The 143,079-nt window shown below is 44.9% G+C and overlaps 1 protein-coding gene across 1 annotated transcript; it reads left to right on the top strand.

Annotated features, from left to right (window-relative positions):
* Positions 1–24,134: 24,134 nt before the first annotated feature.
* On the top strand, positions 24,135–104,152 carry LOC126428397 (uncharacterized). The gene is made up of 4 exons (XM_050090320.1): positions 24,135–24,208; positions 71,159–71,362; positions 81,086–81,579; positions 104,017–104,152. Exons 1-3 carry the CDS (start codon positions 24,135–24,137, stop codon positions 81,570–81,572), a joined length of 765 nt encoding a protein of 254 aa, XP_049946277.1. The 3' UTR covers positions 81,573–81,579; positions 104,017–104,152.
* The last annotated feature ends 38,927 nt before the right edge of the window (positions 104,153–143,079 follow it).

Consider the following 143,079-nt stretch of genomic DNA (forward strand, 5'->3'; position numbering starts at 1 on the left):
TGGGTCCTCGTGCATCTGAACCGATCGTTGACTCCTAATGGTTACGTTCAGCTACTCGGAGACCATATCGTGTTCCCAAACGTCGATGGAATTTTTGTGGATGACAGTGCGCTACGTCACAGGGTCACAGTTGTCGCGATTGGTTTGAAGAACATTTTGAACAGTTCGAGGGAATGGTTTAGCCACCCATACCGCCCGACATGAATCCCATCGAACAATCGAGAGGTCATTCTTGCACAACGTGCTGCACAGGCAACAATTTCGCAATTATGGGAGGCTGTAGAGGCTGCATGGGTCACTGTCCATGCAGGGGACTTCATACAAGCTCTTGAGTCCATGTCACGCCGAGTTTCTATACTGGGCCAGATAATAGAAGGTCCGACATTATATTACGAGGTATCCCATGAGTTTTGTCAGCTAAGCATTCGTAATGCAGTAGAAGTTAGCTTGTACTAGACCCTAGACGGAGAGTTGCCAACCAAACTAAAGATTGATGATGAAGGGAACTGCTCCTTCCAGCACCGCTGCTCTTGAGCGGGTAGCACGTGTATGTTGTATTGTACAGTATTGAACAGGGGACCTAAAGAAACGACGCAGAGGCTTCGTTCCCCGCCGTAGCCCTCAGTGGTTCACAACCCCACAACAGGCTGCAGCAGTCCACTCACCCCACCGCCGCCCCACACACACACCGAATCTAGGGTTATTGCGCAGTTCGGCGCCCAGCGGACCCCCTCCCCCCCCCCCCCTCACCCCGGAACGTCGCACACCAGACGAGTGTAACCCCAGTGTTTGCGTGGTAGAGTAATGATGGTTGAAACGCCCGCTAAACCTGCTGGGCAGAACAGGTGATTAGGATTGTGCAAAGGTCCAAATAAGATTGGGGTCAGTTTCACCTTAAAATTGTAATTTATGGTAATTTAATAACACATTTACAACCAAAGCGCCACATGGCCGAACCTTTACAACTACGAGTTTCAAAATGCAATTCTTTCACGGCTGAAGGCCTCCAAACAAGAAACCTTAAAAATCAACAAGATAAAAATGCAGTTAAAATAGCAAATAAAATAATTAAAATGTATATATATGCCAGGTTGAAAGCCTCAAGGCCTCAAGGCAAGGGTGGATAAACATAACCAAGTTGCAACGCACACGGCTGAAGGCCCACAATAAAATATTAAAATAAATTACCATAACCTTTCAAAGGCAGAAGGCCGCAATGTTTAAGCTTGAAAGGTAATTTTAAGAATAAGGTTCCAAGGCTGAAGCCACACATTAATTTTCCAAGATTTTTAAAAAAATATAACCGTAAACCTTAAGTCTTTTGTAGATGAAACCGGACTAAAAGAAAAGACAACGGCAATAACCTTTCACCAAATATCCACTTGCCGGAATTCAAACTTACTTACATAAAACACAGTAAAACCAAGAATTTATTCTTTTATCATTGGCTCTGATAGATCATAAACAGACAATTAAACATTGGTGAGAAAGACAGTAGAGACAACAGCACTCAGAAGCCACTAGGGGTCGGTCTGCCCTCGTTCACTTAGGTGAGACAGGTGCTGAGCCCAACTACACTTGATCCATCGGAACCCAACCAAGGGACAGCCACGGACCAACCAAAAAACGACTTGCTTGCCACCAATCGGTACACCATGTTGGACAGCGACAACAGGAGAGGAAAGGACGCTGCCTGAAATTACGTTAGTGGCCAGGGCAGGCAACCGGAACACTAACGGCCACTAGGCAGAAAATTCCGCTGGTGGACTTGAATTGTAGTCAACCAATATAGTTCATTCCACCGCATGGCAGCTAAATTTCAGCAATACAAACACTTGGTGTTGCTCACAGGAAAACCTCCCCAACAGCGAACCACCGTAACGAACCACACAACATGAATGGACGTGGCTTGGGTACTTGAAACCACCACTCAACTTTGGCGTCCTGGATCTGTGAGCCACAAAGCTCGTAGATATCGGACAGCTCTACACATGCTCCGACACTGCGCAGGGACCGCCAGCGGACCCAGCCGACTGCACCATCAGGAGATAACTTACCTGGTCCGCAGCAACCGACCGGCTCCTCTCAGAATGACGACAACATCTAAAATAGTCGTCAGTGGAAATAATGCCAGCTGCACACACAACCTGACAAACACTTGCACGCAGGCCGGCGTGGCCGTGCGGTTCTAGGCGCTACAGTCTGGAACCGAGCGACGGCTACGGTCGCAGGTTCGAATCCTGCCTCGGGCATGGATGTGTGTGATGTTCTTACGTTAGTTAGGTTTAATTAGTTCTAAGTTCTAGGCGACTGATGACCTCAGAAGTTAAGTCGCATAGTGCTCAGAGCCATTTGAACCAAACACTTGCACGAAGACCTGAATGGTACCCAACAGGAACTAAGCACGCACGAAGACAAATCGAGAGTCGATGCACACAAACACAGCCGATTCATGCCGGCCGGTGTGGCCGTGCGGTTCTAGGCGCTTCAGTCTGGAACCGCGTGACCTCTACGGTCGCAGGTTCGAATCCTGCCTCGGGCATGGATGTGTGTGATGTCCTTAGGTTAGTTAGGTTTAAGTACACTTCTGGAAATTGAAATAAGAACACCGTGAATTCATTGTCCCAGGAAGGGGAAACTTTATTGACACATTCCTGGGGTCAGATACATCACATGATCACACTGACAGAATCACAGGCACATAGACACAGGCAACAGAGCATGCACAATGTCGGCACTAGTACAGTGTATATCCACCTTTCGCAGCAATGCAGGCTGCTATTCTCCCTTGGATACGATCGTAGAGATGCTGGATGTAGTCCTGTGGAACGGCTTGCCATGCCATTTCCACCTCCGGCCCAGGTGGACCAGCGTTCGTGCTGGACGTGCAGACCGCGTGAGACGACGCTTCATCCAGTCCCAAACATGCTCAATGGGGGACAGATACGGAGATCTTGCTGGCCAGGGTAGTTGACTTACACCTTCTAGAGCACGTTGGGTGGCATGGGATACATGCGGACGTGCATTGTCCTGTTGGAACAGCAAGTTCCCTTGCCGGTCTAGGAATGGTAGAACGATGGGTTCGATGACGGTTTGGATGTACCGTGCACTATTCAGTGTCCCCTCGACGATCACCAGTGGTGTACGGCCAGTGTAGGAGATCGCTCCCCACACCATGATGCCGGGTGTTGGCCCTGTGTGCCTTGGTCGTATGCAGTCCTGATTGTGGCGCTCACCTGCACGGCGCCAAACACGCATACGACCATCATTGGCACCAAGGCAGAAGCGACTCTCATCGCTGAAGACGACACGTCTCCATTCGTCCCTCCATTCACGCCTGTCGCGACACCACTGGAGGCGGGCTGCACGATGTTGGGGCGTGAGCGGAAGACGGCGTAACGGTGTGCGGGACCGTAGTCCAGCTTCATGGAGACGGTTGCGAATGGTCCTCGCCGATACCCCAGGAGCAACAGTGTCCCTAATTTGCTGGGAAGTGGCGGTGCGGTCCCCTACGGCACTGCGTAGGATCCTACGGTCTTGGCGTGCATCCGTGCGTCGCTGCGGTCCGGTCCCAGGTCGACGGGCACGTGCACCTTCCGCCGACCACTGGCGACAACATCGATGTACTGTGGAGACCTCACGCCCCACGTGTTGAGCAATTCGGCGGTACGTCCACCCGGCCTCCCGCATGCCCACTATACGCCTTCGCTCAAAGTCCGTCAACTGCACATACGGTCCACGTCCACGCTGTCGCGGCATGCTACCAGTGTTAAAGACTGCGATGGAGCTCCGTATGCCACGGCAAACTGGCTGACACTGACGGCGGCGGTGCACAAATGCTGCGCAGCTAGCGCCATTCGACGGCCAACACCGCGGTTCCTGGTGTGTCCGCTGTGCCGTGCGTGTGATCATTGCTTGTACAGCCCTCTCGCAGTGTCCGGAGCAAGTATGGTGGGTCTGACACACCGGTGTCAATGTGTTCTTTTTTCCATTTCCAGGAGTGTAGTTCTAAGTTCTAGGGGACTGATGACAACAGAAGTTAAGTCCCATAGTGCTCAGAGCCATTTTTTGAACAGCCGATTCATGAACGATCGGCGAGCCAAAACGCGTCGTCCGGTAGGACGACCGGCCGACGATCCACCGTGGCCCGGCTCAAGTGAAGCGTGGCGGCAATGGTCGGGCGAGCCGTGTCGACGCAGACCTCACTGTTGCTCCAAGCCGAATGCACTAGTGCCGCATTGCAACTCCCCTACTGGCAGGTCCGGACTGCACTCCAGACGCGTTCCAACCCACTGGCAGGCCCGAACTCGCACCCCGAACAGGCTTACGACAGACAACGACCGGGAAGTCATAGCAGTCGACACAGATACTACGAGAGGGGATATATCGATACGCAAACTGCTAGAGCCGGCCACGGTCAGGCAAAGCAGCAACTCAGAGACAGTAGCAATTTAAATTAACGTAGTGAGGTGCAAGTACGTTAAAAAAAGGGAGGTAAAATACATGATGGCGGGAACATGAGCCACGCACGGCTCAATGGTGTATGCGTACGTGGAGAACTTGTTTGCGCAGCAATCGCCGACATAGTGTAGCTGAGGCGGAATAGGGGGAACCAGCCCGCATTCGCCGAGACAGATGGAAAACCGCCTTAAAAACCATCCATAGACTGGCCGGCACACCGGACCTCGACACGAATCCGCCGGGCGGATTCGTGCCGGGGACCGACACACCTTTTCTAGCATACTCTTCAATTAGACATTTAGGGTGAATAACCAGATCCTTAACAGTCAGAGAAAACATCTGGGAACTATACTTTATTATTTACTCATTACTAAGACTAATCATAGTCTTATTATTCAAGCAAATAAATTTATTCTTTATAAATCAGCCGCCCGGAAAGCAGTGCGCTAGACTTCACGGCTAACCGGGCGGGAACGTTTATATTACTAAAATATGGGAAACGAGCTTCACTGTTTATAGTGCACGGTGCTAGTTGCTGGTTGCCCATCTAACGGCTGGCAGGGCCAACAGAATTATGATTTTCAGTATTTCATATAAAAGTGTTGTCATACTCATTAAGAGGTATCATCTTTCGTTAAAGGTTTAACACCGTAGGAAGAATGTTACAGTTAGAAACTGTGCGTAAGTCTTGAGGCAGCATTAACACTGGGCCCGCAAATTACCCAGACTGTGTTCACGCAGTATTGGACATTGAGAGTACTTAGTGACTTACAACAAACTTTACACATAATTTCAAGCCTATACGCAACTTTTCCTCGCTGAAAAACCACACAAAATGGTGAAAGGTACAAAGCTTGTCACTAGGTACATATTCGCTGCTCACACAGTAAAGCTACAGTATTTAGGTTGACGTTTTATTATTTCTTTACTACTTACACTGTTTGGAACGCATTTTACGGGCAATGTTGACACATACCAGTGAAAGTACCTGCAAAATTACACACATCAAAAAAGTTTTGCATCACCGCGTTTCCGAGAGTTCCGGAACCTGTACAGAAAGTTGCAATAAAGATCAACATAAACATCATTTCCGCCCCTTTTCATTGCTCATGAAAAGCACACACTGCATACAGCGAGACCTTCAGAGGTGGTGGTCCAGATTGCTGTACATACCGATTCCTCTAATACCCAGCAGCACGTCCTCTTGCATTGATGCATTCCCGTATTCGTCGTGGCATACTACCTACAAGTTCATAAAGGCACTGTTGGTCCACATTGTCCCATTCCTCAACGGCGATTCGGTGTAGATCCCTCGAGTGGTTGGAGGGTACGTCGTCCATAAACAGCCCTTTTCAATCTATTCCAGGCATGTGGGGTAGGGTTCATGTCTGGAGAACATGCTGGCCACTCTAGTAGAGCGGTGTCGTTATCATGAAGGAAGTCATTCACAAGATGTGCACGATCGGGGCGCGAATTGTCGTCCACGAAGACAAATGCCTCGGCAATATGCTGTCGATACGGTTGCACTATCGGTCGGAGGATGGCATTCACGTATCGTACAGCCGTTACGGCGCCTTACATGACCACCAGCGGCGTACGTCGTCCCCACATAATGCTACACCAAAACAGCAGGGAATCTCCATCTTGCTGCACTCGCTGGACAGTGTGTCTAAGGCGTTCAGCCTGACCGGGTTGCCTCCAAACACGTCTCCGACGATTGTCTGGTTGAAGGCACATGCGACACTCATCGGTGAAGAGAACGTGATGCCAATCCTGAGCGGTCCATTCGGCATGTTGTTGGGCCCATCTGTACCGCACGGCATGCTGTAGTGGTTGAAAAGATGGACCTCGCCATGGAGGTCGGGAGTAAAGTCGTGCAACATGCAGCCTATTGCGCACAGTTTGAGTCGTAACAGGACGTCCTGTGGCTGCACGAAAAGCGTTATTCAACATGGTGGCGTTGCTGTCAGGGATCCTCCGAGCCATAATCCTTAGGTAGCGGTCATCCACTGCAGTAGTAATCCTTGGGCAGCCCGAGCGAGGCGTGACATCGACGTTTCCTGTCTCTCTCTGTATGTCCTCCATATGCGAACAAAGTCGCTTTGGTTCACTCCGAGACACCTGGACACTTCCCTTGTTGAGGGCCCTTCCTGGCACAAAGTAACAATGCGGACACTATCGAGCCGCGGTATTGACCACATAGGCATGATTGGAGACAACAGGAGCTGTGTACCTCCTTCCTGGTGGAATGACTGCATCTGATTGGCTATCGAACCCCCTCCGTCTAACAGGCGCTGCTCATTCATGGTTGTTTACATCTTTTGGCGAGTTTAGTGACAATTCTGAACAGTGAAAGGGACTGTGTCTGTGATACAATATCCACAGTCAACGTCTGTGTTCAGGTGTTCTCGGAACCAGGGGACGACACACAGTGCAGGAGTATGACGTCACAGACATTGAGAACTAGTTTCCTCTTAAAACGGAGCCCAAATTACGCAGACTATACTCATCCAGGGGTTGCTAATTAGAGCATTTATCGACTTCCAAAAAACTTTAATCGTAATATCAAATTTTTTCTAAATTTTTTCTCATTTACATGCTTAATGTCGTATGCTTAACACAATAACTCATTTGTGATATAATCAGAAGTTTGAGGCTGTTTTGTATATTCTTTAGAGAATTGGGAGCTTATTCGTATCGCACTTGTATACCAGTAGGTATTTTTCATTCAAAATGGTTCAAATGGCTCTAAGCACTCTGGGACTTAACATCTGAGGTCATGTGTCCCCTGGACTTAGAACTGCTTAACCCTAACTAACCTAAGACACCACACACATCCATGCGTGAGGCAGGATTCGAACCTGCGACCGTAGCAGCAGCGCGGTTCCGGACTAAAGAACCTAGAACCGCTCGGCCACACCGGCCGGCGGTATTTTTCGTGTTCGCTCTGCGCAGGAGATGATGTTGATCAGGAAGTGTATCTGGTATTCGAGAGCCTGTTGTGCTCATTTATATGTGATGTGCATCTATGCTTCATTCCGTGACTTTCGGGAGAAAGGAAAGAAAGGGACTTCTATTGTTAGAGTCGATAGAGAGACGACGAGAGAAAAACTCTCTCGATGGATTCGATTAAGAATAGTTGTACATGATTAAAGGGTTTGACTACTGTATTTATCCGACAGTAGGCATGCAGGTGAGAGGTTACAGCAAAAGAAACTTCCCAGATTATTTAATTCTATATGAAATTACTGTTGGCAAGCGGGGTGCACTCAGCCACTGTGAGGCCGGTTGAAAAGGTGCTTGACTGAGAAGTAGCGGCTCAGGTCACGAAAACTGACAAACGGCTGGGAGAGCGGTGTGCTGATCACATGCCCCTCCCGTATCAGCATCTTGTGACGCCTGAGGGCTGAGGATGACACGGCGGCCAGTCGGCACCATTAGTCATTCGAGTCCTGTTCGGACGGTGTTTTTTTTTTTTTTTAATTATTAAATCAAACATAACTCACAGTTCGGAAGATTTGTTGGTTCATGATGAGGCAACACAAAACTTGCACTTCGGAGCCCTGTTTGTGGCGAATTTCATTAAATTAAAAATACAATACCATCGTTGGTAACCATTACGTATCCATCGAATTTGTCGTGGATTGAGCTATGCGCGATGTTCTCCCCAGCCGTAATGACGTTAACTCTGTGTATTCAGTTTGTAAGATTAAAATACACTACTGGCCATTAAAATTGCTACACCACGAAGATGGCGAGCTACAGGCGCGAAATTTAACCGACAGGAAGAAGATGCTGTGATATGCAAATGATTAGCTTTTCAGAGCATTCACACAAGATTGGCGACGGCGGCGACACCTACAACGTGCTGACATGAGGAAAGTTTCCAACCGATTTCTCACACACAAACGAGGAGAAATGCGTACCATCACGTTTCCGACTTTGATAAAGGTCGGATTGTAGCCTATCGTATCGCGATAGCGGTTTATCGTATCGCGACATTGCTGCTCGCGTTGGTCACGATCCAATGACGTAGCAGAATATGGAATCGGTGGGTTCAGGAGGGTAATACGGAACGCCGTGCTGGATCCCAACGGCCTCGTATCGCTAGCAGTCGAGATGACAGGCATCTTATCAGCATGGCCTGTAACGGATCGGCCGGCCGAAGTGGCCGTGCGGTTAAAGGCGCTGCAGTCTGCAACCGCAAGACCACTACGGTCGCAGGTTCGAATCCTGCCTCGGGCATGGATGTTTGTGATGTCCTTAGGTTAGTTAGGTTTAACTAGTTCTAAGTTCTAGGGGACTAATAACCTCAGCAGTTGAGTCCCATAGTGCTCAGAGCCATTTGAACCATTTTTTTGTAACGGATCGTGCAGCCACGTCTCGATCCCTGAGCCAATAAATGTGGACATTTGCAAGACAACAACCATCTGCACAAACAGTTCGACGAAGTTTGCAGCAGCATGGACTATCAGCTCGGAGACCATGGCTGCGGTTACCCTTGACGCTGCATCACAGACAGGAGCGCCTGCGATGGTGTACTCGACGACGAACCTGGGTGCACGAATGGCAAAACGTCATTTTTCCGGATGAATCCACGTTTCGTTTACAGCATCGTGATGTTCGCATCCGTGTTTGGCGACATCGTGGTGAACGTACACTGGAAAAGTGTATTCGTCATCGCCATACTGGCGTATCACCCGGCGTGATGATATGGGGTGCTATTGGTTACACGTCTCGGTCACCTCTTGTTCGCATTGACGGCACTTTGAACTGTGGACGTTACATTTCAGATGTGTTACGAACCGTGGCTCTACCCTTCATTCGTTCCCTGCGAAACCCTACATTTCAGCAGGATAATGCACGACTGCATGTTGCAGGTCCTGTACGGGCCTTTCTGGATACAGAAAATGTTCGACTGTTGCCCTGGCCAGCACATTCTGCAGATCTTTCACCAATTGAAAACGTCTGGTCAATGGTGGCCGGGGAACTGGGTCGTCACAATACACCAGTCACTACTCTTGATGAACTGTGGTCGTGTTGAAGCTGCATGGGCGGCTGTACCTGTACACGCCATCCAAGCTCTCTTTGACTCAATGCCCAGGCGTATCAAGGCCCTTGTTACCGCCAGAGGTGGTTGTTCTGGGTACTGATTTCTCAGGATTTATGCACCCAAATTGCGTGAAAATGTAATCACATGTCAGTTCTTGTATAATATATTTGTCCAATGAATACCCGTTTATCAACTGCATTTGTTCTTGGTGTGGCAATTTTAATGGCCAGTAGTGTATGTACATAATGAAGACTTGACCTTGGACTGTTTCAGGAGGCTTGTATTTGTACACGAGTAGTATGTGAAAGAATACGAGAACGTAAGACAGAAAAATTCAGACTTATTCCTTGAACTTAATACGTTTACTTATTATTTCCAATTCGGAGAATAATATTTCCAGTTCCGGTGGATTAACTTGCTTCGTTGCTTATTACGAAGAGCATTAATTTCCTCCGAACCCTCTAGCACGGAAAGCGTTCAAGTGAATCTTACATTCACTCTCGAAGCAATAGGGTTATTATTTTGTACACTGGTTTACGTTGTTGTGGTGTTATACACGGAGCTGCTTTGTACGAGGAGGTTCGATTTTTTTAAGGAATCGGGGCCTTACTGTTAGCGACTAGCGGAGTGATTTAGTAGTCGCAGATGCAGAAATGTGCAGCTAGGCTAGGTGGACCTCGCCTGAGGCAGGTCGGGGTCGAAGTGATTACCGCAGGCGCTAGCCTAGCGCTGCACAGCGGCGGTGCTAACAGCTTGTAACACCAGCTGCAGCTGCAGGCGGCTCCAGACCGGCGGGACGCGGAGTCCTGTGTGTTTACCGCGGCTCCACCAAGGCTGGCAATGAGCGGGGACCGCCCCACATCGGGAGAAAGCGATCGCGTCTATATAACGGGGTGCCCGGCCAGGGGCGGCGGACAGTTTGTTACCAGCTGAGCGGAAACAGGGCTAGGCGGCCATGAGACTGGTGAGTGAGCACTGCGATCCTCTTTCTGTCTGGCGGCTTGCTGGGGACACGTGCACAGCAAGGGCCACCATTTTTACGTCTACGTATCTTCCAATAAGTACGGATAATAAATCTGCAAAACGGTCGTGTCTCTCTGTCTATGAATACGCTTATCTTCAAAACTACTAGGTAAATTTTCATGGGATTTTCGCAGTTAACTTAAGCATTGCTTGGGGCACCGTACAGGCTCAAATGGTTCAAATGGCTCTGAGCATTATGGGACTTAACATCTATGGTCATCAGTCCCCTAGAACTTAGAACTACTTAAACCTAACTAACCTAAGGACAGCACACAACACCCAGTCATCATGAGGCAGAGAAAATCCCTGACCCCGCCGGGTATCGAACCCGGGAACCCGGGCGTGGGAAGCGAGAACGCTACCGCACGACCACGAGCTGCGGACACCGTACAGGCTTTAGCCCATTAAAATCAGATAACAGCAAAAAAGTTGTCGTGATCTAAAGTTTTAGTAGAACTTCCTTCTCTGTCTGTCTGAACAAGCCAATCTCTAAAATTATTAGACGAATTTTTAATGTGTTTTCAGTGGTAACTTCAGTGTAATTCGGGGCGCCGTAAAGGCTATATTTAATCAAAAACAGATCACGGAAAAAATATATTCGTACTTATCATAAAAATGTATTTTTTCAGAATGAATTTGTCATCAGTTGCAAATAAAATTTATTATCTTTACCGGTTTCGACAAGTTCAGGAGCCTACAAAATTAGGGATATTATAAGTGTTTTGACCTTGGCTACACATTCATGTGAATCAGGTTTATAATTTTGCACGCTTCTGAAGCTAATAAATCAATTTACCGAAACCACTAGAGATAATAACTTTTCATTTTATTAACATTTTAAGCTCCTCTTGATGTTCTTCCGTGTTCGCGTTTTAAAAATTGGATTTGAATTCAGCCTTAGGCAAACACAATTAGTTATATATATATATATATATATATATATATATATATATATATATATATATATATATACACCCAAACATGTTTCGACACCTACGTTATCATCTGCTTTGGGTCAAATTTTTATTTCTGTAAAGTACAGCCAGCCGGTGTGGTCGAGGTGTTCTAGGCGCTTCAGTCTGGAATTGCGCGACCGCTACGGACGCAGGTTCGAATCCTGCCTCGGGCATGGGTGTGTGTCATGTCCTTAGGTTAGTTAGGTTTAAGTAGTTCTAGGCGACTGCTGACCTCAGATGTTACGCTGTTGTTTTCTATCTACATAAATGATTTTTGGATACGGTGGATAGCAATTTGCGGCTGTTTGCTGATGGTGTACGGGAAGGTGTCGTCGTTGAGTGACTGTCGGAGGATACAAGATGACTTGTACAGGATTTGTGATTGGTGTAAAGAATGGCAGCTAACTCTAAATAAAGGTAAATGTAAATTAAAGCAGATGAATAGGAAAAAGAATCCGGTAAGGTTTGAATACTCCATTAGTAGTGTAGCGCTTGACACAGTCACGTCGATTAAATATTTGGGCGTAACATTCCAGAGCGATACGAAACATGTAATGGCAGTTGTGAGGAAGGCGGATAGTCGTCTTTGGTTCATTGGTAGAATTTTGGGAAGATGTGGTTCATCTGTAAAGGAGACCGCTTATAAAACACTAACACGACCTATTCTTGAGTACTGTTCGAGCGTTTGGGATCCCTATCAGGTCGGATTGAGGGAGGACATAGAAGCGATTCAGAGGCGGGCTGCTAGATTTGTTACTGGTAGGTTTGATCATCACGCGAGTGTTACGAAAATGCTTCAGGAACTCTGGTGGGAGTCTCTAGAGGAAAGGAGGCGTTCTTTTCGTGAATCGCTACTGAAGAAATTTAGAGAACCAGCATTTGAGGCTGACTGCAGTACAATTTTACTGCCGCCAACTTATATTTCGCGGAAAGACCACAAAGATAAGAGAGATTAGGGCTCGTACAGAGGCATATAGGCAGTCATTTTTCCCTCGTTCTGTTTTCGAGTGGAACAGGGAGAGAAGATGCTAGTTGTGGTACGAGGTACCCTCCGCCACGCACTGTATGGTGGATTGCGGAGTATGTATGTAGATGTAGAATTAGGGAAAACACTGACTCTTTGACATTTGGACTCTATCGTATTTGCGAAAACGCTGTTCTTGGTTGATATCACGTGTTACCACTGTAAGTTGTAAATAAAATGCCTACACGATCTTCATTGTCTTTAAACCATACTTCCGCACTGTTTAGTGCATAGTGTACTCCCGCTTCGTACACGGCGTTTAAATTTATCATAACTAACCCGCTCTACCGATTTCGATTGTATATTTACTATGCGCACTATTCAGTATTTGAGAACGACTTACTGACGTACAACAAACTTTACACATAATACCGAACTGTTACGAAAATATTTCTCGCTTACAACCCCCACAAAATGATCAAAGGAAAAGTGTTTATCGCTTAGTATATTTTCGCTACTCACACAGTAAAACTGTCTTATCAGGTACGACGTTTTAATTTATCACTTCTTTTCTATTACATTCAGTGCACTTTTAGCAGACAGTATCCTTATATGCCGCTGAATCTACGTACAAAATTATATCATTGTACGGCATCACGAAATGCGGATTCTCAGTCCTCCGGATGCGCCAATTTTGCTTATTGACGAACCCATCCAAATGAAAGTAGGCTTGATCGCTAAACCAAGCCTTGAGCATGCGCATACTAATTCCCATCATGCCCCGCGGCCAACCGTGCAGTTTAAACGTCAAAACGCAAACACTTCAGAAGTTATGACGATTTTATTTCATATAGTTTAATAACTGTCGTAAAAGCGTAAGCCAGGAGGTCCTGCAGCAATATGCATGACTCATTATCTGTGTAAAGTACTGTGTGAGTAAGGGGATGGGGGTAACGTGTGGAACATGTAGAAACGTGGGAAAAGTTCTGTGAATTATTTCCCAACATCCGATGTTCTTTCGTCTTCATTGGCCGGTCTCAGTCGTGCGCTTACACATTGTGAAATAGCGCAAGGACCACGAAGATAAGATACGAGAGATTAGGGTTCATACGGAGGCATATAGATAGTCGTTTTTCCCTCGTTCTGCGAGTGGAACGGGAAAGGAAAAAAAAAAAAATGGTTCAAATGGCTCTGAGCACTATGGGACAACATCTATGGTCATCAGTCCCCTAGAACTTAGAACTACTTAAACCTAACTAACCTAAGGACATCACACAACACCCAGTCATCACGAGGCAGAGAAAAATCGCTGATCCCGCCGGCAATCGAACCCGGGAACTCGGGCGTGGGAAGCGAGAACGCTACCGCACGACCACGAGCTGCGGACGGCCAAGCGGTTCTAGGTCTGGAACCGTCCGACTGCTACGGTCGCAGGTTCGAACCTTGCCTCGGGCATGGATGTGTGTGATGTCCTTAGGTTAGTTAGGTTTAAGTAGTTCCAAGTTCTAGGGGACTGATGACCTCAGAAGTTAAGTCCCATAGTGCTCAGAGCCATTTGAACCATTTTTGTGGACCAACGCGTTATTGACTTTTTCGGTTTGTGAAGCTCTGTCTCTTGACTGAATCATCCAACTTTTATGAAGTTATAATCTTTTTTTTTTTTTTTTTTTTTTTGTCTGCACTTGTACATCACATCTAACGGTTCCCATTCCATTCGGATAATTCCTTCGTGGTGCGCTCCTTTTCTTTTAGATTTTCGATTGTTTCCGCGTTATTGTTAGCCTGTCACCAGCACATTAACGTATAAGATTCCAGGAAGAGGAGAACGGAAATAACAGCAAGACTGTAGCAAGATCATTGGCTAATAGGAACGCAGAACAAGACGATAACAATTCCGGTGAAAGGTTCCAAAGTAGGAATTTTCGTGCACGAAGGGAAGGACTGGAAGGAGAGGAAAGATGACCCAACAGCAAAAAGTTTAACCCGACTGTTTGGAATAGCATCTTGCGCATACGCTCATGTTTCTTAAAAATAAAAATAAAAATGTTATCTGCTGTTGATGCGTCTTAAGACTACTTGGGAATTGTCTAGATGTACGAAAGTGCACTGGTCTCCACATTGCTTTAGTTCTTACGGCGGACTATATCTGCGCAAACGAAATGCAACAGGCAATACGATATTTAACTGTTCTGGAAATCACCTTAATTCCTTAATTATGTCATTTTACGCTTATAACGTGTTTTTGCCCTCATGAATTTCAGTATTTAAAAATAAACAAGGAAATGAAATTGAAATCATTTCGCAGCCCACTGAAACGCTCCATTTGAGTCATCTGATGTCTGTGATCTCACTTGCTAGCACGCTGCTCCTATGTTCATAAAGCCCATTCACAGTGATACTTTGTTTTGGAATTTACGTTCGGAAAGTGGGTTACAAATGGTGTGTACCACCATACTGTACAAACACATCTATAAAATCTCCTGAAAAACTGTTTTTGTATGTTCCAAGAATGATAAGGTGCGTAAAACGTGGCTTTAACTCGCTTGTAGAGATCCAAATGATCTATCTTGTGGTTATTTCTGTGAGCATCATTTTGATGTAAGTATATACTGCATATTAACACTTTGTCTCCTGTAGCGAGGTCGATTTTTTCTTTCTTTTTTCTGGTTAATATTGCTGTCTTTTTTTACATTTTACTTTATTCGTAGTGAGTGACGTAAGAGCTTTAAATTCTGTAATATATTACATTTTAATATCTCTCTTAATTTTTTAGCTTCATTTTACACTTGATCAACTTGGGACGAATTCCAAGAGTGGTGTTAAGAAACTGTATTTCACGCCATATTTATCCCCTATTCTGAAGAATCTGAGGAACCATTTAACAACTTGCGATCACATTAATCTTATCAAACAAGTCGTTGAAGGCAACAATTTGCCACTTCACACAATCTCCATTGAGCCTGTTGTAAAGCTGAATGATTTTGACAAAGAGAAAAACTGCCTGGAATCTACGAGGGAATGTAATAAGACCAGGGCATTACGATAGAATGAAACTTGGTCCTGTGTAAATACTTTCAAGTAATAGTGTTTCAGCAGCACTTAGATATGCAGTAGAACAATCTGCTACGTCAACTGAATATTTTATAGAATTAATTTTCCATGGTTTAAATTTATGAGCTGGACGAACAGCAAAACCGTTGTGTGTACAGCTGTTGAAGACAAAAGGTGGGTACAAACTAGACGAATGAAGATCGACAGGTGACAGACGCTGGACTTGGACGAACGTTGGTCGCCAGAGCATTGGTGTTCTCGTCTACACCAAACGAAGAGCTTGGGGGCAAAGCGATGCGCCGTGGGGAAGCGCAGTTGGCTCTGGTGAGTTGCCGACGTTGCTCACGTTTTGTTACTGCCATAAAGCGGCGTTTTAATTAATTTCACCGGCCGACATTATGAAGGAAGATGGGGACTTAGCAGTCGTCGCGTATTTACCTTCATGTTCAGGAAAAACAGGACACCTTGAACGACTAGAGATAGGACGTTCACATTCACAGGACATGTACATTAGTATGTTCTGCAGAAATGGTTAGCATTTCAGTCACCTCGGTTCAGCATGTGCCCTGTTGGCACAGGGCGTGACAGGGGCCCTGTTAACTTGTTCCATGCGCGATGGCATCGACGAGTGTAAGGCGCGAATGGCGTCCAGTGGTATACCCGTCCATTCTGCAGTCACCAGGTTCCAAAGTTCATCCGTGGTGGTCGGCAGAGGGCCAAACATTTTCGACTGGCGACGAGTCTGGTGATCTGGCGAGCCAGGGCAAAAGGCTCACATCCAGTGACACCAAGACAGCACGCGTTCGTGCAGTAATATGTGGTCGTGCGTTGTCTTGCTGAAAAATGGCGTCTGGGGTAGAAGCAGAAAGGGTACGGTTACGGGTCGCAGGATGTCATTAACGTAGGTCGCACTGGTTACAGTGCTCTGAACAAGCACCAGCTGTAACTTGTGGTGGTACCCAATAGCACCCGACACCATAAGGCCTTGAGTTGGCGCTGTTTGTCTTGTGCGAATGTAGCACTGTGATGGCGCTCCCCCTGTCTGCGGCGAACCAAAATGCGGCCATCATTTTCAAACAAACGAAACCTGGACTCGTCCAGAAACACTATCTGATGCCATTCCTGCCTCCAGTGACGTCATTCCACACACACCATTGCCGTCTAGCATGTTTCTGCACATTCATCAAAGGTAGGCGGATAATTGGACGACGTGCGCGTAACGCATGCCGTGATAAACGGCCACGGACTGTGACCCCTGATAGTGTACAATGTGTTACACTGTGTCACTGTTACGCCAGAGCCGAGGGGGAGGGAGATCTACTCTGCAATGCCATTCGGATGAGGTGTCGCTTTGTCGGGCGGTGGTCTGGGAGGTGCGACCTTACACAACTCGTCGCCTTCTACGGCCTTCCGTGAATCATTTTGCACACACCCGTTGCACTGCCGACACCCTTCGTCCCACACGAAGTAGCAGTTTCCCGGACGGATGCAACACATTCTCTCGCGCCAAGAATTCGCCCAATTTTAATGGCCAGTAGTGTAATTTGGCTCCAACAATTACAAAATGTTTCTGTTCTCCCAGCACAGTCAAGAGAACTCAGCACTTTCAAACACAATAAAGATGGCGTAGTGACGTGTAACAGACCAGTTGTGTTACAACATTTTGTTCTGAAAGCAGGTTGGTTTTATTCAGTATTCCAATTACCACACTGGTGGGTGGTCAAGGCTGTAAGTGGACGAGGAAGATTTTTTACAGCCTCCCACAGACGTCCACTTGTGCAGTAGGGCGTATGGTTGTGATCCGTCTATCACCTCGAGTGAGAGTGTCCGCACGTTCCAACACTGCAGAAGTGCGCCCTGCCAGCACTCCGAAGATCGGACAGGTTTGCGCGACCTTGCTGATGATGACAGACGCCTCGCCCAACGACTCACCGCGCTTTTGTTCAGCTCATGCGTTGTTATGGAGAACGAGAGGTTCGTTTGCATGTTTGTGACGACGAACACGCTGTAGTCGTTTCTTCAGTTTCTCTGAGGGTAGCACAATACACTTCACTGTCGATCGTTGCACAATGAGGCAGTGCATCAAACAGAATAACCCGTTCAGAGTCGCAGAAGATCCATGATTTTACCGGCTAAGGTAGCGGCTCTGACCTTTTTCTTCGGAGGAGAGGTAATGTGCCGCCATGGACTGCCATTTTGTTTCCAGTTCGATGGACCCATGTTCCATCTCTTGTGATAATGTTCGACCACAAGTTGTGCGACCGGTTTCTTAACGCTGAAGCAATTCCTCACACATGGTTCTTGATTGCTCTTTATGGTCTTCTGTTAGGCGGCGAGGAACCCAGTGGCCACACACCTTCGAGTATGCCAACTGGTGCACGAGTGTGTCAGCACCATCAGCACAGATGTCCACTTATGCAGTGAGGTGTGTGGTTGTGATCCGTCGATCACCTCAAGTGAGGATGTCCACACGTTCCAACATTGCAGAAGCCGCAGCAGAGTGCGGCCTGCCGGCACGCCGAAGATCGGACAGGACTGCGCGACCTTGTCCGATGATGACAGACGCCTCGCCCAACGACTCACCGCGCTTTTGTTTACCACCAGGTCTCCGTAGACCTTATGCTAGCGCCTACTATGCCCTGGATTTCCCCCAAAAGAAACTCAGTGACATCTCTCCGCTCGGAAGGCACCTCCGTAACAGATGTCACAAGTTGAAGGCTACGCATAGCCACGCCCACCTACCGGTAACTATAGGGGCTAACGAGGGAATATTCCACAATGTCCCACATCAAATTCCGGATTTTTTCAATCGAAATAGGCGGAGAAAAAAAGATGTTGCATTACTTATTGAAAGCCACTCTTACGTGATAATAACAGATATTTTGCCAGAATGATGAGCGAAAATGTTGTCTGAACGTTATAATCATTCAGAGCAACAACAGTCCGGACTATATTTTTAACACAGGAAAGTAGCCAGTTGTAATGTTGTCATGAAAAATGGCAAAGCGGTAGGTACAGATACGATACCGGGAGAAATATTAAAATGCTTGAACCAAGATGGAATAAGAGAAATATTGAGGTTATGTAATAAAATATATGACAGTGGTGAGTGGCCTGAGGACTTTCTGACAACAGTAACGATTCCATTACCCAAAAACAAGGAACCAAGAAATGCAGCGAACATAGGACAATCAGCCTCATTTCACATTCAGCCAAAGTGATGTTAAGAATAATTAATAAAAAACTTGAAAAAGTAATGGAGGAGAATCTTGGCGAAGAGCACTTTGGCTTTAGACGGAATACGCGCACCAGAGATGCAATAGGACTCCTACGAATCTTGGTAGACAGGTTTATTAAAAAACGAAGAGACCTATATATGTGCTTCATCGATCTAGAAAAGGCATTTGACAATGTGGTTTGGGACAAGCTGGCGACTATAATGAGGGAAAAGAGAGTGGACTGGAAAACCGGAAGACTTGTAAACTCATTATATCTTAATCAAAAAGTTTCAGTTAAAGTGAGAGGAGAAAGTACAAATTGGATCGGACTAGGAAAAGGAGTAAGACAAGGATGCTGTCTATCACCTACACTTTTCAACCTCTACTTGGAAAATATGATTGACCAATGCTCATTAGATGAGAAAGGCGTAGAAATTGGAGTAGGGTGTTTGAGGTTTGCTGATGACATGGTCCTTCTAGCCACAGGGGAAAAAGAATTACAGGATTTGGTGGACACCATTGAAACTAACAGAAAAAAAAATATGGAATGAAAATCAACACAAATAAAACAAAAGTATTGGCACTAGGAGGAAATAAAAATTATGCTGAATGGAGAAATACTAGAACAAGTGCAAAATTTTAAGTATCTTGGAAGCAGGGTAGACACCGACTGGAAGTGCACCACAGAAATTAAAACAAGGATAGCAATGGCAAAAGAGGCGTTTTATAAGAAAAGGAGAATTTTCTGCAGCGGTCTGGACAGAGAACTCAGGAAGAGACTCATAAAATGTCTTGTATGGAGTGTTCTTCTATATGGCGCTGAAACATGGACTATGAGGAAGAAAGACAGAGAAAGACTGGAGCCTTTTGAGATCTGGACATGGCGGAGGATGGAAAGAATAAGTTGGATGGACAGAGTAAAAAATTAAGAGGTACTGAGAAGAGTGGGAGAGAAAAGACAGTTACTAGATGTAATAAACAAAAGAAAAATAAATTGGATCGGGCATACATTAAGAAAGAATGACGGACTGATAAAAACAGTTTTAGAAGGCTATGTAGAAGGGAAAAGGAAGCGACGAAGGAAGAGATTCCACATACTGGATGACATGATGGACGGTACAACATACAGCAGCCTTAAGAAGGAAGCAATGGATCGCAGAAAAGGGAGAGGCAGAGGACCTGCTAATATAGCAGATAACTGATGATGATGATGAATGTTGTCAGAGAGTCAAGACGTAGTATCGAGTCACACAAGAAGCCGGCGATGAGGTTGAATTGCGCCGGAGTCGGCATATTAATAGCTCGCTGGATAAACAGGTTGTAGGTGCCGCCCGGAGCCAAAGATAGCCGGCGTACGTAGAACGTCGGTGAGTACGCAGCTGTTGCTTCACGTAGGTGCAGCCAGTCAGTCGAGGACCTGCGCAACGCCAGACGTCGCTACCGACTGGCGCGTTGGCAGCTGGCTCTAATTGCGAAATGATGTTGATAGCCCCGGGTGTGCATGAGTCTATTTTGAGTCTCCAATGTTCTCTTTCAAATTCTGAAGGTGGCAGGGGTAAAATACAGGAAGCGAAAGGCTATTTACAATTTGTACAGAAACCAGATGGCAGTTATAAGAGCTGAGGGGTATGAAAGGGAAGCAGTGGTTGGGAAGGGAGTGAGACAGGGTTTTAGCCTATCCCCGATGTTATTAAATCTGTATATTGAGCAAGCAGTAAAGGAGACAAAAGAAAAATTCGGAGTAGGTATTAAAATCCATGGAGAAGAAATAAAAACTTTGGGGTACGCCGATAACATTGTAATTCTGTAAGAGACAGCAAAGGACTCGGAAGAGCAGTTGAATGGAATGGGTGATGTCTTGAAAGGAGGGTATAAGATGAACATCAACAAAAGCAAAATGAGGATAATGGAACGTAGTCGAGTTAAATCGGGTGACGCTGCGGGAATTAGATTAGGAAATGAGACGCTTCAAGTAGTAAAGGAGTTTTGCTATTTGGGGAGCCAAATAACTGATGATGGTCGAAGTAAAGAGGATATAATATGTAGACTGGCAATGGCAAGGAAAGAGATTCTGAAGAAGAGAAATTTGTTAACATCGAGTATAGATTTAAGTGTCAGGAAGTCAGTTCTGAAAGTATTTGTATGGATTGTAGCCATGTATGGAGGTGAAATGTGGACGATAAATAGTTTAGACAGTAAGAGAATAGAAGGTTTCGAAATGTGGTGCTACAGAAGAATGCTGAAGATTAGATGGGTAGATCATATAACTAATGAGGAGGTATTGAATAGGATTGGGGAGAAAAGGAGTTTGTGGCACAACTTGACTAGAAGAAAGGGTCGGTTGGTAGGACATGTTCTGAGGCATAGAGGGATCACTAATTTAGTATTGGAGGGCAGCGTGGAGGGTAAAATCGTAGAGGGAGACCAAGAGATGAATAGACTAAATAGATTCAGAAGGATGTAGGTTGCAGTAGGTACTGGGAGATGAAGAAGCTTGCACAGGATAGAGTAGCATGGAGAGCTGCATCAAACCAGTCTCAGGACTGAAGACCACCACAACAACAACAATGTTGTGGCTTGATGTCTTTCCATTTCTTATTTTCCTGTACGATCTCTTGGTGTTCTCAGCCGCCTCTACAGAGGTAGGACAAAATAATATGAACATTCATTCATACGATGGATGATCTTTCCTTTATTGCGGACCAGAGTGCGATAGTATGTGGCAAAACAGGGATAGATAGCCATGATAGTTTCAAATGCCACAGATATTGCTTTATACATTCATAACAAACAAAGCGAGACTTCTTTCACGAAGTTTGACGGAACTTCACACTAACTACAAATTTTCTTTTAAACACTTGGCCTTTCACCTGTGTATCAATTTTAGGCGACCAAACACGCAATGGATAGACGGCCAACTGACAAAACGTTTTAAAACCGTGAAACATCCCCTTAGAAAAATTATAAATTACTGTGCCGATAAACCTCTTACGTCATTTGATTTTCAAACAGCTGAGCAGAACTGAACGTACTCAGACATTTCTCTCTTTACTTATTCTGATCATCACTAAACTGACACACAATATTTTTAGCGCAACGCAATCTGACTCTCAATAATCCCTACAAAAGAATGGCCCTGACTAACAATAACCTATACCTTTCATGAATCACTTACCTCACAAAAATCTTTGTTACTCGAACTACTGAAATACAGCGAGCGCCAATACTGCCAGCTAAATAAAAGATTCTAACTACTGAAGGCACTAACAACTGATAGGCATAGTTAGCAACTGAAAGATTTTGATAGAGAATAAACAATGTATTTACCTTAATAATGTTCAAAAGTCATCATATATATATATCAGTTCATGATATCCAGTATTACAAATTTACTCTTTCTGATGGACACACGTCCAGATCGTCCGCTCTCAGAATTCTGCCATCTCTCTCCCCACATCACCACTGCTGGCGGCTCACCTCCAACTGCGCAACGCTACGCGCTGTTCACATCTGGCTGCCCAACACTGCAATAGCGAATATTCCAACAGTGCCAACCAGCCACAGACTGCACACAGCACAATCAGTGATTCTGATACAGAGCGCTACTTGGCATTACCAACATAAAAACCTAAACAGCCTACTTACAACCGAAAAGAAAATCGTATTGACGTGCGGGATTAGCCGAGTGGTGTATGGCGTTGCAGTCCTAGACTGTGCGGCTGGTTCCGGCGGAGGTTCGATTCTTCGCTCGGGCATTGGTGTGTGTGTTTGTCCTAAGGATAATTTAGGTTAAGTAGTGTGTAAGCTTAGGGACTGATGACCTTAGCAGTTAAGTCCCATAATATTTCACACACATTTGAACATTTGAAAATCGTATTAAAAGAGTTGCAAATAATCTTAACCGGTGTCTTCTTTTGTTATTTTGGGTTTTGGGTCCAGCCAGTGTAGGTGAAATACGAGGTGCGACAATAAAGTAATGAGACTGATGTGAAAAAAAATGTTGCTTACCGTTTTAGTCAAGTTTAGTATTGTCTCCTTCAAAGTAGTTCCCTTCTGACTGCACACACTTTTTCCATTAATGGTAACATTTCTGGAACTCATCTTCTGTAATATCCTACGAGACCCTCGTCACAGCTCTTTTGGACATCTTGTGCTGTTTGAAAATGGTGTCCCTTGACCGCCGTTTTGACTCTTGCAAATAGAAAAAAGTCGCACGGAGCGATATCTGACAACTAAGGCGGTTGTGGTAGTACTGAAATTTGTTTTGAGGTTAGAAATTGCTGTACTGACAGAGCAGTATGGGATGGCGCATTATTGTAATGCAGAATCCAATTATCAGCAATGTTGGCACGGACACGAAGAACTCTTTTACGATGTCTTTCTAAAATTGTAGTAAAATGGGTTAACTGTTTGTCCAGGAGGCGTCCACTCTTTATGAACAATTCCCTTGGAATCAAAGAAGCACACAATCATGCATTTCACTTTTGACTTTGACATGCGAGCTTTTTTTTGGTCTGGGTGGTCCCTTTGAGTAATATTACGAACTTTGGCGTCTTGTCTCTGGATCGTACTGAAAAAACCAACTTTCATCACCAGTGATAACACGTCTCAACAATTCTGGATTGATTTCTGTTTGCTCTAACAGATCGGCTGCCACATTTTCCTATGTTTCACGCTGTTGTAGTGTGAGATTTATGGGGACCATTTTTGCACAAATCTTTCTCATACCAAGATCTTCAGTTATTATTAGACGAACCGATCCTCGATTCATGTTCAATTCTTTTCCAATCATTTTCACGGATAATCTTCGATCAGATCGTACGAGTTCACGCACCCTGGCCAAGTTGACATCCGTCCGTGAGGTTGATGGTCGTCCACTGCGGTCTTCTCTTAAACATTCGTTCTGCCTTCACTAAAAATTTTATGCTAACGAAAAACTTGAGCTCTGAAGCTTACCGTAAGTCGTCGTCGCGTTTTCACCCAATTTAACGCAAAAAGAAATGGCATACCGTTGCACAATATTATGCGGTTCCATTTCCGTGTCGAGAGACACAAACACGTGTTAACTTATTACAGCACAACTCACGACTGAGCAGTTGCATCGATGTACTGCTTGGACTAGAAGCAGCTTATAGACCAAGGTCAAAGATATTGTGCCTTATGTAAGCCTGCAGGGTTACCACATGTTTCATTACACACAGTCTCATTACTTTACTGTCGCACCTCGTATTGCTCAGTATTTAGATTGGTGTGATTTGGTTTGTTCCTTTGAGAAGCACAGGCTAACTGCCGTCTACTTTAGTAGAGGGAGCAGGCTGAGGTGCCAGGGTTCCTCTTTCAGGAAATGTTTCGCCACATTCGTCTGCTGCAGTAAGACTATAGGTAGCGGTTTTTGGCCTGATGTGTTCATGGCTTCATTGCCTGCACGTCCAACTGAATCACTTGTAAAAGCGTACACTGGATTTGCATCTGGATTAGACGGGTAAATCTCTGGTGCTTTCTTCCAATACTCATGAAGAAGCTCGCCAATATGTAATCTTCCTACCTTTCGATCTGGATGATACCTTCACCATTTTGCTTCGGCACTGTAAAAATAATACTTTAATGATTTAGACGTAGCGGCTGCAGATAATGTGTACTGGAACTAGAGAGGCAAACTAAAATGACATTATTCAGGTCAGTAAACTCGAACATCTCAAAAGTTAGAATGTGAGGTATGTGATGTGAAGCTGGAGAAAAGCTCACAAGACTTGTCGACAGAGTAGAATGTCCAAATGCCCTTTCCCGAAAATGCGACACTCTGCTTTGCGCGTCCAAAACAGCAGGGTCCTCTAGAAATCGAAGGCATCGGATCTCATCCCTGCAGTGAAATGGTGTATGTTCTGTTTACTGTAAAGTACAAATGAAATATTCAACACATACACAAATGGGGTCTGGTCTCCACCAAGTGATCTGGAGTACTTCATGGTTTTTACAAGCTGCAGTCACTATAAAATTCTGTTAAAAGCTGAAGTGCAGGCCCCTGCTCGGTTGGAACAAACACGCACTGTTGGAGCAGTGCGACTCGAAATAAGCTCTTGCTCTAGGGCCATATTAAGTGGCAGACGCTCGAGAATTCATCATCGACACTCGTGATAGTTTGAACGTAGTGATGCGCAACATTTGAGAGACATGTCGCAAATTTTAGTATTACCAAATTTTAGTACTACCCCTCCCCTTGGTGGTGTAGCATCACAGTATCACGGCATATTTCTCTCTCTCTCTCTCTCTGTGTGTGTGTGTGTGTGTGTGTGTGTGTGTGTGTGTGTGTGTGTGTGTACGAGCGAGCGGATTTTAGGGTTCTGCAAGCTTTCGATTATCTGTGTTAAAGCTGGCCCGAGACTGCAGAGACAAAGGAAAATCTCATGGATGATACAAAACACGCGTGACTTCACCGGAAACTGCTATTTACTCTACAAAACATTTGGAAGTCCACTGAGTTACTTGTGCGTTACTCGTCGTAAACCGACTAGTTACGCACGAAAAACTACCAAATGTGCCTTTACCTTCCGAATTAGTGGTAATTCGTAGGGGTACGTAGGTCGAAGCTGCGTTGTTTTACAGTGGACATGTCCAGGCCATTACAGGGATAGTAAAGTAAATGTCGTGTGACTAGGGCCTCCCGCCGGGTAGACCGTTCGCCGGGTGCAAGTTTTTCGATTTGACGCCACTACGGCGACTTGCGAATAAAATGTTGATGATTAGGACAACACAACACCAAGTCCCTGAGCGAAGAAAATCTCCGACCCAGCCGGGAATCGAACCCGAACCCTTAGGATTGACTTCCTGTCGCGCTGACCACTCAGCTACCGGGGGGCGGGCAGAGGGATAATTAACGACTTCGACAATGGAAAGGCTTCGGCAATTTGCCAGTCCAAGGAAGCTTTTAATGATTTCACTATTAAAAAAGACATTGCTGTGATTAGCACTCACTTTTCCCAGATAACTGTGAGTATTAAAAAGCTTGAAACTCAAGGTTCGGCGCTGTACGAATCTATTCAGTTTATGAATAAAATTATTCTAGTGAACTCATTGCTGGAGTTGTTCCCAAGAACACTTAAAGAAAATTTTGAAAACGTTTTAAACAATAACTCAGGTTTTGAACCCAAACTGATAGTTTTACTAATGGGACGGATGAACTTTTACAAACAACAATAAGTGCCAACATAGCACCCAAATTCAAATACTGCCCAGTTACCTCAGTTGATGTAGAACGGTCCTTTTCTGCTTATAAAAATGTTTTGATTGATCGAAGACACTACCGAACATTTGGAATAGCACTTGGTCGATTATGTTTACAATGGCAGAAAAACGCAAAATAAATTGTAAATTATGCTTCGGTCCAATAGTATTAATTAAATGTTATTGCTGTTCAAAAAAAATGATATCATGTTTTTAAATAAAATATTACGTGGTTTATGAGCATGCCGCTCTGCTTGCGATATATCTCGAAGTTGGTCCAGTACATATCGATTGTCTTGCTGCGACTAACTCGCACCGCGTCCGCTTGTTACCGACAACAATAGCAAAGAAGGAACAATTCTTGAAACACGGTATGCGTCCCTATTTTGCAAATTTTTAGAAAATAATCCCAGAAGGGCCCCTTTCTAACCTCTACCAGAAAGTATTCACAAAATATGAGCGTTCTAAGTGAACAGATTTTTCGCGTGGCCGGCGCACTTCCTCGTAATTGATATGCGCGGGTTCGACTTTGAGATATAATGTTCTCAGTAATAACCATGTTTTGTTTTATTATTTGTTCTTTCATATTTCGACACTTTTCAAGCATTTTTATTCATTTTTCGTGCGTGTTTTGCATGCATATTTTAAGGTTTCTGCGAGAACTATAATTCTGTCTCTAGTGATAATGCTTTCTTCCTCTGCCGAAAAATGTTTCCACGCTTCATCTGCGTCGCTTCGCTGCTCAGACCCTGGTTTCATAGCCACAGCTGTGAAACCTCTCGCAGATGTTTTCGTCTTCGACTACTTCAAAACCGGAAGTATAACTGTGAAATATTAATATTTGTTCCAATTACAACAGATTATTTCGGACTTCGTTCACTTTTAATTTTCTTCAACAAATCGACGAATTAGTCACGGACAGTCCGCAAGCTATATATATCCGTTAGCCGGTTAATTGATAGTCTATTGCACAGGGCTACTACCAATACTACCAACGATTCATTCATTTTCAAAGCTCTGTGTATTTTCCAAAGTGTTACATGTACACTACTGGACATCAAAATTGCTACACCACGAAGATGACGTGCTACAGACGCGATATTTAACCAGCAGGAAGAAGATGCTGTGATATGCAAATTAGCTTTTCAGAGCATTCACACATTATTGGCGCCGGTGGCGACACCTGCAACGTGCTGACCTGAGGAAAGTTTCAAACCGATTTCTCATACACAAACAGCAGTTGACCGGCCTTGCCTGGTGAAACGTTGTGATGCCTCGTGTAAGGAGGAGAAATGTGTACCATCGCGTTTCCGACTTTGATAAAGATCGGATTGTAGCCTATCGCGATTGCGGTTTATCGTACCGCGACATTGCTGCTCGCGTTGGTCGAGATCCAATAACTGTTAGCAGAATATGGATCGGTGGGTTCAGGAGGGTAATACGGAACGGCGTGTTGGATCCCAACGGCCTCGTATCACTAGCAGTCGAGATGACAGGCATCTTATCCGCATGGCTGTAACGGATCGTGCAGCCACGTCTCGATCCCTGAGTCGACAGATGGGGACGTTTGCAAGACAACAACCATCTGCACGAACAGTTCGACGACGTTTGCAGCAGCATAGACTAACAACTCGGAGACCACGGCTGCGGTTACCCTTGACGCTGCATCACAGACAGGAGCGCCTGCGATGGTGTACTCAACGACGAACCTGGGTGCACGAATGGCAAAACGTCATTTTTTCGGATGAATCCAGGTACTGTTTACAGCATCATGACAGTCGCATCCGTGTTTGGCGACATCGCGGTGAACGCACATTGGTAGCGTGTATTTGTCATCGCGATACTGGCGTATCACCTGGCGTGATGGTATGGGGTGCCATTGGTTACACGTTCGCATTGACGGCACTTTGAACAGTGGACGTTACGTTTCAGATGTGTTACGACACGTGGCTCTACCCTTCATTCGATCTCCACGAAACCCTACATTTCAGCAGGATAATGCACGACCGCATGTTGCAGGTCCAGTACGGGCCTTTCTGGATACAGAAAATGTTCGACTGCTGCTCTGGGCAGCACATTCTCCAGATCTCTCAGCAACTGGCTCGTCACAATACGCCAGTCACTGCTCTTGATGAACTATGGTATCGTGTTGAAGCTGCATGGGCAGCTGTACCTGTACACGCCATACAAGCTCTGTTTGACTCAATGCCCAGGTGTCTCAAGGCCGTTATTACGGCCAGAGGTGGTTGTTCTGGGTGCTGACTTCTCAGGATCTATGCACCCAAATTGCGTGAAAATGTAATCACATGTCAGTTCTAGTATAATATATTTGTCCAATGAATACCTGTTTATCATCTGCATTTCTTCTTGGTGTAGTAATTTTAATGGCCAGTAGTATATAAATATGGGAGAGGCACGAATAGAATCGTAAACTCATAAAGTTCGCATCTCGCACTCTAAAGATGTTCTATGAGTGCCTCTGTGGTCACACGACACGTTCAAGCGCTAGTCATGTTCGTTACATACCTTATGTAGCAACATCTTGGTAGTAATCACAGCAACACTGATTCGTTCTCTCAGCCGTTCCAGTGTTCTCGGCAGTCAGGGTACGTAAACACAGTCCTTAATATTCCCCAAAGGAACAAGTCTCAAGGCGTTAGGTAAGGTGACCTGATTTGGGGGGGGGGAAGTGATCAGATAAACATCATCTTCACTACTATGTCCAATCCAGCGGTGCAGAAGTTTGTCGCTTAGATAGCCACGAATATTGATGATCAAATGAGGCGGTATCCCGTCTTATTAGAAGATTAAATATTCAGCAGTCAGCTGTCCACAACTGCAACATACGAGGGTAATCCCAAAAGCCATATTTTTTTAAAGTACAGAACTCTGTTTGTGTGGCAGTTGGACTCACTGTTATGAAGACTGCTTCACGTGCTGTGTGTAAACATGCGCACGCCGCTCTGACGCTCTCAGTCTTGGCTTGGCAGCCGTTGAGAATGGAGCTCCTGTTTGATGTTACCGCCGAGTGCGAATTGCGCGCAATTATTCGGTTTTTAAACGCAAAGGGCACTGCGCCGATTGAAATCCATCGCCAATTGACGGTTCAAAAATGGCTCTGAGCACTATGGGACTTAACTTCTGAGGTCATCAGTCCCCTAGAACTTAGAACTACTTAAACCTAGCTAACCTTGAGAGATGGCATGAGCCCCCTCTCATATTTCTATCTTACGATTCTCCTCTCTAATTGCATGCGGTAGAGAGTTGCTATTCCTTCACACGCGGACTTCCCACGCAGCGTCTCTCGTCACCCAGGTGGTCCGGTGACAGGCGGGCTCTGCTGATCTCGAGAGGGTTAAGCCGACGTGTGTTAGGCAGTCGAGTGAATGCTTTCCAGACGCCGACATTGTCAAGAGACACGCCCGCCGGGGCCTGAAGTAGCGGCTGGGCTAGAGGTTCCGTTACTTCGCAGAAACTTAGCGAAAACACTTTCTGGCGGGCTACCAGCGAGGCGTGGGAATGACTTGTGTACCCAGGCAGTTGTGGCGGGAAAATTCCCGAGCTTTCTGCAAAATTGTGATTGGCTTGCTCAGGGCATAGCTCCGTGACGTAGCAAAATCAGCGCAGAAATTGGCGCCGAGAATCTCCATTGGTGGAATGGTAGTGCTCCGGCAATGGGGTGGAATTTTCCGCCGGTTTTCGAGTTGCTGATTGGAACGTTTAACCACGGCCACTGTCGTGGGGGCGGGAATGTTCTGTGTTCGGCCTGTACGGGTGCTCTTGTGGGTAGTCGGCTCTCGCCTTTCGGTCGAGGACGTCGAAGCAACCAGCCATCGTCTACGGTACGCCAGATCGTGTTCTGGCAGTTAAGGAGACAGTTTGGTAATGTACGTCCGCAGCACCGGCAGATAGGGATTTTCCTAGGTGATAATCAGAGCTCAGCAGAGCACGCCTGTTCGTCTTTTTCTAACTTTGTTCTGTCTTGAGTAGCAGCAATTAATGTTGGGTTAGCTGTGTGTCTCTCTTAAGATTTGAGTAGCAAGGAATTGGCTCCACATACCACTTCGTCTTAAACCTCACAATCTAATTTAGGGACAACTTCACCTTTACAGTGTTTGTATGAGTATCCAATTTGATGTATTGTAAATGTTTCATGTGTTTTGGTTTAGTATTTTGTGTTTAGTCTTAATAAATCATATTGTTATTTTGGACAGAACTTTCATTCTGTTAATCGGTAGAGCAAACCTATCATTCCTCACTATGTTAATGAAACCTTCGTTTATTTAACTTATTTATCAAATTAAATTATTGCAGGTGCCAAACTCTTTTCTACTCCACTTGCAGGGTTGATTACAGTCAGTTCGCGTATATTTTTTAATCCTTGTGCAACAGCAAAAGTCGGAGTTAGAATAGGGGGGGGGGGGGGTTTAGAGCATCATTTACATATGTAGATTCTAGAATTTAGTGTTAAATACACTGCTAGCCCCGGCACCTCGCAACCTAAGGACAGCACACTCATCCATGCCCGAGGCAGGATTCGAACCTGCGACCGTAGCGGTCGCGCGGTTCCGGACTGTAGCGCCTAGAACCGCTCGGCCACCTCGGCCGGCTCCAATTGACGGAAGTGTATGGTGAGTCGTGCATGGATGTCAAAAATGTTCGTAAATGATGTAGAGAGTTTGTAGCTGGTCGGACCGAAATTCACGACGAACAAAGGAGCGGGAGACAGTCAATTTCTGAAGATACAGTGTTGAAGGTTGAGCAAAGCATGTGTGAAGATCGGCGGGTCACCCTGGATGATCTCTGCACGTTGGTTCCTGAGGTTTCCCGAAGCACCGCTCACAGGATTTTAACGGAAATCAACTCGTTGCCGCATGTGGTCCTCAGTCAGCAGCGTGGCACCCAACTTGCGAATACCTTCCGGTACAGCGGAGGAGTGGTACTCAAGCGTCAACTTTAGGTTACGATATCTCCGGATGTAATTAACATTTTACAGTGCAACAAACGGCACTGGTTAGGTATTTGTTTATATGTTCAGATGTGCTAACAAAACTAACGGGGTACCATTTAAAAAAACGTAGGTTTGTGTTAAAAAACATACTTCCGTGCATTTTTTTATGATTTGCATTAACCAATTACATTAGCCCCTCTCCTCACGTTCGGTCTGTGGAATCGATTCGTCAGTATTCGTCAGTATTCCTAAGGACATCACAGACATCCATACCCGAGGCAGGATTCGAACCTGCGACCGTAGCAGTCGTGCGGTTCCGGACTGAAGCGCCTAGAACCGCTCGGCCACCGCGACCGGCTGTGTTGTGGAATCATCAAGGGTACACGTGTGGGCCTTCGGCTCCAAAAGCCCATATCGATGACGGTTTGTTGAATGGTTCGCACGCTGACACTTGCTGATGGTCCAGCATTGAAATCTGCAGCAATTTGCGGAGGGGTTACACTTCTGTCATGCTGCACGATTCTCTCCAGTCGTCGTTGGTCCTGTTCTTGCAGCATCTTTTCCCGGTTGTAGCGATGCCGGAGATTTGATGCTTTACCGGATTCCTGATATTCATTGTACACTCGTGAAATGGTCGTACAGGAAAATCCCCACTTCATCGCTACCTCGGAGATGCTGTGGCCCATCGCTCGTGCGCGGACTATAACACCACGTTGAAGCTCACTTAAATCTTGATAAACTGCCATTGTAGCAGTAACTGATCTAACAACTGCGCCAGACACTTGTTGACTTACATAGGCGTTGCCGACCGCAGCGCCGGATTCTGCCTGTTTACATAATATATTTATATTTGAATACGCATGCCTGTACCAGTTTCTTTGGCGCTTCAGTGTAACTTGGAAAACAGTTTATACTGTTTTACACTTACCTTGCATGATACTAAAAAGTTATTTTTATGCTGGTAGCTTTGCAAAAATACCTTACCCATCTGTCCCTGTAGCTTATACTTAGTTACCCAACTTGCACAATTATACTTTGTCTACATCTACATCTACATTTATACTCCGCAAGCCACCCAACGGTGTGTGGCGGAGGGCACTTTACGTGCCACTGTCATTACCTCCCTTTCCTGTTCCAGTCGCGTATGGTTCGCGGGAAGAACGACTGTCTGAAAGCCTTCGTGCGCGCTCTAATCTCTCTAATTTTACATTCGTGATCTCCTCGGGAGGTATAAGTAGGGGGGGAGCAATATATTCGATACCTCATCCAGAAACGCACCCTCTCGAAACCTGGCGAGCAAGCTACACCGCGATGCAGAGCGCCTCTCTTGCAGAGTCTGCCACTTGAGTTTATTAAACATCTCCGTAACGCTATCACGGTTACCAAATAACCCTGTGACGAAACGCGCCGCTCTTCTTTGGATCTTCTCTATCTCCTCCGTCAAACCGATCTGGTACGGATCCCACACTGATGAGCAATACTCAAGTATAGGTCGAACGAGTGTTTTGTAAGCCACCTCCTTTGTTGATGGACTACATTTTCTAAGCACTCTCCCAATGAATCTCGACCTGGTACCCGCCTTACCAACAATTAATTTTATATGATCATACCACTTCAAATCGCATACTCCCAGATATTTTACGGAAGTAACTGCTACCAATTTTTGTTCCGCTATCATATAATCATACAATAAAGGATCCTTCTTTCTATGTATTCGCAATACATTACATTTGTCTATGTTAAGGGACAGTTGCCACTCCCTGCACCAAGTGCCTATCCGCTGCAGATCTTCCTGCATTTCGTTACAATTTTCTAATGCTGCAACTTCTCTGTGTACTACAGCATCATCCGCGAAAAGCCGCATGGAACTTCCGACACTATCTACTAGGTCATTTATATATATTGTGAAAAGCAATGGTCCCATAACACTCCCCTGTGGCACGCCAGAGGTTACTTTAACGTCTGTAGACGTCTCTCCATTGAGGACAACATGCTGTGTTCTGTTTGCTAAAAACTCTTCAATCCAGCCACACAGCTGGTCTGATATTCCGTAGGCTCTTACTTTGTTTATCAGGCGACAGTGCGGAACTGTATCGAACGCCTTCCGGAAGTCAAGCAAAATAGCATCTACCTGTGAGCCTGTATCTAATATTTTCTGGGTCTCATGAACAAATAAAGCGAGTTGGGTCTCACACGATCGCTGTTTCCGGAATCCATGTTGATTCCTACATAGTGGATTCTGGGTTTCCAAAAACGACATGAAACTCGAGCAAAAAACATGTTCTAAAATTCTACAACAGATCGACGTCAGAGATATAGGTCTATAGTTTTGCGCATCTGCTCGACGACCCTTCTTGAAGACTGGGACTACCTGTGCTCTTTTCCAATCATTTGGAACCCTCCGTTCCTCTAGAGACTTGCGGTACACGGCTGTTAGAAGGGGGGCAAGTTCTTTCGCGTACTCTGTGTACAATCGAATTGGTATCCCGTCAGGTCCAGTGGACTTTCCTCTATTGAGTGATTCCAGTGCATTTCCTACAGCGATCAATCATACTACACTGCCTCGAATTTGTTGAGTCTTGCCTCAATTAACCTGCACCTACCTGAGCAGGAAACACATTCTTTCTCTCACTGCGCTTCGCTAATTCCGTAATATGTACTTGTCGGTAGTGCCACTTCTGCTACGGCTCGACTAGATTACGCAGTGTTTTCATGCCGGATTAAATGCAGCGCTGAAGCGTTCCGATAGTGTAATATGAGCGCGTCTCTTGCCAAACAGTCGGCCCACATTTAGACCGGACGTGGCGAGCGTGCGTCTGAGAGAGAGGCGTGGGATAGATGGCGGACACCGTGCCGGAACTGGCTGCTGCAAAAATACTCTCTCCCTCCCCAGTAAAGCTACTACGTTACGTCCAAGATGAAAGCGGCTTCGCGTCAGTAACACGGATATTGAGGCGCAGAACATTATTAGGTTTGTTAAGCTAGCGTAGTCTACAGTACACGGTGATGAATAAGAGTAGACTGCTGTAGCTTTAGTAGTAGCTTTGGTTGGTTAATGTCGTACCCACGTTGTACGTTGTGTATGTTGCATACCTACTGGACTTTTCTTTGCGTAAGCAATCAGTACCATACTAGGTTGTCCAAAAAATCAGAAGCGGTGAACCATATAGAAACCCTGTGAGGATATACATTGATCAGCCAGAATATTATGACAACTCAGCTGCACTACTGGCCATTAAAATAGCTACACCGAGAAGAAATGCAGATGATAAACGGGTATTCATTGGACAAATATATTATACTAGAACTCACATGTGATTACATTTTCACGCAGTTTGGATGCATAGATCCTGAGAATTCAGTACCCAGAACAACCACCTCTGGCCGCAATAACGGCCTTGATACGCCTGGGCATTGAGTCAAACAGAGCTCGGATGGCGTGTACAGGTACAGCTGCCCATGCAGCTTCAACACGATACCACAGTTCATCAAGAGTAGTGACTGGCATATTGTGACGACCCAGTTGGTCGGCCACCATTGACCAGACGTTTTCAATTGGTGAGAGATCTGGAGAATGTGCTGGCCAAGGCAGCAGTCGAACATTTTCTGTATCCAGAAAGGCCCGTACAGGACCTGCAACACGCGGTCGTGCATTATCCTGCTGAAATGTAGGGTTTCGCAGGGGACGAATGAAGGGTAGAGTCACTGGTCGTAACACATCTGAAATGTAACGTCCACTGTTCAAAGTGCCGTCAAAGCGAACAAGAGGTGACGTAGACGTGTAACCAATGGCACCCCATACCATCACGCCGGGTGATACGCCAGTATGGCAATGACGAATACACGCTTCCAATGTGCCTTCACCGCGATGTTGCCAAACACAGATGCGACCATTGTGATACTGTAAACAGAACGTGGATTCATCCGAAAAAATGACATTTTGCCATTCGTGCACCCAGGTTCGTCGTTGAGTACACCATCGTAGGCGCTCCTGTCTGTGATGCAGCGTCAAGGGCAACCGCAACCATGGTCTCCGAGCTGATAGTCCATGCTGCTGCAAACGTCGTCGAACTGTTCGTGCAGATAGTTGTTGTCTTGCAAAAGTACCAATCTGTTGACTCAGAGACCGAGACGTGGCTGCACGATCCGCTACAGCCATGTGGATAAGATGCTTGCCATCTCGACTGCTAGTGATACGTGGCCGTTGGGATCCAGCACGGCGTTCCGTATTACCCTCCTAAATCCACCGATTCCATATGCTGCTGACAGTCGTTGGATCTCGACCAACGCGAGCAGCAATATCGCGATACGATAACCCGTAATAGCGATAGGCTACAATCCGACCCTTATCAAAGTCGGAAACGTGATGGTACGCATTTCTCCTCCTTACACGAGGCATCACAACAACGTTTCACCAGACAACGCCCGTCAAGTGCTGTTTGTGTATGAGAAATCGGTTGGAAAATTTCTGGTGTCAGGACGTTGTAGGTGTCGCCACCGGCGCCAACCTTGTGTGAATGCTCTGAAAAGCTAATCATTTGCATATCACAGAATCTTCTTCCTGTCGGTTGAATTTCGAGTCTGTAGCACGTCACCTTCGTGGTGAAGCAATTTTGATGGCCAGTAGTGTAATAGCCGATACGTCCAACCACCTTTGGCATGGATAATGGTGGCGACGCGTCGTGGCATGGAAGCAGTGAGGCCTCGGTAGCTCGCCAGAGACAGTTGACTCCACATCTGCACACAGAAGTTACCTACTTTCCGTAAATTCCGCGGAGAGAGGGGGAGCTGTGACGCCACGTTGAATCACCTGCAAGATGTTTTCGATCGGGTTCAGATCTGGCGAGTTGAGGGGCCTAGGCATCAATTGGGACTCGCCACTGTGTTCCTCGAACCACTCCATCACACTTCTGGCCTTGTGACATGGAGCGTTATCTTGCTGAATAATGCCATTGCCGTCGGGAAACATGCTCGTCTTGAAGGGATGTAAGTGGTGTGGAACCAGTGCACGATACTCTTTGCTCGTCGTGGTACCTTGCACCAACTCCTCTGGTCTAATGGATGCCCACGTGAATGTTCCCCAGAGCATAATGGAGCCGCCGCCAGCTTGTCTCCGTCTCGGTGTTCAGTTGTCAAGGAGCTATTCGCGTGAAACACGTCGGATTCGGGCCCTCCCATCGGCATGACGAAGAATGTATCGGGACTCATCACATCGTGCAACGCTCTGTCACTGCGCCAACGATCACGCGTCCATTCGAGTCATAGTTGCCGATGTCGTTAACATTGAAACGTGCACGGACGTCGGCTGTGGAGGCCGATCGTTAGTAGTGTTCGGTGCACTGTGTGTTTAGACACACTTGTACTCTGCCGAGCATTAAAGTCTGGATGTCAGTTCCCGCACAGTTCGCCGCCTGTCCTGTTTTACCAGTCTGCCCAGCCTACGAGGTCCGAGATGTGCAATGAGGGTTGGCTGCCCAACCCGACGACGCCTGGACGTGGTTTCCAAAATTCTAGTGCCGAGCCTCCGAGCTATCGGAATCTTTCCTCGGCGAAACTCAGACTGCGCGCCTTCCCCTTTCTATCTACACTCCTGGAAATGGAAAAAAGAACCCATTGACACCGGTGTGTCAGACCCACCATACTTGCTCCGGACACTGCGAGAGGGCTGTACAAGCAATGATCACACGCACGGCACAGCGGACACACCAGGAACCGCGGTGTTGGCCGTCGAATGGCGCTAGCTGCGCAGCATTTGTGCACCGCCGCCGTCAGTGTCAGCCAGTTTGCCGTGGCATACGGAGCTCCATCGCAGTCTTTAACACTGGTAGCATGCCGCGACAGCGTGGACGTGAACCGTATGTGCAGTTGACGGACTTTGAGCGAGGGCGTATAGTGGGCATGCGGGAGGCCGGGTGGACGTACTGCCGAATTGCTCAACACGTGGGGCGTGAGGTCTCCACAGTACATCGATGTTGTCGCCAGTGGTCGGCGGAAGGTGCACGTGCCCGTCGACCTGGGACCGGACCGTAGCGACGCACGGATGCACGCCAAGACCGTAGGATCCTACGCAGTGCCGTAGGGGACCGCACCGCCACTTCCCAGCAAATTAGGGACACTGTTGCTCCTGGGGTATCGGCGAGGACGATTCGCAACCGTCTCCATGAAGCTGGGATACGGTCCCGCACACCGTTAGGCCGTCTTCCGCTCACGCCCCAACATCGTGCAGCCCGCCTCCAGTGGTGTCGCGACAGTCGTGAATGGAGGGACGAATGGAGACGTGTCGTCTTCAGCGATGAGAGTCGCTTCTGCCTTGGTGCCAGTGATGGTCGTATGCGTGTTTGGCGCCGTGCAGGTGAGCGCCACAATCAGGACTGCATACGACCGAGGCACACAGGGCCAACACCCGGCATCATGGTGTGGGGAGCGATCTCCTACACTGGCCGTACACCACTGGTGATCGTCGAGGGGACACTGAATAGTGCACGGTACATCCAAACCGTCATCGAACCCATCGTTCTACCATTCCTAGACCGGCAAGGGAACTTGCTGTTCCAACAGGACAATGCACGTCCGCATGTATCCCGTGCCACCCAACGTGCTCTAGAAGGTGTAAGTCAACTACCCTGGCCAGCAAGATCTCCGGATCTGTCCCCCATTGAGCATGTTTGGGACTGGATGAAGCGTCGTCTCACGCGGTCTGCACGTCCAGCACGAACGCTGGTCCAACTGAGCCGCCAGGTGGAAATGGCATGGCAAGCCGTTCCACAGGACTACATCCAGCATCTCTACGATCGTCTCCATGGGAGAATAGCAGCCTGCATTGCTGCGAAAGGTGGATATACACTGTACTAGTGCCGACATTGTGCATGCTCTGTTGCCTGTGTCTATGTGCCTGTGGTTCTGTCAGTGTGATCATGTGATGTATCTGACCCCAGGAATGTGTCAATAAAGTTTCCCCTTCCTGGGACAATGAATTCACGGTGTTCTTATTTCAATTTCCAGGAGTGTACATCTACATATGTACTCCGCTAGCCACAAAGCAGCGTGTGGCGGAGGGCACTATTCGCACCAGTCATATTTCCCCCATCTGTTCCACTCGCGCATCGCACGAGGGAAAAACGACTGTCTGAACGCCTCAGTAGGAGCTCTTATTTCCCTTATCTTTGAATGGTGATCATTGCGCGATTTGAAAGTTGGTGATAATAATATATGCTCTACATCCTCGGCGAAGATCGGATTTCGGAATTTTGTGAGCAGCCCCTTCCGTTTAGCGCGTCGTCTATCTGCAAGTGTGTCCCACTTCAAACTTTCTATCAGATTCGTAACGCTCTCGCGATGGTTCAACGTACCAGTCACGAATATTGCCGCTCTTATTTGGACATTCTCAATCTCTTTGATCAGACCTAACTGGTAAGGGTCCCATACAGACGAACAATACTCCAAGACTGGACGAACTAAAGTATTGTAAGCAATTTGCTTTGTTGAAGGACTGCATCGCTCCAGGATTCTACCAATAGACCGCAATCTAGAATTCGCCTACCCGTTACTTGTGTGATCTGATCGTTCCATTTGAGATTATTTCGGGTAGTCACACCCACATACTTGACGGATGTTACCGTTTTCAAAGACTGGGCATTTACACTCCTGGAAATTGAAATAAGAACACCGTGAATTCATTGTCCCAGGAAGGGGAAACTTTATTGACACATTCCTGGGGTCAGATACATCACATGATCACACTGACAGAACAACAGGCACATAGACACAGGCAACAGAGCATGCACAATGTCGGCACTAGTACAGTGTATATCCACCTTTCGCAGCAATGCAGGCTGCTATTCTCCCATGGAGACGATCGTAGAGATGCTGGATGTAGTCCTGTGGAACGGCTTGCCATGCCATTTCCACCTGGCGCCTCAGTTGGACCAGCGTTCGTGCTGGACGCGCAGACCGTGTGAGACGACGCTTCATCCAGTCCCAAACATGCTCAATGGGGGACAGATCCGGAGATCTTGCTGGCCAGGGTAGTTGACTTACACCTTCTAGAGCACGTTGGGTGGCACGGGATACATGCGGACGTGCATTGTCCTGTTGGAACAGCAAGTTCCCTTGCCGGTCTAGGAATGGTAGAACGATGGGTTCGATGACGGTTTGGATGTACCGTGCACTATTCAGTGTCCCCTCGACGATCACCAGTGGTGTACGGCAAGTGTAGGAGATCGCTCCCCACACCATGATGCCGGGTGTTGACCCTGTGTGCCTCGGTCGTGTGCAGTCCTGATTGTGGCGCTCACCTGCACGGCGCCAAACACGCATACGACCATCATTGGCACCAAGGCAGAAGCGACTCTCATCGCTGAAGACGACACGTCTCCATTCGTCCCTCCATTCACGCCTGTCGCGACACCACTGGAGGCGGGCTGCACGATGTTGGGGCGTGAGCGGAAGACGGCGTAACGGTGTGCGGGACTGTAGCCCAGCTTCATGGAGACGGTTGCGAATGGTCCTCGCCGATACCCCAGGAGCAACAGTGTCCCTAATTTGCTGGGAAGTGGCGGTGCGGTCCCCTACGGCACTGCGTAGGATCCTACGGTCTTGGCGTGCATCCGTGCGTCGCTGCGGTCCGGTCCCAGGTCGACGGGCACGTGCACCTTCCGCCGACCACTGGCGACAGCATCGATGTACTGTGGAGACCTCACGCCCCACGTGTTGAGCAATTCGGCGGTACGTCCACCCGGCCTCCCGCATGCCCACTATACGCCCTCGCTCAAAGTCCGTCAACTGCACATACGGTTCACGTCCACGCTGTCGCGGCATGCTACCAGTGTTAAAGACTGCGATGGAGCTCCGTATGCCAATTCAAACTGGCTGACACTGACGGCGGCGGTGCACAAATGCTGCGCAGCTAGCGCCATTCGACGGCCAACACCGCGGTTCCTGGTGTGTCCGCTGTGCCGTGCGTGTGATCATTGCTTGTACAGCCCTCTCGCAGTGTCCGGAGCAAGTATGGTGGGTCTGACACACCGGTGTCAATGTGTTCTTTTTTCCATTTCCAGGAGTGTATTTTGTACTTGTACATTAATGGGGATTTTCGCTTTGTTACACGCACTAGCTTATACTTACTAATTTTGAGAGATAACTGCCAGTCATTACACCCCGCATTTATTTTCTGCAAATCCTCACTGATTCGTTCACAGCTTTCGTGTGATACTACTTTCTTATAGGCTACAGCATCATCGCCATACAGTCTAAGACCGCTGTCAATACCATCGACTAGATCGTTTATGTAAATCGTAAAAAGCAGAGGACCTAATAGGCTGCCCTGGGGCACACCTCATGTTACGCTTGTTTCTGTTGAAGTCTCCCCGTTCAGGACGACATACTGCTCTCTGTCTGTTAGAAAACTTTCTGTCCAGGCGCATATCTCATCGGATAGACCGTAAGCGCGCACTTTTTGGAGCAAGGAACAGTGCGGAACTAAGTCGAACGCCTATCGAAAGTCGAGGAATATGGCGTCAACCTGTGAGCCGGTATATAGAGCCTGTTGTATATCATGCAGAAAGAGGGCCAGCTGTGTCTCGTAAGATCGCTGTTTCCTAAAACTGTGCTGGTTTCTGCAGATGAGCTTCTCTGACGATTACAGACTGAATAAAAATGACAAGTTTTCCAAAGTGAGACCAATCTTTGATATAATCAATCAAAAATATCTTCTATTTGGAATATTTTCATATTATTTGTCTATTGACGAGGAAATGGTCCCTCATTTTGGGAGACATTCCTGCAAGATGTTCGTCAAAGGAAAATCTGTCAGATTAGGCTTCAAATTGTGATGTTTATGCAGTTCGAATGGTTAGCTGTGGGTGAACAAGTAGTTATGAATTTGCTTTCAGTTGTTGAAGACCCGTCTCGTCATTCTATATATTTTGATAATTTCTTTTTCTCTTTTTTTTTGTATTTTAAAACAAAAGGGATTTTTTACCATTGGCACTATTCGGGAGAACCGCACTGCAAAGCGCTGAAAGAAAAGAAAGGCAAGGATGTGTTTGTCTTTCTGTTTGACGATAAGACTGAAATCATGATGGCAAAGCGGAATGGCAGTTCCACTGTGACAGTAATTACCAACAACGGCACCATCCAACCTTTAGCGAATGCAAAAAGATTCAGTCGGAAAGGAAAGAAAAGTATTTCTCTGCTCCAACCCAGGGTAACAGCTCAGTACTATCAACATATGGGTGGTGTTAATTTACACGATAATGCTATTGCCAATTACAGAATTCGCCGGCCGCGGTGGTCTCGCGGTTAAGGCGCTCAGTCCGGAACCGCGCGACTGCTACGGTCGCAGGTTCGAATCCTGCCTCGGGCATGGATGTGTGTGATGTCCTTAGGTTAGTTAGGTTTAAGTAGTTCTAAGTTCTAGGGGACTGATGACCACAGAAGTTAAGTCCCATAGTGCTCAGAGCCATTTTTTTTTCTTCTTTTCAAACATTTCATAAGAGAACGAAATAAGACTCCTTATAGTCCCAAAGTTGCGTAAACGCAACATTTTGCTGTACTTTAATTGGGGCCTGTATGTTTCTTTTTTGTATTTTTATGTCTATATTAATGTACAATTAGATCAAATATTATTTTCAAAAGAATTTTTATTATTATTAATGCTTTGTCCTTAATGGGTTTTGCACCATCCTTAACGTTGTACTGAACGACAGATTAATTTTTGAGGTTGTTGCACATCATAGTATCAGAAATTGAAAGAAAGCAAACCTTTTAAATTTGCATTCTGGAAAGGTTTCACAGTAATGTTTCGGTAACAAACCCAGCAGGTTCAAATGGTTCAAATGGCTCTGAGCACTATGGGACTCAAATTCTGAGGTCATTAGTCCCCTAGAACTTAGAACTAATTAAACTTAACTAACGTAAGGACATCACACGCGTCCATGCCCGAGGCAGGATTCGAACCTGCGACCGTAGCGGTCTCGCGGTTCCAGACTGCAGCGCCTAGAACCGCACGGCCACTTCGGCCGGCAAACCCAGCAGGTAAACAGCAGTAAGTTAACGATAAGTAATGTTAAGTGCACTCAGTTAACAAGTGAACAATGTTAGGTAACCAACGACGTATTTTTAAGAATAAAATTTTGGATATAATTTACGATTTTAGAAGTATATCGTTTCTCTAGAAATATTTGGAACAAGTGATTTATATGCTTAAAAAATCACAGTGGCTGTACTTGAAGTATCTTATTTATCAGAATTCTTTGAAACTTGACTGTGCAGTTTCTCAAAACAGCCAGATCGTCCAATTACCATAGTTAACAGCCGAGGGCTTCATATGTAAAATAAATACTTTTAAAAATGAGTAGAATTGCAACAATTAGAAACAATGTAGACTTCTGCGAAGTTCACCTAGCCTTTTCTACGTCTACATACATACTCCGCAACCCCATAAGGAAAGATTGATTCACCCGTAAAGGAGACCGCATATAGGACGCTGGTGCGGCTTCTTCTTGAGTGCTGCTCTGGTGTTTGGGATCCGTACCAGGTCGGATTGAAGGAAGACATCGAAACAATTCAGTGGCAGGCTGCCAGATTTATTACCAGTAGGTTCGAACAACATGTAACTGTTATGGAGGTGCTTCGGGAACTCAAATGGGAGTCCCTGGAGTGTTCGGGGAAACACTGCTGGGAAAATTTAGCATCTGAAGCTGACTGCAGAATGATTCTGTTGCCGCCAACACACGTTGCGCGTAAGGGCGACGAAGATAAGATTCGAGAAATCAGGGCTGATACGGAGATACAGAGGCAGTCGTTTTTCCCTCTGTCTATTCGCAAGTGGAACAGGAAACGAAATGACTTGTTGTGGTACAGGGTACCCTCGACCACCGCGGCTTGCGCAGTATCTATGTTAGAGGTAGATGCAGTCTGAAAAGTGTCTACACTCCTGGAAATGGAAATAAGAACACCGTGAATTCATTGTCCCAGGAAGGGGAAACTTTATTGACACATTCCTGGGGTCAGATACATCACATGATCACACTGACAGAACCACAGGCACATAGACACAGGCAACAGAGCATGCACAATGTCGGCACTAGTACAGTGTATATCCACCTTTCGCAGCAATGCAGGCTGCTATTCTCCCATGGAGACGATAGTAGAGATGCTGGATGTAGTCCTGTGGAACGGCTTGCCATGCCATTTCCACCTGGCGCCTCAGTTGGACCAGCGTTCGTGCTGGACGTGCAGACCGCGTGAGACGACGCTTCATCCAGTCCAAAACATGCTCAATGGGGGACAGATCCGGAGATCTTGCTGGACAGGGTAGTTGACTTACACCTTCTAGAGCACGTTGGGTGGCACGGGATACATGCGGACGTGCATTGTCCTGTTGGAACAGCAAGTTCCCTTGCCGGTCTAGGAATGGTAGAACGATGGGTTCGATGACGGTTTGGATGTACCGTGCACTATTCAGTGTCCCCTCGGCGATCACCAGTGGTGTACGGCCAGTGTAGGAGATCGCTCCCCACACCATGATGCCGGGTGTTGGCCCTGTGTGCCTCGGTCGTATGCAGTCCTGATTGTGGCGCTCACCTGCACGGCGCCAAACACGTATACGACCATCATTGGCACCAAGGCAGAAGCGACTCTCATCGCTGAAGACGACACGTCTCCATTCGTCCCTCCATTCACGCCTGTCGCGACACCACTGGAGGCGGGCTGCACGATGTTGGGGCGTGAGCGGAAGACGGCCTAACGGTGTGCGGGACCGTAGCCCAGCTTCATGGAGACGGTTGCGAATGGTCCTCGCCGATACCCCAGGAGCAACAGTGTCCCTAATTTGCTGGGAAGTGGCGGTGCGGTCCCCTACGGCACTGCGTAGGATCCTACGGTCTTGGCGTGCATCCGTGCGTCGCTGCGGTCCGGTCCCAGGTCGACGGGCACGTGCACCTTCCGCCGACCACTGGCGACAACATCGATGTACTGTGGAGACCTCACGCCCCACGTGTTGAGCAATTCGGCGGTACGTCCACCCGGCCTCCCGCATGCCCACTATACGCCCTCGCTCAAAGTCCGTCAACTGCACATACGGTTCACGTCCACGCTGTCGCGGCATGCTACCAGTGTTAAAGACTGCGATGGAGCTCCGTATGCCACGGCAAACTGGCTGACACTGACGGCGGCGGTGCACAAATGCTGCTCAGCTAGCGCCATTCGACGGCCAACACCGCGGTTCCTGGTGTGTCCGCTGTGCCGTGCGTGTGATCATTGCTTGTACAGCCCTCTCGCAGTGTCCGGAGCAAGTATGGTGGGTCTGACACACCGGTGTCAATGTGTTCTTTTTTCCATTTACAGGAGTGTACATCTACACCTACGCTCTGCAAACGTCTTAGCTGTTAGCCATTTTGCCTCTGAAGATGTCTCCAGCAGTCGGAGAGGAATCGTTAGGAGAAAGTTTTACACGTCAATCAACCCGGAAGTTTTAAGTGCTGTGCGTGAAAACTTACAGTTTTACATCAGTCGGTCTGTCAGTAAGTTAGCACTCTGCCTTTTATACAGCGAGAAAAAGACTAAATCTATTTTGAAGATATTGTTACTCTCCAGTTACAGAATTTAATGGGGAGTAAAACCCTACACATATTTTAAAACTAGTTATATAACTTGTGGACGTTGAAGTTATGCTTCGTCCGTGAAATAGGAGGAGGTCTTTTGTCATGGAACATGTGGTACTTGCAAACGAACTCAAGTTTATTAAACGTCTTAACAGTTTTCACCGTCTTCAAAATGGAATACTTCTCAGTATCATTTCACTTAGTAATTAATGGTGTGCAGTAGTGTAATAATGTGACACATAAACTGTTAAATACAGTACTGTCAATCTTTTCGAGGCTACAAGACTTTTAAATTTAAATAGAATATTTGTTTGTAGGAGATGACCGTGCTGAACCTTGGAACAGTTTTTCATATTTGGATAAACCTCAACGCTCCAGAGTAATATTTGTAGTTTCAGGAAAAGGCTGCAGCGCACATAAAGCGAATGCTACCATTTTAAAATAGAATAAGAAAATTAATATATTGCGGCGGCTGGCTAGAAGTGAAATTCCTGAATAGTATTCTAAGATGCAACTCTCTCACTTCGACAACAGCGCTGAATCAAGTTTATTTTTGTCTTATTTGACGCCTTTGGTTTTACATCGCCTTATAGACTGTTGTGAATATTTTACGATACCTGATTATGGCCTGCGGAACGAAACTGTTTGTATAACGCAGAAATTTTTATCGGAATCTCATGGTGGACAATCACGACTTTTTTTCAAATATTTACGAGCTGCGGGGCGCCACAGGTGGACAATCACGACTTTTTTTCAAATATTTACGAGCTGTGGGGCGCCACTTTTCAAATATACTGGGCTGTAGTTTATTCCTAGATTGATCACTTACAGCCGGCCGCTGTGATCGAGCGGTTGTAGGAACCGCGCGAACGCTACGGTCGCAGGTTCGAATCCTGTCTCGGGCATGGATGTGATGTCCTTAGGTTAGTTAAGTTTAAGTAGTTCTAAGTTCTAGGGGACTGATGACCTCAGATGTTAAGCCCCATAGTGCTCAGAGCCATTTGAACCATTTGATCACTTACAGCCTGTTCTTCTAACATTGTAGTATACACTGATGAACCAAAAAATTACGAGCACCTGTTTAATAGCTTGTTTGTCTGTCCTTGGAACGAAATACATCAATGACTGTGCTTATGAGGGATCCAACAGTTTGTTTGTAGGTTTGTGCAGGTATGTAGCATTAGATGTCTACACACACATCATGTAATTCACGTAAGTAAGGCGCTGATTTCCGTATGCAGTGATGGCACCCGATAGCGACCCAGATGAATTCCATAGAATCTGCATCAGGTGAATTTGGTCGCCGAGACATCAACGTGAGTTCACTATCATGCTCCGAGACACGGACAGTTATACTGCTCAAAGAAGACATCGCCATCGGAGAATACATCAGGGATGAAGGGATGCACGTGGTTCGCAGTTCTGTCAGCGTGCCTTCGATTAGTACCGCAGGTCCCATGCAAGTGCAGGAGAATGTCTCCCACAGGGATGGTCTCCTGACGAGCTTCATGTGCAACAATGTACGGTGAACGGTGTGCTCCGAGACAATCGCGTGTGTGTACGAGCGTTGTACTCTTTCGGCAGAAATGCCACAGATCACAATCTCTTCTGCTTTACTGAGCAGGCATGTCTCCGTACCGCACGCTATGTGAAGAGTCGTGGACGTTCAATCATTTAGCGCCTAGTGGTAGTTTCACTCCCCTTCTCTTTCCATAGATGCTGACAACAGACAGTCGACAAGTTTCGCCGTTTTCGAGCTACTCGTTCACGGGATCTGCATAATAATAATCATCCCCTGTCATAGTCGCTTATCTGAATGGATTTCCGCATTTGCAGCCATATTTTTACTAGGGTGATCCTCCGTCCGTGTCTGCTCCGCTTACGTACTTCTGCTACCGAGTTACGTGCCCGCAACCCCACCAGGCGGGATCCAACCTCGCGGTGGGCAGTGGTCATAATGTTTTGGCTTAGCAGTTTGTTCCCATCTTCATTACGTTAAGCGTCATATCGAAACGGATATAGGTTCTCTCTGGCTAGTGTGAATCTATCTTTATGTCTCTGTGACGCTCACCAGCGTGTCAAACAAACTTGTGACCGAAGTTAAAATCGTCGGGGTTCTTAGGCCGCGTCATATTTCTTCTAAAATGATCGACGTTTCGACCCCTCTGCTGTGATCTTCCACTACCGCTCCTGCAGTGTTCTAGCAGTAGTGGACACCAGAAGATCCTGAGGAAGATCACAGCAGTGGGATCGAAACGTCGATCTTTTTGGAAAAAAACATGTCGCGGCCTAATAACCCAGAAGATTTTAACTTTAATGACAACGGTCACGAATGCCTGCAGACTTACATAAACCTGTTATCATTTGTGCTGTCTGTCGTATTCGGCAAAGTTCCCACACACTTGGCAACATCCTATGATCCTTGATTTGTAAGCAGTCTCCTTTGTAGACTGCTTGCACTTCCCCAGTATTCTACCAATAAACCGAAGTCTGTCATCCGCTTTTCCTGCGACTGAGCCTACGTGATCGTTCGATTTCATATGCCTAGAAATTGTTACTCTCAAGAATTTGTAAGAGATTAATTCCAACTGTGAGTCATTGATATTATAGTCATAGGACTCCACCTTTTTTACGTTTTGGGAGGCGGAAAACTTTCATTTCTGAACGTTTAAGGCAAGTTGTCTGTCGTTATAGCAGTTTGAAATCTTACTTTCTTGAGGTATTACTTCATTCCAGCTAACTGCATCATCTACAAAAAGCCTTACCTTATTATTAATATTGCCTGCAGGGTCGTTAATGTATTAAATGAACAGCAAGGGTCCCAGCACATTTCCCTGCGGCAGACCCGAAGTTACTTCTACATCTGTCGGTTAATCGCCAACCAAGATACGATACTACATCCTCGATAAGATGCTAGATCCTCTCTACCAAAAAATCCTCAATCCAATCGCAGGTTTCTGGTGATACCCCATACGAACGTACTTTCGATAATAAGCGTAAACATGGCACTGAGTCAACTGGTCTTTTGAAATCCGGAAGTCTTGCATCTACATGTCTGCCTTGATACACAGCTTTCGGGATGTCACGTGAGGGAAGTGCGAAATTGTTATCACTAGACCGACGATCGCGGAATACGTTGCGGTTGACATGGAGGTAGTTCTTCTGTTCGAGATGCTTAACTATGTTTGAGCTCAAAATATGTTCCAACGTCCTTCGACAAATTTCTGTGATGGACATTGTACGGTAGTTGACGTTGTCCTCGACGGCGAGTGTTCATCACAGGCAAGGGTATCGTCAGGAGTGCCCCAGAGAAGTGGAATACGACCGCTGTTGTTATCTACACTCCTGGAAATGGAAAAAAGAACACATTGACACCGGTGTGTCAGACCCACCATACTTGCTCCGGACACTGCGAGAGGGCTGTACAAGCAATGATCACACGCACGGCACAGCGGACACACCAGGAACCGCGGTGTTGGCCGTCGAATGGCGCTAGCTGCGCAGCATTTGTGCACCGCCGCCGTCAGTGTCAGCCAGTTTGCCGTGGCATACGGAGCTCCATCGCAGTCTTTAACACTGGTAGCATGCCGCGACAGCGTGGACGTGAACCGTATGTGCAGTTGACGGACTTTGAGCGAGGGCGTATAGTGGGCATGCGGGAGGCCGGGTGGACGTACCGCCGAATTGCTCAACACGTGGGGCGTGAGGTCTGCACAGTACATCGATGTTGTCGCCAGTGGTCGGCGGAAGGTGCACGTGCCCGTCGACCTGGGGCCGGACCGCAGCGACGCACGGATGCACGCCAAGACCGTAGGATCCTACGCAGTGCCGTAGGGGACCGCACCGCCACTTCCCAGCAAATTAGGGACACTGTTGCTCCTGGGGTATCGGCGAGGACCATTCGCAACCGTCTCCATGAAGCTGGGCTACGGTCCCGCACACCGTTAGGCCGTCTTCCGCTCACGCCCCAACATCGTGCAGCCCGCCTCCAGTGGTGTCGCGACAGGCGTGAATGGAGGGACGAATGGAGACGTGTCGTCGTCAGCGATGAGAGTCGCTTCTGCCTTGGTGCCAATGATGGTCGTATGCGTGTTTGGCGCCGTGCAGGTGAGCGCCACAATCAGGACTGCATACGACCGAGGCACACAGGGCCAACACCCGGCATCATGGCGTGGGGAGCGATCTCCTACACTGGCCGTACACCACTGGTGATCGTCGTGGGGACACTGAACAGTGCACGGTACATCCAAACCGTCATCGAACCCATCGTTCTACCATTCCTAGACCGGCAAGGGAACTTGCTGTTCCAACAGGACAATGCACGTCCGCATGTATCCCGTGCCACCCAACGTGCTCTAGAAGGTGTAAGTCAACTACCCTGGCCAGCAAGATCTCCGGATCTGTCCCCCATTGAGCATGTTTGGGACTGGATGAAGCGCCGTCTCGCGCGGTCTGCACGTCCAGCACGAACGCTGGTCCAACTGAGGCGCCAGGTGGAAATGGCATGGCAAGCCGCTCCACAGGACTACATCCAGCATCTCTACGATCGTCTCCATGGGAGAATAGCAGCCTGCATTGCTGCGAAAGGTGGATATACACTGTACTAGTGCCGACATTGTGCATGTTCTGTTGCCTGTGTCTATGTGCCTGTGGTTCTGTCAGTGTGATCATGTGATGTATCTGACCCCAGGAATGTGTCAATAAAGTTTCCCCTTCCTGGGACAATGAATTCACGGTGTTCTTATTTCAATTTCCAGGAGTGTATATGTAAATGATCTGACGGACAATTTGAGCATCGTCTGCGGCTGTTTGGTGGTGATGCTGTGGTGTACGGGAAGGTGTCGAAGTTCAGTGTCTGTAGGAGGACACAAGATAACATAGACAAAATTTCTAGTTGGTGTAACGAACGACAGCTAGCTCTAAATGTAGGAAAATGTAAGTTATGCGGACGAGTAGGAAAAACAAACTCGTAATGTTCAGATACAGTATTAGTTGTCTGCTGCTTGGTACGGTCACGTCGTTTAAATATCTAGAGGTAACGTTGAAAACCGATATGAAATGGCAAACTATTTTATACTCTACGCATCCGCACCTGTTGAAAGGTATGATGTTGGGAAGAATTTCGCTAACAGCTGGTAAAATTGTTGTTTGTTAAAACACGACCGGTTTCGCGGCCTAAAGCCGCATCACCTGGTGCACCGTCTTCGTTATCTTTCGCTCGCCATAGCAGTGTGCGATTTGCAGGGGGCGATGGGGGGGGGGGGATTTCCCCCCTCTGCATCAGACCATCCCCTCCTCTGGCTTTAGTTTATGCATCCCAACCTGAGATGTTTATTTCCCACTCACTGGAGTAAAACTTTACATATAATTTAAATTTGTGGAGCCGAACACTGAAAGTGTTTAATACAGTCTTACTATTAATACTATTAATATGTTTGCTTATTATTTTGAAAAAGTGTTACGTAGTAGTAGTAGTAGTTGTTGTTGTTGTTGTGGTCTTCAGTCCTGAGACTGGTTTGATGCAGCTCTCCATGCTACTCTATCCTGTGCAAGCTTTTTCATCTCCCAGTACCTACTGCAACCTACATCCTTCTGAATCTGCTTAGTGTATTCATCTCTTGGTCTCCCTCTACGATTTTTACCCTCCACGCTGCCCTCCAATACTAAACTGGTGATCCCTTGATGCCTCAGAACATGTCCTACCAACCAATCCCTTCTTCTGATCAAGTTGTGCCACAAACTTCTCTTCTCCCCAATCCTATTCAATACTTCCTCATTAGTTATGTGATCTACCCATCTAATCTTCAGCATTCTTCTGTAGCACCACATTTCGAAAGCTTCTATTCTCTTCTTGTCCAAACTATGTATCGTCCACGTTTCACTTCCATACATGGCTACACTCCATACAAATACTTTCAGAAATGACTTCCTGACACTTAAATCTATACTCGATGTTAACAAGTTTCTCTTCTTCAGAAACGCTTTCCTTGCCATTGCCAGCCTACATTTTATATCCTCTCTACTTCGACCATCATCAGTTATTTTGCTCCCCAAATAGCAAAACTCCTTTACTACTTTAAGTGTCTCATTTCCTAATCTAATTCCCTCAGCATCACCCGACTTAATTAGATTACATTCCATTATCCTTGTTTTGTTTTTGTTGATGTTCATCTTATATCCTCCTCTCAAGACACTGTCCATTCCATTCAACTGCTCTTCCAAGTCCTTTGCTGTCTCTGACAGAATTACAATGTCATCGGCGAACCTTAAAGTTTTTATTTCTTCTCCATGAATTTTAATACCTACTCCAAATTTTTCTTTTGTTTCCGTTACTGCTTGCTCAATATACAGATTGAACAGCATCGGGGAGAGGCTACAACCCTGTCTTACTCCCTTCCCAACCACTGCTTCCCGTTCATGTCCCTCGACTCTTATAACTGCCATCTGGTTTCTGTACAAATTGTAAATAGCCTTTCGCTCCCTGTATTTTACCCCTGCCACCTTTAGAATTTGAAAGAGAGTATTCCAGTCAACATTGTCAAAAGCTTTCTCTAAGTCTACAAATGCTAGAAACGTAGGTTTACCTTTCCTTAATCTTTCTTCTAAGATTAGTCGTAAGGTGAGTATTGCCTCACGTGTTCCAGTGTTTCTACGGAATCCAAACTGATCTTCCCCGAGGTCGGCTTCTACTAGTTTTTCCATTCGTCTGTAAAGAATTCGTGTTAGTATTTTGCAGCTGTGACTTATTAAACTGATAGTTCGGTAATTTTCACATCTGTCAACACCTGCTTTCTTTGGGATTGGAATTATTATATTCTTCTTGAAGTCTGAGGGTATTTCGCCTGTTTCATGCATCTTGCTCGCCAGATGGTAGAGTTTTGTCAGGACTGGCTCTCCCAAGACCGTCAGTAGTTCCAGTGGAATGTTGTCTACTCCGGGGGCCTTGTTTCGACTCAGGTCTTTCAGTGCTCTGTCAAACTCTTCACGCAGTATCATATCTCCCATTTCATCTACATCCTCTTCCATTTCCATAATATTGTCCTCAAGTACATCGCCCTTGTATAGACCCTCTATATACTCCTTCCACCTTTCTGCTTTCCCTTCTTTGCTTAGAACTGGGTTTCCATTAGCATTTCCAAACATTTAGAACTAAATCGTCATTCTCATGTTGTCATTGTTGCTTTCTTCTAAGGTGCGTCATCCGTTTACTTGCGAGCTTGCGAGGGAAGTAGTGTGGCAGTCATACCGCAGCAGTCGTTCCGCAGAGTTGGGTGAGCTGGGGGCTGAAATTCTCACCCCGGGTCCTGACACAGCGTGGTGACCGGCCCGGTGCCTGTGCGAACATCTACCGTTAGGCCACCTTTTGGCAACGGTATGGCGCGGACTAACGTGCCTGGGACGAAAGCACACATTACTAAATAACGCACTATCGTCTGCTTCTAGTTCCTAGGATACTATTTCGTGGACCTTCTTTAAATACTCTTCTCTTCCACCATCGTTTTCTTTTCCTTCGGTTTTCATTTCCGTTGTTAGCTGCATGTGCAAGTACCATGTAGTCCGCCGCTGCGATACTTTATCATCCTTTATACTGCAAGACCGACACACGTGTGGCACAAATTCTGTTGCTTAGGTATAAATTAACCTGCCGCATGCGACATACGCCGCAAGATGTTGCCTGTTGTAGCATGCTACAAGACGACGCACGCCACATTTCCGTAGCATGCCACAATGTTGCAGGACGTCGCCCCAGCGTAAACGAGGCTTTAGAGCCAGATCTGTATTGTATGGTGGATGTGATGTGTTGCGTACGAAACTATAACCTACAATCAGATTCAAACGTCGTGAAGAACTGTGAAGAGGTGTCATCCTGCAGCAAGATAACGCTCGCCCACATTCTGCCAAACGGACAGCCGACGCAATAAAGGAGTTGAGATTCGAGGTGCTGGAACATCCACTACACAGTATAGACCTGGCCCCAAGTGATTTTCACATGTTTGGACCCTTAACGGAAGCACTACGGGGAAGAAGATTTGAAAGTGATGAATACGTCATTGCTGCGGTGCAGAATTGGTTACAGATGCAACCGAAAAACGTATTTTCTGATGAAATAAAAAAAAACCTCGTAAAACGTCGGGAAAACTGCATTGAAGTCCAGGGAGGTTACGTACAAAAATAACGCATGTTTCAGTTTTCTATCATCAGAATAAGTGCAGCTTTTCACAAATGTGCCTCTTCTTTTTGAATTCCCGTCGTATACCTGTATGTAGAAGAATTTTGTAAATAAGCTTTACCTATAATGTGCTTTTAAAGATATAACAAGGGATGGCTTTTCTGATAATGCATACGCGTGATTAGTGAGTTTCGGCATTAACATCTATTTATAAATAACTGTTTAACCATGGATAACGCCACGGTCCAAGCTAGTAACATATGTAATTATACTAACCCCCTAAGACAGCCCCCCCCACTGGTAAAAGCACAAATCGCATACTGCGCCATAGTAATGACAATATTCACCGAACGGTAACTTTTGACTAGGAACCATAGGTATGGGTATGATCTTTTAAAGTTGTGGGTATATTTATACATTCCTTTATTAATTTTAATTTCCACAAAGTGTGGTGACACACTACTTCGCTTTTTATTACCTAGGTTCCACCTGATGATGCGGCTTTAGGCCATGAAACCGGTTGTCTTTCAATAAACAGCAATTTTACCACCTTTTAGTGGAATTCTTCCTAACATCGCGATATGAAATGGAATAACCATGTCGCGTTGGTAGTAGGGAAGACTTCGTTTTATTGGGAGAATTTTAGGAAAGTGAGGCTTATCTCTAAAGGACACTATTGTGACCGATTCTTGAGTACTGTTAGTGTTTGGGATGCCCAGCAGATCGGATTGGCGTGGTGCTAGATTTGTTACCTGTAGGTTCGATCAGCACCCAGGTACTACGGACAAGCTTCGTGAACTCAGATGGAGGGAAGACAAAGCTTTTTTTAGCGAGACACTATCGTGAATTTGACGCTGACCGCTGATCGATACTACTGCCGCCAAAGTACATTTCGCGTGAGGACCATGAAGATAAGGTGTGAGAAATTAGGGCTCGTACAGAGGCAAATACCAGGCGTACCGATATGAACTGAGCGTTCTTTTGTTAAAATGAAACACTAATTTTGAACTGAAAAGTAAAAACATTTTATTCAAAGTACTGACCATTGCTTTCTATACATTTTGACCACCTTTCTGGCAATTTGTGGACACCACGCCAATAGATATTTTCGTCTTTTGAATCAAACCAATCAGACACCCAATTTTCGACTTCTTCGTAGGGATCGAAGTGTTCCTCAGCCAATGCGTGTCTCATTGATGAAAATAAATGATAGTCAGAAGGGGCCAAGTCTGGTGAACACGGCGGGTGGGGTAGCAGCTCCCAGCCAAGGGTTTTGATTATATCCTGAACCAGTTTTGCTTTGTGTGCAGGTGCATTGTCATGAAAAAAAATTACTTTGGCATGTCTTCTGGCCAATTCTGGTCGTTTTTTGATCAATGCATAGTTCAAATTGATCATTTGTTGTCTGTAGCGATTAGTATTCACAGTTTCACCGGGTTTTAGAAGCTCATGATACACCACACCTTTCTGATCCGACCAAACACAGAGCATTGTCTTCTTGCCGAATCGATCTGGTTTTGCAGTCGATGTTGATGGTTGTCCTGGATTAACCCATGATTTTCCCCGTTTAGGACTCTTAAAATAAATCCATTTTTCATCGCCAGTAACAATTCGATGCAAAATTGATTTTCTTTCATGTCTTTAAAGCAAAATTTGACAAATGGTTTTTCGGTTTTCCATCTGTCTTTCATTCAATTCATGTGTCACTCATTTTCGACACTTTTGGATCTTTCCCATAGCTTTCAAACGGTCAGAAATTGTTTGTTGTGCAACATTTAGCATTGCTGCCATTTGCTTCTGACTCAAAGTATCATCTTCATCCAGTATTGCTTGCAATTCTGCGTCTTCGAACGTTTTTGGTGGTCTTCCACGTTCTTCATTTCTTACATCAAAATCAATATTTCTGAACCGTTGAAACCATCTTTTGCGTGTTGCTTCTGATAGAGCATGATCACCATATATATGCCTCGACAAGCATTCGATGCGATGCGACTCTGCAGCACTTTTTTTTTCAAATGAAAACAAAAAAATTAATGCTTTCCGGAAATCATCACTTTCTGGTACAAAATTCGACATTGTTAACACTATGAAAACATATGATGATGTTTGTTCCATGACTTGATGTATGCTAAATATCTTTGACAGATGTCATAAAAACCAAACAAACAAAAAAAAAAATTGAGGCTCGTTCACAACAAATGTTTCCTATCGACACATTTGTATCTTAACGCTCATTTCATATCGGTACACGTGGTAGATAGTCGTTTTCCCCTTCCCCTGTTTGCGGGTATAACAGGAAGGGAAATGACTACAGGGTACCCACTGCCACGCACCGTACGGTGGCTTGCGGGGTATGTATGTAGGTGTAGGCGCATATCACTTTTGCTACCTTTCTTGTAGACGGGCGTGACCTGTGCTTTCTTCCACGCAGTATCTCGACTCGCTGTGGAAAAGTTTGACTGTACTTTCCACACCGAGTTCCCGCTGTCTGAATTTCGTTGAGATCCGGCCTCTCTCGACCACTTGTCCTGTGTGTTGTGCTGTTCCGTGGGTCACTTTCCCACCGCAACGCGGTGTTTACTGCGCGTGGAACGGACTCCCCACATTCCAGGTGGACGCCCCCTCCCACCCACCTCCAAGGCCGCGGCAGGTATTCCACGGACAAAACACACTCGGGCAGACCGCTAGCGGCGGATGTCTGGAGTCCAGTTAGCGGACAAAGAGCCCGCCTGCGGGACTCCTGCTCTGCTTTTCGTCCCCACTACATACGGCCCCACAGCGAAAAATATCGTAGCGAAACAGCGTGGTCTCCAAAAACATCTTTTACGTGAAACCCGATTCTGCTCTCTAGGGAGGATTTTCCGATAACAGTGATTTCTGTGACTATTACTTTTCAGAAAGTGATCTTCTTTATGTGTGATGTATTACAGTCTTAAATCACATGGGATTACAGCTTGATAATAAATTCAACTGGGAGGAGCACACCACAGAACTGCTGAAGCGTCTCAACAAGTCTCTATTCGCAATGCGAATTGTGTCAGTCATAGGGGATATAAAAATGAAAAAGCTGGCATACTATGCTTACTTTCATTCCATAATGTCATATGGGATTATTTTTGAAGGTAATTCATCAAGCCAAGCTAAAGTTTTCCGGGCACAAAAACGTGCAGTAAGAGTTATATGTGGTTTGAACTCAAGAACATCCTGCAGAAGCCTGTTTAGGGAACTAGGGATACTAACTACTGCTACCCAATATATTTATTCCCTAATGAAATTTGTCATTAAAAATGACAAGCCAACAGCTCAATTCATGGAATTAACACTAGAAATAAGAATAATCTTGACAAGGATTTAAAGTCACTTAGTCTACAAACAGGTGTGCATTATTCAGGAACTCACATTTTCAATAACTTGCCAGCAGCCATGAAAAGCTTAACAACCAATGAAATTCAGTTTAAGAGAAGCCTAAAGGGTTTATTGGTGGCCAACTCCTTCTGCTCCATTGATGAATTTCTCAGTAAATTTCAGTGCAGTAATGTGTTCATTGTATATATATATATATATATATATATATATATATATATATATATATATATATATATGTGTGTGTGTGTGTGTGTACAATCTAACTTCTGCACCATTTCAGTGCAGTAATGTGTTCATTGTAAATAAGTATTATAGTAGTTGTATTACATGTTTATTACCTTATAAATAAATAAGAAATCTTTATTTTAAATTCAGTGCATTAGTATTTGTAAAATGACTATTTCATATACTGTTCATTAAAAAATGACGATAATTCCACTTGGGATCTGTGGAATGGTACATTAGCTTCTTTGTTTTAGTTGTAAATATTTGTCGTTTTTCTGACATGTTCTACATCCTGGAGGACCTCCTCACTACGGATCAATTGGAATGAAAGTAAATCTAATCTAATCTAAACACTCCGTCAACCTTAAAACGTTCCTGCTGTCACTAATCGCCGCAGCTGTAACAACGTGATTAATCACAAATAACAACTAACAGGCACTGTCTATATTACTAACGCAAGCAGCTGTCGGCAACCAGGTTGCGATTAAAGGTTGCCTATCCAACAGCATCCAGGGGCGACAAAAATTATATTTACAGTGCTACGCATTACTGTCGACGGAGTTTAAAAAAATGCTAAATGCAGCCATGCTCGGCTCACTAAGAGGTATAATCTTATGTCAAAAGTTTAACACAACAAGTCAATTATTACATTTAAATTGGTTCAGCTGTGGGTTATTGATGAATCATTGTATATTGGTACAATTTTGTCATATGATGACATGTTTGGACGCTGTGGCTGTTATTTGATGTTGCTGAGACAGCAACCAGCCACAAATTTGTTTTAAGCTCCTTTATTCAAAAGGTACCGTTACCGGTTTCGAAAAATTACAATCCATCGTCAGACGGGTTTCATGCTTTCATTAGAACATGTGGTACGTTTTTTACTGAATAGTTGTCGTGAAATCTCGGCTCGGAGTACTTGTTTTCATAGTTTTCATCCAGCAGACGACATGTTCTAATGAAAGCATGAAAGCCGCCTCACGATGAATTGTGATAATTCGAAACCGGTAACGCTACCTTTTTAATAAAGGAACTTAAAATAAATTTGTGGCTGGTTGCTGTCTCAACACCATCAACAATTGTATATTGGGTTAACTAAACAAAATTTCGAAGCCTTCTTTCACAAACTTCATTATCTCTTTGAGACCCGGGATTCGGTTTATAAGCCCATATTCTGATACGTAACTGAGCACAAAAATGCGAACGAAGAAAAGATAAAATATATCAACTTTTTAAATCTATAGATTCTTGACTTGAAACCTAAATGTTATCCCTGTTGAGAATTTTGATAAAATTACGTGTGGATTTACAGAATTCATTAGGACATCATTTACAATAACTATGATCAAACATGTGTACAAAATACGTCAGGCCAGCATTTACCATAACTATGCCTTAAGAGACAGTGGAGTCTAGTTACGCTCAGGAATGGGTCGGTGATCTATCGTTTCCTTTCATCTCAATACAATAAAAACAATAGCCGCACACAATGAATCTGACTCCACCATTGACAAAAGTCTCAATAAAAAACAGAAGAAGGAAGCCAGATCCCTACTGTACCCAGTGAACAGCTTAGACAGACCGAAAATGAATTGCTGAAGTTTACCGTTTATAAGTAAATAGGAAAAGCAACATTTTAAAAGTAAAAGATTTGGTTCAAATGGCTCTGAGCACTACGGGACTTAATATCTTAGCTCATCAGTGCCCTAGAACTTAGAACTACTTAAACCTAACTAACCTAAGGACATCACACACATCCATGCCCGAAGCAGGATTCAAACCTGAGACCGTAGCGGTCGAGCGGTTCCAGACTGTAGCGCCTAGAACTGCTCGCCCACTCCGGCCGGCGGCAAAAGGTTTCTCTGTGCTGTTCTATATACCATAGACAGCTGGTATATGTCTCTCCAGTTAAAAAGATAAACAATTAGAGATCATGAAATGTAGGACTTATAAGACTGCCGCAAGAGCACAGAAGCTAGAGATTGAGGAAGCCAGATTCATCCTTGCCAAGCTCTGCACAAATATATCATAGATAAAGAAGTCCTATGTATGGAGGGAAAGGGTGAAAAACTCAATCAGCAATTTCAGAAATTAAGAAACAGATGTAAGTATCCCCACTTTTCTTACTGAATCAACAAATTCATTTCAAATATTCAATCCTTCTAGACAATATTGCAGCCCCTAAATAGAAGAAAAAGCTTGGTGCATTCTTTCACATAACAAAATTTAGTTCCTGTACATTACTCTACATGAAAGTATGTTTAGTCGGTCATTGTAAATGTTACCCTATTCCTTTCTGACCTGAAATTTTTCTGGAGGAAGGAAAATTTTTGTTTATCTGGTAATGCTCTTGGGTGATTTTTTTGTGATTTTAAATGCAAGATTAATAAAAAAAATATGCACTCGTTTCCAAAACATACTTTTTACACTTCATTTGATGAAATATTCTCTATTGTAATAAATAATTAAATGATCATTCAATAATTACAATACAAAATAACAATAACAATATTCAATCATACAATGGAACAGAGAGAACCAACCACATCCGAGTATTCTGGTGGTCCCGAACTGGTGCACACTGTTACGATGACTTGCTGATATTTTCATAGTTATGCCCAACAGTTGGCAGCAATTGCGCTAGATGAAAAGGTTGAACATTCACATATCTGTACCTCAGGTTGGGAAAAAATACTTCAGTTGCAGCAAAGATACAGTAAAAGCTAATGTACACAATTGTCGCCAGAGGGTCTGAAAATGTTAACGAATTTTGTAAATCCGTATACAATTCGGTCAAAATTGTCAAAAGAACTCTGTTAGTGAAGAATCCAATGTTTAAAAAGTTGTCATGTGTAGCTTTGCTTGTTTCTCATCTTTGGAGATCAGTTATGTGCCAGGAAACGGGCTTATGACCAGAAACCTAGTTCGTACAGAATACTGAAGTTTGTGAAACAAGATTAAAAAGGTATTTCGTTTAGTCAATACAAGTGTTACAGCGAGAAACTGAGTGTTTATCATGAAGCAGCGTAACAGATGGCCGCAAATAGCCGGATTTTAATCGTCAAATATTTGAGAATCAGAGGACTTACAGAATTCCATCAAATTTCACGCGTAATTTCACACCTTCACGAAACTATTTTTCGCTGAAACCCCTCGCAAAATGATGAAAGGAAAAACTTCATCGCTTACTTCACTTTTGCTGTCCATGCACTGAAACGGCAGCATCAGGCATGACGTTTAATTTTTTACTTCTAACTCAATCTGCAACACATTTTACAGCGCATATCACTAAATGTACCTGCAAAGTTATATCACTGTAAAGGTACGTTTACACCTGTGCGCCTTACGATCTACAGATTCTGAGAAACAGCAACAGTCTATACCGACAACTAACAATAGAAGAAAATTACCACATACAAAAGCCTATAGTCGAAGGGAAAAATGTAATAAATGAAAACACTACGCTCTGCAACAACACTCTCTTTACCGCTCTGAGAGAACTGACGAAGGACACAGAACAGAAAGCACACACACGCAAAAGAACCACTTCCCCATCACACTTCCCCAGGGAAGCGTCCTGGGACCTCAGCTGTTCCTGAGCTATATAAATGACCTGGGTGACAATCTGAGCAGTTCTCTTAGGTTGTTCGCAGATGATGCTGTAATTTACCGTCTAGTAAGGTCATCCGAAGACCAGTATCAGTTGCAAAGCGATTTAGAAAAGATTGCTGTACGATGTGGCAGGTGGCAGTTGACGCTAAATAACGAAAAGTGTGAGGTGATCATGAGTTCTAAAAGAAATCCGTTGGAATTCGATTACTCGATAAATAGTACAATTCTCAAGGCTGTCAATTCAACTAAGTAGCTGGGTGTTTAAATTACGAACAACTTCAGTTGGAAAGACCACATAGATAATATTGTGGGGAAGGGGAGCCAAAGGTTGCGTTTCATTGGCAGGACACTTAGAAGATGCAACAAGTACACTAAAGAGACAGCTTACACTACTCTCGTTCGTCCTCTGTTAGAATATTGCTGCGCAGTGTGGGATCCTTACCAGGTGGGATTGACGGAGGACGTCGAAAGGGTGCAAAAACGGGCAGTTCGTTTTGTATTATCACGTGATAGGGGAGAGAGTGTGGCAGATATGATACGCGAGTTGGGATGGAAGTCATTAAAGCAAAGACGTTTTTCGTCGCGGCGAGATCTATTTACGAAATTTCGGTCACCAACTTTCTTTTCCGAATGCGAACATATTTTGTTGAGCCCAATCTACATAGGTAGGAATGATCATCAAAATAAAATAAGAGCAATCAGAGCTCGAACAGAAAGGTTTAGGTGTTCGTTTTTCCCGCGCGCTGTTCGGGAGTGGAATGGTAGAGAGATAGTATGATTGTGGTTCGATGAACCCTCTGCCAAGCACTTCAATGTGAATTGCAGAGTAGTCATGTAGATGTAGATAAATAATGAACAGAAGTCGTCGTAATTCGCGCTACAGTTTTTCATAGCCTTTCTCGCCACATGCGATACGCCTCTCGCGACACACGCGAACAGCAAGATGGCGTAATATTCCGGATCAGAAACAAAAGTTTTGTTTTTCTGTGTAAAAAGCAGCCACATACCATCCAACGAACGTGAGTACACGAACAGCTAAGCAACAGCTCAATACACACCAAAATTACTGGTTTCCACAACACTACTACAACCCCAAGTATATAGTGCTGACATACGAAGTTCACCTTTTAGCATTTGTTTACTAACAGCCGCTCACATGGTTGCAGATGACATGATGTTCCCTAAGTAAAAAGACGGCAACAGAAAAAAAGAGCACAGAAAATATGTCACAAACAGCGCCAATAATTGCTTGAAACATGCTGTAACACACAATAAATAAGGTAGTATGAAAGTATCAATATAAAACTATATTTCAAAAGACGAATTTAAAAATGTAATAATGTTTTCCTGTGTTTGTATAACCATACCATTTTCTGCATGTTTTAAATTAAAAAACCCCACTGATGATGGTGATATTTGTCGCCGAAACTAGTTTGGGATACTAAAGAAATAAACGAATAACAAGGTGTTTTGCATCATGGCGGACTCCATGTCTGCTATTGCATCTACATCTACATCAGCATCTACATCCATACTCCGCAAGCCACCTGACGGTGTTTGGCGCAGGGTACCTTGAGTACCTCTATCGGTTCACCCTTCTTTTCCAGTCTCGCATTGTTCTTGGAAAGAAGGGTTGTCGGTATGCCTCTGCGTGGGCTCTAATCTCTCTGATTTTATCCTCATGGTCTCTTCCCGAGATATACATAGGAGGGAACAATATACTGCTTGATTCCTCGGTGAAGGTATGTTCTCGAAACTTCAACAAAAGCCCGTACCGAGCTACTGAGCGTCTCTCCTGCAGAGTCTTCCACTGGCGTTTATCTATCACCTCCGTAACGCTTTCGCGATTACTAAATGATCCTGTAACGAAGCGCGCTGCTCTCCGCTGGATCTTCTCTATCTCTTCTATCAACCCTATCTGGTACGGATCCCACACAGCTGAGCAGTATTCAAGCAGTGGGCGAAGAAGCGCACTGTAACCTACTTCCCTTGTTTTCGGATTGCATTTCCTTAGGATTCTTCCAATGAATCTGTCTGGCATCTGCTTTACCGACGATCAACTTTATATGATCATTCCATTTTAAATCACCCCTAATGCGTACTCCCAGATAATTTATGGTATTAACTGCTTCCAGTTGCTGACTTGCTATATTGTAGCTAAATGATGAAGGATCTATCTTTCTATGTATACGCAGCACATTACATTTGTCTACATTGAGGTTCAAATGCCATTCCCTGCACCATGCGTCAATTCACTGCATATCCTCCTGCATTTCAGTACAATTTTCCATTGTTACTAGCTCTCGATGTACCACAGCATCATCCGCAAAAAGCCTCAGTGAACTTCCGATGTCATCCACAAGGTCATTTACTGTTTTTCTATGCAAACACGGACCAAATGGAAGAGTTCCAAGATAATATTATTGTTACGACTAGTCGCCGTGCGACTGTAGCTTGCCCCACACGGAGTAAAGGCACCTAGTGTGAACAACAGGTGTGAAAGGAATCCACTAGCGCGCACGTGTTGAGGAAGAGGTATCCGCCTATATGCGTGCCTCTATTTTCGCGTGAGTTTGCAAGGCGCAAAGGTGTAAACGCTGCTTTAAGACACACAGGCCTGAAAAACTAGCTTTCGCTTAAAACTGAGTGCAAATAATCCAGACTATGTTAATTCGGTGTCGGTAATAAGGGCAGTCAAGAGTACTTGCAACGAAGTTAAAACATAATTTCAAACCTTTTCTAAACTTTTTCTCGCTTACTTGGTTAAAGTCAAATATTAACACGTTAACTCATTTTTAAGGTAATCAGATGTCTGAAACCGTTTTATGCATGAGAGTTCGAGTCCCTGCTCTCTGGTATATCCGCCCCGGTTAACTGTGTTAACGCAACGGAAATTTATTCTCTCCTGCATATACAGTATACCAATCGCTTAGTCCATCCATCTACATCTACACGGATACTCTGCAAATCACTTTTAAGTGGCTGGCAGAGGGTTCATCGACCCACCTTCACAATTCTCTATTATTCCAATCTCGTATAGCGCGTGGGAAGAATGAACACCTATATCTTCCCGTACGAGCTCTGATTTCCCTTATTTTATCTTGGTGATCGTTCCTCCCTATGTAAGTCGGTGTCAACAAAATATTTTCGCATTCGGAGGAGAAAGTTGGTGATTGTAATTTCGTAGGAAGATTCCGTCGCAACGAAAAACGCCTTTCTTTTAATGATGTCCATCCAAATACCTGTGTCATTTCTGTGACACTCTCTCCCATACCGCGATAATACAAAACGTGCTGCCTTTCTTTGAACTTTTTCGATGCACTCAGTCAATCATATCTGGTAAGGATCCCACACCGCGCAACAGTATTCTAAAAGTGGACGGACAAGCGTAGTGTAGGCAGTCTCCTTAGTAGGTCTGTCATATTTTCTGTGTGTCCTGACAATAAAACGCAGTCTTTGGTTAGCCTTCCCCACAACATTTTCTGTGTGTTCCAATTTAAATTGTTCGTAACTGTAATTCCTAGGTATTTAGTTGAATTTACGGATTTTCGATTAGACTGATTTATCGTGTAACCGAATTTAACGCGTTCCTTTTGGCACTCATATGGATGACCTGACACTTTTTGTTATTTAAGGTCAACTGCCACTTTTCGCACCATTCCGATATTTCTTCTAAATCGTTTTGCAGTTTGTTTTGATCTTCTGTTATTAGTCGATAAACGACAGCGTCATCTGAAAACAACCGAAGACGGCTGCTCAGATTGTCTCCCAAATCGTTTATATAGATAAGGAGCAGCAAAGGGCCTATAACACTACGTTGGGGAACGCCAGAAATCACTTCTGTTTTACTCGATGACTTTCCGTCAATTACAACGAACTGTGACCTCTCTGACAGGAAATCACAGATCCAGTCACATAACTGAGACGATATTCCATAAGCACGCAATTTCACTACGAGCCGCTTGAGTGGTACAGTGTAAAAAACCTTCCGGAAATCCAGGAAAACGGAATCGATCTGAAATCGCTTGTCAATAGCACTCAGCACTTAATGTGAATAAAGAGCTAGTTGTGTTTCACAGGAACGATGTTTTCTAAACCCATGTTGACTGTGTGTCAATAGACCTGATATCAGATAATTCTAGGAATTATCTGGCACTCGATGATGGATCGTATCTTGCCACCCTACGTCAGATGTGTCTGTTACAAGCATGTGATTACAAGTCTCGGCTGCTGTCATCCAAGGAGTGGATGTTGCCTTACAGGGGTCGCTATGAAGGGACCAGTTAGCAAGAACGTGTGTCCCTATTACGAGGGGTGTTCAATAAGTAATGTAACACACTATATTCTCGGCCAATTTCGGTTGAAAAAATGTGGAATTTGTTGTGGGACAGCGTGAAATATCATGAAGTTTCGATAAGTGGAGGCGCTATACGATGTTGTTGTGGTCTTCAGTCCTGAGACTGGTTTGATGCAGCTCTCCATGCTACTCTATCCTGTGCAAGCTGCTTCATCTCCCAGTACCTACTGCAACCTACATCCTTCTGAATCTGTTTAGTGTATTCATCTCTTGGGCTCCCTCTACGATTATTACCCTCCACGCTGCCTTTCAATACTAAATTGGTGATCCCTTGATGCCTCACAACATGCCCTACCAACCGATCCCTTCTTCGAGTCACGTTGTGCCGCAAAATTCTCTTCTCTCTAATTCTATTCAATACCTCCTCATTAGTTATGTGATCTACCCATCTAATCTTCAGTATTCTTCTGCAGCACCACATTTCGAAAGCTTCTATTCTCTTCTTGTCTAAACTGTTTATTATCCACGTTTCACTTCCATACATGGCTACACACCATACAAATACTTTCAGAAACGACTTCCTAACACTTAAATCTATACTTGATGTTAACAGATTTCTCTTCCTCAGAAACGCTTTTCTTTCCATAGCCAGTCTACATTTTATATCCTCTCTACTTCGAACATCATCAGTTATTTTGCTCCCCGAATAGCAAAACTTCTTTACTACTTTGTATCTCATTTCCTAATCTAATTCCCTCAGCATCACCCGACTTAATTCGACGACATTCCATGATCCTCGTTTGGCTTTTGCTGATGTTCATCTTATATCCTCCTTTCAAGACACTGTCCATTCCGTTCAGCTGCTCTTCCATGTCCTTTGCTGTCTCTGACAGAATTACAATGTCATCGGCGAACCTCAAAGTTTTTATTTCTTCTCAATGGACGGGAGGTCCTCGTCACACGACATCTCATTTTTTCCATGGATTTTAATTCCAATTCCGAATTTACGTAGCCCTCACAATGCTGTCAGTAATGGAGGTGCGTTCCAAACAGAGAGCTGAGTTTCTTTTGGTGGAAAACCAGGCCACCGCATATATTCATAGTCGCTTGCAGAATATCTGCGGAGACGTGAACAAAAGCACGGTGAGTGGTTGGGCGAGGCGGCCCTCATCATCCAAAAAGGTCGCGCAAACCTGTCCGATCTCCCGCGTGCCGGTCGGTCGCACACAGGTGTGACTCCTGCAATGTTGGAACGTGCGGACACTCTCTTTCGAGGTGATCGACGGATTACTATCAAACACCTCGCTGCACAACTGGTTGTCTCCGTAGGTAGTGCACACACGTCCACCAGTTGGCGTACTCAAACGTGTGTGCCGGCTGGGTTGTTCGCGCCCTAGCAGAAGACCATAAACGGCAACGGAGGACCACTTGTGCTGGATTGCTTGCGCGGTACGAGGCTCATCGTGAGATTTTATTGTCGAACTTCGTCACAGGCGATATAACATGGGTTCAAAACACTGAACTACACTACTACCCATTACAACTGCTACACCAAGAAGAAATGCAGATGATAAACGGGTATTTATTGGACAAAATATATTACACTAGAACTGACATATGATTACATTTTCACGCAATTTGGTTGCATAGATCCTGAGAAATCAGTACCCAGAACAACCACCTCTGGCCGTGATAACGACCTTGATACGCCTGGGCATTGAGTCAGACAGAGCTTGGATGTCGTATACAGGTACAGCTGCCCATGCAGCTTTAACATGATACGACAGTTCATCAAGAGTAGTGACTGGCGTATTGTGACGAGCCAGTTGCTCGGCCACCATTGACCAGACATTTTCAATTGGTGAGAGATCTGGAGAATGTGCTGGCCAGGGCAGCAGTCGAACATTTTCTGTATCCAGAAAGGCCGTACAGGACCTGCAACATGCGGTCGTGCATTATCCTGCTGAAATGTAGGGTTTCGCAGGGATCGAATGGAGGGTACAGCCAACGGGTTGTAGCACATCTAAAATGTAGCGTCCACTGTTCAAAGTGCCACCAATGCGAACAATAGGTGACCGAGACGTGAAATCAATGGCACCCCATTCCATCACGCCGGGTGATACGCCAGTATGGCGATGACGAATACACGCTTCCAATGTCCGTTCACCGCGTTGTCGCCAAACACGGATGCGACCATCATGATGCTGTAAACAGAACCTGGATTCATCCGCAAAAAATGACGTTTTGTCTTTCATGGAACCAGGTTCGTCGTCGAGTACACCATCGCAGGCGCTCCTGTCTGTGATGCAGCGTTAAGGGTAACTGCAGCCACAGTCTCCGAGCTGATAGTCCATGCTGCTGCAAACGTCGTCGAACTGTTCGTGCAGATGGTTGTTGTCTAGCAAACGTCGCCATCTGTTGACTCAGGGCTCGAGACGTGGCTGCACGATCCGTTACAGCCATCCGGATAAAACGCCTGTCATCTCGACTGCTAGTGATACGAGGCCGTTGGGATTCAGCACGGCGTTCCGTATTACCCTCCTGAAACCGCCGATTCCATTTTCTGCTAACAGCCATTCGATCTCGACCAATGCGAACAGCAATGTCGCGATACGATACACCGCAATCACGATAGGCTATAATCCGACCTCTATCAAACGTGATGGTACGCCTTTCTCCTCCTCTCACTAGGCATCACAACAACGTTTGGCCAGGCAATGCCGGTCAACTACTGTTTGTGTGTGAGAAATCGGTTGGAAACTTTCTGGTGTCAGGACGTTGTAGGTGTCACCATCGGCGCCAACCTTGTGCGAATGCTCTGAAAAGCTAATCATTTGCATATCACAGCATCTTCTTCCTGTCGGTTAAATTTCGCGTCTGTAGCACGTCATCTTCGTGGTGTTGCAATTTTAATGGCCAGTAGTGTAGAAACAAAAGTCTGGAGCCGCACGGCCGCTACGGTCGCAGGTTCGAATCCTGCTTCGGGCATGGAAGTGTGTGATGTCCTTAGGTTAGTTAGGTTTAAGTAGTTCTAGTTCTAGGGGACTGATGACCTCAGCAGTTAAGTCCCATAGTGCTCAGAGCCATTTGAACCATTTTTTGTAGAAACAAAACGGCGTTCCATGTAGCGGCGCCACACCACCCATCCTCCGAAAAAAAAAGTTCAAAGCCGCACCCACAGCTGGTAAACTTATGGTAACAGTTTTCTGGGGTCCTGAAGCGGTTATTCTGTTTGATATCCCTCCTCGTGGTGCAACGATCAACTCTTAAGTGTATTGTGTTGCCCTCAGAAAATGGAAGAAGCGAGTTTTGGGTGTTCGACGACTCAAAAATACAAACGAACAACGCACAAGTCTGCGCACCCGAGAGGAGCTCACTGAACTTCATCGGACAGTTCTTCCTCATCCACCCTACAGCCCAGATCCCGCACTTTCCGATTTCCATCTGTTTGGCTCACTGGAGGATGCATTCCTCGGGAAGCAGTGTGTGGGTGATGCAGCAAGACGTTCGTTCCGACGTCACCCAGTAGGGTGGTACTATGTTGGCATACAGGCCCTCCCAGTAGAGTGGTGTACGACTATCGCACTGAATGGAGATTATGTTTAAAAACACGGTTTTTTAGCCAAAATAAAACCAACCTGCTTTCAGAAAAAAGTATGTTGCATTACTTATTGAATGCCACTTGTACATCTCCTACACTTCCCCATAGCAGTCTAGCAGTACTGTTCAGACACATGAATTGCACCACCCACATGTGTGAACGTTTTCTGCTTCACTCATACGAGGTGCATTCAAGTTCTAAGGCCTCCGATTTTTTTTTTCTCGGGACTGGAAAGAGATAGAAACATGCGCATTGTTTTAAAATGAGGCCGCGTTCACTGTCAATACGTCCCAGAGATGGCAGCACCGTATGGCAGATGGAATTTTACCGCCAGCGGCGAGAATGAGAACTGTTTTAAATACTTAAAATGGCGACGTTTTCCTTACTTGAACAGCGTGCAATCATTCGTTTTCTGAATTTGCGTGGTGTGAAACCAATTGAAATTCATCGACAGTTGAAGGAGACATGTGGTGATGGAGTTATGGATGTGTCGGAAGTGCGTTCATGGGTGCGACAGTTTAATGAAGGCAGAACATCGTGTGACAACAAACCGAAACAACCTCGGGCTCGCACAAGCCGGTCTGACGACATGATCGAGAAAATGGAGAGAATTGTTTTGGGGGATCGCCGAATGACTGTTGAACAGATTGCCTCCAGAGTTGGCATTTCTGTGGGTTCTGTGCACACAATCCTGCATGACGACCTGAAAATGCGAAAAGTGTCATCCAGGTGGGTGCCACGAATGCTGACGGATGACCACATGGCTGCCCTTGTGGCATGTTGCCAAGCAATGTTGACGCGCAACGACAGCACGAATGGGACTTTCTTTTCGTCAGTTGTGACAATGGATGAGACGTGGATGCCATTTTTCAATCCAGAAACAAAGCGCCAGTCAGCTCAATGGAAGCACACAGATTCACCGCCACCAAAAAAATTTCGGGTAACCGCCAGTGCTGAAAAAATGATGGTGTCTATGTTCTGGGACAGCGAGGGCGTAATCCTTACCCATTGCGCTCCAAAGGGCAGTACGGTAACAGATGCATCCTATGAAAATGTTTTGAAGAACAAATTCCTTCCTGCACTGCAACAAAAACGTCCGGGAAGGGCTGCGCGAGTGCTGTTTCAGCAAGACAACACACCCGCACATCGAGCTAACGTTACGCAACAGTTTCTTCGTGATAAAAACTTTGAAGTGTTTCCTCATGCTCCCTACTCACCTGACCTGGCTCCTAGTGACTTTTGGCTTTTTCCAACAACGAAAGATACTCTCCGTGGCCGCACATTCACCAGCCATGCTGCTATTGCCTCAGCGATTTTCCAGTGGTCAAAACAGACTCCTAAAGAAGCCTTCGCCGCTGCCATGGAATCATGGCGTCAGCGTTGTGAAAAATGTGTACGTCTGCAGGGTGATTACGTCGAGAAGTAACGCCAGTTTCATCGATTTCGGGTGAGTAGTTAATTAGAAAAAAAATCGAAGGCCTTAGAATTTGAATGCACCTCGTATTTCTGGAGTTGGTGTTTCGCTCTAACAGCTCACCATCAGCAGTACAGTTTCCACAATCGTGTTTCGTTGAGCTGTCGGTTATGGCGCCGGCTCAACTCCGCTCCGGGTGACTGCTGTATGGCCTGGCATCGTTATACCTGTCTCATATACACTGCCTGACAAAGTGATAGGAGAACCTACAGAGTGCACTAGTGTTGTTCGTGTTTAGTGTTGTTACGAGGCCTGGTAGGGTATACTATGGGCGTGAACAGCGATAGATGTTGGATGAATATATAAAATTAATCGTTGGTAGAGTAGATGCCAGACTGAGATTCATTGGAAGAATCCTAAGGAAATGCAGTACGAAAACAAAGGAAGTAGTTTACAGTGCACTTGTTCGCCCACTGCTTGAATACTGCTCACCGGTGTGGGATCCATAGCAGATTGGGTTGATAGAAGAGATAGAGAAGATCCAACAGAGAGCAGTGCGCTTCGTTACAGGATCATTTAGTAATCGCGAAAGCGTTATGGAGATGATAGATAAACTCCAGTGGAAGACTCTGTAAGAGAGACGCTCAGTAGATCGGTACAGGCTTTTGTTGAAGTTCCGTGAACATATCTTCACCGAGGAGTCAAGCGGTATATTGCTCCCTCCGACGTATATCTGTCGAAGAGACCATGAGGATAAAATCAGAGAGATTAGAGCCCACACAGAGGCATATCGACAATCTTTCTTTCCACGAACAATACGAGACTGGAATAGAAGGGAGAACCGATAGAGGTACTCAAGGTACCCTCTGCCACACACCGTCAGGTGGCTTGCGGAGTATGGATGCAGATGTAGATCGCTATGAAGAATGCGGAAATGGTGCTTACTCATGTGAGACAGCATCATCAGCACCTGACAGTGTTTTGAAAGGATCTCATGGTGGGGCGCTATATGGCCAACTGGTCGAATCGTGCAATATCCAGATTTGTGGGTTATTCTGTGTCATGCTGCACCATCGATCACAGACTAGCAGCAGCCTGAGTAGGGAATTCCTGTGCATGCGTAGGCTGCCTTTAACCCTACGCCACACTTTGTACGGAGTGGTGCTGTGATATGGAAGCGTGAACTGCTGATCAGTGACGTCGCATAGTGCCCAGTGGCGATTAGGGCACTGCACTACATCCTCAGCATGTATGGCAGCAAGCTTGGGAGAGATGCCATCCTTCCAGTGCCTTAGAGAGGAACATTGGTGTTACGCTTGGCATCATGGTGTGGGAAGCCATCGAGTGTGACTTCAGGTCACGGTTGGTAGTGGCTGTGGGAACTCAGATAGGGAAATGGTTACATCACAGATATTCAAGTGTTACCTCTCAAGTGACGGTATCCACCTATGCATACACGTATCTTTATGAAGCGTCAGCACGATTATGAGATCCTCTTCTGGCCAACAAGGTCCCCAATGTGCGACCAGCTTGTGCCTGTACCAACTATATCGAGGATCACTTACGATAGTTGTGGGGCTGCTCGCCTCACGAGAGGATACAACCGCCTTATGACGCCCTTCCCAACCGAATCAGTGCATGCATCCAGGCCAAAATGGGTGCAACGCCTTACTGCCATGTTCTTTCCAAATTTGACTGGGGTTTGCAGTCACTGAAAGAACATCAAGAATCTTCTCAATGCGTGAAGTTTAATTTCGTTTGCTCCTACCTTCCAGGGGGCTTCAGTCTTTTTGCTGGTATTTCTCCCCTGTGGCCCATCATCAGGGTCACAGTTTGGGCACTTCACTTTGAGGGGACGCCACTGTTGCTGTTGTAACTTTGGTCGGGATGGCTGCCACCTGAGCTAGCGTCATTGCTACTGTGTCAGAGATATTTTGGGGCTGGCGTTTCGGCCGCCTATTTCATCATCAGGAGTATAGTTTGCACGCTCGTGTTTCAGTGGACGCCGCTGCTGCTGGTGGCGCTGGTGCCGCTGTGCTCCGGGTGGCTGATTCCTGGGATCGCGTCGCTGCTGCATGCCAAGGCCTACCTGCTACGCCAGTTCACCGGCAAGATCTTCCAAAAGCCTGCAGTCCACATTGCCAAGATACACGTCTACCCCGCCTACCCCGCCAGGTGAGAAACTGTTTTACATGCGCCACAACACGAGACTGGAATAGAAGGGAGAACCGATAGAGGTACCCTCCGCCACACACCGTCAGGTGGCTTGCGGAGTATGAATGTAGATGTAGATGCCAAGTACACATTTATCGCGGTTTTTCCATATTTTTGTACAGCCCTGTAACCTCTTCGTTTCTGCATTATGTATAGCTTGTTTTGAAAACACCAGTCACGTTCTTTCTCGAGCTATCATTCGTCGTAACGTTCTTTCGAAGATATATGTAAAGAACTGGTAATGTGAACACTCTACTCGTTTCTTCTTCTCTCTGTTAGCTCTTAAACGACCTTAGCCAATTGCTTCCAGCACTTCTTACTCGGGGGCTCTATCTGTGCGATTTATATTTAAATATATCTATTTTAGAAAGCAGATAAAATTTATTTGACGCCTTCCTAAAAGACAAACTCCATTCCTTCCAGTTTGGCTGTATAAGCGTACACCAGATGTGGTTCAGATTCAAAGAAATAATGTCAGTTGTAATTGAGAGATATAGAGTATATAAACTAATTAGAGACTGTACTGGTCTCCCACGATACACAAAACAGTTCAGACCGCTTTTGCAGAAGCAACGGAGAAAGCGTGCTAAATTTAAAAGAACGCGTAAAAGATTGGCCAAGTTATACAGAAACTTCGAAATTTAGTGCGATCTTGTGCGAGATGCTTTTAATATTGACCACAACTAAATTAGATCTCGCAATCTGGCATAAAACCCAAGGAGATTCTGGTCGTATGTAAAGCACGCAAGCAGCAAGGCATATCTTCACTGTGCAATAGCAATGGTAATGTTATTGATGACATTGCTACTAAAGCTGAATTACTAAATACTGTTATCCGATATTCCTTGACGAACGAAGACGAAGTAAATATTGCAGAATTCGAATCAAGAGCTGGTGCCAACATGAGCAATTTGGAAGTAGATATCCTCGATGTAGCAAAACAGCTTAAATGACTTAAGGCAACGCTTCTGGTCGAGAGTGTATATCAGTTCGGTTCCTTTCAGGGTATGCTGGTACAATAATTGGTTCAAATGGCTCTGAGCACTATGGGACTTTACTTCTGAGGTCATCAGTCCCCTAGAACTTAGAACTACTTAAACCTAACTAACCTAAGGACATCACACACATCCATGCCCAAGGCAGGATTCGAACCTGCGACTGTAGAGGTCGGGCGGTTCCAGACTGTAGCGCCTAGAACCACTCGGCCACTCCGGCCGGCGCTGATATAATACCTACTTACTTAGCAATCACATGCAGTCGCACCAAAAAGTATTGGCACAGTCATATTTTAGTGGTTGTGGTTAAACGAAACATATATTTCAGAACAGAACCCAAACACGTGCCACCTTACATTACATAGGTTACAAATATGTCCAAATCACCTGTCCGTAAAGTAACATACAGTGTTATGAAAATAAACATCGCTCTTCTGCATCCCAAAAGTATTGGTACACGCTTATGAATCGGACAGTGTGTTCGTTCTCTTCATTGATATTCACCTTCTAATAGCTGGTGTGCATGCCTTTAGCATCTGTAACAGCACGTAAACGCCTAGGAATGCTTTGTATTAAATTCTGGGCGGTATCAGGGGTAATTTTCGCCCATTCCTCCAGGAGCACTTTCTCCAAGTCGTTTTTACCGGACGGACGCCTTTTTCTGACATGTGTGTCAAGATCAGCTCACAGGTTCTCAATGGGGTTCAAATCAGGTCTCTGACGTGGTGTTAGAACCCTTCATGGGGCATTGTACAGTAACCACACCCGGGTTTTCATGGCGGTATGTTTTGGGTCGTTCTTTTGCTGGAAATGAAACACCCCAGTAAGGCCCAATGTCTGCGCACTAGCGTGTAAATTACCTCGCAACACGTCGATGTATCTCATATGACCCATTGTACCGTGGTTTATAGCTAGGTTTCCAACGCCGGACGCCGCCATACAGCCCCAGACCATGATACCGTCCACCGTGTTTGACTGTGGGATGCATGTGTTTGATGTCGAGGTGCGTATTCGGCTTGCGCCAAACTTTCTTTCTTGCATCAAATCCGAACACATTGAACTTCGATTCGTCGCTAAATATCACAGTGTTCCAAAACTCCATCGGCTTGCTGATGTAGTCCTTGACAAACTGCAGGCGTTTCTGCCGGTTAATTTTGGATATGTATGGCTTTTTCCTGGGAGAACGTGCATGTATGTCAGCCTCATTCAACACATTTCGTATAGTTTGAACACTTACCTCTTGTCGGAGGACTGTCTGAACAACCTCAGCAATGGTTGCTGCACTTATAGCAGGTTCCTTCCGAGCAAGTGCGATGATACGGCGACGCTCTCGGTTTTGGACGTCCAGGACGACACTTATTCACTGTTGTTCCAGTCTCTTTATATTTATGAATGCTGGCTCGTAGCGTGGTGTAGCTAACAGAAACCTCTGCTCCGATTTGTCGATAGCTTCTCCCTCGTGAATGGAGCAATACCACTCTCTCACGCAACGCCACTGAATGTTACTTCTTCTTCGGCCCCATACTGACCGCTATCACGCAATACAGCAACAAACTAACGACTGGGTCGCCAACAACACGCAGTGTCTATTGCGTCAGCAGATGGCGTTCCGGTACCTGAAAACCCAGCAATATACCGAGAAGCCACGCTCTCTGCCAATACTTTTTGTGTGCAGGGGAGATACATGTTTGCCCTTAACACTGCATTTCTTTGTTAATGGTAGGCACTGTGGGCAGAATTGTAACGTCTGGTATGTGAGATAGCACGTACATGTGCTGTGTAGCGGAAGGTGCGGCGTTTGTAACCAGCAACGATAAATACGCACGTGTGCTAATACTTTTTGGTGCGACTGTACAGCCGCACGCACCAGTGTCCAAGTAAGTGAATAAGAGTAATCCACTGAATTACAGGCCGAAATGACTAACGTCGATTTGCAGTTGGATTGTGGAACATATACTGTGTTTGACCATCATGAATTACCTCGGTTCGATGAGCCCTCTACCAGGCATAAGGCACAGTAGTCATGGAGATGTAGATGTAGTACGTGTCTCTAGCACCATACCTCAGATACTTCAAAATATTTCCTCTCTTAGCCATTCTGTGGCTCAGTAACAGGAAACATTAGTCGGCCCCCGAAGAGGCATAAAATTGATTCGCTCTTCACGGATCCAACAAAAATTCGACAGCTCATGAGATCTGTGAAAGGCGATATAGGCCACAGAAGCCAGGAGCATAGAAAATACTGTGCGGGTGTTGACAGTTTCATATCGGACAGACCCGCTATTGAACAGAGCTGCGTAGAACACGTTAGATCTACACCTACCTCTACATGTACATGTACATGGATACTCCGCAAATCACACTTAAGTGCCTCGCAGATGATTTCGCCTTCGGTACCCTGAGAAATCTGCGGTATCAGAGTATGCTCTATAAGACATCGTACTGAATCCGAAGAGACATCTGTTGTTTGTTGTTGTTGTGGTCTTCAGTCCTGAGACTGGTTTGATGCAGCTCTCCATGTTACTCTATCCTGTGCAAGCTTCATCATCTCCCAGTACCTACTGCAGCCTACATCCTTCTGAATCTGCTTGCTGTATTCATCTCTTGGTCTCCCTCTACGATTTTTACCCTCCACGCTGCCCTCCAATACTAAATTGGTGATCCCTTGATGCTTCAGAACATGTCCTACCAACCGATCCTTTCTTCTAGTCAAGTTGTGCCACAAACTTCTCTTCTCCCCAATCCTATTCAGTACCTCCTCATTAGTTATATGATCTACCCATCTAATCTTCAGCATTCTTCTGTACCACAACATTTCGAAAGCCTCTATTCTCTTCTTGTCCAAACTAGTTATCGTCCATGTTTCACTTCCATACATGGCTACGCTCCATAGAAACACTTTCAGAAACGACTTCCTGACACTTAAATCTATACTCGATGTTAACAAATTTCTCTTCTTCAGAAACGCTTTCCTTGCCGTTGCCAGTCTACATTTTATATCCTCTCTACTTCGAGCATCGTCAGTTATTTTGCTCCCCAAACAGCAAAACTCCTTTACTACTTTAAGTGTCTCATTTCCTAATCTAATTCCCTCAGCATCACCTGACTTAATTCGACTACATTCCATTATCCTCGCTTTGCTTTTGCTGAGTTCATCTTATATCCTCCTTTCAAGACCATATCCATTCCATTCAACTGCTCTTCCAAGTCCTTTGCTGTCTCTGACAGAATTACAATGTCATCGGCGAACGTCAAAGCTTTTATTTCTTCTCCATGGATTTTAATACCTACTCCGAACTTTTCATTTGTTTCCTTTACTGCTTGCTCAATATACAGATTTAATAGCGTCGGGGATAGGCTACAACCCTGTCTCACTCCCTTCCCAACCATTGCTTCCCTTTCATGTCCCTCGACTCTTATACCTGCCATCTGGTTTCTGTACAAATTGTAAATAGCCTTTCGCTCCCTGTGTTTTACCCCTGCCACCTTCAGAATTTAAAAGGGAGTATTCAAGTCAACATTTGTCAAAAGCTTTCTCTAAGTCTAGAAATGCTAGAAACGTAGGTTTGCCTTTCCTGAATCTTTCTTCTAAAATAAGTCATAGGGTCAGTATTGCCTCACGTGTTCCAACATTTCTACAGAATGCAAACTGATATTCCCCAAGGTCGGCTTCTACCATTTTTTCCATTCGTCTGTAAAGAATTCGCGTTAGTATTTTGCATCCGTGACTTATTAAACTGATAGTTCGGTAAATTTCACATCTGTCAACACCTGCTTTCTTTGGGATGGGAATTATTATATTCTTCTTGATGTCTGTGGGAATTGCGCCTGTCTCATACATCTTGCTCACCAGATGGTAGAGTTTTGTCAGGACTGGCTCTCCCAAGGCTGTCAGTAGCTCTAATGGAATGTTGTCTACTCCCGCAGCCTTGTTTCGACTTAGGTATTTCAGTGCTCTGTCAAACTCTTGACGCAGTATCACATCTCCCATTTCATCTTCGTCTACCTCCTCTTCCATTCCCATGTATTGTTATATGGACTAATAGTTTCTGGGATAAGGTAATAAAGGAAGCAGTCTAGATAAAAATTTGTGACAACATTCTCAATAAAAGCGGCGACCTGCCGTTAAGCAAGGGTTCGGACCTGGCCATCAGAAGGTTGAAGTGGGTGCGAAACGAAAACAGGCCTTATACGGCACTAGAGCGAGCATCAGTGACGTCACCGAAGGTGGCGCGGTTGTATCGGCTATACAGGGTGAGACACTATTGCCAACTAGAATAACTCCGTATGATAAGAGCTGAAAAGTTCGTGGGACAGGCGTTGCAAGGGGCAGCGGGAGCCATAACATGATGTCCGTTGTTTGTTGATAGGTGGGGTCGCGTCAGAGATATGAAGGTCAATTTTGTTTTCTGAAATGGGGTGCTATAGTTTGGTACTTATTTTCTGATAGCGGCTATCAAGACGAATCCAGTGATGTGTAACAGTATGGCCTCTGAAGCTCAACGAAGGTCAAGAAGGTCCATTTACAGAAGGTGTTCGAAGTGATGACCATTGGTATCAACACAGTGCTGCAATCTTCTTATCATGGATTGAGTGGTATTCCTTATCACTTCGGCACTTATCGAAGCACATGCTCTGACAATTCTCTTTCGCATATCGAGTCCTGCAAATAGTAAATATTCTCCGAATACGGCGTACCCACTAACGTGCCATTGACATGTACACCACATTCGACGGTTTCGCAATACAACACTAAAAGGAACGGTAAGGTTAGTTGTGGTGTCACCGCCAAACACCACGCTTGCTAGGTGGTAGCCTTTAAACCGGCCGCGGTCCGTTAGTATACGTCGGACCCGCGTGTCGCCACTATCAGTATTTGCAGACCGAGCGCCGCCACACGGCAGGTCTAGTCTAGAGAGACTCCCTAGCACTCGCCCCAGTTGTACAGCCGACTTTGCTAGCGATGGTTCACTGGCTACATACGCTCTCATTTGCCGAGACGATAGTTAGCGTAGCCTTCAGCTACGTCACTTGCTACGACCTAGCAAGGCGCCATATTCAGTTACTATTCTGAACAGATAATATTGTGAATCATGTACCGTCAAGAGTGACGTTCATCATTAATGGATTAAAGTTAAGTATCAAACTAATTATGTCCGTTTTCTGAATTCTCATTCCTTGTCATGTTCCAGACCTCACGTCAGTATAGTTCTTCCCTCCTCACGCCAGCCTGCGTGACCTAAAACGCGTGCACTTCGGCCTCCACTCGTAACACGGTGTTGGCTCTTCTGCTAACACAAAACTAGTATCGTCGAATCAAGTGAATCTGAATAATGTATTACTTCGAAGAACAAGTCGATATGCTTCTCATTTACGGAGAATGCCAACGAAATTCAATGAGAGTTATAGACTTATACGGTGAAAGATATCCTCAACGTACCGTACACGTCGTACATTAATATATGTGTATGATAATAGCTAACGAGGAAACAGAAATGGTACTCTTGCCACTGTGATTTGAGATCCTTGTGTTAGTTCGCGTCAAATAGCAAGGGAATCTGGCATCAGCCAGAGTAGTGTTATTCCTGTTCTGCATCGTCATCAATATCATCCTTACCACATCGGTCTCCAGCAAGAATTAACTGGTACGGTTGTATGCGTCGCACTGAAATCTGCCAATGGGCTCAACTTCAGATTCAGAGGAATAACGCATTTATTAATTTGATTTTATTTACTGACGAGGCTACATTCACGAACCATGGAAATGTTAATTTGCATAACATGCATTATTGGACAATTTAAAATCCATGTTGGCCGCGGCAAGTTGTACACCAAAAACCGTGGTCGGTGAATCTATGGTGTGGGATTCTCGAGGACAGAACTATAAGCCCCTGTTTCATCGAAGGAAATCTTAATGGTAGGTGTTACACCAAATTCCTCAAGAAACATTAGGTCTGTTATTGGAAGAATTACCTTCAGGAACAGGGAACAGAATGTGGTATCAACGCGATAGGTGTGCGGCACATTTTTCGCTGATGGCTACAACTGAGTTGCAGAGACATTTCCCACGTCGTTGGATTGGACGCGGAGGAGATCTGTCATGGCCGGCTCGTTCGGCAGAATTGACGCCTCTGGATTTTTTCTTGTGGGGATTCGTAAAAGACCATTGTTTATGAAGACGTTCCAACTACACCTGAAGATACGCTTGTGAGAATTGTCAGAGCATGTGCTGCGGTAAGTGCCGAAGTGATAAGGAATACCACTCAGTCCATGATAAGAAGGTTGCAGCACTGCACTGATACCAATGGTCATCACTTCGAACACCTTCTGTAAATGGACGTTGTCGCCACCCTTTTGACCTTTGTTGATTTTCGAAGACCTTACTGTTACACGTCACTGGATTCGTCTCGATAGCTGCTATCAGAAAACAAGTACCAAACTACAGCATCCCATTTTAAAAAAACAAAGTTGACCTTCATATCTCTGACGCGACCCCACGATGCAACAAACTACGAACATCATATAATGGCTCCCGTTGTCCCATGCAAGATTTGTCCCACGAACTTTTCAACTCCTATCATACTGTCGTAGCTATTCTAGGAGGCAATAGTTAATGACTCACCCTGTATAGGGACGGCAACGGCAATCAAAAGACAGTCACCACTTGACAATGACCAAGGAGTATTCGACCGAAAACTCGTGGATTTTGAACCATTCAGTGCCGCTGGAAGCTCAAGAGAATTCCATCACTATTTTTTTTATTTTCAACATTTATTTTAAGTCTTTTTTTATGTCTTCTTTGCCGCTTCCGTCTCCAGTAGCCTTATTTCCTAAATATCTGTATGGCGCCTAGTTTCTTTTATCTCTATTTTCTCTGATTTTAAAGTTGACTTCCTCTCATTCCTTGGAGGACACGAATATTTCGTTTTCGAATTAATTTCCGTTTTATGCTTATACCTCAATGCTAAGTCCTTAACTTCTAAGGTTCTTTGGCGATTTCTTTCATCTGGAGCTATCGCAGTTATGTTATCAGCAAACCTGAGCATCTATATTTTACCTCGATATATTCTAATACCTGTACAGTATCCTTTGCACTCGTTTATTGCATGTTCCATGTAGGTGCATATTGTATCCTAGTGCAACGACTTTAAAGATTTTCATGGAAATACAGCGTGCCGCCACTGGAGCATTTTTCCAGATGGTTGGAGAACAACCAAAATTTTGTTTTCTCACGGCAGAATCCTTTTCCAAAACATACTTGAAATCACTTACGGACACAAATACACTACTGGCCATTAAAATTGCTACACCACGAAGATGACGTGCTACGGGCGCGAAATTTAACGGACAGGAAGAAGTTGCTGTGATATGCAAATGATTAGCTTTTCAGAGCATTCACACAAGGTTGGCGCCGGTGGCGACATCTACAACGTGCTGCCATGAGGAAAGTTTCCAATCGATTTCTCATACAAAAGACAGCAGTTGACCGGCGTCGCCTGGTGAAACGTTGTTGTGATGCCTCGTGTAAGGAGAAGAAATGCGTACTATCACGTTCCGACTTTGATAAAGGTCGGATTGTAGCCTATCGCGATTGCGGTTTATCGTATCGCGACATTGCTGCTCGCGTTGGTCGAGATCCAATGACTGCTAGCAGAATATGGAATCGGTGGGTTCAGGAGGGTAATACGGAACGCCGTGCTGGATCCCAAGGGCCTCGTATCACTAGCAGTCGAGATGACAGGCATCTTACCCGCATGGCGCATGTAACGGATCGTGCAGCCACGCCTCGATCCCTGAGTCAACACATGGGGACCTTTGCAAGACAACAACTATCTGCACGAACAGTTCGCACGCCTGCGATGGTGTACTCAACGACGAACCTGGGTGCACGAATGGCAAAACGTCATTTTTTCGGATGAATCCAGGTTATGTTTACAGCATCATGATGGTCGCATCCGTGTTTGGCGACATCACGGTGAACGGACATGGAAGCGTGTATTCGTCATCGCCATACTGGCGTACCACCCGGCGTGATGGTATGGGGTGCCATTGGTTACACGTCTCGGTCACCTCTTGTCCGCTTTGACGGCACTTTGAACAGTAGACGTTACATTTCATATGTGTTACGACCCGTGGCTCTATCCTTCATTCGATCCCTCGGAAACCCTACATTTCAGCAGGATAATGCACGACCGCATGTTGCAGGTCCTGTACGGCCTTTCTGGATACAGAAAATGTTCGACTGCTGCCCTGTCCAGCACATTGTCCAGATCTCTCACCAGTTGAAAACGTCTGGTCAACGGTGGCCGAGCAACTGGCTCGTCATAATACGCCAGTCACTACTCTTGATGAACTGTGGTATCGTGTTGAAGCTGCATCGGCAGCTGTACCTGTGCACGGCATCCAAGCTCTGACTCAATGCCCAGGCGTATCAAGGCCGTTATTACGCCCACAGGTGGTTGTTCTGAGTACTGATTTCTCAGGATCTATGCACCCAAATTGCGTGAAAATGTAATCACATGTCAGTTCTAGTATAATATATTTGTCCAATGAATACCCGTTTATCATCTGCATTTCTTCTTGGTGTAGCAATTTCAATGGCCAGTACTGTAGTAAACTTGAGGGTGGTCATAGCTGTGTATCGAAACACAGGATGCTGTATATACGAGTGCTATCGTCTGTCACACAGGACGATATACTACCCTCCGAGGCCGGTCTACCGACCGCCGCCCCCGGTCTACGGCCCACCCCCGGCTTACGGCCCACCCCCTGTCTACGGGCCGCCTCCGTCGTACGGGCCGCCCCCAACGACGACGACGACGACGACTTCGCCGCCAGAGACATTACCTCCGGAGACTGAACCTCCGCCTCCCCCGGAGGCGCCTTATGCACCGCCGCCGCCACCGGAGTCGTCGTACGGGCCTCCACCGCACGAAGAGGTGTTCACGGAGCCTCCTCCACCTCCACCGGCGTATGGCCCGCCCCCGGCATCCTACGGCCCACCACCAGTGACGCACGGGCCGCCTCCATCGTCTTACGGACCACCCCCTTCGTCTTACGGACCACCCCATTCGTCTTACGGTCCGCCTCCGACAACGTATGCGCCACCGCCGTCGTCTTACGGGCCGCCTCCCTCGTCATACGGCCCACCCCCAGCGTATGGAGTTCCCAGATGAGAGCGAGGTAAGTCGAGGCTGCATCCGCCTGCTCTAAATGCCACAGTGCGTTACACGCCTCAGTGTCTGGTGACAGCCGCATAAACGCTAGTCCTCTCGGGCGTGACCGACCGAGGTGGCGCAGTGTTTAGCACACTGGAATCGCATTCGGGAGGTCGACGGTTCAATCCCGCGACCGGTCATCCTGATTTAGGTTTTCCGTGATTTCCCTAAATCGCTCCGGGCAAATGTCGGGATGGCTCCTTTGAAACGGCATGGCCGACTTCCTTCCCCATCCTTCCCTAATCCGATGAGACAGATGACCTCGCTGTCTGGTCTCCTTCCCCAAACAACCCAACCCAACCCAACCTCTCTGGAGTGCCAGAGTGTGCAGTCTTAGCCCCACTACTGTGCTCCACGTGTTTTGGAAATAGACGTTCCACAGCTGCACTTTGCTTTTTCTTTTGTCTATTGTACATGGGCACAGGGTCAAATGGTTGAAAAGGCTCTGAGCACTGAACATCTAATGTCATCAGTCCCCTAGAACTACTTAAACCTAACTAACCGAAGGACATCACACACATCCATGCTCAAGGCAGGATTCGAACCTGCGACCGTAGCGGTCGCGCGGTTCCAGACTGAAGCGCCTAGAACCGCTCGGCCACTGCGGCCGGCATGGGCACAGGGAAGGGCGAGGAAGGTTGTAACATCTGGCTTGTGACGATAATGTACAGGAGGTCGAGCGGTCAGGTCTTGTGAATGGGCATCCGGGGCTGCCGTTAAGTGACAGAACAGAAAATTAGCTACAGTAAAGAGAATATACAGGGCGAGCCAAAAGTTCTTGGACACTTCCATAAGTTGGAAGATTAAAGGGAAAATTGAAATGTGATGATGGGAACATAGGTTTGACGTGGGGCCGCAACTTTTGGAGTGAATGTCATTCATGGTCGCCATTTTGGATTCAAGTTATTTTTTTTAAGGGGAGGGGGGGTGTATGACACATCAAATAACACTCGCTTGTGCTCTGGAAGTGAGTGGTGTAATTTGTTTTTGTCTATCTTGTACAGTTTAGAAGTTATTAATGTGCAAAGATACCTTGATACCGACACGTGTCTCTCTTTGTCCCAGCTGATCTAAAACGGTATGACGGTAATTTCCCAACTTTGAACATTAATAACCTCTAAACTGTACAAGATAGACAATAACAATTAACACCACTAAATTTCAGAGCTCAAGCGAGTGTTATCTGATGTGTCATACACCCCCCTTCCCTTTGAAAGGAAATGACTTGAATCCAAAATGGTTCAAATGGCTCTGAGCACTATGGGACTTAACATCTATGGTCATCAGTCCCCTAGAACTTAGAACTACTTAAACCTAACTATCCTAAGGACGGCACACACCACCCAGTCATCACGAGGCAGAGAAAATCCCTGACCCCGCCGGGAATCGAACCCGGGAACCCGAGCGTGGGAAGCGAGAACGCTACCGTACGACCACGAGATGCGGGCACTTGAATCCAAAATGGCGGATTTCAAGATGGCGGCCATGGATGACATTCACTCCAAAAGTTGCGGCCCCACATCAAACCTATGTTCCCATCATCACATTTCAATTTTCCTTTCAATCTTCCAACTTGTGAAGGTGTCCAAGGACTTTTGACTCGCCCCGTTTTTCAGTGTACGGTATACAAGGGGCGCGGCTAGGTTCGGAAGTATGGTCCAGTCTAAGAGGTCGAACAATTAAGTGAAGTGGGAGGCGGTTCATGTTAATTGATGTCGGTGGCCAGTCATGGAACGCACAGCCGGTGGCTCTGCCTCCCAGGAAAGACGTCTGTTCTGATGGAACTCTGGCTCACAAGAGAGAGAGAGGCAACTGTGTTATGCTTTGCAGAACGTTGCAGCACCCACACACGTGACCTGTATTCCACGCATGCTATTGGCTAAAAATGGTTCAAATGGCTCTGAGCACTATGGGACTTAACATCTGAGGTCATCAGTCCTCTAGAACTTAGAACTACTTACACCTAACTAACCTAAGGACATCACACACATCCATGCCCGAGGCAGGATTCGAACCTGCGACCGGAGCGGTCACGCGTTTCCAGCGCCTAGAACCGCACGGCCAAACCGGCCGGCTATTGGCTAAAACCGATGGCGTGAATTCAATAGCAGTTTCAGCAGAAGGCTCAAGGTGTCTCTTGTCAGCAGCTTTAAGTGGACAGAACTGCCTTGGTTCTGAAAGAGAGCCAACTTGTGTCACGTAGGCACAGCAAAAGTTGCACTGGGAGAAGTATAGATGTCACTGGGAATTTGTAATAAATTTTTTTACACCAATTTCCTCAAATATTCCTTGGCTGGCTGCCACTCTGAACATTGTGTTGGTAGTACTGAAACATGAGGTAACAGGCATCAGCTTTGACCCGTGACGTCATTAAGAAGATGGAAAACCGTGTCCATTACTAGCTGCGCTCCGCCGTGTTACCGGCGGTTAAACTGTTGTTCATGAAGAAATATTAACGCCGAAACTCACTATCTACGCGTATGCGCCATAACAAAAGTTCTCTCGAGGTACGGAGGTGCGACCCACTTGCAGCCCAGCAAACCGCGTGACACCAGAAAACACACACACACACACACACACACACACACACACACACACACACACACACACACACGATACCTTGGGATATTGGGAGAAAATGACAGAAAACATGTCGCCGTCCAGAACTCACTCGTTTGTGTGAAGAAAAAATATTTACGCGACCCAGTAGCGAAGTACAAAACGTACCAGGAAACGGAGTAAATAATTTCACGGCTGTTGCGACATGTCGGTAGAAAAGAAACAAAAAAAAAAAAATTGTCTTGGTGTGTACGAAGAGCTAGAACCTACCGCAATACATCTGTGGTCCGAGACTTCCTGTTCTCTGCCTATATGTAGAAATTTCAGGCTCTCGATACACGTGAGCAGCCAACGTGATTCTGTCTGCGAAAAACATGGTGTGCTCAGATGAATACCTACTACTTTTAACGTTTGTCCTTTAGTCTCATTTATAGTGGTCGATAATCTTCCTGCTGTTCTACATTTATGTACGTACTAATTTCATTTATTAAAACAGTAAAAAACTAATTTATACGCTAAACGTAATGTATTCATTTGACATTTTTCTTTCATGGATGACTTTTTAGTCACGTTATGCATCCCACGTGACCATCACATGGGAGCAGTGATTTCCTTTTGAGGATAAAAGGGCCTATGCGTTGATTCAGCGTATAGGCTATTCCAAAGTACATCTAAATCCGTCCACCTGCTTCAGCGTGAAGGAGTAACAAACATCTTAACTCGACGAAGAAGTCAGTAAGCAATTTCTAGTTCGGTGCAGCTCAAATCTTCTAATATTTGTGCCTGCAACGTCATCTGCTCTCACGTGTGTGCCTGTTGGCAGCGGATTTGCTTGCATATCACAATCGAAACCAGCCTCACTAAAAGCCTACCACGTCCTCCTACATATAAAGGCACGACGTCTCCCTATTGTACACCATTTAAATGACACCGTCGACGTGAGCCTTCCATCGTATCAGAAGTATACCCGCGCCTCAGACTCAGCGGCTAAAAGGAAGCATGTCTGTATGGAAGTCGGCATTAAACACTTCGACGATTTTATAAGCATCGCATTCATTACGTTGAATTGTATTATTTAGCACATATTAAACAGTAAAAGCATTTTGACAACTACGATACGGTTCAGAAGTGGAAACGTAAATAGCTTTATCTAAGAGTAATTATTGTTGCACATTTCGCGTTATATTCATCAAATCAATAAATATTATTACACATTTTTAAAAGCAGCCTGTGTGTTAATTCAGAGTATAAGACAATTCCATTCTAAATTTCTTCGAAGTCCGTCCAGCCGTTTCAGCATGAAGGAGTGACAAACATGCTCACACACAAACTTTCGCATTTATGACGTATGTGGGATGGCGTTCATGATGTGACAGATTCAATAATTAAGCAGACCAAAACAATTCGATAAGACAGCATGTAATTAAATTAATTTGAAGGAGAAAATGAAATTAACGGGACACTGACGAGAATTAGTGGGCTTTCAGTGGCGACTAGCAAAATAATCGGCATTCCTACCTTAATATACAGACCCAAACAAAAAATTACTCCCAAATCCAGTAGGCCAACATTACACAAACCTCACGATAAAATATACACTCCTGGAAATTGAAATAAGAACACCGTGAACTCATTGTCCCAGGAAGGGGAAACTTTATTGACACATTCCTGGGGTCAGATACATCACATGATCACACTGACAGAACCACAGGCACATAGACACAGGCAACAGAGCATGCACAATGTCGGCACTAGTACAGTGTATATCCACCTTTCGCAGCAATGCAGGCTGCTATTCTCCCATGGAGACGATCGTAGAGATGCTGGATGTAGTCCTGTGGAACGGCTTGCCATGCCATTTCCACCTGGCGCCTCAGTTGGACCAGCGTTCGTGCTGGACGTGCAGACCGCGTGAGACGACGCTTCTTCCAGTCCCAAACATGCTCAATAGGGGACAGATCCGGAGATCTTGCTGGCCAGGGTAGTTGACTTACACCTTCTAGAACACGTTGGGTTTGGATGTACCGTGCACTATTCAGTGTCCCCTCGACGATCACCAGTGGTGTACGGCCAGTGTAGGAGATCGCTCCCCACACCATGATGCCGGGTGTTGGCCCTGTGTGCCTCGGTCGTATGCAGTCCTGATTGTGGCGCTCACCTGCACGGCGCCAAACACGCATACGACCATCATTGGCACCAAGGCAGAAGCGACTCTCATCGCTGAAGACGACACGTCTCCATTCGTCCCTCCATTCACGCCTGTCGCGACACCACTGGAGGCGGGCTGCACGATGTTGGGGCGTGAGCGGATGACGGCCTAACGGTGTGCGGGACCGTAGCCCAGCTTCATGGAGACGGTTGCGAATGGTCCTCGCCGATACCCCAGGAGCAACAGTGTCCCTAATTTGCTGGGAAGTGGCGGTGCGGTCCCCTACGGCACTGCGTAGGATCCTACGGTCTTGGCGTGCATCCGTGCGTCGCTGCGGTCCGGTCCCAGGTCGACGGGCACGTGCACCTTCCGCCGACCACTGGCGACAACATCGATGTACTGTGGAGACCTCACGCCCCACGTGTTGAGCAATTCGGCGGTACGTCCACCCGGCCTCCCGCATGCCCACTATACGCCCTCGCTCAAAGTCCGTCAACTGCACATACGGTTCACGTCCACGCTGTCGCGGCATGCTACCAGTGTTAAAGACTGCGATGGTGCTCCGTATGCCACGGCAAACTGGCTGACACTGACGGCGGCGGTGCACAAATGCTGCGCAGCTAGCGCCATTCGACGGCCAACACCGCGGTTCCTGGTGTGTCCGCTGTGCCGTGCGTGTGATCATTGCTTGTACAGCCCTCTCGCAGTGTCCGGAGCAAGTATGGTGGGTCTGACACACCGGTGTCAATGTGTTCTTTTTTCCATTTCCAGGAGTGTATATGTATACAAAGTGAGTATCATCATTGGTTTAAAAAAAAAAAAGTTCAAATGTGTGTGAAATCTTATGGGACTTGATGATGCCATTATGGCCGTATCACTTTAGGACATGGTTTAAAAAAGATCTGAGGATGGTCATTACAGACTGAAACCGGTCATCGTCTAAAGAATTCATATTGTGATCAGAGACTGAAATAAAAAAGCATTTTATGGGACTTAACTGCTAAGGTCATCAGTCCCTAAGCTTACACACTACGTAACCTAAATTAGCCAAAGCACAAACACACACACCCATGCCCGAGGGAGGACTCGAACCTCCGCCGGGACCAGCCGGACAGTCCATGACTGCAGCGCCTGAGACCGCTCGGCTAATCCCGCGCGGCTCGTCATTGGTAAACTGAACTTTACGATACCAAAGAATGAGTGAAACTGGTATCGAACATTCCGTGATGCAAATGACCGTGTGACAGGGGGCGCTGTGATGATGCAGCACCCATTTGTCTGCAATGTCTAGTCTCAGTCGATTCATCCTTTCCCTGAGCTCTTCAAAGATACATCTGTAAAACAGAATATTGTTGCGCGGTGTGGGACCCTTACCAGATAGGACTGACGGAGTACATCGAAAAAGTTCGAAGAAAGGCAGCACGTTTTGTATTATCGCGAAATATGGGAGAGAGTGTCACAGAAATGATACAGGATGGGCATCATTAAAAGAAAAGCGTTTTTCGTTGCGACGGAATCTTCTCACGAAATTCCAATCACCAACTTTCTCCTCTGAATGGAAAATATTTTGTTGACATCGACTTAGATAGGGAGGAACGATCACCAAGATAAAATAAGGGAAATCAGAGCTCGTACGGAAAGATATAGGTGTTCATTCTTCCCGCGCGCTATACGAGATTGGAGTAATAGAGACTTGTGAAGGTGGTTCGATGAACCCTCTTCCAGTCACTTAAATGTGATTTGCAGAGTATCCATGTAGTTGTAGATGTAGATGTAAAACACTTCGTTGACAGTATGTCCTGGATAAACAAATTCTTTATGCACGACACCCCTACTGTCGAAAAAGGAGATCAGTATTGTTTTGATCTTTGATTTGCTCATTCAAGCTTTTTTCTGTCGAGGAGTTGTCTCAGTGAGCCACTCCTCACTTTGTAGCAGGATCGTACCTAAAAATCCAGGATTCATCGCCTGTACTCACACAACCGAACCATTCACGATCCTTGTCAATCCTCGTAAGATGATCAACGCATGTGTTTCTTCCGTTGCCCTTCTGATCAGTTGCGAGGTTTTTCCGCACAATTTTCGGGCAAACCTTTCGCATGTGCAAAACTTCCATCAAAATTTGATGCACGGTGAAAGTGTTTATCGGGTCACCCATTATTCTTATTGTTAAACGTCAGTCTGATCTCATAAGAGCACGCACATGTTGGAGGTTTTCTTCGGTTTTTCAAATTGAAGATCTCCCTTAGCGAAGTTCATCTTCAACGTGTTCTGGGCCTTCCTAATATGATTTGTGATACCGAAAACTTGTGCCCTTGATATCGAATGTTCCCCATAGGTCTGTTGCAACTGTTCAAAGGTCACACCCACGGACTCCCCAAGTTTAACACAAAAATTTACGGCATAACGTTGATCCCAATTCCGCTCATTTTAGTAACACACAACAAAAACACTATTTCACTTACGGCGCTCTCAAAAATCGCGTGATTACTGTTCGGAGTTGAAACTCTGACTGAGCATCTGGAAGGAATGAACACACCAGTCTATACAAGTAGAACAACACAGCGTTGCCAGACCACTCGAACTGTTGACAGTCTCATTATTTTTCTCACACACCCCTATGTAGCTCGAGCAATGTCCAGGATAGCAAGATGAGATAACAGGTCAACAAAACTGTATCCTCGATTGTGTGGCGAAATAAATAAAAAAATTAAATTTATTGATTTTTTTGAAAAGAGAAAAAACTATGGATATGGAACTTTAACTTTAGAATTTTTGAAAGGCTTTTTTATGAACTGTATTGACCGGCTTGAATTCGGACAAATTCAGTGCTGCATGAAATTTGGCTGTAATATAATTTACAGCTCCGATTAATAACATTTTTGAATTCTACGTCATTGCTGATTTAATCAGAGTTCTCACCTTAAACGTAGAATTAGTCCTTCTGCCACAATATTAATTCAGTAGTCGCCATCGATGTTCTTCTCTTTGTTGACCGTGTGTATCTTCCTAAGTCGGCATCGGTTTCCTTCACGAAGACGGTGGAAACAAAGGAATACAATGTCACGTCGCTTTAAATAATTCTCGTAAAACGTAGATAAATTCACTATTTTTTATTCACAAGAGAATAAGACTTGCTCTGCTCGTCGCACAAACCATAAATACTAACAAGATGGCTGCCTTTCAGCACACACCAAAAATTACGTCCATCCCCTACAAGGTAACAATCGAAAGTGTACCTTAACTTCTTCTTGGAGTTTGAAACAAAAGAGAATCCAATATGAACATTACAGAGATTATATTCTACATTCCTCTCAATTTAATCTTTGGCGTAGACTTTAAAGTATTGTATGTCTCTGTGTCAGAATGTGTCATTACAATTGCCAGTGCAGATTTCTCTAACTAGCCACCGCGATGAATCGATCGCCGACAGTTATCCTCTCGACACCGTGAAATATACTCGTCGTTGGTCCAAGAGGAAGCAATTTCATGTCATTGCCACAGATTTGGCACTTTAAAAATTCGGACAGCAAGCCACACTGCTGCAAAAACTTAACGATGCTAGCTTCATCATTGCCCACAGCATCTGTAACTACTACTAATAATTCCACGCAAGAAAACAAACCACTCAACGCTGTTTGCCATTAGTACTCACTAATAACAACACGAGGCATTGAAATTCAACGCTCAAGAGCGCCACTACATACTATCAAATACCATTCTCTAACACGCCATATTTCAAATACGCCGCCCAGCCATGACGTCACATAGTAGAACGTCACAATGTGCCTTTCACTCTTTATCTTTGGTTCTTTGCAACTAATGTCAGCGTCAAACTCCCGTTCTCAACTACCTGCCACGAACAGAGCGGTCTGGCTGGAAGTAAGACATTATCACTGGACACAGCCAAACTAAACTGCCAAGGCACTGTTTGTCTTCTAATATTATTATTACCTCTTTGGTCTTGAACGTACTATTACTCGTCTTTCCTCGTAGTTTATACCAATTCTTCTGGCAACAACAAACATTTTTCATGTTGTCGAATGCTTGTTCTAGTTCGAAATATTACGAGAGGAGGCGTGGGTCGTGGTTAAAGCCTCTCAAGCGGCCTACCCAAATCATACTGGCTGTCCCTGCCAAGAATCGTCAGGTGCCTTTTGTCTGGTGTTTCGGCAATTTCGAGTTTCCTGTGTGTAACTGGCTTCAAACAAATACTGCTCATAATGTCTCTCATGCAACCCTCGGTGCCAGCGAAAAGCGTCCATTTGTTTCCTGTGACGAACAAAATTATTTTTAACGTGGAATTTTGCGTGGCCATTCGACAAACTCGACCCAGATTAGTCTTGTGAGATATTCGTTTTATCTGTGGGCTATCGACAGCCACAGTAAGACACGAAGAATAACCAATACTCATTTTCAGCACCGCCCTGGCCTGTGCTGATGCTACTCCCATGCAGCAGCGCTGCTCAGTCGCTACTGGAATACTGGCTACTCTTGATGTTTTACTGTCCCTGTTAATACACAGCGATGAAACAAATATCGCAATCGACTAATTTAGCACCACTCTATCCAGCGGACACGTCAAATCCCGCTTTAAAAATAAGTTACTTTGTAATGGGAAACAAGCGAAGGCTTTTAGGTGGCGCTGGTTGTCGCGTGTAAGAGATTATGAGCAGGATTTGTTTGAGCCGACTACACGTACACATTACAAAAACGAAACTGCAAATATCTGCCGAAATACCAACGAAAGTACGCCTGATGATGCTTTTTAGAGACACCCTGTATATTAAAAAACATTTTTCGATAACGCAGCACAGAATTTAAGTTATCAGTGATTAAGCATACGCTGAGTTTTCTACATCTACATTTATACTCCACAAGCCACCCAACGGTGTGTGGCGGAGGGCACTTTACGTGCCACTGTCATTACCTCCCTTTCCTGTTCCAGTCGCGTATGGTTCGCGGGAAGAACGACTGCCGGAACGCCTCCGTGCGCGCTCGAATCTCTTAATTTTGCACTCATGATCTCCTTGGGAGGTATAAGTAGGGGGAAGCAATATATTCGATACCTCATCCAGAAACGCACCCTCTCGAAACCTGGACAGCAAGCTACACCGCGATGCAGAGCGCCTCTCTTGCAGAGTCTGCCACTTGAGTTTGCTAAACATCTCCGTAACGCTATCACACTTACCAAATAACCCTGTGACGAAACGCGCCGTTCTTCTTTGGATCTTCTCTATCTCCTCCGTCAACCCGATATGGTACGGATCCCACACTGATGATCAATACTCAAGTATAGGTCGAACGAGTGTTTTGTAAGCCACCTCCTTTGTTAATGAACTACAGTTTCTAAGGACTCTGCCAATGAATCTGAACCTGGCACCCGCCTTACCAACAATTTATTTTATATGATCATTCCACTTTAAATCGTTCCGCACGCATACTCCCAGATATTTTACAGAAGTAACTGCTACCAGTGTTTGTTCCGCTATCACATAATCATATAATAGTGGATGTTTTAGAATTTATACGTGTGTATTACGAAAAGAATCAGTTTAAATGATACACCGCATTGATGATCGCCCCAATACATGTCATTTTTAGTGGAGTTCTTGTGCTGAGGTGTCGGGAAATGTTACATCTTGATTTTTTTTGTCTTTTTGCCATTATCAAGTGCAATATCAGAACTGCCTCCGTGATGCCTTTACCTTGGCGAAAGCAAAACTAATCGTCTTCTAACAGGTACTCCATTTTTGGGAAAGGATATCATGTTGTGTGCTACGAACTGCACTTGAAAAATATTTATCTGCCAGATCAGTTTTCGGGCGTACAGTCCCTCCATTTGTTACAGAGGAAAAAAAGCTTATATGTGCCTGTAATATAAGAACATTTGATATACACTAAAGTAGAATCATTACTTGTACACTGTGCTCGTGTTAATCAAACCATGTGTCTGTTAGGTATAAAACCTTTATGATGGTTAAAAATTATAGGGATCTAGAAAACATAGAACTCCGTGAATATTTAAAATCTAATTATAACGCAGTACGTAACGACGCCAACATGATCCGGATAGGTTCGGTTACCTTGTAAGTACACAGATGAGCGTGTGTACTTGTTATAACTGTTTAACGACAAGTGCCCACACATACTGGTCGTATCTGACACTGCTATTGGAGTTATAAAACCTGGAACTGCTCCTCAGGGAAGAGAGTCTCATAGTACCTGTCTCTGAGACAATACCTGGATATATCTGTGGCACTCAGTCCCTATGTACTTTGTACAGGGCTATTACAAATGATTGAAGCGATTTCATAAATTCACTGTAGCTCCATTCATTGACATATGGTCACGACACACTACAGATACGTAGAAAAACTCATAAAGTTTTGTTCGGCTGAAGCCGCCAGAGCGCTCGAGAGCGCAGTGAGACAAAATGGCGACAGGAGCCGAGAAAGCGTATGTCGTGCTTGAAATGCACTCACATCAGTCAGTCATAACAGTGCAACGACACTTCAGGACGAAGTTCAACAAAGATCCACCAACTACTAACTCCATTCGGCGATGGTATGCGCAGTTTAAAGCTTCTGGATGCCTCTGTAAGGGGAAATCAACGGGTCGGCCTGCAGTGAGCGAAGAAACGGTTGAACGCGTGCGGGCAAGTTTCACGCCTAGACGCAGAAGTCGACGAATAAAGCAAGCAGGGAGCAAAACGTACCACAGCCGACGGTTTGGAAAATCTTACGGAAAAGGCTAAAGCAGAAGCATTTCTTAAACAGGAGATTGGGAAACCGATGGATCGGTCGTGGTGGAGATCATGATCAACAATTCATGTCATGGCCTCCACGCTCTCCCGACTTAACCCAATGCGATTTCTTTCTGTGGGGTTATGTGAGAGATTCAGTGTTTAAACCTCCTCTAGCAAGAAACGTGCCAGAACTGCGAGCTCGCATCAACGATGCTTTCGAACTCATTGATGGGGACATGCTGCGCCGAGTGTGGGAGGAACTTATCGGCTTTATGTCTGCCGAATCACTAAAGGGGCACATATCGAACATTTGTGAATGCCTAAAAAAACTTTTTGAGTTTTTGTATGTGTGTGCAAAGCATTGTGAGAATATCTCAAATAATAAAGTTATTGTAGAGCTGTCAAATCGCTTCAATCATTTGTAATAACCCTGTATGTTTCCTTGATCCATATCATTTTTAATCTTCATAAAGATGTGACACGACTATCACATATCACTATGTGATGCTGTTCGTTTATCTGCCACAACTTCGTGATTGTTTTATAGAGCGTAATGGACATGTGTCTGGTAGGAAATCTTTGCATTTTTTAGTCTAGGGAGGCGCGTCCCCAGTGCGCCGTTCCCCGACGGTTTTCTGCTGAGATGTAGCTCCTCTTGCCAGAATCCCATACCAGCAAACAAGTTGCGACTTTACCTAATGCTGCTCATACCTTACGTAACTGGACTGTGCATGCCTCTGTTTAAAAGGGTATAGCTTGTTAATGACGTAGCGTCGAGCGGCACACGTGTGCTTTCATGCACAGGAGCTAAAGTAGCTGTGATCCTGCAGCCAAATAGCTTATGCATAGGCTAGAATTGCGAGTTAACGAAATAAACAGACATAATAAATAAAAGATAACTGAATAATTAGAAAATGAGTTCTATTCTAACATCTGTAATTGATGTAGACGACAGAGAATTATGTCGAAAAATGTTTATTCGAGAAAATACATCTCAAATAAACGGAAAGAGGTCCAACGATAGCTAAATACGATACATAGAAATAATCTTGTTAAATGAGTACAGTTGCAGTGAGAGCATTACGAGAACGGTAGCTGAATCTACAAGCTGAATAGTCGTTGAAGATGAACGAAAAAATAAGCTCATTTCAAGCACACATTAACGAAATGTTTGTCAGCACAAACTAATTCAAAGTTTTCACTTAAAACTTCCGGGCTGATAGGCCGTGGTCGATGTATAAAACTCTCCCCTGAGTAAATAACGACGCAATATCAAAACTGACGAGGATATCATCCGCGCCCACGGTCATTTCCTTTAACTTCTCAATGAAATGAGCAGAATTTTAAATATGAATGTCCGTCCCACCAATATAAGGTTGCAGCAATGAGGCAAGGTGTCTAGCTAAATCGTGTGTTGGTCCGCCTATAGCACTGACAGTTGCCCTAAACGGAACCTCAGGTTTTATGCACTTTGGGTAACCATAAAGTCCAGGTGTGTACGCTTCTGTTTTACAAAGCAGCTTCTTATCATCGGGGCGAATGAAGATGCTTTCACCAGTCGACTGGTCATTCTTAAAATCTTCATAGTCGGATCCTTCTGGACGAGAGGTGTAATGAAAACTTTGGTAGACAAGGCCTACATAATTTGTGAACCTGTTTATTTAACAGGTGAGATTGAACATCTACGGCCAACTTTCGTGAGGAATGGCTATTCTAGCAAGGATATAGATCGAGCACTTCGCTCTATGCAGAGAATCAGGAGCAACGACGTACAACAGTCGCCCAAGGGCAAGGTTTTTCTTCCGTTCATTAGTAAGGTCACAGATCGCATTGGGAAAATTTTAAGCAAGTATGGGGTGGAAACTATTTTCAGACCCACCAGGAAAATAAAAGAATATTTAATATCGGCAAAAGATGCACGACAGCCTTTGGCTACACCGGGTATATATGAAATTCCTTGTATTTGTGGACAGGTTTATTTCAGTATCACAAAGAGAAGTGTGAACACCCGCCATGTTCAACATAAGAGGAATTACCGCCTTGGTCACACGGATAAATCGGCCGCGGAACATGTTTACCAGGAAGGTGATCATGAAAAAAAATTCAGCGAGACGAGCGTCATATCTAAAACGTCGCATTATTATGCACGTATGTATAGACATGCTATAGAGATTGATAAACAGCGTAGTAATTTTAACAGGAAAGACGAAGGTGTTAAACTAGATAAAATTTGGATGTCAGCATTGCACCGCAAGCGTGACGATCGATTACTTTCAATCGAGAGTGTTGGCATTACCAGAGACAGTCTCATAGCCGATGCCACGTGATCGACAGTGGCGCCCTCTGTACGGCCTATATAATCAGCGCTTCCTCGAGTCTTCTTCACAGTTCGCCGGTTTACCTCGGAGGATGTCTCCCGCTGTCAGGGGAGAGTTTTATACATCGACCACTGCCTATCAGCCCGGAAGTTTTAAGTGAAGATAATACTGGCCGTGAAAGCCTACTCTTAATTCCGTAATGCAGTCGGAAAATTTCTACACAGGAGCTATTTAGACCTATTAAGAGGTGAAGTATTTTAGTTGAAGTAGTGTAGCGGTAGGAGCCTACTTAGACTTCTCGAGAGATGAGCCACTACCAGGAATCAGTCACCTATATGACTGACTCGCACATATTACCAGGGGAAGATGTGCGTTCTTCAAGAACAAAAGTGAAAGTGTCCAGAATCGCTGCCCTGAGCTCTTCACTCCAAAAGTCCCACTCTCCACTTGACTCCAGCAGTGTTCTGCCGCTGTCTGCTTCTCCATTGGCTGAAGGCCGTCCCCACCTTGTGGTATAGAGACATGATTTGACTCAACTTGATCACTTTTCCCTCTAGACTAATATATTACAATCCCATTTAAATAGAATAAACGCTGTAAACATTCGCTCACACTCAGATCATTCGCAAGAAATATAAATAAGGTTTGATCTCAAGCAAATAAGCCAGCAGTTTTGAGCGAGAGCGCTCACATTAAATGACAACAAATATGTCGTTGAATATTGTTTAAACAATTACTTATGACGGCTTGATAGAAGCGTCTTTCGCTTCTCTTTTCAGTGGTGCTATAGATAACAGATGTGACTAACTGCCTTTAAATTACCATTGTTTTATAAATAGCAGTTCTAATCAACATTTAGACGATGCTATTTACAAAATACTAGCAGATTCCTTAAGGGGGGCATGACGTCCAACGGGCCGACTTGGAGCAGGAGAGGCACCACAGGACATTTTAATTTCCACTGACTATACTTTTACAAATAAATTCATAAAACTTTGTCAGCATCACCAGGAAGGATTCAGAATTCACACTCATAGCAGTGGAAGTTCGAAAACATAACGAAGTAATTTTTTTTACATGTAAAATTTCATCATTTTTTTTCACTTACTGATGGCAGCATTTGTTGCTATAGGTATACTTTTCTTCATAAGTAAGAGAGATGGTTCGATGAATTTTGCAGAGCATACAAACCATACTTAAAGGTATATGAAACTCTAGAATTTTCCAAATCTATTAAAAACTGTGGTAAAAATTGAGGTAATTAACTACAAAATTTGTGTTTTTTCTAAACATGAAGTTTAAAATTCAACAGAACATTCGTTTTTTCATAAATTAAATAAATTCTAGGGTTTCATACACCTGTAAGTATCGTATGTATGCTGTGCAAATTCATTGAAGAATCTCTGCAATTTATGAAGAAAAGTGTACCTATAGCAACAAATTCAGCCGTTAGTAAGTAGAATAATGATGAAATTTCAAATGGAAAAAAAATTATTTCGTTAAGTTTTCGAACTTCCACTGTAACGAGTGTGAATCCTGAGTCCTTCCTGGTGATGCTGACAAAGTTTTATAAATTTATTAGTAAAAGTATAGACACTGGAAATCAAAATGTCCTGTGATGCCTCTCCTGCTCCAAGTCGGCCCATTTGACGTCCTACCCCTCCTTAAAGATTCAAAATGGTTCAAATGGCTCTGAGCACTATGGGACTTAACATCTGAGGTCATCAGTCCCCTAGAACTTAGAACTACTTAAACCTAACTAACCTAAGGACATCACACACATCCAAGCCCGAGGCAGGATTCGAACCTGCGACCGTAGCGGTCACGCGGTTCCAAACTGAAGCGCCTAGAACCGCACGGCCACTCCGGCCGGGCCCCCTTAAAGAACTACACAAATATTGTAAGGTGGCTATAATTTCGCACCTTACAAGAACTCATCTACATATTTTGCCGTGATCTACAAACACAATTAGGTATTATGTGACAGGTTGTACATCGTATATATGAATACACTCCTGGAAATGGAAAAAAGAACACATTGACACCGGTGTGTCAGACCCACCATACTTGCTCCGGACACTGCGAGAGGGCTGTACAAGCAATGATCACACGCACGGCACAGCGGACACACCAGGAACCCCGGTGTTGGCCGTCGAATGGCGCTAGCTGCGCAGCATTTGTGCACCACCGCCGTCAGTGTCAGCCAGTTTGCCGTGGCATACGGAGCTCCATCGCAGTCTTTAACACTGGTAGCATGCCGCGACAGCGTGGACGTGAACCGTATGTGCAGTTGACGGACTTTGAGCGAGGGCGTATAGTGGGCATGCGGGAGGCCGGGTGGACGTACCGCTGAATTGCTCAACACGTAGGGCGTGAGGTCTCCACAGTACATCGATGTTGTCGCCAGTGGTCGGCGGAAGGTGGACGTGCCCGTCGACCTGGGACCGGACCGCAGCGACGCACGGATGCACGCCAAGACCGTAGGATCCTACGCAGTGCCGTAGGGGACCGCACCGCCACTTCCCAGCAAATTAGGGACACTGTTGCTCCTGGGGTATCGGCGAGGACCATTCGCAACCGTCTCCATGAAGCTGGGCTACAGTCCCGCACACCGTTAGGCCGTCTTCCGCTCACGCCCCAACATCGTGCAGCCCGCCTCCAGTGGTGTCGCGACAGGCGTGAATGGAGGGACGAATGGAGACGTGTCGTCTTCAGCGATGAGAGTCGCTTCTGCCTTGGTGCCAATGATGGTCGTATGCGTGTTTGGCGCCGTGCAGGTGAGCGCCACAATCAGGACTGCATACGACCGAGGCACACAGGGCCAACACCCGGCATCATGGTGTGGGGAGCGATCCCCTACACTGGCCGTACACCACTGGTGATCGTCGAGGGGACACTGAATAGTGCACGGTACATCCAAACCGTCATCGAACCCATCGTTCTACCATTCCTAGACCGGCAAGGGAACTTGCTGTTCCAACAGGACAATGCACGTCCGCATGTATCCCGTGCCACCAAACGTGCTCTAGAAGGTGTAAGTCAACTACCCTGGCCAGCTAGATCTCCGGATCTGTCCCCCATTGAGCATGTTTGGGACTGGATGAAGCGTCGTCTCACGCGGTCTGCACGTCCAGCACGAACGCTGGTCCAACTGAGGCGCCAGGTGGAAATGGCATGGCAAGCCGTTCCACAGGACTACATCCAGCATCTCTACGATCGTCTCCATGGGAGAATAGCAGCCTGCATTGCTGCGAAAGGTGGATATACACTGTACTAGTGCCGACATTGTGCATGCTCTGTTGCCTGTGTCTATGTGCCTGTGGTTCTGTCAGTGTGATCATGTGATGTATCTGATCCCAGGAATGTGTCAATAAAGTTTCCCCTTCCTGGGACAATGAATTCACGGTGTTCTTATTTCAATTTCCAGGAGTGTATGAATAGATAAAGGAGACTGATATAGTCACATACGTCTTGTAAATAATTGTTAACGCTTATTGCATGAAACGAGACGGAGTGTCTTTATTATAAAAAAAGGGCGTAATGAATGATTGCCTATACTAGTAGAGGTTGGAACGTCAGTGGAGATGAAACGGCAGGCACAACTCAAGCTCTGGGTGGAAGGGCCGCGCAGGTGTTGGTCCTGCTTAAACACAGGAAGTAGCTAGACGGACGTCGTGGCACCTGAGCTCTGGAGCACAGTAGGGTGACGGTCGGCCGATACTGTAGTAGGGGCAGGAAGGATAACCGGATCATACTTCCCAACGCTGAAAATCTTGGACGCAGGTGAGAGGAAGGAGGAAGCGGCACATCGGAAATCACACAGGCTGGCGTATTTCCAAGGATTTTTACTCAGAAGCGTATCATTGTACGAGTATAGGAATTACCTCGCAAAATTTCCGCGCTGGACGACAAAAGATTAAAATATGGTTGGTCGGCGTTCTGGAGAATCTGTAGAGAGGGAGAATATTCCGTGGTTTCTGGAATCTGATTCGTTTTCGGAATTACGATGGTGGGGAGCCGAGCCTTGCTGGAAGGTCAGCGCTGGAGAGAAGAGGTCTTCCGTTGTGAGCGCCCATGTGTGACAGTCGCTTGATATCAGCTTTGTTGGTACAGACGGACTTGGTGTCTTTGCTCTCAGGAGAGTTTATAGTTAGAACGGTTAGGCACTGTACTGTTGCGAACCTATACGATTCTGGACTTCACCTCCAGGTTGGAAGTCGTCGTTGAGTACGCAGCGTTCAGTAATTGAGAGCACTTCCTCTGCCTATACCTACGTTGAGACGCTATCTGAACTCCGTCCTAGTGGCTGGGAGTTTGCGTTTCTCGTCTGTAGAATACAGAGAGGAGAAGACAGTATTAGAGTATATTAGTCAGAGGACCGCTTTCTGCCGTCCTAGTGTTTGAAAGAGTTTATTCGTGGCTGGAGTTCTTCCATCGTCGCAGACGAGTACGATAACCATCACTTCGACGCACCGGACGCAGTACATACGGTGATATCGCAAATTCTTCGGCTCATTAGGGCTATAAAAGCTAAACAGCTGCGATCACGTTAGTTTATTTCCACTGAGGTTCCACACCACTGTAGATCATCTTTGAAAGTGGTGTCTTCTAGTGTTTGGTACGTGGATGATGTCAGTCATTTATTGATATTAGATCACGCAGTTATAATAAGGGGGGGGGGGGGCAGAGTTGGGCAATTGATTAGTAATTTTACTTGGGAAATGTAAACTTTGTAATATAAAGCTTTTTTTTAATCTACAATAAATATATAAGCAGAAACAATGTTTATCATTTAGTAATATTAGTTCCCTGGCCGTCCGGTGTGGCCGTGCGGTTCTAGGCGTTTCAGTCTGGAACAGCGTGACCGCTACGGTCGCAGGTTCGAATCGTGCCTCGGGCATGGATGTGTGTGATGTCCTTAGGTTAGTTAGGTTTAAGTAGTTCTAAGCTCTAGGGGACTGATGACCTCAGATGTTAAGTCCCATAGTGTTCAGAGCAATTTATTAGTTGCCTTAATCATCCATTTATGTTTATGTTGTAATTTGTATGTTAAAGTCCATTAAGAGACCCTAAGATCTGCTTCAGGGGGTAGTCAGACAGGGTCAAATCTTCATTTTAGCGTTTATTATTTTCCGTTGCGCGCATTTATTTTTACACCCGACTGGATTGGCATCTCCGAATATGACGAGATGAGAGGTATTCGTGCTGCATTCAGTTGCTGTGTTGAGAATATGATGTTCTGACAGACACTTGCGTATGAAAAAGATGAGATTACATAATGTCTAACATTCTGCGTGGTGTCTGTTCTATATCGTGTCTCCCTACCACTTTCGCGCAACGACGCTCTGAGTGTGTTTTTTTAGGGAATTGACTAGTTTGAACCTGGGACCTGTTGCTGGTAAGGAGACGCTAGACCACACATGACATGTAGAATTCAGAAGAGTTCAGTGAGACTAGCGACGATATAACCAAATACTTAATGATTTCAGCGTCAGCTCCACTGCATTCCCTGTAAAAGAATCTTAATACTAACTAAATTTAGTGGAAGGGGTTCAAGGCTTTCCTATTTTTAGTTAGCTGGAAAAATAACGTCGAAAAAGCAGTTAAGTTTACCATTGGAAACTTTATTCTACTCACAAAACATTGTTTATAAATTGCACTATTGATAAAACGAAATATTTTAATACAGGTTGATAAAAACCAACTGCGTTCAACTAAAATGTGAACGAATATTCCCTGAATGGGTTTCCAAGTTCTACAATGGGTCGAAGGATGGCCTATGCCATATCACATCTATAATCTAGGTTTAAATTAAGTTTCATAAAAGAGAAAACTATCAAAAATGGTCCACAGTGACCCTCAGTTATCTTTAATTACTTATTTAACTTGTCGTAAATTACAGTGACTGATGTGGCTTCTCAATAACTATATAACAGAAAAATCATCGCGTTTCAGATTTTTACTTCAAGTGGCAAATGTGAACACCATGAGCTTTAATTGACGATCGACACTAGTATTACGCAAAAAGGGGGTGTAACAGATAAGACTTCTGCAGTTCTGAGTGAAGCTTTATGCGCTGTTATGTAACATACTACTGGATTTGCTTATCATGTCAGGATTTTCATGGAAGGTGTTGGATTTGCCTGACACCTTACAAATGAATCCATAAATAAATTAGATATTGATCAAAAGCTCCTAGGAATGATAGCTATAGTGCAATACTATCATCTGAGACATTGTTCGCTGAAACTGCATGAAGTTTTTAAAGTTGTTAATTCAGTGGTTCATTGCAAACATGTTTATTCACTGTTAAATATTAACTTTTGTAATGTTGAATATTAGCTCATTGGATGTGCCTCATATTTCTGAATGGTTCAAATGGCTCTAAGCAATATGGGACGTAACATCTGAGGTCACCAGTTCCCTAGAACTTAGAACTACTTAAACCTAACTAACCTAAGGACATCACACACATCCATGCCCGCGGCAGGATTCGAACCTGCGACCGTAGCAGCAGCGCGGTTTCGGACTGAAGCGCCTAGAACCGCTCGGCCACATCGGCCGGCCATATTTCTGAGATCGCCATTATATTCAGATTTGCTGCGGATTTGGGCAGTTTTTATGGAAACTGAGCTGCGGCCTGCTCTGTGCTTTTGTTGGCAGAGCCGGCTTCTACCCTGGGAGGACTCCGTGCCGCCACTGCCATCCCCAGTTAATGGCGTTGGCTGACTAGTGTGGGAAAGTCAGTTGCTTTCGTTACAAAATTGTAGTGTATCCAGTTGAATGGTTTGGCACCAACACTGAGCTTGGTGTGAAGAGTCTGATCAATTGAGCAGACATTGCTCCAGAGGAGTAGCAATCTTGTGTTTGTTAATGTGTGTTTTGTACGCCAAGACTGGGAAGTTTCTGAGGGTTGGGGAACTAAGATTCTGGGTCCAAAATGAGATGTTCACTCTGCAGCAGAGTGTGCGCTGATATGAAACTTCCTGGCAGATTAAAACTGTGTGCCGGACGAGACTCGGCTCGGGACCTTTGCCTTTCGCGGGCAAGTGCTTTACCAACTGAGCTACCCAAGCACGACTCACGCCCCGTCCTCACAGCTTCACTTCTGCCAGTACCTCGTCTCCTACCTTCCAAATTTTACACAAGCTCTCCTGCGAACCTTGCAGAACTAGCACTCCTGAAAGAAAGGATATTGCGGAGACATGGCTCAGCCACAGCCTAGGGGATGTTCCCAGAATGAGACTTTCACTCTGCAGCGGAGTGTGCGCTGATATGAAACTTCCTGGCAGATTAAAACTGTGTGCCGGACCGAGACTCTACCAGAGCACTTGCCCGCGAAAGGCAAAGGTCCCGACTTCGAGTCTCGGTCCGCCACAGAGTTTTAAACTGCCAGGAAGTTTCAAGATTCTGGGTGATTCATCTCCCAGCCACCAGCTGGTGCTGCTTGACGCACACTAGTTAATTTTTGCGGAAATCTTTCACAATTGAGGTAGTGCGATCCATATCCTGTGCAGCTCGCTACTTAATAGTTTGCGGCCTCATTTCGTCTCGTTAACTTTACATTAGTAACCCGACCACATGAGGAGGTCTTGTTGTGTATCCTCCGAACGGTCTTCCATATGATTTGGTACCTCAGCACAGGTCTAGCGTCCTTCTGTAGTTCTATTTCAACTTTTAGAGAACTTTTCTCTGTTTTAGTTTGATTTGAATTATGGCAATCATGAAAACCAAGTGTAAATATCACTTACTATCAGCCCTGACTTTGATTTCAAGATCCCTTACTGTCGCCGGCCGAAGTGACCGAGCGGTTCTAGGCGCTACAGTCTGGAACCTCGCGACCGCTACGGACGCAGGCTCGAATCCTGCCTCCGGCATGGATGTGTGTGATGTCCTTACGTTAGTTAGGTTTAAGTAGCTCTAAGTTCTAGGGGACTGATAACCTCAGCAGTTAAGTCCCTTAGTGCTCAGAGCCATTTGAACCATCCCTTACTGTCACGCGACTTTTCCAAGGTTGGGCGGCCCACAAATGGTAGGCCTAAATATAACCTATTGTATTCCTAAGCTGTTGATCTCAGTGTAACGTTTTTTTTTTAATGTGCACAGTGACCAAACTCTATGACCAGTTACTTAAAAATTCAGAGATGGGAATGAGCATTTTACTCTCCCATCTTGTATGATTATAGTTTTTGTTATTAGTGGTTTTGATTTCCCGTTTCTCTGGGACTTACTTTTCTGTTGTTTCACAATACCATTACTAATTTGCTTTAAGGCAAAGGTAACAGCTTTCAAAGATTTTATACTTGACAAATACATTGTTTGTTCTACATGTGCACAGTATCCACATAATCTTATGTTTCTACTTTAGTCTATACAAAATATCATCATATTATCGACGTAGATATGTGCATACCTATCTTTTATCCTCTGTACCAGATGCTATTGATGATGAGCAGTACGCTCGAATACCTGTATGGAGAAAATCAAGCTATGGGCTCACTCATATTCTCAATTTTTCTCATTCTGTATGCTAAGTAATGGCAAAGAAATACATGTTTGACCAACAGCTGTGTACTGATGAATATTTTCCATATACATGTCTCCTAAGTTTTGGTCTCAATGTTCCAGGTGAGAGGCAGATGACTTACGCTGGAGAAGACCTCAGGCAGTTTCCATCTCTCCATGGAGAACCTGCCGCAGCCGTCGCCAGTGCCGATCTGCCAATCTGTTTTTTATTTTGTAATAAAAATCCAAAATCTTACCTGTAACGTGAAAAATGCAATGACCATATTTGTAAATTGTCATTCTCTCTTTTAGTACAAAAACGCAGCAAGCCTACCAATCCAGCACATGGAACTCAAACACCAATCCACAAACCTTAAATTCTCATCGCAGTTAAGGCCAGCTTATCGCCGTTTGTGCAGATAATAATCTTATGCGCTCAAATGTTGCCCATTGAATACACTCCCCCCGTCAGATCACCGAAGTTAAGCGCTGTCGGGCTAGGCTAGCACTTGGATGGGTGACCATCCAGTCTGCCGAGCGCTGTTGGCAAGCGGGGTGCACTCAGCCCTCGTGAGACAAACTGAGGAGCTACTTGATTGAGGAGTAGCCGTTCCGCTTTCGGAAACTGACATATGGCTTGGTGGGTGGTGTGCTGACCACATGCCTCTCCATATCCGCATCCAGGGACGCATGTAGGCTGAGGCTGACACGGCGGCCGTTCGGTACCGCTGGGTACGCCAGGGCCTGTAGACAGGTTTTACGAATGCACTCCTAGCCAGTGCGTCTCCCCAATTACCTGCAGCACTGCACTCGATGGAACGCAATGAAGCGATGGAAATTACGATGATAGCCTTTTGCGTTTTAACAAATACAGCAAAGCAAAACAAATTTGAAGCTTAAAGATAGAATCTGCACTGCCTGAGAAAAAAAGTGAAGCACCTAGAAGACATGGTTGTATGTCAATGTAACCTCGTACATGTACACACGCTCGGCTGGTATGTAGATGATTAGCATTGCAATTCTTTGTGACAGATAGCCTGCCATAGTGCATTAGTATAGTTGCTGTTTAGTGTAGGCACCAGGCCTGGTAGGGTATGTAATGGGCGTGAACAGCGTCAGATGTTGAAGAACCACTTTGAAGGACATGGGGATGCTAAGTACTCGTGTGAGATAGCGTTATCAGCACCTGACATAGTTTCAAAGGGGCCAAGTTGCAGGTCTCCATTTGACAGGGTCATCGAATCGTGCTATATGCAGGCTCGTCTGGTATTTGATCTTCACCCAATGTTAGGCTGATTGGGAACTTGATGACTGGCCTACTTGTGATCAAGGATCCAGTCGCCCAAGTCTAATCACCACAAGGGTGGGGGGGTTCGCTTTATTGTGGACCAAGCAAGTGGTAGCGCTTTCACATCTGCACCATCTCAGAACAAGTAGTGGACGTTCTGTGTCATACTGTACCAGTGGTCTAAAAGCAGCCTCACTAGGAATTACCATCCCGTGCATAACCTGCTGCCCACACCACAACACAAACAGTTGCGATTGGCGTGGTGCCATCACCAGGAAGGATGGACTGGTGATCAATGGCGTCGCACTGTGTCTAGTAATGAAACATGGCTCTGCCCTGCCCTGGATGACCACCATCGACTAGTATGCTATGGCTGCAACCTGAGGAAATTTCTCATTCTTCCCATGTTTTGAATAGGCTCAACTGTGTCACTCCTGGCATCATGGTGTTGGCAGCCGTAGGGTATGACTTCAGGTTCTGGCTGGTTGTAAGGAAACTCTGATGTCACAATGGTATGTCACAGACATCCTGCGTCCTCATTGTGCCGCCATTTTTCAACAGGACAATGCTCGTCCACATATGGCAGTTATCTCTATGAATTGCCTGCTTGATGTTGAAGTACTCCTTTGGCTAGCAACAACCAGCTCCCCTTCCCCCAATAGACCATGTGTGGGACCAACTCGGATGTTGTTATCATCCCAGTGTCAGTGTCCAGGCTATCAAGGACTTGGTATTATGGGCTAGCTTACCTCAGGAGAGGATACAATGGCAGCCTCCCCAAACAAATCAATGCATGCATCACACTGAAAAGCAGGCTCATACTACCAACTTCTTTGTAGTTCTGACTCCATTTTGTAATCACAGAAATAACATCAGCTACCCTCTCAACCTATGAAGATTAATTTGTTTTCCTCCTCCCCCTCTGGATGCTTAATATTTTTGTCAGACTGTGTGCCTACAGTTTACTGTTTACTTTACAAAAGCACACATGTCATCGACTGAGACTGAAATCCACAACTGCTACATATACACTTACAGGTTTATACTCATAGAGAGAAAACGCCAACCAGCTACTTTTAATAATGCTAATTGTTCAGGTAAATAGCGCCGTTACCAGTTTAGAACAACAGGTTCATCATGAGACGGCTCTTCACATTAAGGTAGAGTTTGTTGTTTACATTAGTTTTCACTTTCTATTCTCCCTTGTGGTGAGAATTCCTTGGGGTGGTGGTCCCATCGAAAACCTTGTTTCATTACGTTGCAATGCTGACTACTTGCGTTCATGCCATAGTGAAGACTAAATGAAGTACTATTTTGATATACGGACTGTTAGGGATATACTTGCAAGTGCAGAAATTTTCATCGATGACTCGGGAGAGAGTACTGAACAACACTGCATCAGCATTTACATTATTTACAGACCAGTAATTATGACTTTTACTAGTAGTACGTTTTCAGGCTGTACATGGCTCAAGCAAGTCATTAACGTTTATTGTCCCCTGTACAGCAGGTTAGATAACGGAGTATTGACGCGTGGGCGCACAATAGAGTGTCTATTCTGAGAGGCGTAGTCCACTTCGTGGTGCAGTTACGACTGTGAAGAAAACAACAGGTAGTAAATTATATAACATGTTTGCGAGAAGACTGTTAGACACAGAGAAAAAACAGTTAACACACTGAAGTGGATACATATTAAGGTACCAATGCCCACAGTATTTGCACCTATATCCCATAACACGTTCCATACACATACGTCACAGTTTACATCACCCACCCACCCTCCACTCCCCTCCGCACCGAGTTAGGTGGCGCAGTGGTTAGCACACTGGACTCGCATTCGGGAGGACGACGGTTCAATCCCGCCTCCGGCCATCCTGATTTAGTTTTTCCGTGATACCCCTAAATCGGTTCAGGCAAATGCCGGGATGGTTCGTTTGAAAGAGCACGGCCGACTTTCTTCCCCGACCTTTCCTAATCCGATGACACCGATGACCTCGCTGTTTGGTCTCCTCCACCAAATTAACCCAACCAATCAAATCCCCCTCCCCCCCTTCCCCCCCTTCGACACTCACACACACCAAAACATTTTGCCTCATTGAACGATGTACAAAAATACGGCGATATCACTGTGTATTACTTCTGTCATAACAGCTACTCCGTCAGCTATTGCTACGAGAGTGTTAAATAATAGTGATAGATTTATATTTGTTTTGTCAGATCAGGGGGTACACACCAGCGTAACAGGTCATATACAAGCGATAATCGTCACTCTCGATTACTTACCACCAAAATGAAACACAGCGTTTAACAGGGATGGCGGCGAGAGGAATCAATTTATTAGCAGCTCGAATTCCACCAAACTCTACTGTGCACCATAGACCTGGCATCATCGTCGAATGAATCTTTTGTAAGCTGCTTCCTTTGTTGATGAACTAAACTTCCTGAGGATTCCTCCAACGAATCTGTCTGGCATCTGCCTTACCAGAGATTAATTTTATGTGGTCGTTCCACAGTAGTGTGCCCATACTCCCAGATATTCTATGAATATGAATGCGTCTAGTGACTGTTCTGCGATCGTGTAATCACACAATAAAGGGTCTTTCTGTCTATGTACTCGCAATGCGTTACATTTGTCTACGTCGAGGGTAAATTGCCAGTCACCGCACCAAGTGCCGATGCCGTGCGGGTTTTCATGCATTTCGCTATAATTTTCTACCGTTGAGACTTCTTTGCATACGACAGCATCAACGGAATGCTTCACAGAACTTTCGCCGTTATCTACTACGCTCTTTCTTGTGGAAAGTAATAGTCCTATAATACTCCTTTTGGACACTACCGAAGTCACTTTTACGTCTGAATCATTCTCTCCGTTCAGAAGGACGTGTTGTACTGTAGTTGGCTAGGCACTCTTCAAAGTAATCGCACAGCAGATGTGATATTCCGTACCCTCGTATCTTGTTCATTAGCCGAAAGTGCGGAAGCGTATTGAACGCCTTTCGGAAGACAAGGAACACAGCATCTTCCTTGGGTGCTGGTATCTACCGCCTTCTGGGTGTCGTGGAGGAACAACAGGGGAGATTGTCCGTCTCCGAAATGTCATAGTAAGTGAGCATAAAACACGTTCCAAAATGCTACAGAAGACTGACGTCGAGGTAATGGCATATAGTTCTGTGGGCCAGGACGATGACCTGCGCTTTTTTCTCAAGTCATTAGGAACACTTTGCTCCTCCAGCGACCTACGGTACTCTGCTGCTAGAAGAGGAGCAAAGTTCTTTCTCATATTTTTTGAGTCATCAGTCTTATGGGAAACGTTGAACACTAATATCCTCCTCTTCCTGCTCCTCTCCTCTGGATACAGAAAATGTTAGACTGCTGCCCTGGCCAGGACATTCTCTGGATCTCTCTCTATTCTCCGGATCTCTCACCAATTGAAAACGTCTGGTCAATGGTGGGCGAGCAACTGGCTCGTCACAATACGCCAGTCACTACTCTTGATGAACCAGGCGTATCAAGGCCGTTATTACGGTCAGAGGTGGTTGTTCTGGGTACTGATTTATCAGGATCGATGCACCCAAATTGCGTGAAAATGTAATCACATGTCAGTTCTAGTATAAAATATTTGTCCAATGAATACCTGTTTAACATCTGCATTTCTTTTTGGTGTAGTAATTTTAATGGCCAGCAGTGTATTTGCTGCACATATTCCAATCTCTGTCTTCCACTGGAGTTTTTACCCACTATAGCTCCCTTTAGTACAACGAAAGTTATTCTCTGATGTCTTAACACATGCCGCTTCTTCTTGTCAATGTATTCCATAATTATATTCTTCTCCTTGCAGATTCTATGGAGAATCTCCTCATTCGTTACCTTATCAGTCCACCTAACTCACAACATTCTTCTGTTGCACCATACTTCAAATACTTCGAGTCTCTTCTGATCCCGTTTTCCCCCAGTGTATGCTGTGCCCCAAAAGTACGTACGTTCTCACAATTTCTTCCTCAAAGTAAGGCCTATGTTCGATACCAGCAGACTTCTCTTCGCCAAAAATGCTCTTGATGCCATTGCTAGTCTCCATTTTATGTCCTCCTCCCGTCATGGGTTATTTTACTGCCTACACAGAAGAATAAACTAACTTCGTCTACTTCGCGATCTCCAATTGTGAAGTTTCTCACTGTTCTCATTTCTTCTACTTCTTATTACTTTCGTCTTTCTTCGATACACTCTCACTCCATATTCTGTACTGATTAGACTGTTCACTCTGTTTAACACATTCTGCAGCTCTTCTTCACTTTCACTGAGGACAGCAATGTCGTGAGCGAATCTTATCATTGATATCCTTTCACCTTGAATTTTAATCCCACTCTTGAACTTTTATTTCCGTCACCGCTTCTTCGATGTATAAATTGAACACTATGGGCGGAAGACTACATCTCAGACTACATCTCAGGGTTACACACTTTTTAATCCGAGCACTTCGTTCTTAGTCTTCCAGTCTCATTGTCCCCTCTTCATTCTTCTCATATTGTATATTACCCATCTTTTCCTATAACTTGCCCCTATTTTCCTCAAAATTTCGAACGTCTTGCACCATTTTACATTGTCTAACGCTTTTTGCAGGCTGACAAGTCCTATGAACGTGTCTTGATTTTCCTTTAGTCCGAAGTTCCTCTCTGGTGCCTTTACCTTTCCTAAAGCCTAACTGATCGTCACGTAACACACACTCCATTTACTTTTCCATTCTTTTGTATATTATTCTTGTCAGCACCTCGGAGGCATGAGCTGTTAAGCTGACTGTGCGATAATTCTCGCGCTTGTCAGCTCTTCCTATGTGTAGAATTATGTGGATGAAGGTTTTCCAAAAGTCTGATGGTATATCACCAGTCTCATATGTTCTACCCACCAACGTGAATAGTCGTTTTGTTGCCACTTCTCCCAATAATTTCAGAAATTTTGATGCATTATTAACTACCTCTTGTGCCCTATTCGATCTTAAGTTGTCCAGAGCTCGTTCAGATTCTAACTCTAGTACTGGATCCACTATCTCTCCTCTGTCGATTCGTGTTTCTTCTTCTATCACGACATCAGACAAGTGGTCTTCCTCATAGAGGCATTCAGTATATTGTTCCCACCTGGCTGCTCTCTCCTCTGCATCCGTGGTATTCCCGTTGCATTCCTGATGTTACTGCCTTGCTTTTCACTTCCCAGAAATGACCTTTCCATGTACTGAGTCACTCCTTCCGACAATCATTTCTTTTTAGATTTCTTCGCAATTTTCTTGCAGCCATTTCGCCTTAGCTTGCCTGTACTTCCTATTTATTTCATTCCTAAGTGACTTGCACTTTTGTATTCCTTCATTTCTTCTTTCTTCCATCAGATAAAGAAGTTCTTCTCTTATACAAGGTTTTTTTAAAAAGATTTACCTTTCTTTTACCTATATCTTTTCCAAATTCTGTGATTGCCCTTTTTTCAGATGTCCATCCTCTTCAACTGAACTATTTATTATCGCAGAATGTATGGCCTTAGAGAAGTACAAGCCTGTATCTTCAATCCTTAGTACTTCCGTATCCCAGTTCTTTGAAGAAAATATATCCATGGGGCCTGTCAAATGTACCGTGACGTGTACCCGTTGTCGAGACCTCGTTGTACAGCGTGTGATTCCTGCTTTGGAAGAGAGCAACTGCGTGGAAACAACTGTTTTCATGCAAGGTGGAACAATACCTCGTGTCTCTCGCCAGTGAAACATCTGGTTAATGCAGCCTTCCACGATCGTGTTATCTCCAGGGGTTTTCCATGTACATGGTCTGCAAGATCACCTAGGCCTAATGTGAATCTGTGTGACTTCTAGCTCTGGGATGTCTACAAGAATGCGTTTACCAGGGACACGTTCCGTCTGTACTTGATGTGAAGAGCAGCATACAGGAACACGTTGCTCTGATTCTATCGGAGCAGCTGCGAGCTACTGTTGATCACGTCGTTTTGTCGTTTTACGGATTCAGCCTCTCGTCGACGTCTCCGGTGTTCGTATTGAACAAATTGTGTACGTGGCGGTTAATAATAAAATCAACATTACGCGTTTGTCACTTGTATCACCTCTTCTGCCCGCGTGTCGCTCCTAACCAATAACATATGGAAACAATTGAATACGTTTTTCTTGCATTGAGAGAAGCAGAGTTGCAACTGGCGGCAAAAACTGGAAGTAATTTTTTTTTCTGGCGCAAGTCGGTTCCGCATTAACGCGTTAGAATTTCTACCGCAGCCATGCAATGATACAGCCCGTGTGATTATACAACCCGCACTGGAGCTCTGTAAGTAGCTGCACGTACAACCACCGGGCAGTTGTGGATGAAATTTTTTTCATACCTTCCTGGGGAATACAGATTTCTACACTACTAGCCATTGAAATTGCTACACCAAGAAGAAATGCAGATGATAAACGGGTATTCATTGGACAAATATATTATACTAGAACTGACTTTTTCACGCAATTTGGGTGCATAGATCCTGACAAATCAGTACCCAGAACATCCACCTCTGGCCGTAATAACGGCCTTGACACGCCTGGGCATTGAGTCAAACAGAGCTTGGGTGGCGTGTACAGGTACAGCTGCCCATGCAGCTTCAACACGATACCACAGTTCATCAAGAGTAGTGACCATTGACCAGACGTTTTCCATTGGTGAGAGATCTGCAGAATGTGCTGGCCAGGGCAGCAGTCGAACAGTTTCTGTATCCAGAAAGGCCCGTACAGGACCTGCAACATGCGGTCGTGCATTATCCTGCTGAAATGTAGGGTTTCGGAGGGATCGAATGAAGGGTAGAGCCACGGGCCGTGACGCATCTGAAATGTAACGTCCGCTGTTGAAAGGGCCGTCAATGCGAACAAGAGGTGACCGATACGTGTAACCAATGGCAACCCATACCATCACGTCTGGTGATACGCCAGTATGGCGATGACGAATACACGCTTCCAAGGTGCGTTCACCGCGATGTCGCCAAACATGAACGTGACCATCATGATGCTGTAAACAGAGCCTGGATTCATCCGCAAAATGACGTTTTGCCATTCGTGCACCCAGGTTCGTCTTTGAGTACACCATCGCAGGCGCTCCTACCTGTGATGCAGCGTCAAGGGTAACCGCAGCCACGGTCTCAGACCTGATAGTCCGTGCTGCAGCAAACGTCGTCGAACTGTTCGTGCAGATGGTTGTTGTCTTGCAAACCTCCCCATCTGTTGACTCAGGGATCGAGACGTGGCTGCACGATCCGTTACATCCGTGCGGATAAGATGCCTGTCATCTCGACTGCTAGTGATACGATGCCGTTGGGATGCAGCACGGAGCTCCGTATTACCCTCCTGAACCCACCGATTCCATATTCTGCTAACAGTCATTGAATCTCGACCAACGCGAGCAGCCATGTCGCGATACGATAAACCGCAATCGCGATAGGCTACAGTCCGACCTTTATCAAAGTCGGAAACGCGATGGTACGCATTTCTCCCGCTTACACGAGGCATCACAACAACGTTTCACCTGGCAACGCCGGTCAACTGCTGTTTGTGTATGAGAAATCGTTTGTAAACTTTCCTCATGTCAGCACGTTGTAGGTGTCGCCACCGGCGCCAACCTTCTGTGAATGCTCTGAGAAGCTAATCATTTGCACATCACAGCATCTTCTTCCTGTCGGTTAAATTTCGCGTCTGTAGCACGTCATCTTCGTGGTGTAGCAATTTTAATGGCCAGTAGAGTAGTTTCACAGCGCAGTGTGGCCAAGTATCGAAAGAGAAGCGCTGTGGGCTCGCGATACGATCGAAGCAGCCCGTTGACTCGTGCAGTCTGGCTCGTGTCGCGTTGCGGAGCGCATCGGCCGCGTGTTGTTGACATCGGCAGAGACGACTACGCCGCCGTCAGCCACTGTGGGCAGCCGCGCCTCAGCCCCCATCCCTGCAGACAGCATGGGAACACGGTAAGTCTTCAGCTTTCTGTGAGCCGCGGGCTGTAGATAGTTTGATCATCTGTGAGTCACTTGTTTACAACGATGATGGACCTGTCACGGTATAGCAGTACAGTAACAAAGAAAAGAAGCATAATATCGTATGGAATATTCTGACGTCACTTGAAGGAACACCGTGTCAATGCTCCACAAATTTTATTTTATACTAGCCGGGTATGTATTTATTCCAATTCCATTAGCCCATCCCCCCTCTTCCCTCTCTCGTTCGTCGTCTCCTCCACTCTCCTCTTTGTCTATCTCCCCCCCCCCCCCCGCTCATGTCTGTGTCCATGTCCTCCTCTCCCCTCTTTGCCTGTTCGCCTCTTCCTCCTCCTCCTCCTCCTCCTCCTCCTGGACTCGCATTCGGGAGGACGACGGTTCAATCCCGTCTCCGGCCATCCTGATTTAGGTTTTCCCTGATTTCCCTAAATCGCTTCAGGCAAATGCCGGGATGGTTCCTTTGAAAGGGCACGGCCGATTTCCTTCCCCATCCTTCCCTCACCCGAGCTTGCGCTCCGTCTCTAATGACCTCGTTGTCGACGGGACGTTAAACACTAATATCCTCCTCCTCCTCCTCCTCCTCCTCCTCCTCCTTCTCCCCCCCCCCTCCCTCAGCCCCACCCAAATAGGAGGTTGCTGGTTCTTACCCCCACATTATTTCTTTCCACATAGTGACTAATGATAGCACGTGCGATAGAAATCGATGCAGGGGTTTCGCAGGAGTTTTGTAGCCGCGATTTTGTACAGTATACTCTTACATAACTGGAAAAACTGGTAGAAGCCGACCTCCGGGAATATCAGTTTGAATTCCGTAGAAATATCGGAACACGTGACGCAATACTGACCCTTCTACTTATCTTAGAAGATAGATTAAGGAAAGGCAAACCTACGTTTCTAGCATTTGTATTCTTAGAGAAAGCTTTTGACAATGTTGACTGGAATACCGTCTTTCAAATACTGAACGTGGCGGCGGTAATATACAAGGAGTGAAAGGCTATTTACAATTTGTACAGAAACCAGATGGCAGTTATAAGAGTCGAGGGGCATGAAAGGGAAGCAGTTGGTTCAAATGGCTCCGAGCACTATGGGACTCAACTGCTGAGGTCATTAGTCCCCTAGAACTTAGAACTAGTTAAACCTAACTAACCTAGGGACATCACAAACATCCATGCCCGAGGCAGGATTCGAACCTGCGACCGTAGCGGTCTTGCGGTTCCGGACTGCAGCGCCTTTAACCGCACGGCCACTTCGGCCGGCAAGGGAAGCAGTAGTTGGGATGGGAGTGAGACAGGGTTGTAGCCTATCCCCGATGTTATTCAATCTGTATATTGAGCAAGCAGTAAAGGAAACTAAAGAAAAGTTCGGAGTAGGTATTAAAATCCATGGAGAAGAAATAAAATCTTTGAGGTTCGCTGATGACATTCTAATTCTGTCAGAGACAGCAAAAGACTTGAAAGAGCAGTTGAACGGAATGGATAGAGTCTTGAAGGGAGGATATAAGATCAACATCAACAAAAGCAAAACCAGGAAATGGAATGTAGCCGAATTTAGTCGGGTGATGCTGAGGGAATTAGATTGGGAAATGGGACACTTGAAGTAGTAAAGGAGTTTTTCTATTTGTGGAGCAAAATAACTGATGATGGTCGATGTAGAGAGGATATAAAATGTAGACTGGCAATGGCAAGGAAAGCGTTTCTGAAGAAGAAAAATTTGCTAACATTGAGTATAGATTTAAATGTCAGGTAGTCGTTTCTGAAAGTATTTGTATGGAGTGTAGCCATGTATGGAAGTCAAACATGGACGATAAATAGTTTGGACAGGAAGAGAATAGAAGCTTTCGAAATGAAGAATGCTGAAGATTATATGGGTAGATCACATAAGTAATGAGGAGGTATTGAATAGAATTGAGGAGAAGTTTGTGACGCAACTGGACTAGAAGAAGGGATCGGTTGGTAGGACATGTTCTGAGGCATCAAGGGATCACCAATTTAGTATTGGAGGGCAATGTGGAGAGTAAAAATCGTAGAAGGAGTCCAAGAGATGAATACGCTAAACAGTTTCAGAAGGATGTAGGTTGCAGTAAGTACTGGGTGATGAAGCATGCACAGGATACAGTAGCATGGAGAGCTGCATCAAACCAGTCTCAGGACTGAAGACCACAACAACAACAACAACAACAACAACTCTTACATACATTTCATTCATATCAAACATATTTCACACAAATATCTACACATACTTCACCTGTTTCCGTGGGGAATTTCGTCCTGCAGTCTAGATTTCACACAGGTCAATCTCTTCGACGTCAGCTGTCCTGAGGATTGTGTCGTACAATGATTTAATTTTGCACGTACATTCACTGGTGTTGCGATTAGAGTTAGAAGTAAGGACGCAATAAATTAAGACAACGTGCATGACGTGGTCACTGTGTTTGACGTATTATCTCCTGAAGTATGTGACGTGCAATGATGCAATTCTCCAGGTGCATTCACTGGTATATGTGAATACCGTCTGCGAAGTGGGTAATCAGTACAGTTAGTAACAAAGAAATAATAAATTATAACGTGACAGCGGATGGGTTGTTTTACTGCGTGAACAGCGAAAATGTAGTAAGCGATAAACTTTTTTATCCGTTCATCATTTCGCGGGGTAAACAGCAAGAAAAAATTACTTAAACGTCTGAAATTATGTGTAAAGTTTGTTGCAGGTCACTAAGTGCTCTCATACCCAAATACGGCATGAATATAATATGGAAATATGAGAGTCGTGGGTTACACTACTTTTTCACTCCACCCTATCCTCGCCTCTTTGACAGATAGGTGTTTCCTATCCCACAGACAGTCAGTCACATTGTACTAATCTCGTTGAAATCGTGCATGGGGGCTTAATTAAATATTATTGATTGAAAATATTTTTTTTTTTTTTTTTTAGTATGTCCGATTACGTAAGTCTCGTAAACGGTTGGCCCTGACTAGTGTTATTACGCAATCTGAGTGCAACAAACAATGTAAGGAAATTTTCGTAAACACAATTAATTAATTAAGTCCCCAGCAACTATAAAACCTACAACACCAATAAGCACAAGAGTAACTGTTCTGTATGTGGGAGTGTGACTCAACGTCCACATCTGGCACGGTTCTTTTCCAACAAGACAAGAATTTTTTAAATACCAACTATGCTGACGTGACAAAAGAAATTTAGAAAAACTGTAATTGCGTAAGAAAACCAGAACTCACTCTAATACAACAACACAAGCCAGATGCTTTGTTGACTGAACCTGTAGTGACGCATTATTTCAGATACATAATTAATAAAAGAACATTATAAATTTTACCTTCATATATATTGACGAAATGCACTCATTACAATAACATCTGCTATCTCTCCCATCAAATAACTGCATAAGACATGGAACAACACTCTTTACTACAACATCTTACTCCAACTTCACGACAACCACGAGCTCTTAACACACACTGTCTTCAACGAGCTCTCAACAGGCACTTACTGCTATGAACTCTCGACAACCACTGACTGCCACGAACTCTAAACACGCACTGTGGAGGCGGCTTAATAGTACTCTTTGGCGCACTCTCTGGCGCAGTGGCACAGTGTAGCCACCTTTCATATGCCCCTCCTCCACAGGCCAGAATTTGATGGTATTTTTGCCAGCATTGGTGGTGAAAATACCACCAAATTCGTCCACAAAAATACAGACAAAAATAAAAGATAATATTAATACCTAAATATCACATAATTAGTTAAAAATTTTGGCTTTGCACTGACCTTTCACTAACCTAACATATGAAATACAGTAAGCAATACAACTTCTTTTCATACATGTGACTTTACATAATAGTTTACACAATATACAAAAAATCAGTTTATACAAATGTTCACATAAAATGCTTGCAATGATTAGTTTATACAAAAAAAGAACACCAACAGGTAACATTTTTTCAGTAGAAGCAGTCCATCAGTTGCACCCAGTAAAGTTTAGCAGGTACACCCAGCAACAAGTCACATTAGTTCAGTAGAAGCAGTTCATCAGTGGCACCCAGCAATGTTGAGTTGGTGCAGACAGCAACAAGTGACTTCATTTCAGTAAAAGCAGTTCACCAGCTGCACCCAGCAATGTTGAGAGCAGGTGCAGACACCAACAAGTAATACCATTTCAGTAAAAACAGTCCATCTGTGGCACCCAGCAATGTTGAGTAGGTGCAGACAGCAAAAAGTAACATCATTTCAGTAGAAACAGTTCGAACAGTGGCACTCAGTAAAGTTCAAGAGGTACACACAGCAACAAGTCACATTAATTCAGTAGAAGCAGTTCATCAGAGGCACCCAGCAATGTTGAGTAGGTGCAGACACCAACAAGTGACATCATTTCTTAGCAGAAGCAGTTCCATAAAATTCACTAGCACTGATCACACAGTTCATCAGAGTTTATGAGCACAAATTAAACATGTCCTAGTGTCACACATCATATTGAAAAGTGCAGGTAACAGCTCAGAATATTTATCTTCACTAATCAGACAGTTCAGGCATGAACAATAGTTTGAATGCACATACAGATGCATTTACAGTAACATACAAATCATAACAAACACACAAATGATATCAGATAATTGTCCTATTAACTATTACAATACACAAATACCAGTAAACCTATAATATTTATGGGTGTCAGTGCAAGCCACTACAAACAATAAAATAATATATACGAGATAGGTGGGTAGGATTAGGAAAGGAAAACACACAAAACACACTCATTCATCTTTCATCCACATTAAGTACTACTGTGTAATTGAATAGTGTTAACTGTGTAAATGTAATTCTGTCAAAATCTGATGTTCATCATGTGTATCAAGTAGTAGTGGCAGCAATGTATAACAGTCAATAATAGTTAGTCAACGTCATAGTCATCATGTCAAGACCAATGTTTGCCAAGCCAGATCAAAATGTACTGTTGTTGAACAACTGTCAGTGAGCCAAGATATGCAATTACTTCCTCTCTCCAAAAAAAAGTATATACTGCTTAGTTATTTAACAAAGTGTGTGTATAGACTATCTTCCTTCTATTTTAATGTTCTAGTCTGCTATCTTCATCCTCCTTGTTCCATAAGACCAACCAAAAAAAAATATGCTCCTCACTTACTTTACCTCTTATACACCAAAACTCCAATAATCATCAGCATCACATAATCTCAATAATACCTTAATAATACCTCTTCAATACGTCTTATCATCAATATCATTTACCTTACCTCTTGTCCACAAAAACTCCAATAATCATCAACTTCATATACTCTCAATACCTCAATAATACGTCGCTACATATAAACCTCAGCACCAATATCATTTCACTTCCATAACAACTTCATATAATCTCTATACCTCAATAATACGTCGATAAATATAAACCTCAGCACCAATATCATTTCACTTCCATAACAACTTTTTCCTCTAGTCAGTCTCCTCGAACAAGTACAGATAAAATCCTAATGCAACTTCAATTCAGCATCCCATACAATCCGAAGACACAGTGTCCACACACAACCTCTGTGTAATCCATCTGACCCAAATTTTCTACTCATTATAAATTATAAGATACATTTTGGTTCCTTGTCCATCATTAAACAAAAGAAATGCATACCTGACCTCTAACAGACTTAGTTCGAATAACTCTCAGTAATTAAGTACGATTACGGAGTGTGAATAATCATAATGTTTCACAGTGTGTACACCACTTCAAAAATTATGGCAGAAGCAAACATGTGGAGTATTTTTTGTGTCAAGTGTCACTTCCTATTTCAATTGCTCACGAAAAATGCAGTGTAATAACTGTCAATGGTCTAAACTTATTTTTGGTATGTCATGTCGTTAGCTTCCTTCCTATTAGCATACATTTATACAGCTTCCATAAAACCTCCAGCTCATGTGACTTCAACGAAGTTCTTTGTACCAATGTCGTTCGTCGTATTATAGCAGTTCATTTTCTTATCTTAATATATAAGGCACTGAGCGTAAGCAAAACAAGCAATAGCGAGTAAATATACCAGTAGAGAACACAATGTCAACAAGTGGATGCAGCTCAAATCCTACAACGAGGCTCTGCCAAGCGAGCAATCTATAATTAATACCATAGTGTGACCTAAACTCTATGTTTATACACTGTACATCAGCATTTCTATACACCAAATTAAAGAGCAGTTATGGCAACAAAACAGAAATGTGTAAATATGTAATCCATACGCAAAGCAGTAAACATGTCATTATCATCATATCAGCATAAGCAAATAAATGTTCATATGTCATCTTAATAAGTAAACATGAAGGCGCAAGCAGATAAATCACAAAGTATAACTTACGTACCTAAACACATCAGCACAATAAATCAGGTTACAATTATAATTTAAATAAATAAGCACAGCAGGCACGTAATTAAAAAAAAATATGACATCAGTGAAAAAGCATAGCAGCCAAGCGATGCATAATATACACAAATAACAATCCTGTTCATTAATAAACATTGACAAAAATCAGCAATTGTGCGCAAGCGCGTCGCTTCACATGTAAATTCATAGAACATGAAAGTAGCACATCACGTAATCGCGAGCAGCAAATTACGTCTAAAGTACGTACCTAAGTGGAAATATGTTACCTGAAAAATAAACTCCATTAATAGTTACCTTTTTAGTTTATTAGTTTCTTCTTCGAAATTACATTCTTCCTGAAATTTTCTCGATAGCAAGTCGTCTTAACGTCGGACACGCACAGAATTTACCTGAAGTTCTTAAATACTTTATACACCGTATCCTGCAAAATACTGAATGTTAATAACACAATTCAACAAGTCCTTATAGCTTTATAGAGAATTTAGTCGGAGAAATTAGACTGTGTATTTGTTTACGGCTGTCAGTGCATTCGCACTGAGCGCTCGATCAGCTGTAGGCGCGTGACGTAGGAAGCAATTGTTCGCGGTCAACGACTGCTTTGTGCGGCGCGCAGACTTCACTGTTGCTTTGAGTATGTGCCGCCGCCAAAACACAACGCGGTATCCTTGTACTCTCCGCATGTTTACATCTAGCTATTAGTTTCTCACAAGTATGTCATTCTACAAAAATTTTTCAAAAGTATATCATTCCACAAAAATTTTGGAAAGTACGAACCTCACGTTTTGTGGTAGGAACAGCATAATTACGAATAGCGTCTAATTTCTCTGGATCAGGAAGAATACCTTCTGTAGAAATAATGTGACCGAGAATTTTCACCTGTGAACGACCAAATTCTGATTTTTCCAAGTTCACTGTCATGCCAACTCTTGCAAAGATACGTAATAATGAATCCAAAATTTTGTTGTGTTCACTCCAAGAACGTTTAGCAATAAGAATGTCGTCAACATATGAAGTAATATCGTCACGGAGATAAACAGGTAAAATTTCGTTTTAACTAGAAATGAATGCTGATGAAGATACAGTAAGTCCAAACGGTAATTTCCAAAGTCACTTTTAGGTACAATTAGTCATATCCGGTTATTGTTTACTTAATCACTAGATAGATTGATAGTCGAAGAGCTGGTTTGACAGATGCAAAGAATAGTAAAAGAGTAGGCAGCGGTACAGAAAACTAAAAGAGAAATAGCACCACTACAGCTCGGGGCCCTATGCTCGCTACGGCACATATTCACTTAAGAGTAGTGAATCCCCTGAGGACTTTAATAGCTGCACATAATTTCTAGTTTGTGACCTTGTGGCACATCTGGCGGAAGTGCGTACGTAAATTGAGCTAACCATGCACATGGATGTATGTCATTCTTAGAGTTGCGGAAGATCTTAAATTTCCGGACAGTCAAAAAGTGTTTATAGTCAAAGTTTTCGCCTCGTGGCGACAAAGACCTACCGCGTCTGTCCCAGTCCGAATGTCGATTATTGTAAAGTTCGCGCGCCTGGCGCTCTCTTGTTGCATCCCGTAAATGAAACAAATTATTTTCTTCAAACCCCTCTGCTATCTGTGATTCTAAGTTCCTTCTGCCGTCTTTTCCTACGATTTCGCCTTCGATCTGCTTGACTTGCTTTCGTAATGCCTCAAATTCCCTTTTCACGCGTTCATTAAATCTTCCCTGATTTTCAACATGCTTATTTATGTTCTGATACTCTTCGGTTTCTGCAAATGGTAATGGAACTGTATCATCCGAATCTCTGTCCCCATGTAAACTAAGATTTGTCAATTTATCTGAAATTTCCTCAACTCTTTCCGATAAGTCACCTATTTTTTCTTTCTGTTTGTTTACGTCTTCCGTAAGTGTCGCGACTCGGGTTTCAGTATTGTCACATTTGGTAGTTAACTGTTCATATTGTCGTGTTAGATTATTTATTCTGTCATTTGGTACGGATTCCTCGATTCTTTCAAATATTTCTTTCTTATCCTTTGCACGTTGTAAATTTAACTCTGAAAAATTCTGTACTATCACGCGATCTCTTTCTTCCTGTTCTCTATCCTGTTCCCTTTGTCTGATTTCTACTGCAATTAATCTATTATTGTGAGAATTCAGAATCGGTTGTACTTCTTCCCTGATTTCTTTCTTTAATTCATCTTTCATATTTTTGAAACATGTCCCTATTCGTGAATCTATCCGTGTTTCCATTGTTCCCATCTCTGTTTTAATTTCAGATCGCAAAGTTCCCATCTGTGTTTCCATTGTTCCCATCTGTGTTTTAATTGTTCCCATCTCAGTTTTAATTGTTCCCATCTGTGATCCCAGTGAGTCTAACTTTGTTCCCATATCAGTTTTTAATTCAGATTGAAAATTTAATATTACACTCATCAACTGCTCCATGTTAAATTGTTCAGAATTCTTTTCGCCCCTAACATCTCCCGCAAAACTAACTTCCTTCGTCACAGCTGTAAGGCTATCTGTGTTCGATACTATTTCAGAATCTTCTGTCGTTAATCTCAGATTCTGTGAATTTTCTGATTGAGAAAAATTTTGAAATGGTTCCGGACTATTTTCCCGACTTATCACATTGTTTTCCACTACATTACTCATGACACTGTTTTCCTCTGTTGGCGAGTTCGCCATGTTAACAATTTCGTTATTCTGACTATTCATCATTTTTGCCTTTTTCATTGATCGCGTAATCATTTACAAAATATACGAAAGATTCGTCACTGTACGAAAATCACACACAATGACCCCTTATCTCCAACAATACTATTCACACGCAATGTCTCCCTCAAACACGATCAATCGAACAATTGAAATAATTGCACAAGATTGTCAAACGCGTATACAAGGCAATAAAAATTAAATTTTGAAAAATACCATTAGAAGAATGCCAATTACCAAATCTACACACTCAATACAGACTACAATCACTAAACTCAAAATTACTACAACAATACTACAGTCTACAATTTTCACAATCAGAAAAATTCCAAGGGACGATCCGAAGCAGCGGTCGCCACGTGCATGGGGGCTTAATTAAATATTATTGATTGAAAATATTTTTTTTTTTTTTTTTTTTAGTATGTCCGATTACGTAAGTCTCGTAAACGGTTGGCCCTGACTAGTGTTATTACGCAATCTGAGTGCAACAAACAATGTAAGGAAATTTTCGTAAACACAATTAATTAATTAAGTCCCCAGCAACTATAAAACCTACAACACCAATAAGCACAAGAGTAACTGTTCTGTATGTGGGAGTGTGACTCAACGTCCACATCTGGCACGGTTCTTTTCCAACAAGACAAGAATTTTTTAAATACCAACTATGCTGACGTGACAAAAGAAATTTAGAAAAACTGTAATTGCGTAAGAAAACCAGAACTCACTCTAATACAACAACACAAGCCAGATGCTTTGTTGACTGAACCTGTAGTGACGCATTATTTCAGATACATAATTAATAAAAGAACATTATAAATTTTACCTTCATATATATTGACGAAATGCACTCATTACAATAACATCTGCTATCTCTCCCATCAAATAACTGCATAAGACATGGAACAACACTCTTTACTACAACATCTTACTCCAACTTCACGACAACCACGAGCTCTTAACACACACTGTCTTCAACGAGCTCTCAACAGGCACTTACTGCTATGAACTCTCGACAACCACTGACTGCCACGAACTCTAAACACGCACTGTGGAGGCGGCTTAATAGTACTCTTTGGCGCACTCTCTGGCGCAGTGGCACAGTGTAGCCACCTTTCAATCGGTCCGCTGGTTTAGGAGCAGTTGTGGAACATACACATACATATCTACTCGTATACATACATGTATATACGTACATGCCTTTTTATAATAAGTATTTTAGTGCTTTCGACATTTCGAGGCGATCCTCGTACAACATATGTAGACAGTCTACACTGCATCAGAGGCGGCTTTTGTCTGTACAAATGTTATTTTCAAAGATATGCGACCGTATATACTGGGTACACAAATTCCAACTCCTCAATTTCATGCGGGTACCCTTACAAAATCTTAGCAGTGCAATTTTTGTTTTCCGTGTGTATAGTCGTATAAAGGCCACGTATCTTTGGAAATAACAATATTTGTACAGACAGGAGCTGACTATTTCGTCTGTAAAGGAAAACATCATCATTGCGACTGCTGACAAATATAAAGAAAGCATTTTAGTGCATCAGTCACTCATTTTCCAACCACGCGTTTCGATGTTTCTTACCATCGTATTTAGGTACAAAACTGTCTAGTTCCCGTCCTAGTGTTAATGTGGTGCACAGATGAATTTCCTCAGCAGCAGACTAAAAGTAAAGCGGATTATGTTTCGTCTTTTGTCACGAACTATGATCGAAAAGATGCTGCATACAGCTTGTGCTCCTCACTCCACATTACGTTTACACTCTACCTTACAATTATGTGTAAACATGGTGTGCAGTGAAGGGCACGTGCAACCAATAGCAGTGCGCACGATTTTCTTACTAGTAACTCTCCCCTCTACAGTTCTCCCAGATCTGTAAAGAAGCTAACTTTTCTTTTTCTTCGTAGTGGTTGGCCCGTTCCGAAATCAAAGGAATTTAATAAAACTGTTGCCTCCATCTCTTCATTGGCCACCCTGTATGTCGTTTTCCAGTTTGGTTGAAGTACGGTATTTGCCATAGCAGACTTTCAGGTGGCATCCTTTGATGTGATCATACTACTTGTTTATAACAGAGCCTAATGTATTCTGTCACTGTTGCTTTTACGTCTAGATGTTGCCTTATACCAAGGTGGTTTGATAAATATTGTAAAAAATGCAAAAACTTTTGTTTCGTAAACAACTTACCTTACTGTTCGGCATGGTCTCCTGTGGGAGATGTTCACTGGGTCCAGCAGTCGTCTGGCTTCTTCACCCCATCGTAAAAAATAAGTTCTGTCAATACAAATAAAGCTTTTTGAGCGTCAGTCACTTGTTTTGTTTTGCCATTATGCGTTTCGACAGTTCACCACCATCATCTTCAGGTGGAGAATTGTTTCTTTACGTGGCTGGTGTTTAAGAGCACAGACGTCTTTTCACAGTCACAGACCAAGGCCAGTGTAGGTTAAAAATTGTTCAAATTGCTCTAAGCACTATGGGACTTAAAATCTGAGGTCATCAGTGCCCTAGACTTAGAAGTACTTAAATCTGACTAACCTAAGGACATCACACACGTCCATGTCCGAGGCAGGATTCGAACCTGCGACCGTAGCAGCAGCGCGGTTCCGGCCTGAAGCGCCTAGAACCGCTCGGCAACAGTGGCCGGAGCCAGTGTAGGTTATTTTGCGTCCTTTTCTAATGATAAAAAGGCAGTGTAGAGATTAAAAAAACAACTACTCATATCACTTTCTCATTCTTCCCAGCAACCCAAAGTTTCAAGTTGGGGAACAGGAAAATGTCACTTGGACCTAAGACTGGTGAACAGAGTGTATGAGGAAACAATTCAAAGCCCAGTTCACGCGTTTCCGCTATTGTTATCGCTGATGTCTGGGATGGTGCGTTACCCTGGTGAAAGAGCCTTGGTCTCTTTTCAGCCAATGCAGGTTCCAAACTATTCGACAGTGAATCATAACAGGGTCCAATTATGGTTCTGCCTTTTTCCAGGTGCTCCATGAGGTTTATTCCTTGGGAAACCCAAAAAGCTGGCCATCACCTTACCAGCTGACAAAATAGTATTTGCCTGCTCGGGTGCAGTTTCACCAGCCTTTGTCCAATGCTCTCACTGCCGTCTAACCTCTGATGTGTAATGATGCATCCAGGTTTCACAAATCGGAGCAGAAAGTTTTGCGGGTTGCAATTAAACATCGCCGGACACTGTGTTGAAATGCTGCTCCGGATGCGCTTGTGAGCAATCGCGGTACCCAACTCGCATACAGCTTCTCCATTGCCACTTCTGCGTGCAGGATATTATACACTCGCTCAGTTGAGATACCTCCCCTATCAGCAAACTCAAGAATTTTTATTCGGCGGTCTTGTATTACTCTATACAGTATGCAACGACACTCGTCCGATCAGGTACCATGTTTCCAGCCATCCACAGTCCCTTGTCGGTGTTGAAGGTCCAGGGCGAGGCGAAAAGCTTTGTGTCGTGCAGTCATCAAGGGTATACGACTGGGCCTTCGGGTCCGAAAGCCCATGTCGATGATGTTTCGTTGAATGGTTCGCACGCTGTCTATTTAAATGAAACAGTATTAACTCTGTCAATAAAATTCTTCTGGGCTTGAGGCCGCATTGTCAACTATAAAATTCCGACGTTTCGGCGAGAGTTGCTTCTGTTGCAAGACGCCTTCCTCAGGATGTACAGAAGTTAGCAATACACCCTGAAGAAGGCGTCTTGCAACAGTCGCCGAAACGTCGGAATTTCATAGTTGACAACGTGGCCTCAAACCCAGAAGATTTTCATTGACTGTGACAGCGGCCGCGGAAGCCTACGTTTACAATAATAACTCTTTCTATAATATATTTTAACAGTTATCAAATTATTATAGATTTACAGTGTTCAGTGGCCGATGTCCAACCGTTGCGCGTATTCCAGGACGAGAGAAACCGAATTGTGAATTCTTTGTCGTTGTACGATGCTTAAGAAATTAAATGTTTCCATTCTAATTACACAGAACAAAGCGTTTTTTATTGACATTATTCTTAATTTTTCTTTTTACGCACGCCCCTGCCAAGTCTTTAGGTATAGTCTAAAATATTTCAGCAAATAAAAACGTTCACTTTATTTAGTGTCATCACCAGGTATCGGTAGATCTTGTTTCTATTAACAGCTTCCATTAATATCGAATTTAATACCGTACAGTACCTCACTTCGCAGTCCACAGCGAGGGGCATAAATTCCACGAGTTACTCATACCGGTGTGCACAGTTATTTCAGATTAGGCATTAAAGGCGTGTCTCGCTCTTGATTAAATGGTTCAAATGGCTCTGAGCACTATGGGACTTAACTTCTGAGGTCATCAGTCCCCTAGAACTTGGAACTACTTAAACCTAACTAACCTAAGGACATCACACACATCCATGCCCGAGGCAGGATTCGAACCTGCAACCGTAGCGGTCGTGCGGTTCCAGATTGTGGTGCCTAGAACCGCTCGTTCTTGATTAACGCGCGGGGTTTTGCAGATTTTCTTTATCTGTCTGTACGTGGCGGTTAATGTTGTGAACTACTTGACGGTTTTGATACGGTTTTCACCACCGGACGGACTGACATATACGGAAGCTGTATAATTTATTACCGCTACAACAGGCAAGTTGCCCGGCTGCAGACATTTTAACGCTATTCAGGCGAAGCCGCGGCTTGCCTATGGTGTAATATAAATTTAAGGGTCAGGAAATCTTTTCTGGTGGTATTTACGTGGAGTATACTCATATGTGGAGTTGAAACGTCAGTCATAGTTCACACAAGAAAAGAATAGCTCTTTAAATGTGGTGATACAAGAGAATGCCGAACATTAGGTAGAGTCAGTGTTAAGAGATACTAACTCGAATTGGAGAAAAATAAATTTATAGCACGCTTGGACTAAAAATAAGGGACTAAAGTGCTAAGAAAAGCCCTGAGGTACCAAGGAATTGTTACTGTAATAAAGGAGGGAAGTGTTGGTAAATATTGTAGGTAGAAACGAAGATTTGGCTACAGTAAGCAGATTGAAGTGATGCGGAGATATGGGGCCTTGTGAAGACCCAAAGACCAGAACAACACGTGTGTGATTCAAACCACATTGGACTGACAATACACACGCATACAAAGAAGGGCTGTACGAATGGCCACCATATGGACACTTCCTGAAAGATCAAAACTGTTCTATAATAGGATTTCAATTCAGACACTTGGCTTCTTTGTGCATCGTTCTTGCTAAGTTAGCTATCCGTATATACATCGTGACTATTATCAATCCCTCTGTCTGCTTGTACCCCTGTTCTAACTGTGTGTGTCGTATGCGGACACACCTCACGCTGTAGGGCCCGTTACCCATGGAAGGAAATAGTCCAGGCAGGTGAGGCGACATGGTACGCTTTTATGTCTACAAGAAGTTCCGTAAAAATGTACAGCTCGATTCAGAATGAGAGATTCATCTTGGCAGTTGCTTCTTCTGGTCACGATAGTGGCGAAAAATGTGAACCTAGGAACAGTGTTAACTACATTTCAGGTACAATGAAATCTAAAGTTAGTATCTATTCGCTAACGTCCCTTTCACGCAATGACCTCTGAAAGACAAAGGAAGATTATTAACAAATGTGATGACATGAATTGTTAGGATTACAGAATTTTATGCGATAATAAACATAGACAAGACACTCTTGATTAGGAAGAAGAAACGACTGCTAATATCCAAAAATATAAACCTCGAGATCAGAAAAATATTAACGAGGAGCTGTGTTTGGAGTATTGCTCCAAATGGTTGTGAAACATAGACAGTGCGGAACATAGAACGGAAACGATCAGAAGCCCTTGCAGGTAGATATTACGATAGTTTGAGGAAGAGGTGAATTGATATATGTAGGACTGAAGACTATCTGGAAAAATTACATATTGACAACGCAGATTAGGTGAGAGACAATCTTCTTTATTTTCTTGCCGCAGCACTAACAGCAACATAATGCTGTGACTAATTTCGTCGAACCAGCGATCACTGATCAGAAGAACGTAGTATTGTTGGAACTGTTTACCTACACAGATTCCACTGTACTTCTCGCGATATAAACTTAATCTATCTCTTATTTCGGCGAAGCATTTTTTGTCGAGACAAACCAAAATTTCGCGTCAGATATGTTCAGCCCACCAAACCACACTACTGGCCATTACAATTGCTACACCAAGAAGAAATGCAGATGATAAAGGGGTAGTCATAGGTCAAATATATTTTACTAGAACTGACATGTAATTACATTTTCACGCAATTTGGGTGCATAGTTCCAGAGAAATCAGTACCCAGAACAACCACCTCTCGCCGTAATATCTGCCTTGATACACTTGGACATTGAGTCAAACAGTGCTTGGATGGCGTGTACATGTACAGCTGCCCATGCAGCCGATACCACAGTTCATCAAGAGTAGTGACTGGCGTATTGTGACAAGCCACTTGCTCGGCCACCATTGACCAGAGGTTTTCAATTGGTGAGAGATCTGGAGAATGTGCTGACCAGGGCAGCAGTCGAACATTTTCTGTATCCAGAAAGGCCCGTACAGCACCTGCAACATGCCGTCGTGCATTATCCTGCTGAAATGTAGGGTTTCGCAGGGATCGAATGAAGGGTAGAGCATCCGCGCGGGATTAGCCGAGCGGTCTGAGGCGCTGCAGTCCTGGACTATGCGGCTGATCCCGGCGGAGGTTAGAGTCCTCCCACGGGTATGTGTGTGTGTGTTTGTCCTTAGGATAATTTAGGTTAAGTAGTGTGTAAGCTTAGGGACCTATGACCTTAGCAGTTAAGTGCCATAAGATTTCACACACATTTGAACATTTTTTGAAGGGTAGAGCCACGGGTCGTAATACATCTGAAATGTGACGTCCACCGTTCAAAGTGCCGTCAATGCGAACAAGAGGTGGCCGAGACGTGTAACCAATGGCACCCCATACCATCACGCCGGGTGATACGCCAGTATAGCGACGACGAATACACGTTTCCAATGTGCGTTCACCGCTATATCGCCAAACATGGATGCGACCATCATGATGCTGTAAACAGAACCTGACGAGGCGCTCCTGTCTGTGATGCAGAGTCAAGGGTAACCGCAGCCACGGTCTCCGAGCTGATAGTCCATGCTGCTGCAAACGTCGTCGAACTGTTCGTGCAGATGGTTGTTGACTTGGAAACGTCCCCATCTGTTGACTCAGGGATCGAGACGTGGCTGCACGATCCGTTACAGCCATGCGGATAAGACTGCTAGTGATACGAGGCCGTTGGGATCCAGCACGGCGTTCCGCATTACCCTCCTAAACCCATCGGTTCCATATTCTGCTAAGAGTCATTGGATCTCGACCAACGCGAACAGCAATGTCGAGATACGATAAATCGCAATCGCGATAGGCTACAATCCGACCTTTATCAAAGTCAGAAACGTGATGGTACGCATTTCTCCTCTTTACACGAGGCATCACAACAACGTTTCACCAGGCAACGCTGGTCAACTGCTGTTTGTGTATGAGAAATCGGTTGGAAACTTTCCTCACGTCAGCACGTTGTAGGTGTCGCCTCCGGCACCAACCTTGTGTGAAGCTCTGAAAAGCTAATCATTTGGATATCAAAGCATCTTCTTCCTATCGTTTAAATTTCGCGTCTGTAGCACGTCATCTTCGTGGTGTGGCAATTTTAATGGCCAGTAGTGTACATTTGGAGAACCTAATTTTAAATTAGCTTCTGTTAACACAATGTTGTAGTGCCTGAATCATTCTGGTAAATTACGATGCAAAGCAGAGAACTTCGCTTCGTAATTCAGAATAATATCGGCACTGCAATATTGCACTTTTCCGCCCACAGCCGGCAAGCGACTTCTAAGTAAAATGTCTCCCCTGTACGGGAACACACATAATGGATGCACGAATACATGCTATAGACGAATAGTTATCGACATATGTAAGTTTGGGTCTGGTCGTAAGGCGTGCACGTTTAGGCAAACGGTAAGGCGACCAGTTGCGAGAAGAGGGAAATCCGGGTTCGAATCTCGGTCCGGCACAATTTTTCAGTCTCGTCACTCCATTCTACAGCTGATGGTTGTCCATTTTCGCAGTTGTGAATACAGTTCATGCTTTTATTTAATTATTTATTTATTTATTAATGTTCCTGTTAGACGTTTTGTGTATGTTTCGATTCAGTTATCGTAAGGAATGTCCGCCTCCGGTAGCTGAGTCGTCACCGCGACAGATTGTCAATCCTAAGGGCCCGGGTTCGATTCCCGGCTGGTTGGTTGGTTGGTTGGTTGGTTGGTTGGTTGGTTGGTTGGTTGGGGAAAGAGACCAGGCAGCGTGGTCATCGGTCTCATCGAATTAGGGGAGGATGGGGAAGGAAGTCGGCCGTGCCCTTTCAGAGGAACCATGCCGGCATTTGCCTGGAGCGATTTAGGGAAATCACGGAAAACCTAAATCAGGATGGCCGGACGCGGGATTGAACCGTCGTCCTCCCGAATGCGAGTCCAGTGTCTAACCACTGCGCCACCTCGCTCGGTGATTCACGGCTGGGTCGAAGATTTTCTCCGCTCAGGGACTGGGTGTTGTGTTGTCCTAATCATCATCATTTCATCCCCATCGACGCGCAAGTCGCCGAAGCGGGGTCAAATCCAAAGACCTGCACCAGGCGAACGGTCTACCCGACGGGAGGCCGTCGTCACACTACATTATTATTATCTTAAGGAATGTAAACATTTCCGTTTTAGTTCTTAAAAACGAGCTTATTTTTTGACTACTTACTACTTTACTGCCCAGACTATCTTGACACGCCTCACGGCCGCTCCACTTTCCCACCTATCCACAGTCCCTGTCTTCTGACTCCATGTTCGCCACTCCGAGATTGCCACAGGAGGTCGGACATATTTGTGCATCTCACTGGAAAAGGTGGATCCATTGCCCAGCGAGGCGTATACATTACACTGAAAAGCCAAACAAACACGGAGACATATAAACAGGCAGAATTCGGTGCTGCGATCGGCAACGCCTATATATAAGACAATAAGTGTCTCGCGCAATTGTTAGATCGGTTACTACTGCTGCAGTGTCAGGTTATCAAGATTTAAGTGAGTTTGAATGTGGTGTTGTAGTCGGCGCACGAGCGATGGGGCACAGCATCTCCGAGGTAGCGATGAAGTGTGGATTTTCCCGTACGACCCTATCACGAGTGTATCGTAAATATCAGGAATCCGGTAAAACATCAAATCTCTGACATCGCTTCGGCCGGAAAAAATGCTGCAAGAACGGGACCAACGACGACTGAAGAGAATCGTTCAACGTGACAGAAGTGCAATCCTTCTTCAAATTGCTGCACATTTAAATGCTAGGTCATCAACAAATGTCAGCGTACAAACAATTCAACAGAACATCATTGATATGGGCTTTCGGAGCTGAACGTCCACTCGTGTACCCTTGATGATGGCCCGAAATCGCCTGGGCCCGTCAACACCGACATTGGACTGTTGACGACTGGAAACATGTTGCCTGGTTGGACGAGTCTCATTTCAAGTTGTATCTAGCAGATGGACGTCTACGGGTATGGAGACAACCTCATCAATCGATGGACCCTGCATGTCAGCACGGGACTGTTCAAGCTGGTGGAGGCTCTGTAATGGTGTGGGGTGTGTGCAGTTGGAGTGATACGGGACCTCTGATACCTCTAGATATGACTCTGACAGGTGACATGCACATGAGGATCATGTTTGATCACTTGCGTCCATTCATGTTCATTGTGCATTCCGACGGATTTGGGCAATTCCAGCAGGACAATGCGACACCCTATACGTCCAGAATTGCTACAGAGTGTCTCTAAGATCACTCTTCTGAGTTCAAACATTTCCGCTGGCCACCAAATTCCCCCAACATAAACGTTATTGAGAGTATCTGGGTTGCCTTACAACGTGCTGTTCAGAAGAGACATCTATCCTCTCGTACTGTTACGGATTTATGGACAGACCTGCAGGATTCATGGCATCAGTTCGATCCAGCAGTACTTCAGACATTTGTCGAGCCCATGTCATGTCGTGTTGCGGCACTTCTGCATGCTCGGGGGGCCCTGTTAGGCAGGTGTACCAGTTTCTTTGGCTCTTCAGTGTACATGAATGCATGGTGGCTGTTCTTTTGGACATGTCCGAAAGAACAGACACCACGCGTTCATATAAGGTGTCATAAAGCTATTGTATCGTCTCTAGAGGCAAGACCCGTGGACCATGATGTCAGGAAACACACACCGTTGTGCCTCTGCAAAACAGTGGAAAAATGGGACTTCTCCCCAGGTGACCTCTGTGCTCTCCACCGATAATCATCCGGTTGTCGCAGAACTTTGATTCATCGCTGAACATAATGTGGCGCCATTCATCAACAGTCCATGCTTCCGAGTCAGAGCAACACTCCAAACTCAGCCGTCTGTGTTAAGGTGTTGCGGTTGGGTTGGGTTGATTTGGGGAAAGAGACCAAACAGTGAGGACATCGGTCTCATTGGATTAGGAAAGGAAGTCGGCAGTGCCCTGTCAAAGGTACCATCCTGGCACTTGCCTGAAGCGATTTAGGGAAACCTAAATCAGGAAGGCCGGACGCGGGATTTAACGGCCGTCCTCCCGTGTTGTGATGTAAACGGCAGCCCACATGGGACAGTGATCCTATGGATGGTCCGCTGCTAAGCTCCGACCAGTGGTAAGGTATAACACAGGATCTTGCAGACAGTCCGTTATTTGTTTTCGGTTTGCAGGAGAATATGTGAAGGAGTGCCCAGTTGTTTGGTGCACAGTATAGCGCTCCTCCCCTGTAGAGGCCAGATGTCGTCGACTGGCACCTTAAGAACGATTGTGCTTGCCCATGCATCGCCATACAGTCCATCATCTGGCCACTATCACATCTGAATGCCCCACAAATCTGACCAAATGGAGACCCGCAAGAGAAGCCTTTTTCAAACCGTCAGATGCCGATAACGCGGTCTGACACGAGTACACTGAACTCCAAGTGGCTTACAGTGTCGCTGCTCATCCCCTCCCCTTCTGCCTCTTCTATACCCAACCAGACCTGGTTACAACACCAATGCACCCTGGTGGTACATGTCACACAAACATTGCAACTCTAATATTTACAGACTCAGTGGTGTCATGTACATGTACAGAGTAACACTGCCATCTGACCGCCTTCTGGGTGCTTCACTTTTCTTACATCAATATGTGGTGTCTTTGGACGTGTTCAAAAGAACAGACTCCACCCATTCATATAACTGAGTCGACTCGCTGGGCTATGAATCCACCAACTTCAGTGATAATGCACAATTATGTTCGACCTCCTGTGGGAATCTCGAAGTATCGAGCATGGAGGATATGGGTGGGGGCTGTGGACAGGTTGTGTTAGGTGGGAATGTGGGTCGGCTGAGGGTCGCAGCGAGATAGACCGCGGAATTGCGATAAACGCTGCGTCTGGGTGGCACAGTGGTTAACGCAACTGCCTAGTTAGCAGGAGATTCTGGGTTCGAATCCCGGTCTGACAGACATTTTCACTTGGAGCTCATGATCCCGCACAAAGTCCTGATGCAGCTGCAGTCATGAGTCGCTGCGCTTTCCCACAAGAAAGACTGGCACGAGGTCATGTCCGGCGATCTTGTAGCCCAGGAAAGCCGGGCGGTGTCTCAGGATCCCGTGCGCCCCGTCCAGCGTTAAGAGAGTGTGTCATTGAGAAACTGATGTACGTTGTTGTGCCGCTGTGGTAGAGGTCAGTACTGTTGGAGAATGAAGTCATTGGAGTCCTGCTGAAGTGAAAAAGCCAATTCTGCAGCATGTGAAGGTGGGTCATTCCAGTCACTGTGTTTTCCTCAAAAAAGAAGGTGCCATACACTTTTTCACGAGAAATAGCACGCATAACGTTCAGGGGGTGTCGCCTCTCCACCTTCAATTTACATAACATCATTTTTTTTGTCCGTCAGTGTATATTAAAGAAAGAATTCGTGAATCTACATAAACTTCAGCGTATAATACATTTTTCTCTCAGGCGTGGGTCAAGTACAGCATCTGAAAAGCATTCGTACAAAATTTTGAGAAGGTTCATGCAACTCCTTTAACTGTAGCCGACATTTTCCTCACTCGAAAATCAGCAACTGTACCGGTACTTAAAATAATTCTCAGTTATTGTTCAGTCTCAGCCGCACATTTTTCAACACGACATGTTTCGGTCACTCTGGATCATCTTCAGATCTAACAAGGGGAGGCCAAGACGCTGAGGTCACAGATTTACTTCATGCTTTGTACGCCTTTTGTAGGCCATTAAAACAACATAATGTGCAATCAGTCAGGTGCACAACTCTGGCAATTCCGTGAAAATCGCAAGAGAAGTTTTACAAGAGACGTTTTACGTGTCTACTATGTACCGGATATATCTGTGTTTAGGTGGTGGATAGTAGACTTTATGGTGGTCAAGTGGTGAACGTTTGAGCTCCGTAAGACGAATGTGTATGAACCGACCTTTCGACTCCTGCTCAAACTTAATTTTTAATATATATATTTTTTTCATCACTGGTCACATTATTTAATTTACCCGACATTGAGAGGTAACATAATTAAAAAAAAAACACTTGTATTTCCATCAAGCTTTAGTGAATTCGTGTTATTTGACTAGTTACTATTTTTAATTAAATTTGATTATTTGAACAATCATATGTTTATCGACAAGAAAATGAAGAAACGCATAGTTTTCTTACAAATGTTTGCCTGTCGTGATTTGCAAAATCCCTTATGGGTGCAATCTGGTAAGGTGCCTGGAACTACTTAGCACCTCGATGCTTCGAGCTGTAGCACAGAGACAGGCCCCATTTTGCAGTTAACCTGCGTAGCGATGAGATGTTGCTAGTGTAGCAAGAACGAATAGCGTAAGTGCAAATTTTTTGAATAATACAGAATTTACACTTGTATTGCAAAAACCAAGATTTGAGCGGGAGTCGAACTGTCGCCTCATACACGTTCGTCTTAAAGACGCTCGAGAACTAACCACTTATCAGCATGAACTCTAACCTCCAGCACCTACGCACATATAACATGCGTTACATAATAGACACACAAAATTTCTCTTGTTATTTTCTCGGAATAACCAGAATAGTGCACCTTGGTACGTGAACATTATGTTGTTTTAATGGTCTACTACAGGTCCATAGATCCCAACGTCGTGGGTCCCCCTTGTAAGTACACTATGTGATCAAAAGTATCCGGACACCTGGCTGAAAATGACTAACAAGTTCGTGGCACCCTCCATCGGTAATGCTGGAATTAAATATGGTCTTGGCCCACCCTTAGCCTTGATGACAGCTTCCACTCTCGCAAGCATACGTTCAATCAGGTGCTGGAAGGTTTCTTGGGGAATGGCAGCCCATTCTTCACGGAGTGCTTCACTGAGGAGAGGTATCGATGTCGGTCGGTGAGGCCTGGCACGAAGTCGGCTTTCCAAAACATCCCAAATATCTTCTATAGGATTCAGGTGAGTACTCTGTGCAAGCCAGTCCACTACAGGGAGGTCATTGTCGTTTAACCACTCCGCCACAGGCCGTGCATTAAGAACAGGTGTTCGATCGTATTGAAAGATGCAGTCGCCATCCCCGAATTGCTCTTCGACAGTGGAAAGCAAGAAGGCGCTTAAAACATCAATGTAGGCCTGTGTTGTGATAGTGCCACGCAAAACAAGAAAGGGTGCAAGCAACCTCCATGAAAAACACGACCACACCATAACACCACCGCCTCCTAGTTTTACTGGTGGCACTACACACGCTGGCAGATGGCGTTCACCGGGCATTCGCCATACCCACACTCTGCCATCGGACCGCCACATTGTGTACCGTGATTCGTCACTCCACACAACGTTTTGACACCGTTCAGCCGTCCAATGTTTACGCTCCTTACACCAAGCGAGGCGTCCTTTGGTATTTACCAGGGTTATGTGTGTCTTCTGAGCAGCTGCTAGACCATGAAATCCAAGTTTTCTCCCTCCCGCCTAACTTTCATAGTACTTGCAGTGGATCCTGATGCAGTTTGGCGTTCTTGTGTGATGGTCTAGATAGATGTCTCTGCCTATTACACATTACGACCCTCTTCAACTGTCGGCGGTCTCTGCCAGTCAACAGACGAGGTCGGCCTGTACGCTTTTGTTCTGTACGTGTCCCTTCACGTTTCCACTTCACTATCACATCGGAAACAATGGACCTAGGGATGTTTAGGAGTGTGGAAATCTCGCATACAGACGTATGAGAGAAGTGACACCCATTCACCTGACCACGTTCGAAGTCCATGAGTTTCGCGAAGCGACCCATTCTGCTCGCTCGCCATGTCTAATGACTACTGAGGTCGCTGCTATGGAGTACCTGGCAGTAGGTGGCAGCACAATGCACCTAATATGAAAGACGTATGTTTTTGGGAGTGTCCGGATACTTTTGATCATATAGTGTAGTTGGGTCAGGGACCCGTCTCAGAAGAAAAAAATGGTTCAAATGGCTCTGAGCACTATGGGACTTAACTACTGAGGTCATCAGTCCCCTAGAACTTAGAACTACTTAAACCTAACTAACCTAAGGACATCACACACATCCATGCCCGAGGCAGGATTCGAACCTGCGACCGTAGCGGTCACGCGGTTCCAAACTGACGCGCTTAGAACCACACGGCCACACCGGCCGGCGTCTCAGAAGACTCAAGAATTATTTGAAATGATTGAGGAACAATCAAAGCGAGAAACTCTCTCAAGTTTTACATCATCAGAATATGGATTTGCGATTGGCTCCGTTCCTCGCCACATACAGTATATGAGAACAGACATCGTCACTATCGGTACGTCTTCTCTGGTCAGTACCTCATCTGTTCCGTTATCGTCTTCTACTGTAAGAAAGACAGCGGTAGCAAGGAGCAATACTACGCGCAGTTTCCGAGTTAAAGCGCGTGCTAACTGGATATGCTGGCCATGCGTGTTTTAAACTACTCGAAATACAGGAATAACCAGCTTTAAAAGTGGAGGAATGTGATGACTTTACCGATGCGTGGGCTAGAGGAGAGACGTGGCTCGTAATGAAACCTTGTGTGCGCACAGGCACGCTTCGCTTGAGGAGCGTGTAGGAGGTGTGACGTCATCGGTATGACGCAGCGAGCCTTGCCGTGACCTGCGCTACGGTAAGCGGGACAAGAACACCTTCCAGGACGCCTCACCTCATAAGGCTGCTGCCACAGGGGCATCGACGTCTGGAAATTCCACCGACGACCGACATCGTCCGAACACGTCCGATCTTTCCGAAACAGTACGCCAGTATGTGCGCAACCGACAGCGGTCAAATGGTTCAAATGGCTCTGAGCACTATGGGACTTAACATCTATGGTCATCAGTCCCCTAGAACTTAGAACTACTTAAACTTAACTAACCTAAGGACATCACACAACACCCAGTCATCACGAGGCAGAGAAAATCCCCGACCCCGCCGGGAATCGACAGCGGTCGATTCGGGCGATGTTTCCACACACAAAACTAGTATTATGAGAACATTTTAGTACAAGATATGAGTTTGTGACACCCTGAGGATGAGAGAGAGAATAACCTCGGAGTCTGAGGTACAAAGTCGCTATTAACAGGAAAGCTTGAGTTTCGAGCTGCTTAAAAATTAAATAACAACTTATTGAACGTTATCTGTTGCATGGCTGTTCAGACGATTTTGCCTCAGACGTGATTACACTGTTTAGATGTTGAGAGTGTATTATTCTAAAATTTATGGCTGTCTTTCGCATATAAGCTAAATGACAATCATTCAATGGTAGTCCGGGTTCCCGGGTTCGATTCCCGGCGGGATCAGGGATATTCTCTGCCTCGTGATGACTGGGTGTTGTGTGATGTCCTTAGGTTAGTTAAGTTTAAGTAGTTCTAAGTTCTAGGGGACTGATGACCATAGATGTTAAGTCCCATAGTGCTCAGAGCCATTTGAACCATTGAATGGTAACTGAGATATTTCCTTTTTTGCTGAATTTACTGGAAGTTCTCCCGAGTGTCAGTAATCCTGCTTTTCAATGTCACCACAAATCATCTAGAAATTGAGAACGTTTCTTTCTTCGTTTTCTATATTTATAAACTTGTCTCGTTTTTCCAGTGACTGAAGACAGAGACTCGCCTCGTTCCTCTGGAGGCAGATACACTCTAGCTCATTCGCACCCATTCGACGACGTTTCAATAGCAAAAGCCGTAATGCAGCTCTCATCTTCATATATTGCAAAATATTCAAAAAGTTACAGAAGAATGCTGAAGATTAGATGAGTAGATCACGTAACTAATGAGGGGAGGTATTGAATAGAATTTGGGAGAAGAGGAAATTGTGGCACAACCTGACTAAAAGAAGGGACCGATTAGTAGGACACGTTCTGAGGCACCAAGGGATCACCAGTTTAGTAGTATTGGAGGGAATCGTGGAGGGTAAAAATCGTTGAGGTAGACCAAGAGATGAATACAGTAAGCAGATTCAGAAGGATGTATGTTGCAGTAGTTACTCAGAAATGAAGAAACTTGCACAGGATAGAGTAGCATGGAGAGCTGCATTAAACCAGTCTCCGAATACCACAACAGCAATTCACAAAGTTTTAGCTATGGTATTACAAACACTCTGTGTCCATCAGCAGCAGTACGAAAAACATCTAGACGATAGCTAAATTCGTCATAAATCTGCTTTTTCAGATGTTACGGCGGCTTTAATTCTGTTTTTTTGCTTCTTCTGTGACCACTACTTTGCATAACCCACAAGGAAACATGGCATGGGGTCATGTCTGGTGATTTTCGAGGCCAAGAATGCAGATAACTGTCTGGGGAATCCGTGCATCGTATGCGTATGCGTTGGCGCACAGTGTCATTGAAAAACTGACGTACGTTGCTGTGCCACTATGGTGAAGGTCCATCGTGTTAGAAAATGAAATTATCGGAGTCCTCCTGAAGCGGAAAGAGCCACAATTGTGCAGCATTTGAAAATAGCTCATTCCAGTCATGTCTTCCTCAGAACAAAAAAAAAAAGAAAAAAAAGAGTACCTTACACTTTCTCACGAGAAATGGCACAGAAAACGTTCTCAGTTATGTCATGAAGGCTCTGTAGTCTCCATAGGCGACCGTTATGCCGCTTTACTTTACCGCTAACATGAAATGTTGTTTCATCGCTGAAAATTAACCGTGGTGAAAATGTACCGTGTTCCATGTCTCCTAGAGGAGAATCGTTGAAATCAGCCCGTTTCCTTTTATCACTAACCCGAAGAGCTTGTAATGTTATGTGAGCCTCACTGCCCTTTTCTTAACTAATTTGTGCCTAATTTTATTCTGAGAAGCTCAGTAATGTATGTAAATACCAAGTGAAGCGCAGTTGGACAGCAAGAAACTCTTTAGCGCGCTATCCCCGCAACGATAGTAGATGTGAATCTTTGAGTATGGATTCTAAAAAGAAACTATTTATTTATGAAAAAAAAGAGGACTGTTAATCTGAATCTTGTGGAAAGAGGAGGTGTTGCTAGGTCGTCGCTCAGAACGTAATGTTACATTTAATGAAAATTGATATTTTAGTGATAAAGCCGAGTAAAGTATGAGTAACAGTTGCCAAACATTTATGTATGCAAATTTTCTGGAACTGAAGAACAGAAATATCATGTTTTTGGAAAAGGAAGTGAACTTCATTGTCATCGCCGTCGACAGAATTGTAAGTGTACAAAGTTCACTAAAATACAGGAAAAGAAAGGCATTCTCTATAGTTTTCATTCAATACGTAACAACCTCTCATAAATTTCTTAATTACAGTAACTGGATTATGTTCTTGCACAATAGTATGGTGGCGAACTCCATTGACCTATTTTGATGTAGCAGGAAGTGTAGTTTGAGGTAAGTTTGTGTGCCAAGCAATCTCTTGTTATCACGAAAACCAGATTGCTGTATGATCTTATTTACTTACAACAGTGGTCCCTTAGGTAGGAAAAGCTACGAAAACTTGGCCTCAAAGCTCTCCGTAATACAGCCAAGTAACAAACAGAGTCGTACTTTAAATCTTAAGGAACAATAACTGCCTCCAAATTATAATACGTCACCAACTGTGAAGCTGATCATTTAAGGAGGCAGCAACCAAAATTCAGGTACCAGTTACAACTTAAAGTAAAGTCTCAATCAAAATCAATCTCTCTCTCCCCAAACACATATATAAATATTCATATTATCAAGATAAAAGTCATTTTATAAACTTCCACTTATTGTAGTCAGTATGGCTTATAGACGAAACGACGCCTTAAAACACGCTAGGTAGTCGTATGAGACATTGCCAGTTTCTGCTTGTGCCGCGAGTAAACTTTCGTGGACTGTGCTCAAACGTTTGCCGAATTCCTTCCGCCGCGTCGTCACACGTGCGAGGTCGACCTGAGATTCTTACCGTTGCACAAGCATCCTGTCCGTTCAAATTGACGATACGAACGACACTGTTTTAGGTGCAAGCGGGGCAATGCCAAAACGCCGACGACAAGCACGCTGGCCCGAAATCACGCTTTGCTAACTACAGCACACAAAAAACCTTCGGTTGAGCGGACGCCGTCTTGCTTCTGACTGAAACCAAACTGAGAAGGCGCATTGGCTGGCATCTAACGACGATATTCTGAAACTCTAGGCCACGCATTTCCTTGCCGGCACGTCCCATGTTTCGTAATTATTACCGTTCAAAAGCAGATCATTCTTTTCGAAACACCCTGTAGATTGTAACCACCTCGACCCAGTCCAAAAAGCTGTCAGAGGAGATCGGAGACACAGTGAGCAAGCTGTCGGCCCACTATGCCATTGTGCGACTTCGGGCGACAGCTGTCGGTGTCCCTCTGAATGCTACTTTAAGCCACGCCTCTTATCTTCCCGTAAACTTGCGTAACTTCTTCAGTTAGAAGTTCCGGCTGAGAGTTGCCGTGGTCGATGTGTGAAATCGTTCCTGACATTTCGTCTCCGACTGTGAGAGATATCTTCGGAGGTGAAACGCAAGCTCCAACTACGGTTCGAAAGGCTGCCGAATTTTTAAAGCACTATAGACATCACCACCATTCGTCACGCGATAACGAATGGGCGATTATTTCCGGGTGGCGCCGTCATTCCCTTTTAAGTCAATTTGCTGGCGCAAAATCGATCACGTTAGCGAGAAGTAACCACGCAATCGGCGTGATGTGCCCTATATGGAAGTGTACCTGCAGAGACTTAAAAATATCCCGTGAAAGCCAGCCAACGAAGGTTCAAGGGCCAGTATTAAATGATAAATACACAATGAAGCGACAAGCCATGGGATACCTCCTAACATCAAATGTGTGTGAAATCTTATGGGACTTAACTGCTAAGGTCATCAGTCCCTAAGCTTACACACTACTTAACCTAAATTACCCTAAGGACAAACACAGACACCCATGCCCGAGGGAGGACTCGAACCTCCGCCGGGACTAGCCGCTCCTTATATCATGTCGGACCTCATTTTCCCCAGTGTAGTGTAGCAAATCGGCGTGGCATGGACTCAACAAGTCGCTGGAAGTTCAGTAAGAAACATTGAACCATGCTGCCTCTATACACGTCAATAATTGCGAAAGTGTTGCTAGTGCAGGATTTTGTACACGGACTGACCTCTCGATTACGTCCCGTAAATGTTTGATGGGATTCATGTAGGGCGACCTCCGAGTTCAAATCATTCTCTTGACTTGTCCAGAATGTTTTTCAAACCAATCGCGAACAACTGTACCCTAGTGATATGGCGCATTCTCATCCACAAAAAGATCCATCGTTGTTTGGGAACATGGCGTCGATGAATGGCAACAAATGGTCTCCAGACAGCTGAACATAACCACTTCCAGTTCATGAACAGTCTATTCAATGTAAACGCAGCCCACACCGTAATGTAGCCACAATCAGCTTGCACAATTCCTCATTGACAACTTCTTGGGGGCTGCGCCACACTCGAACCCTACCATCACCTCTTACAAACTGAAGTCGCGACTCATCTGCCCAGGCCACGGTTTTTCAGTCGTCCAGAGTCCAACCGATACGGTCACGAGCCCAGGAGAGGCTCAAATCAAATGGCTCTGAGCCCTATGGGACTTAACATCTGAGGTCATCAGTCCCCTAGAACTTAGAACTACTTAAACGTAACTAACCTAACGATATCACACACGTCCATGCCCGAGGCAGGATTCAAACCTGCTACCGTAGCAGCCGCGTGGTTCCAGACTGAAGCGGCTAGAACCGCTCGGCCACTGCGGCCGGCCCAGGCGCTGCAGGCGATGTCGTACTGTTAGCAAATTCAGTCACGTCTGTTGTTTGCTGCCATAGCCTATTCCGCGCGCACTGTCCTAACGAAGACATTCGTCCTACGTCCCCATAGTTATTTCTCCCAGTGTTGCTTGTCTGTTAGTACTGACAACTCTACGCAAACGCCGGTGGACTCGGTCGTTAAGTGAAGGTCATCGGCCACTGCAATGTCAGTGATGGGAGGTAACACCTGAAACGTATTCTTGGCACACTCTTGACGCTGTGGATCTCGGAATAATGAACTTCCTATTTCCGAAATAAAGTATCCCATGCGTCTAGCTCCAACTACGAGTCCCCGTATAAAGTCTGTTAGTTCTCGTCGTGCGCTCACGTATCTGCTGAGTACAAACTACAGGTCAACAAATGTACTGTCCTTTTATGCCTTGTGTACGCGATACTACCGCCACGTTTGTATGTATGTATGTATTGATATCCCATGGCTCTTGCCAACCCA

This window comes from Schistocerca serialis, chromosome 12 (genome assembly GCF_023864345.2).
Source record: "Schistocerca serialis cubense isolate TAMUIC-IGC-003099 chromosome 12, iqSchSeri2.2, whole genome shotgun sequence".
NCBI lineage: Eukaryota > Metazoa > Arthropoda > Insecta > Orthoptera > Acrididae > Schistocerca > Schistocerca serialis.

Excerpts from the sequence above, each read along its gene's own strand:
- LOC126428397 (XM_050090320.1), top strand. The coding sequence starts at position 24,135 with ATGGCTTCATTGCCTGCACGTCCAACTGAATCACTTGTAAAAGCGTAC. Across the intron at positions 24,209-71,158 it reads TTTGCATCTGGATTAGACGG|GAGTATAGTTTGCACGCTCG; the intron begins GTAAATCTCTGG and ends TTTCATCATCAG. Across the intron at positions 71,363-81,085 it reads TACCCCGCCTACCCCGCCAG|GACGATATACTACCCTCCGA; the intron begins GTGAGAAACTGT and ends TCTGTCACACAG.